The following is a 142,111-nucleotide window of genomic DNA, read 5'->3' as shown; positions in this document are numbered from 1 at the left end:
ATGCTGCAGGCCTCATAGATAATTTGAACCAGAAGGACCATGGCACCAGCGTCAGCGACCAAGAGAATGAGAAGCAGCCAAAGAAGCCAGTTGGAGAGGGCCCGCGGGTTGCAGAAAGTGTGCAGCCAGTGTCGGTGCTGGTGCGCCAGCGTTGCTTCCACTACAAGTTCAGCCAGTGGCAGTTGCAGGAGCTGGAGCGGTTTTTCCAGCATAGTCACTACATCAGTGCAGACGTGAGGTGAGCAGATAGCCTGGCCTTTACTCCCTGTTTCCTGGGGTGGCTTTTGGCTTTCTCCCTGGTCCTCCTCCTGCCGCCCCTTCAAAACTGCATATTATTTATTCCTTTGTTGTGTTTTGTTTGTGGGTGTGGGAACGTGTTTCTGTTGGCGTAGGTTTCACTTGACACACGCAGTGGACAGAATACAACTTGAGTTAGTCGCTTCTCTCCTTCCACTGGGTGAGTCCCAGGATCAACCTCAGGCCATCAGGCTTGCTGGCCATCACCTTTACCTTCTGAACTATCTCCTCAGCCTCTCTCTTACCCTTTCTAAATAAAAACCACTTCCAAAATCAAGGCCGCCAGACATCCTGCGCTAGTGTGCTAGGGTAAGGGTGAGAGTCATGAAAAATGGGTGTCCTGGCTAGTTTTATGTCAACATGACACAGGCTAGAGTCATCAGAGGAGGGAGCCTCCATAAGATCAGGCTGTAGACAAGCCTGTAGGGTATTTTCGTAATTATTGATTGATATGAGAGGACCCAGACCACTGTGGATGGTACCAGCCCTAGGCTGGTCGGTCATGCTGGGTTCTAGAAGAAAGCAGCTGAAGGAGCCATGAGGAGCAAGCCAGTAAACAGCTCCCCTCCAAGGCCTCTGCATCAGCTCCTGACTCCAGGTTCCTGTCCTATTTGACTTCCTATGCTGACTTCCTCCAATGATGATCTGGAAGTGTAAGCCAAATAAACACCTTCCTCCCCAATTTGCTTTTGGTCATAGTTTTTTCATCACAGCAGTAGTAACCCTAAGACAATGGGAATGAAGGTATTTTCATATAGTATTTCAATGAATCAGAGTGGAAAACTTTGGGCAATGTCTTCTATATGAGTAAAGTCCTGTTAAAAGAAGTGTGAATGGTTTAACGGTTAAAATAATAGAGGGTGACGTTTTCGGTGGAAGGAGAGAACCACCACCCATCAGTTGCCCTTTGACCTGCACAGGTGCACCATAGCACAGGTATGCACACCCCTACACCTATGGAATGCATGCACTAACACATGCTAAAGAAATTAAACAAATAAATGTAACATGTCATTTCCCTGGTGATCTGCAGGCTGGACATCCTCATGAGTTAATTAAACATTAGAACTCTTCAGATGTTCCCCATTAATCCATCTTCTTTTATTTGAGCTTGCCCTTCAATCCTGACAAAAGCCTCACACAGGTTTTTCCTCTTTATGTTTGTTTTGTAGCTTTTGTTTTATTATTTGAGAAAGTCTCCTGATGTCCAGAGCATTTCTTTTGAGGTTTTTGCTGTCCATATTAGTATTTTTCAAATTGCTTATTAGGGATGTGGTGTGTTTTTATGTCTGTTAATGGATGATGATAATAAACAAAATTACCAGTAGAATTTTTTAAGCCTCAAAATCTTCAAGATGAGTGTCACAGAAGGTAAAGGATGGGACAAACATTTAAAAACACATATAAAGTATCTTTCCCATACTTTATTTCACCCAAGATGCCCAGTACTGAACTTCTGCCGTTTTTGCCCTCAGAAAACAGCTGGCAAGATGGATAGGTGTGACTGAAGCTAGAGTTCAGGTAAGGAGAAGACAATTTGGCAAAACAGCTGTTCTAGAACTTGCTTCGTATCTTGGATACTTTCATCCTGTGGGTAAAGTTGTTGTGTTGTGATTTTTTTTTACCTCATTATGTTTCAAAATGACACGTTTTTTAATGATTTTTTTTAAACAATTCATGTGTATAGATATGTCTGCGTCTGTATGCAACATGAATTCAGGTACCCTCAGAGGCCAGAAGAGGGTGTCAAGTCCCCTGGAGCTTGAATTACAGGTAGTCATGAGCTACCTTATATAGGTGATGGGAACCAAACTTGGGTCCTCTACAGGAGCAGCAAGTGCTTTTAACTCTTAGAGATCTCTACAGCCCCCTTAAAATGACTTTTAAGCTTTATGCTCTTTGTGGGTATAAAATGGAATAACAAAACCCAACCCACTTAAAATGGCTCATTTCAAGATGAAGTATAACTTCCAAAAGAAACACACTCCTTAGACACATATGTATCACACATACATGTATCCTGTAGGTAATTATGAATATTTGTGTTTTAACATATAAGATATGTACACATTCTATGAATTAATAATTGTATTAATAACATATTGATATAGAAATGTGTGTGTAACTCCTTGTAACACTAATATTCTTAAGATAGAATGTCTCTGTGGAGACATCCCACTAGAGTTATGAAATATAAATTTTTCAAATTAATTCAAATAAGTTAATTTGAATTAATTTGAAAAGAATCAGAGAGTTCCATGATCCTAAATTGTATTTTTTGTTTTTTGTTTTTTGAGACAGGGTTTCTCTGTGTAGTTTTGGTGCCTGTTATGGAGTTCACTCTGTAGACCAGGCTGGGCGGGAACTCACAGAGATCCGCCTACCTCTGCCTCCTGAGTGCTGGGATCCTTAATTATTTGAAATACTGAAAACTAAGGATAGATTTATCCTTACAGGGCAATTTGGGTGTGTGGATAGTGGACAGGCAGAACCCAGCACTGATAATGCTGATGGAAACTTGGTTAAACAGAGACTGATGGGAATGGGAAAGCAGAGTGCAAATGCCTGGTCCCTCTGTTGTTTTAAAGCACCTGGTGAAGCCACACAGATAAGGACATCTAACCTTATAATTAGTCCGGGGACTATTTTGCAGTCCTGGGGTGGATACCAGGCCCTCCCACATTCTAGACAGCAGGTTCTTCTGTGAAAGAATCTAAATTATAGAGGGCAGCTAATGTTACACGGTGTGTTTTCTGATTATTATCGTAATTGCTCTACTGAACGGATTTTTTTTTTTCTGGCTTGTAGAATTGGTTTAAGGGGAGACGAGAACAATACAGGAGAGATCAGAAGCTATAAATGCTCAGAGGTGCTTCTTTCCCCGAAGACTGTGGAGGAATTCTAGAGAACCACCTTTGCTCAGGAGCCAGATGTTCATAAGCTTTTGCTGACACTAACTCTCTTATACCCTCATTTGTATTTTCAATAAAGATGTGGCTTCTCTGTACATTTGCTCCATTTGTTTTCAAGAATTAGCAAGATGGCTGTGTAAACTATCAAGGAACTGTCATTTAAACCCAATGACAAGGTCTCTTTCCATAAAATGACACCACTGAGTCAGCATCAGTATACCCTGAATACTGCCGGCGTTTCCCAAGTACCATAGGAGGTTTGCACTGACTCATTCATTCTTTTCCATCCCACTATCACCTGTTCCCCCACTCTTAACTTGACAGACCACAAATGTTGAAGAAGGGGAGGACAAGTCCCTAGGAAGAAACAGTCTTTCCCAAAAACAGAGCTAATTCTGCCCATCCTGGGAATCTGGTTCTAACCTTGGACTCTGACAGAAACCTTCTAAGAGAATATTCAAAGACTTCTTGGGAAGCAGGTAGCAAAAGTCTATCTTTCTGCTCCAATTCTCTCCACTGCCCTCCCACCGTATGAAGCACTCAGGGAACTCTGCCAGAGAAAAACAACACTAGAATCCATCCCATCCAGTCTGCAGCGGAGTTTCTGTCTCTTTTGTGTCCTACCCCCAGTCCAGGAGGTATATTATCCATTGTCCCCAGAACAGAAGTTGACTAACACTCCTTAAGGTGCATTTTTCAAACTGTATAATTCTCATGATTTCAGAAACAGAGTAATCACTTAAAAATCTCTTTTATACTCCTGATAAACTGACCATGACTTTAAAAGATCAAAAAAGAAAACAAAATACCCAGTGTACTACGTTATTGTGTCCTTCATGCTGACTCTATGTGGCAGCTGTACACTGAATAGTGTCAAAAAGAAAAACAAAAAGGTGGCCCTACTGCAGCCAGGATCTGTGTTGATGGCCATGGCTCCTGTTACCATCAAAGGCTGGGTTGATGCCTAGGGTCTGGGCTGCCACCTGGTGACATGTTGGCTTTTGGGGTCCACGATGATGATCTTGGTGATCTGCAATGTCAACTAGGGTCAGGGTGACATCGGGCCCAGGCTGTTACCAAGAACCTACTCTGTGCCTGTGGTCCTACCACAGCCTGAGTCTGTGCTGATGTCCATGGCCCATGTTGCCACCAAAGACCACACTGATGCCCAGGGTCTGGGCCTCCACCTGTGGCCTTCTTAGTGCCTAAGGGCTGTGCCACTGCTGGGCCTATACAGACCTGAATGACAAGCAACTACCACCCAGGGCCAAGTCATCATATGGGTCCAAGCTGTGGCTGGGGCCAAGTCTGGGTCTGTGACTCTGCCACTTCCAGATTTTGCACTGATGTCCAAGGCTCCTATTGCCATCAAAAGCTGTGCAGATGCCCAAGATCAGAAACCCCACCTGAGGCCATGTGGGTGTTCAAGGGCCACGCTGCCAATGCGTCTATGCTGATTAAAGGGACCTGCATTGCCAACTAGGGCCAATATGACATCAGGCTTAAGCTGCTGCAAAGGACCGTGTCTGGTCCAACCACAGCTGGGGTCTGTATTGATATCCATGGTCCATATTGCCACTAAAGGCCACTCAGATGTCAGGGGTCTGGGCCAACACTTAGGGCCATATTAGTGTCCAAGGGTTGAGCCTCTGTCGGGGCCATGCAGATCTGAGTAGCCTGTGCTGCCACCAAGGGCTAGGGTTTGATCGGGGCCTGGGCTACTGCCAGAGGCCATGTCTGGTCTGTGACCCTGCTGCAGCTGTAGTCTGTGATGATGTCCCTGGTTCCTGTTACCCCTGAAAGCAGTGTGGATAGGCCTGCACAGAGTTGGTCCTGCCCCTCACTGGCTGCAGCTTTAGGGAGAACTGGCCCTCCCTCCCACCAACTGCAGCACTCAGAAGAGAGGGCCCTGCACTTTGCCTGGGCAGCACAGTAGAGCTGTCCCTGCTCATGGAGGTGGGATGAGCCGGCCCTGAAGATGTGAGAGTGGGAGAGCTAGCCCCATGGTCTGTCACATGGTAGCGTGAGCAAGGAAGAGATGCCCCCTTTCCCCTCACCCCTCGTCCCTTGCCCCCAGCCCTACCTTACCTACTGCAAGCGAGAAAAGCTGGTCCCAGCATCACAAGAGTAGAAGACCTGATCCTGCCCCTCACAGACTGCAGCACTCAGGAGAGTGGGCCCTCCCAGGCAGCACAGTAGAGCTGACCCCCTTGATGGGGGTGCAAGTGATCCGGCCATGTGAATGCAGGAGGGAGATTAGGCACCACCCCTCACCTGCCATGTGGTGGAGTGGGCCAGAGAGAGATGACCTCCTCCTTCTCTCACCCCTTGTCACCCCTGGTGGGTGAGTGAGCTAGCCCTGAGACCAAGGCAGTAGGAGAACAGGCACTGCCCAGCACCAGCAGTAGCACTCTGGAGAACAGGCCTGTAGTTTGGTTGTGTTTTACTCTTACTTTCTTGCTCTTTTGGGGGCCCGCCACCCAGCTCCCAAATAATCACATGGGGTCTTATTCTTACTTATGAATGCTGACCTTAGCTTGGCTTATTTCTAGCCAGCTTTTCTTAAATTACCCTATCTATCTTTTGTCTCTGGCCTTTTACATTTTTCTATTCTGTATATCTTTCTTTACTTCCTACTCTATAGGTGATTTTGTGGCTGGGTGGCTGGCCCTTTGCATCCTCCTACATCTTTGGCTCCTAGATCTTTCTCTTCCTAGATTTCTCCTCCTATTTATTCTCTCTGCCTGCCAGCCCTACCTATCCTTTCTCTTGCCTGGCTATGGGCCATTCAGCTCTTTATTAGATCATCAGGTGCTTAAGACAGGCAAAGTCACAGAGCTTCACAGAGTTAAATAAATGCAACATAAAAGAATGTAACACATCTTTGCATCATTAAACAAATGTTCCACAGCATAAACAAATGTAACACATCTTCAATTAATATTCCACAACACAGGCCCTGTACCTTACCCGAGCAGCACAATAGAGCTGTTGTCAGGGATGCAGGTGAGCTAGCACAGAAGGAGTGCATGGATGAGGAAAAGATGCCCTCCTTTGTATGCCATGGGGTGGCAAGGGTGAAGGAAATATGCCCTCTCCCCTCAACACTTGCAGCAGGCAGGAAAGCCAACCTCGGGTGCATGAGAATGGAAGAGCTGGTCTTGCCCCTCACCAGCTGCAGCAATTGGGAGAGCAGGACCTGCACTTCTCCTGGGCAAAACAGTAGAGCTGACCCTGGTGGTGTGAGTGTGGGTGAGCTGGACTCAAGATCATGAGAGCAGGAGAACTAACCCTACTCCTTGCTGTCTGCTACATTGGGTGAGCTAGCCAGGGCAGTACTGGAGAGCTTGTCTGGGTGGTGAGGATGAGGAAAGCCGGCAGACTGACCAACCCAGCAACCACCCAGGTCCAGAACCAGGGCTATGAGTTGGTCCACCCCAACATCCACCTCATCTATGAACTGTCAGAGCATGTAAAGGGGAAAAACCTACAGATCCAAATCAGCATGATCTCCATGACAAAGGACAACAACAGGATATCCAGGGGAGTCCCAGTGAGGGCTCAGTATTGATAGTGTAGGAGAAGCCAGCAGCCTCGAACCAGACCAATGACTCCTTGCAATGAACACTTACAAGTAAAGATATATGGATTAAATGGTACATTGTGTAACTCACTGTGTCACAGTACAGCTTCCACACCAAGATTTGTTTTGTTTTGTTGTTGATGTTTTGTTTGGTTTTTTTTGTTTGTTTTTTTCCTTTGGTTTTATTTTTAAATTTTGTTTTGAGGGAGAAGTTGCAAGGGCAGAGGGCCAAAGTGAGGGGATGGGAAGGTGAATGGGATTGGGATGCATGATGCGAAATCCACAAAGACTCAATTTTTAAAAGTTAAAAAAAAACACAACAAAACAAACATGAAGACAAATGTTGGTGTGGATGAAGAGAAAGATGAACATTTATTCACCGCTGGTGGGAGTGCAAACTGGTACAGCCAGTGTTGAAATCAGCTATACCATTCTTTGGCATATACCCAAAGGACATATATCTGACAACAGAGATACTTGCTCATTCATGTTCATTGCTGCTCTATTTACAATAGCCAGAGGTTGGAGATAGCTTAACACTGCCCATCAACTGATAAATGGATAGTGATTGTAGATACAGTTGAATGTTATCCAGCTGTAAAAGTGAAATTATGAAATTCACAGGTAAATGAATAGAGCTGGAAACAATTATTCTAAGTGAAGTAGTCCAGACCATGAAAGACAGATGTTGCACGTTTTCTTTCATTTGGGGATATTAGCTTTGAATCTTGAAATATGTGTGTTCCATTTGAATACCCATAGATATCAGAAAATTATCAAGAATCCATAGTTGGAGAAGGGGGGCTATCATGAAATGAGAAATAGAATGCACAAGTATAAATGGTTAGAGGGGAATAATGGAACAAGAAGTGTTAAATGAGGTGGGGGAATGGGAGAGCAGAATATAGGAAGGAATATGAGGAGGGATAACTGACACCCCAAAAAAACTCATATGGAAACCTGTTATATGGAAGCTTCCTAAAATATATACACACACATACATGAAAAGATGTTAAATGGGAGCCGGGTGGTGGTGGCACATGCCTTTAATCTCAGCACTCAGGAGGCAGAGGCAGGCAGATCTCTGTGAGTTCGAGGCCAGCCTGGTCTACAGAGTGAGTTCCAGGACAGGCTCCAAAGCTACACAGAGAAACCTTATCTCAGGGGGAAAAAAAGATGTTAAATGGAGTATAACCCATGGTTATACCCTTTGATATGCTGATAGATGCCATGGGTCTCTTCTGCCAGAGGTAAGGGAAACGGTTCCTTTTGGCAGATGGGAACCAGTTTCTTAAATTCCTAAGGAATACGGGCTTTTTATCTAATCACCAGAAACCCTCCCTTAGTCTAGGTTGAGCTCATTTCTGGATATTTGGAATGTCTTTTGAAGTGTGGGGAACTGGAATTTCCTTTGGCCCTGATAACAAATACCTTCCTTTGAAACATAATTATGGACCTCACTGAACTGCCTCAGGTCTAAGGCTACAACCTGCTAACCTTTGAGCAGTCTTCCTCAGACCGGGTGGAGGCTTTCCGTACCTGCAGACAAAAAAGGATGTTTGGAGGCCCAACTGCTCTTTTTTTCCTTTTTATTTATTCTTCCTCATATATTACATCCTGACCTCAGTTTCCCCGTCCTCCTCTCCTCCCAGTTCCTCCCTCCCACCTGCCCTCTCCCCCAGATCCACTCCTCCTCCTTTCCCTTCAGAAAAGGACATACCTCTCAGGGATATCAACCAAACACGGCATATCAAGTTATAATAAGATTAAGCATATCCCTTCATGTTAAGGCTGGGCAAGGCAATCCAGTAGGAGGAAATGGGTCCCCAAAACAGGCCAAAGAACCAGAGACAGCCCCTGTTCCCACAAGAACACCAAGCTACACCACTATAACATATATTCAGAGGACCTATGTCAGACAGGCTCCCTGATTGTCAGTTCAGTCTCTGTGAGCCCCTGTGAGCCTTGGTTGGTGGGGGTAGGAGGTTAGGGGTAGAGAGAACTGGGAGAGATGACTGGAATTGGGGGGAGGGGGCATTTCAATGGTGAGGTAGAAACCTAGTACAAAAGAAACTCCTAGGAATCTATGAAGGTGATCCTAGCTAAGACTTCTAGTAATGGGTGACACAGACCCTGAACCAGCCATCTCCTGTAAGCAGGCAAGACTTCCAATGTAGGGATTTGGACACCAACCCACAAAACTTTTGACCTACAATTTGTCCTGCCTGCAATATGTCCTGGGGTCTGTCCTCATTATGCATCTGTCATGTGGCAACATGAGCAGGGGAGAGCTATCCCTGAGGTCATAAGGGCATAAGAACTGCCCCTGCTCCCCCCTCCATAGCTGCAACACTCGAGAGAGCAGGCCATGCACCCTGCATGGGCAACACAATAGAGCCAACCCCATTGGTGGAGGTGTAGATGAGCCAGCCCCAAAGTTGTGAGCATGGGAGAGCTGCCCCTATTACTCATCTGTCATGTGGCAGCATGGGTGGGGGAGAGATGCCCCCCCCCAACCAGGCAGGTGGAAGAGCTGGCCTTGAGTCATAAGAGTGAGAGAGCTGGTCCTGTCCCTCATCAGCTGCAGCACTTGGGAAAGTGGCCCCTGTGCCATGCCTGCACAACACAGTAGAGCTGGCCCTGAAGGTGTTGGTGTGGGAGAGCTAACCCTGAAGACACGAAAGCAGGAGAACTGGCCCCGCCCCTTGCTCATCGCTGCAAGGGATGAACTAACCAGGGCAATGCATGAGAGCTCACCCTGGTGGTGAGGACAGGAGAGAGCTGGCAGGCTGACCAACCCTGCAGCTGCCCAGGCCCAGAACCAGGGTTATGTGTTAGCCCACTCCAACATCCACCCCATCTGTGATCTGCTGGAGCACGTGAAGGAACTGGTCCTGCAGACCCAAAGCTGCAGGGTCTCCATGACACAGGGCAACAGCAGGATAACCAAGAGGAGTCCCGGTGAGGGCCCAGCATTGAGAGTGCAGCAGAAGCCAGAGGCCTCGAACCAGATCAATGACTCTTTGCAATGAACACTTGCAAGTAAAGATAAATGAATAAAAGGGTTTACTGTGTGACTCACTGTGTCACACTACAGCTTCCATAATGAGTTTTTCTTCTTTTTTTTCTTTTTTTCTCTTAAATTTTGTTTTATTTTATTTTGGGGAGGAGGTTGCAAGGGCAGAGGGTGGATATGAAGGGACAGGGAAATGAATGGGATGGAGATGTATGATGTGAAAGACACAAAGAATAAATAAAAAGAAAGAAAAAAGATATGCTGGGGTAAAGGTGGCACAAAAATTGTGGGAGTGGCCAATCAATGACTGGTCCAGCTTAAGATCCATGTCATGAGAGGAACCCCACCCCTGACACTGCTTGGAGGGCCAGGAACCAGAGGCTGGATAGCCTAGAGACCTAGGATAGAACCAAACATGCCCAGCAGGAAAAAAAAGTCAATGAAATGATTCCTAATGATACTCAGTTATACTTGTAGACAGGAGCCCAGCATAGTCATCATCAGAGAGGCTCCATCCAGCAACTAATGGAAACAGATGCAGAGCCCCACAGCCAAACATTAGGTGGAACTAGGGGAATCCTGTGGAAAAGGGCAAGGAAAGATTACAGAAGCCAGAGGGATCAAGGACACCACAACTAAATGCCCAACTTCTCTTAAAAGAGCTCTTCCCTCAATTAGGAATTACTGTTACCAAAAGATTAGACAGTGGACCAGCAATTATGGCTGAAGTAGTACAGGTAGTGGCTAAGGGGCTAGAGAAGTTTTACACGTAGCAAACCACCCTGCTCCGAGAGGATGGAGTATATGAATCAGACGCTGAAACCACAACTAAGAAAACTATTTCAAAGACTCACTTCCACTGGAAGGAACTGTTACCAATCACTTCACTAAGAATTGGATCTCTCCCTGCCACAGACAGGGTCTTCCCCTTATGAAATTCTTTATGCTTGCCCTTCTGAAATTGTTAAGTGCATATAGAAAACCTTAAAATACCACTTTAAAAGAACAAACGCTCGCCTTAGTTACTATACACCACAGTGTCTGGGAACAGTTGCCTGTGAGCTTGACCCCAGATGCCCTCTCCTTTAAACCAGGAGTTGCAATATGGGTACAAGAATGGAATACCTAGCCCCTGAAACCTCTCTGTAAATGTCCACCCAATGTCGTTTTATTCACCCCCCACTGCAGCAAAGGTAGCAGAGGAGATTTCTTGGATCCATCCTAGTAGAGTCAAATCCATTTCCTGGTGGCTAGGCACATGTTCCTAACCCATCAATACCATGCAAGCTGACCATTTGGAGAAGCCAAACGTTGGCACCAGAGAACGCAATGAAACCAGAGGACCTGAATAGACCAGAGGCCTCTGAGAGGTCTCTACAGCCCTGTACTGATCACACCAGAAGCTGGCCAGCCCATGTGCGGAGGAACCTTAAGGAGTCAACCATCCAATTCATTAAGTGAACTGTTTTTGTGCCATTGTAATGCTCTGCAACCTTTTGCCTAGATCCATTGCTCTGATCCTCACTTTGGCTCTTGCTGTAGATTTGGTTGAAGCAAGCCCCAGCTGACTGGATTTGTGGTGAAAAGGGTTTAGTGTGGTTTCACCTCTTTGGGATAGGATATATAATCTTTGTCTGCTGCTCCTAATCTGCTTTCCTATTGTGATTCAGAGCCCTCCTCCAGTGAACACTATATTCATCTAACTCGATCAGGTCAAGGGCTTACCTGGATCCTACTTTACTGTAGCCATTTATTTATCAAAAGCTACCTACCCCTCGATGGGCTGGTGAGATGGCTCACCAGTTAAGAATGCTGCCTACTCTTCCAAAGGACCCAAACTTGATTCCTAGCATCCACATAATGGCTCACAACCATCTGTAACTCCAGTTCCAGGGGATCTGGTGACCTCTTCTGGCCTCCACCAACAGCAGGCATGCATGTGTTGCACAGACATACATGCATGAAAAATGCCTGTCTTAGTTACTGTCCTATTGCTGTGAAGAGGCACCATGACAAACAAAGGTAACTCTAATAAAAGAAAGCATCTAATTGGGGGCTTGCTTACAGTTTCAGGGGGTCAATGCATATCATCATGGTGGGAAGCAAACAAGCATGGCACTGGAGCAGTAGCTGAGAACTTTACATCTTGATCCATATGCAACAGGCAGATAGCAAGACACTGAGCCTAGCAGGGGCTTTTGAAACCTCAAAGCCACTCAAAGTTCACCCCCAGTGACACACCTCTTCCAACAATGTCACATCTCCTAATCTTTCCCACGCAGTTAACTAAGCTGGCAAATATATGAAGCTATAGGGTTCATTCTCATTCAAACCACCACGACACCCATATACATTTTTTAAAAGATTTGGGGTTTTTAATTTTTTATATGTATGGGTGTTTGCCTGCATGTATGTCTGTACACCACATGTATGCAGTGCCCATGGAGGGCAGAAAAGGGCACAGGATCCCCTTGGAACTGGAGTTACAGGTGGTTGTAAGCCTCCAAGTAGTTGCTGGGAATCAAACCCAGATCCTCTGGAAGAGCAGCCCGTGCTCTTAACCACAGAGCCATCTCTCCAACCTCAACACACGTAATTCTTGTAGTTGATCATCCAGCCAGAGGTTGAATGAGACAAAAGAAGATAACGCTCACTAATTTAAAACAGCCAGTGTCAATACTTTTTGACGTAAGTGAAATCATAATCGAGACCTAAAAGCCCTTAGTTGAATTATGCAGTGGGCTATCCTGGGAATAAGAAAATGGGCTAAATGATAAATACTGTGCGAACAGACCTCACCTTGGAGTTTTGTGTGTTATCCCCTCTCCCCAAACCTATCATCCTACCTGAACAGGAATTATTTGGGCCACTTGGCAGAAGACAGACTAAATGGTACTCCTTCAAAAGGAAATTACAATGCAAGACTGTTAACTGGGAACCTGTAACCCTTTTAATTTCACTATTCCCAGCACAGAATCAGGGACCATGTTACACTTCAAAAAGGTTTCTGTCACCCACAAAGCCATGTTTTACCAGGTCTTCCAGTTCTTCTATGAGGAAATAAATAGCATCCTACCCACCAAATCCCTGCTGTAACCAGAAGTGTGTTTCTGAACCTGGCACAAAACAGTTCAGACTCTTAAGGTCTCTTCTTGCTATGTATGTAGAGGAACTATTAGAGGAGCTCAATGGCCTTGGGAAGCTAGAGAGTTTGATCATCTCAAACTCTATGATAAAAAATGGGATGCTCCCAGTCCGACTACCAGAATTTGGCTTCTTAAAACCTCAGTGATAGGGGAAAACTACTTTTCCCCAGGGGAAAAGTATTTCTGTGGGAAGCCTCGCATGTCTGAACCAAAGGCTCTATAATAAAACTGCCCAGAAAACTCCGTAGTGGGGATCCCCAAACCATTCAGAACCAGTCTCCCACCTTCTGTGTGACTTATCTTACCTCTGGCAGGCACAGGGCACTGTGGTGCTAACATCAAAAGGTAAGGCCCAGGTACACTCTATTGGCTATGTGGGAGAACAGCTTATGCTATACTTCCTCCAAACTGGTCCAGATCTTAAGATCTACCCAGCCCTCCTCCTTCCTACTCCCACTTGCCAGAGGAGAGTGCTTGGACATACAGATATATGAGGACTGGGAGAGCCAAAGACTGAGCAATCTTATAGATTGTTGACTGTAAAGCTAACAAATGGCCCCATGAGCATATAATCCATTATTATGATTCAGCTACCTGGGCAGAGAATGGATCCTGGGGTTATCATATCTCCATCTATCTATATGTTAAGCCACATCATCAGATTATAAGCTGCTGCTGCTGCTGCTGCTGCTGCTGCTGCTGCTGCTGCTGCTGCTGAAATTATAACTACTGAAACTGCAAAGGCCCCTAATATCTTAGCCAAACCACAAACCAAAATGCACAATGCTATTTACTAAAACCATTTAGCTTTAGACTACTTACTTGTTTCTAAAGGGGGAGCTTGTGAATAGTCCAACCTGAGCAACTGTTGTATACAAATAGATGATGAAGGAAAAGTCATAGAAGAAGCCAGCAATCAGATGAAGATTGCTCGTGTTTGGATCCAGACATGAAGTGGCTAGAACCGAGATAAATGATCTGGGGATGATTTTCCTCTTTGGAGGGGATTTAAGAGTATCATTTTGATTCCAGGAGCGTGTTTTATTTTAGTTTTCACAGTTACCCCAGTCATAAGATTTATCTCCAGCCTCATAGAAGCCATGGAAATATAGACCCCTAAACCAAGGTAATATTCTTTTACCCTGAGGAGGGCTTGAGCACCAATGTAGAAGAAGGGGCCCTAAAGAGCAAGAAGAATGAAAAATAGGAAATAACCATGAGGTCTGGTCGATGCCCATATGTACATGCAGCTGACCAGTACTCTCATGTGTACATGTGAACTGGCTGTACAACCGAGGACATGGCCTCTCCATGTGTGGCTAAAGGAAAGTTGGGTTTTGTTTTTTTGGTTTTGGGTATTTTTTCTGTAGTTATGAGGAATAGTAGAACCAGAGGCATCTGGAAGAGTACAGAGCAGAGAGAGAAAGTAGTCGATTAAACATGGCCAGTAGACTGGACCAGGCCAGAGTGGGGGTTGGGGGCAGTAAGGAAGAGAAAGAGTGTGGGTAAAGGAGACCAAGAAATAGAGACAAGAGAAGGGGGACCAAGAAAGGAAGACAAAAGAGAGGACCAAGAAAGTGCATGGCTGAAATAGCTGGGTTATACAGGAATGAGAAGCTGGGGGAGGGAAGCCCAGGAGCTGGGGAAGCTTAGGGCAGGGGCCAGGTGAGAGAAGCTGAGAAGAGCCACAGGTAGTTTCAAAACTGAGGAAGCCTGGAGGCTATCGTGAGCTCTGGTATGCAAACAGGTGCCACAATTGCTATCTTTCACACAGTGATAAGGAAATGGCTCCTTTGAGAGAGGGTAACAGACACCAGAATTTGGAGGAGTGGAATTTCCTTTAGACCTCACACTGACCATGTAGCCCCCGAAGCTTCTTTCCTTACCCCTCCCTTCTCATTCTATTAGTCATTGCCTACAGTAGCTTAAAAGCATTCAACCAGAGTGCATGTAACCATCTATAAAAGACAGACACCAATGATGTATTAATGCCTCAACCTTGTGCCATTTGGGGCTCTCTAGCTTTCAGATATCAATCCTCTAAATATATTGTTTCCTGGTAAAACGAAGCCATTGAATCCTGTTTCTTGAGCTGGAAAGCCTGCTACAAAGTTAATGAATGTACTGTACAACACTACTAAGTTCAGAAGCCAGCTTGGGGTGGACTCTCTCCCCTTGAATCACATTACAGCAGCTTTTGTTTGCTTTCAAAAAGCAGAAAACTACTTAGGGTCTCTTTCACAAGTTGGAAGCTTAGTTTTAGGAGGTCTTACCCTGAGGGTCCTTCCTATTGGAGGAGAGGAGAGTAGGAGGCCTCACCTTGACTCTGCTAATCTTCACAACTACAGCCTCAACAAGCCTTGCTTGTAACATCAAGCTCCCTAGAGTTCTTCTTTTCTCCAAACTGAACACTTTGTTTTTCTTCCTGCCCCACTTGTTTTTCATTGCAGAGCTACAAACGCATTGTTACTACTAACCGTGCCACAGATTCACTATAATGCTATCTGGAACTTTCCTTTCATTAGTCCATTACTTTTCAATTTGGCCTCAGGCAAATTATTAGGATGAGCAGATGGCAGCCAGATTCTTTGCCAAAATATCACAAGAATGTCCTCTACCCCAGTTGCTCCCATTTTCCCCCTCTGAAGCCTCTTGATCCAACCCTCCGTGGTTTGCAATGCTCCCAGCACTACTGTCTTCCAGGCTCCCACTAGGATAGTCCCCTAGGCTCTGTTTACAGTTTTCAACTATGTTTCAAGTCTAAAATTCCAAAGTCTTGCACATTCCTCAAAACAAAAACAAAAACAAAACATTGTCAAGTTCTTCACAGCAGTAGCCCACACTCCAGTACCAATTCCTGTATTACTTACCTGTCTGTTACTATGATAAAATGCATGACCAAAAGCATCTTATAGAAGAAAGAATTTAGGGGCTGGAGAGATGACTCAGAGGTTAAGAGCACTGCTTGTTTTTCCAAAGGTCATGAGTTCAATTCCTGGCCACCACACGGTGGCTCACAACCATCTGTAATGAGATCTGGTGCCCTCTTCTGGCTTGCAGGGATACATGCAGGCAGAACACTATTTTTTTAAAGAAATAAATCTTTTTTAAAAAATCACTCCCTTAGACCCTTAGACCTTTATAACTTACAGTTGCACTCCTTAAATCACTTTCTGGCACCCTAACAACTTACTGAAGCTTTTACATCCTCAGACCTCTACAACTTGCATTTATATACCTTAAATTACTTTCTTAGACCCCCCCACAGCTTACATAAACTTCAAATCTTTTCTTTTTCCTTACAATCATTTACCATGAGACACAGGTGGTTGATGACTGAGAGCAGTCATGGCAAAGCAAGCTCATTCAAATAAAGAATAGTAAAAGGTTACACTGGAATCTGTGTTATGAGTTTATCTCTTTATAGGTGAAGTCTACCAGCAAGCTAAACTGTCTGTGAGTCTGATTTTTACATATGAAATGGACTGACCAGGCGGCTGCAGCCTTTGGGAGGAAGGAGGGGCTGTGATTGATACTGTGAAATTGATACAACTACAGTTGGCCATCAATCACCATTGGAGAACTGAGAAGGATAAATTAGAGCAGTAATTATTATCCAAAGGGCCTTTGTGTCAATTAAAATGACAGACTTACCTGCTATCTGGACATTTACCCTAGGCTCCCCCCCCTCATGGTGATCACAAAGGGCAGAGGGCATTGGTTTTCAGCTGTCACATAGTACAGCATTAAGCCCTCAGCTGCCACAGAGGGCAGCCTTGGTCTTTGGCTGCCAGAAGAAGACGATCCCAGAGACTTTCCTGTAGATAAGGAACTTGAGAAAACTGACCTACCTCAGTGAAGCAGAATAGGGCAGTCAACCAGTCTCCATAGTTTGAGCAGGCCCCCAGCATCAGGCAAGGCATGGGGCATTTTTTCCCCAGTTGTTAACATTACCACAATCCAGGTGACATCGTCTGTGCCCCCATCATCTTCTCTGGAGACCTTGCGGTAGCCTCTAGGAATTGATATTTCTGTCTGCCATGGGGAGATTTTTCATTAAACATTTTAAATGTCATATTCAGCAGATCTCTGAGAGGTTTTGAGAACTGTGATCTATTAAACATACTCATTTTAAGAAAACTACTTGGTTTTAGTTACTTGTTTCAGGATTAACCTTGAAAACATATACAGAAGGCTAAATAAAGCTTGTCCCTGTAAATGAACTACATTTCTACTTAGCATGACTACAAACATATATACATACATTAAAGAACTTGATCATTTATAAGGTGATTGCCCGTTAACTTGAATGTATTATCTTTAGCATTTTACAACAAATTAGTATATTTTATAAGATTAGGATTTTACATATTTACTCCTGTTAAATTTTAGCCTTAAATTTTTGAATTGTAGATTTAATTGAAGATACTTTAGCATCAAAGTAAAACTTTAAACCATAAATACAGTTGCAATGACGAAGAGGCTAGACGTGTATCTTCAAGTCAGTGTCTGCTACCTGAATAGACTAGGAATTTATAAGCCTTATTTACCAAATATACCTTAGTCATCAAAAATGTTGCTTATTTAAAATGTTTTACAAGTCTGATGTTGAACAGTTAGCAAATACATAAGTTGTTAGACATTCATCTCTAAGCCAATTTCTGTTAACCTGAGTATACCTTTATAACCTGAGGAATTTATAAATTTTGGCATCCATATAAAGGCATTGAAAGATCCTAGCTTTCTTTATCAGGACTTGGGACCTAGGCCCCACCCCACCCCCCATAGCAGGTCCTTGCAGAAGACACCATGATTTTATCAATGCCAGGTCTAGCTGCTTGGTAAGTTTTGTCTGTTGGGATTGAGATGGTCTGGGATTCCTAAGCTTGTAGAGTACACTAGCCTGTTGCCTGTGAGGTTGGGGAGCAGGATTGAACACGCAGCTTATGATCACACAGCTACATACCTTGAGCTAGGCCTCTCTTTGTGCTGGATTCCAAGATCTCCTCTTCTACGTTGGACTGGGCTCTCAGCCCTTGAATCACATGGCCACTAATCACACTAATAAGTAGTATGGACACATGAAACCCTCCTATAGGCTTCAAGGACTAAGATTTATGGACTCTATTCATCCTTATTCTAAACCTTCAAAGAGAGAAAAACAGGGGCTGGAGAAATGGCTCAAAGGTTAAGAGCACTGGCTGCTCTTGCAGAGGTCCTGAGTTCAATTCCCAGCAACCACATGGTGGCTCACAATCATCTGTAATGAGATCTGGTGCCTTCTTCTGGCCTGCAGGGATACATGCAGACAGAGCACTGTATACATAATAAATAAAATCTTTTTTTTAAAGAGAGAGAAAGAGAAACATTGGTCTATTGTATTGAACACTCAGTGACATAGTAACAAACCCCGGTGGGCACATCTATTCAACATTGAAATTTAAAGCTACAACAGAACACACTAGTTTAGGCTCTAGAAGATTTACAGCACATGTCAACCTTCAGCTTCTTCTTAGTGACCACCTGCCATGAGCAGAGCTCTGGAAATGCCCTGGGGTTTCGTCTCCTTCCACAGTTGATGAAATGTAATGGCTCTCCAGTGTGAACACTCTGCCTGGAGAGAGGACTATGACAACTTTGTACCCTGACAGCTAGCTGACAGCAAGCTTTGTAATAGCCATTACTCCCTATATTTAGGAATAATGTCACTCTTGTTTGAGGGAAATATGATCATGACAAAACCCTGTTGCCCCCACCCTCCATTTTAAGTCACATCACAGAGAACTGTCTTTCATTTAAAAATTCGTTTTGGACTGGAGAGATAGCTCAACAGTTAAGAGCACTGACTGCTCTTCCAGAGGTCCTGAGTTCAAGTCCCAGCACCCACATGGCAGCTCATAACTGTCTAACTACAAGATCTAACACACTCACACAGACATATGTGCAGGCAAAATACCAATGTACATAAAATAAAAAGAAATAATTTTTTTAAAAAAATATTTTCAGCAGAAAGTAAGTATTCTACAGGGGGCAGGAACTGTTCTTAAAGCAAATCATTTCCTTGAAGGAAATCTCAAGGATATTTATGCTTTAAACTAAGCCTCTTGGGACTGGAGCTATTACCCAGTGATGAAGAGCAGGATTTGATTCCTAGCACCCCCATAATGGTTCACAGCCATCTGTAACTCCAGTTCCAGGGGATCTAGTACCCTCTTCTGGCTTCTACCAGCACCAAGGACATGAACGTTGCACAGACACACATAGGCAAAACACTCACACACATAAAGATAATTAAATTAAATTAAATTAAAAATAAACTAGCCTCTAAAGAGTACAAGTGTGCTTGGAGCAAGGGATATACATTGCAAGTACCCAGATAGTTTCTGGATTGTCATGTGTCTTCACCAGAGAGATGTATGTGGTCTGAATACATCTATGATAGTTTAACCTATGTTTGAGGAACATTGAATCACAACTGGCTCACTTTCACAAAAATGCTCAGAAACTATTCAAGTAGGATGTAGCCGCTCACACCTGCAAACCCAGCATGTGGTAAGGAAAGGCAAGAATACCCCAAGCTTGAGGCTAGCCTGCACTATGTAAGAAGCACATAAAAGACTCTTGCCTTAGAGCAGACTGTTTGAAACCTTCCTAGTGCTGTGACCCTTTAACACAGTTCCTCATGTTGTGCTGACCCCAACCATAAAATTATTTCCGTTACTACTTCATAGCTGTAATTTTGCCACTGTTATTAATTGTAATGTAAATATCTGTTTTCTGATGGTCTTAGGCAATGAAATGAAAGGGTCATTTGACCCCCAGAGGGGTCATGGTCCACTGGTTGAGAACCACTGTTTTAGACCCACAGGGGGGAAAATTCCCTTGATGTCCCAGAAGGCCCTGTGTCCACTCTGTAGTGCAGGTTGCCAGTGTTCCACAAGTGCCAACACAACTGACCACAGTTTGGCTCTGAAACACAGAGTAGAATCCAGATGGGAAAGTAAAGGGTGAGCCTGGATCAGTCCTTGAACCATGTGCCATGGCAAAGAGAATCTGTATAGTACACAAACATGCAGCCTGAGGAAAGTGTTCTCAAGATGCCGAAGTTGTGAAATGGGAGCATGGGATGAGTCAAAGGTTACATTCAGGCTGTCTCTATGATGCAGATTTTTGTAGGAGAAAATGCAAGTATGACCTGGCGACCAGCCTACCTGGCACACCGCAATTCTAAATAAGCACTGCACACCATGCTCCTGGGTATTCCCAGAAGTCAGAACACTGAATTATTCTGAAGTAGCGTGACTAGACAGTAGCTGGCCTGCAGACAAGTCTGCACTCTCTGCATAGTCTCCTTTAATATGCTTTTTCTGCAGAGACCGTGGTGGTGTGAGCTAACCAATCACAGTCGGTAGGCTTCCTCTATATACGTGATTGTTCATGTGCAATAAAGCAGACACTGTTCCCTGAAACTGTCTCCTGAGCGGTTTATCTCTGCACCCTTTACTGACCCATGGGCATTGCTGTCTTGTCAGGGGACACTCGGTAACAACAGCAGAACTTTTGAAGCCACAGGTAGCAAGGGACCATAGATATGTCAGAGGTCATGGCAATGTAGGCAGGTCTTTTCTTGGTGCTGACAGTTCAGAGGACCTCCACTTGCCTTACAAACATTTCCCCCTCCTCATTCTCCATCTGCTGCAGCTGCGGCTTCTCTACACTCAGGTTGGATAAGCGTGGGCTTCTCTTCAGCTCCTGCTACAACCTCCATATGATGGGAGGCTTCACATTTGGAAAGAAGGAAGGGAGAACACATGGCTGAGGACATTTAAGCACAAGGTATACAGGACACTCAGATAAGGAAAGTACACCATCTCAGAGCCATGGGGGCAGTTATAAAACATCTCTTCCATTCATCCTGGTGGCGTTGGGAGCCGAGGTGTGTCATGCAGTATACCTTTTTGTCCAATCAGCTTTACTTGAAAATGTTCATTGCAATGAGTCATTGGTCTGGTTCAAGGCCTCTGATTTCTGGTACACCATCATCACTGGACCCTTACTAAAACTCCTCTGGAATATCCTGTGGCTACCCCAAGTCATGGAGATCCTGCAGAACCAGTCCCTTCACATGCTCCAGTAGGGTCACAGATGGGGTAGATGTTAGGGTGGGCCAACCCAAGGCCCTGAATGTGGGCCTAGGTGGTAGCTGAGCTGGTCACCTTCAGTAGAGGGGTGGAGCCAGCTCTCCTATGGCCATGCCATCAGGGCCAGTACACCCATACCCATGGTGAGGGGTGGGGCCATCTCTCCGGAGTGTGAGGGGAGGGGCAGCTCTACTGTCAGAATTGAAACCAGCCGTCTTGCTGCAATGTCCAGCAAGGGGCAGGGCCAGCTTTCCCAGGGCTAGTAAAGGGCAGAGCCATCTCAGCATGGCCCTCTGATTTCATCACTCATGGTTCCTATGGCTCCCTGAAGTGACACAGGCCACAGACATCAACACAGACCCCAGCTTCAGCAGGACCACAGACCCAGACACGGCCCTCAACAGCAGCTCAGGCCCAGATGTCCCCATGGCCCCGGGTGGCAGCATAGGCCACCCAGATCAGTATGGCCCTGGCAGCAGCATGGCCCTTGGACACCAACATGGTCTCAGGTGGCTGACAAGACTCCAAGAATCCATGCAGCCCTCAGTGGTAACAGGAGCCATGGACATCAACTCAGACCCTGGCTACTGTAGGGCAATGGACCCAGACACGGCTCTTGGCAGCAGCTCGGGCCCAGATGACACCATGGCTCTGGGCGTCAATGCAGGCCACTCAGATCAGTATGGCCCTTGTGGTGGCATAGCCCTCAGACACCTACATGGCCACAGGTAGCAGCCCAGACACTGGGCATCCTTGTGGCCTTCGGTGGCAACATGGGCCAAGGATGTGAACATATACCCTGGATGCGGCAGGACCACAGACCCAGACATGGCCCTTGGCAGCAACCTGGGCCTGGACATCTCCATGACCAGGGTGACAAGCAGGCCACCCACCATCAGCCTGCTCGCTTCTTCCATTCCACCTCTTTCCACAGCACATGAGCCATTCTGCCTCTCTTTTTCTCCCATTTCTCCACCACACATTTGCTCATCATAATGGCACCCACCTGCATGGTGAGCCCATGGATGTCTTTAGCCAGTCCAGGCCTTGAGAACCCAGGCTGGCCTGTGGGTGGCTAGCGCCCACCTGAGCAGAATGGTATTAGGCAGGCCTATGGATGTCTTTCCACCAGCCCAGGCCTTGAGGACCCAGGCTGGCTGAAACAAAATATTTTTTTAAATGAAAAGGAAAGAAAGTCATCAGACAGTGATACAAACAATGGAGCCCATTCATAGGGAAAGGAGTAGCAGAAACAATAAGAGCTGAACAGGGCGGCGAAGGTCTGTAATCACAGATAAGAGCCATGGCTTGTTATCACAGAACTTGATGTATGATGTATGTGATGTAGCTGAATGTATGTGAATCAGAATTTCATGCTCATCCTTGGCTACACAGCAAGGAGGATATCCTGCACTACATGAGGCCTCCATCTCAGTTTTTAAAAGTGGGGCTGTGAGTGGGCTCAGTAGTGAAAATGGTTGCTAAGCAAGCATGAAGATCTAATTTTAACCCCCAACATAGATGTAAAAGCCGCCAAGCACAGCGGCAAACATTTAAACCTGGGTTCTGAGACAGAGAAAGGCCAGCCAGTCTAGCTATAACTATGGGATCCAGGTTTAGAGACAGATTCTGTTTCAAAAATAAGGTTGAGTGTGCTGTTGTGAGGACCAGCCTTCAGCAGCTCAGGAATAGAGTGGGAAGCCACAGAGTTGGTGAACTGAATCACTCAATTTGACTTTTCTATCTGAGGAAGCAAAACTTAATTCTCTGGGGCTGGAGAGGGAGCTAAACTTAACTATCTGTAGCCAGTGAAAAAAAAGGAAAACACACACATACATACACACACACACACACACACACCTCCAGAATCTTTCTATCATCTCTCTGTCATCTCTTTCTTTTCTTACCTCTATCCAGATGTATCTCTTGATGTCTTCCTTACAACTAACTTTATTTTTTCCCTTATAGCTTACATACACCAGCAAAATCTTTTAAGCAGTATAAAATTACAATGTGGTTACATTTTATTTTTCAAGTGAATGATTACAATGAATACAAGTAAAAAAAAATTGTGATTCTCATTTCCCTTACATAATTAAACATTTTATGTATTACAGGTGAAAAACAAATATCTCCAAGGATCCACATACATTCATGTCCAAGCAATTTGTTATAGATTAACAAAGTGTAAGCAAGCAAGGTATTTTTCTCAGCCAGTTCCTTTGCTGGCAGGCTGCATTTTGTGGTTACAAAGAAAGGACAGATGCCCATATCTCAGCACAAAAATACAAACATGAACATCTGAGACAATATGCCTCCTCCGGAAAACAGTACCATATTGCAGTGGGTCCTGAGAAAAGCAATTCGGCTGAAGCATGAGACAAGGACTTCAAAATAGCAATTATAAATATGTTCAAGGACATTAAAGAGAATATGAATAACTACCTTAATGAAAACACAAACAGTTGAAAGAAATAATGAAAATATTTAAAGACACAAAAGTTGAATTTAATAAAGAAATAGAATCACTACAGAAAATTCAATCTGAAATAAAACTGAAATGAAAAACTTAGAATGTCAAACAAAAACCTCAGAATTAAACCTCACCACCAGATTACAAGACATGGAAGAGAGAATTTCAGGTCTTGATGACAAGGTGGAAGAAATGGATCGAATAGGCAATGGAAATATTAAATCTAAAAAAAAATCCAGGCACAAACATCAAGGAAATCTGAGACACTATGAAGAGATCAAACCTATCAATAATAGTTATAAAGGAAGGAGAAGAAATCTGTGTCAAAGGCACAGAAAATGTTTTAAACAAAATCATAGAATAAAATTTCCCCAATCTAAAAAACAAGATAGGTCTATCAAGGTACAAGTATGCAGAACACTAAATAGACTGAACCAAAAAGGAATTCCCTACGACACATAATCAAAATACTAGATGTACCAAACAAAGAAAGAATACTAAAAGCTTCAAGTAAAAAGAAAAAAAAAAAAAAACAAGAGGGGTTGGGGATTTAGCTCAGTGGTAGAGTGCTTGCCTAGCAAGCGCAAGGCCCTGGGTTCAGTCCTCAGCTCTGAAAAAAAAAAAAAAAAAAGACCAAGATGCATATAAAAGCAGGCCCATTAGAACAACATCTGACATTTCAATGGAAACTCTGAAAACAGGTCTGGAAAGACATGCTACAAGCTCTGAGAACTATAAATGCCAGCCCAGACTACTCAGCAAAACTATTGATCACAATCAATGGACAAAGAAAGATACTCCACACACAAAAAAAATCTAAACAACTTATACCTACCAATCCATCTCTACAGAAGACACTAGAATGAAAACTTCAATCTGAAGACATTAATCATACCCAGGACAACACAAGAAACAAACGATACAAGGAAAGTAAATCAAACGAGGGGGGACCCACACCACCACAACAAAATAACAGGAATCAATAAACACTGCTCATTTATAACTCCCAGTGTTAATGGTCTCAATTCCCCCAACAAAGAGACACAGACTAACACACTGGATTAGAAAACAGTATCCATTTTTCTGCTGCATACAAGAAACACCTCACATGTCCTGGGGTAGCTGGCTGTTTCACTTCGCTGTCCAGGCTCTGTGGAACCATCTGGCACTGATTGAACCTGGCAAGATGTTGTTCAGATGGATCCTAGTCGACTCCCTGGAGCTCACAAGACATTGTAATGAGGTCACCAGCCAAGATGGAGGAGAGCCACATGGTTGCTGTTAATAGTTACATGCACATACACACAGAATTAAACAGGAGTTGAGTAAATAGAAAGGGAGAACCATGAGTGCTGAGCAAGATGAAGCTGGCTTCTCCATCTCCGATTCCCACGTTGCAACAAACAGAACATTTCGAGAGAAAGATCAAACTGACACAAGCAGGTCTTAGAGCAGAAAGGAAGAAAGGAAGGAAGGAAGGAAGGAAGGAAGGAAGGAAGGAAGGAAGGAAGGAAGGAAGGAAGGAAGAAAGAAAGGACAATTCTTTCGCAGTTCCCTGACTGCCTGGTCCAAGGAGTACTGAGTCCAGTCTCACATTCAGGGGAATGGTCAGAGGTGGGTAGCCCTACCAGAGACCCAATTGTTGGTATTGAATGGCAAAGCTGTGTGTGAATCAGAAACCAGATTTGTTACAGGTAGTAGAGAGAAATCTCCTGTGAGTGGAGCAGGCGTGTAAGGTCCCAGCGTGAAGTGGGTATCCTTGACAGGCCCTGTCAAGGTATGCCATTAAATGAACATGCCACAGGCAACAAAGTTAGTACAAGAGGTTTGAAGAAGGGGGAGAGCAAAAGAGTAAAAGGCTGTGTCGGAGTAGGAACTTGATAAGAGAAAGCTTGAAAGTAGGGTACCTCCTTCCATCTGTCGGATTGTTGGCAGAAGTTGCAAAGGCCCTATGAAATACCGGGTTATGGGGTGCCTGTAAGTGGCCACTTGAATTGATATCTAAGGGGTATTGGGGCAAAGGCGGATAAATTAAGCCCTTAAGTCAGGTGTAGATATGGAAGCAGGTGCATTTTCCATGAGTGACATAGAAGATCCAAGGGCTGGAATCTCTAGTGTCCCGGAAATCCAGCGAGGACCAACAAAGAGGCACAGGCTGCTCAGTGGACATCCAAAACAGCAGGGGTCGATGAGCTAAGAACCCCAGTGAGACACAGTTGCCTGATACCAGGACTTCTAGAAAAGCCAGAAGGCGAGGACTGTGCTTGAGAAATGGAGCCTCATTCGTGGGAAATGGCCAGAAGTGAAAAGAGGGAAGGGTGGACTTACCAATCATCAGTGTTGGATGGAGAGTCCTAGCAATCTGTTAGGTAAGAAAGTAGGGCTGTTGCCCGCAGACCAGCCTCCAGGGTCCTGGCACATCTCAGACTTCCAGGACAACCTACCAGAGTCACAGCACCAAATGTTGTATTTTAAAAGCAGTGGGAGAAAGGAGTCACATCATACAACAGGGCCCATGTGGGAGGTTTATTGAGGGGAGGGTAGTGAAGGGGTAGAGAAGGGGGCAGAGAACAGTCCATGGGGATGAGAGCAAAGGAAGAAAAAGAGAAAGAGCCTTCTTTTTATAAGGGAACGTAGCAAATGCACACAGGGGTTGCGCTTATTGACTGCAGCTAAAGATGTATCATGTCAGGACCCCAAGGGCAGGCCAGTACAGATGCCTGAATGCTAACAGGTATCCCATGACCCTGGTATGTCTGCTTACTACAGTTGGAACACAGCCCCTCATTCAATCACATCTTTCCCAGCTTTCTGTCTTTCACTGTCTAAGATTGGCTGTCCTGAAACTTGCTCTGTAAACCAGGCTGGCCTCAAACTCACCAGCCTCTGCCTTTCCAGTGCTGGGATTAAAGATGTAAAGGTGTGCACCACCATACCCAACTCTAAGCTTTTCTTTAGTTTCTTTCAAGAAGTTGGAAACTTAGCTGGGTGGGATCTAGCCCTGAGGTCACCATTCCCTTTACTCCATTTCTTAGTCCGCTTATCTCCTTGAACACAGGCTTTAGCTCCATTCTACTTCCTGTTGCTCTCCTTCTCCTCAAAATTTATTTTTTGTGATTTACTTTTTATAAATTACCCTGGCAATTTACTACTTTTTTATTACAAACTACAAGAGGAAAAAAATTAATTATCTACATTACCCAGCTGCAAACTATACACTACAACAACTACCTGCCTATAAGATATGCTGGTGTCAGTAAGAGAGCTGGCCCTGAGGTCATACGAATGGGAAAGCTGCCCTTGCCCCTCACCAGCTGCAGCACTCAGGAGAGCAGGCCCTGCACCTCGACTGGGCAGCACAATAGAGCCAACGCTGTTTTCATAGGTGCAGGTGAGGCTGCCCCGAAGTTGTGAGTGTAGGAAAGCTATCCCCACTACTTGTCTGCCATGCAGTGGCATGGGCGGGGTGAGATATGCCATCCTTACCCCTTGCCCCTCACTGCCTGCCTCAGACAAGGGAGCTGACCTTCCCCCTTACCAGCTACAGCACTCAGGAAAGCGGGCCCTGCTCCTCGCCTGGGCAGCACAGTAGAGCTGACCCTGCTGACAGGGGTGGGGGTGGGGCAAACTGGCCCCGAGAATGTGAGCATAGGAGATTTGGCTCAACTCCTCATCTGCCATATGGTAGCACAGGCAGGCAGAGATGCCCCCCAGCCTCACACTACCTGTGACAGGCAGGAAAGCTGGTCCTGAGGTCATACAAATGGGAGAGCTGTCCGTGCCCCTCACTAGCTGCTGCACTCAGGAAGAGTGGCTCCAATACCTTGCCTGGGCAAAACAGTAGAGCTGGCCCTAGTCGTGTAGGTGTGGGAGAGCCAACCCTGAGAGTGTGAAAGCAGGAGAACTGGCTCTGCCTCTTGCTCATCAGGGATGAACTAGCCAGAGCAATGCTGGAAAGCTCACTCTGGTGGTGAAGATAGGGGAGAGCTGGTGGGCTGACCAACCCTGCAACTACCCAGGCCCAGAGCCAGGGTTATGAGTTGGTCCACCCCAACATCCACCCCATCTGTGATTTTTCCAGAGCACGTGAAGGAGCCGGTCCTGCAGACCCAAAGCTGCAGGGTCTCCATGACACAGGGAAACAGCAGGATATCCAAGAGGAGTCCCGGTGAGGGCCCAGCATCGATAGTGTAACCAAAACCGGAGGCCCCAAACCAGATCAATGACTCTTTACAATGAACACTTGCAAGTAAAGATATATGGACAAAAAAGTTCACTGCATGACTCACTGTGTCACACTACAGCTTCTATGGTGAGAATTTTCTTTTTTCTCTTAAATTTCATTTCATTTCATTTGGGAGCGGGAAGGTTGCAAGGGCAGAAGGCAGATACACAGGGAGATGAATGGGATCAAGATGCCTGAAGGGAAAGGCACAAAGAATAAATTAAAAAGTTTAAAAAATATGTACTGGTGCAATGGTAGCACAAATGTTATGGGAATAACCAACCACATTTTTTAATGAATTTAAGGGCCATTGCATGAGATGGAATACCACCTGACACTGCTAAAGTGGCCAAGAATCTTGGTCTAGAAAGGCTATGAACCTATGGGACAGCCTAAGACATTCTACTAAAATAACATAGCAATAAAATGACTCCTAATGACTTTCTGCTATACCCTTCCATCAGTGTATCAGTCAACCTACATCACAGAAGCTTCTTCTTCCAGTAGATATAACTTAACACAGAGACCCACAACTGGTCAAGGTGCAGAGAGTAAGAGGCATTCAAGCACTCCATCCTAAATGGGATGTCTTTATCAAGCCTTCTCTTCAGGGCTCAGAGATCTATGTGGAAGAAGAGACAGACTGTAAGTGTCCGAGGTGACAACAGGTCTGAAGCACATATGAAACTACGGAGACTGTGAGAGCATGCACAAGACTTGCACAAGCCAGATGGGGTCCTAGCACTGAGAAGGGAAAGTAGACATGGAGTCTCACCCCTACCCAAGAAGCTATTTGTAATTGATATTCACTGGCAAAGGGAAAATCAGTTTTCTCTAATGAAATGTCACTGATTTTATCAACCACACTCCAGGGCAGGCACCATGCCCAGGAGTAGTTGACCAACACAAAAGGAACTCCATGGTTTGTTTTTATTTGCTTAGTTGGTTCGGTTTGGGGGAGTGTGTCTCTTTGTGCGTGCGTGCGTGTGTGTGTGTGTGTGTGTGTGTGTGTGTGTCTGTCTGTCTGTCTGTGTGTGTGTCTGTGTGTGTGTCTGTGTGTCTGTGTCTGTGTGTACTTTTTGTTTTGTTTTGTTGTTTTTTGTCTTATTGGTCCTTTGCTTATTTGTTTTGATTTTTATTTTGGGGGATTTTTTTTAACTTTTTATTGATTCCTTGTGGATTTTACATCATGCATCCCAATCCCACCCATCTCGCCGTCTCCTCACCTCTGTCCTCTGCCTTGTGATCTCCCCCCAAAATTTAAAAGTATAGCCTAAAACCAAGGTAAAACAAAACAAAAACAGAGAAAGAAAATTTTGGTGTAGAAACTGTAGTGTTGCCAAGTAAGTCACACAGTTTACCCCTGAGTCCATACATCTTTACTTGTAAGTGTTCTTTTTTTGTTGTTTTTGGTTTTTTTTTGTTTTTTTGTTTTTCGAGACAGGGTTTCTCTGTGTAGCTTTGTGCCTTTCCTGGAACTCACTCTGTAGCCCAGGCTGGCCTCGAACTCAAAGAGATCTGCCTGCTTCTGCCTCCCGAGTGCAGGGATTAAAGGCGTGTGCCACCACCGCCCGGCTATAAGTGGTCTTTACAGTGGATTGTTGGTCTGACTCGAGGCCTCTGGCTCCTGCTACCCTATTGATACTGGGCCCTCACTAGGACTCCCCCTGGATATCCTGTTGTTGTCCTGTGTCATGGAGATCCTGTAGCTTTGGATCTGTAGGTTCATCCCCTTCACATACTCCAGCAGTTCATAAATGAGATGGCTGTTGGAGTGACCTAACTCATAGCCCTGGTTCCAGGCCTGGGTGGTAGCTGGGTTGGTCAGCCTGCCAGCTTTCCCTCATCATCACCACTTGGGCAAGCTCTCCTGCACTGCATCGGTTAGCTCACCCAATGCTACAGGCAGCAAAGAGCAGGGCCAGTTCTCCTGCTCTCACACCATCAGGTCCGGCTCTCACCCACTCACACCACCAGGGCCAGCTCTACCATTTTGCCCAGGCAAGGCATATGGGCCACTCTCCCAGTTGCTGCAGTTGGTGAGGAACAAGGCTAACTCTTCTGTTATCATGTCCCAATGACAGCTCTCTTGCCTGCTGCAGTTGGCAAGCCATGGAGGGTGGAGGGCATATTTTCCCCACCCATGCCACTACATGGCATATACTCGCACATCCACAAGACCAGCTCACCTGCACCCCTGCCAACAGGGTCAGCTTTAGTGTACTCCGCAGGCGAAGTGCAGGGCCTGCTCTCCTGATCTCATTCCCCCTGGAGCCATAGGTGGCAAGGGGCAATGGGGGAAGAGTATCTCTCCCTCACCCATGCCACCACATGGCTGATAGGGGTGGGGGACAGGTCAGCTCTCTCCTGCTTTCATGCTCTCTGGGCTGGCTTACCTGCACCACCACCAAAAGGGTCAGCTCTCCTGTGCTGCCCAGGTGAGGTGCAGTGCTGATAGAGAGAAGGAACACAGAGTTGGATGGGGAGGGAGGTGGGCAGGTTCTGGTAGGAGTTGAGGGAGGGAGAAAACATGATTAAAATATATTGTATGAAAATTTTTTAAGTAAAAAGATAGCCGTCACACCAAGAAAAAATAAATAAAAATTCTACAGGTACAAAATAGCATCTGGGCTAGTGAGATGGCTCAGCAGATAAAAGACCTTCTTACCAGTCCTGACAACCTGCTTTCCATACATCTTAGACCCACTTGGTGGGAAGAGAGAACTAACACAGGATGTCCACATATGCACCATGGCATGCACAGCCACCCATGAGCAAACAGATGAATGAAAATATATATTATAACAAAAGTATTTATGAGACAAATATGAATAACATAATTGAATAAAAATCACTGAAGGGTGGGCCTAGCATGTGTGAGTAGGCAAAGAAGGTAATCTTGAAGAGGGATCAATTGAGATTATTAAGTCTGAGGAATGGACAAGAAAACTATTGAAAAAATATCAGCACAAGACACCATGAATCATGAGGATACCTGAGTAACTGCCGGAGATTTTTGAAGGGATAGAAAAAGGAGAAGAAAGAACATTTAAAAAATAACATCAAAATGACTAAATCTAGCAAAAACCTTCTCCAGTAGCCATGCCTAAACACCTTAAAGCACAGAGCCAAAAACCACCCAAAAAAAACCCAATCCCAAACCTGAGAAAATTCCTTTGGAGCTGTTGGACGGGGTTGTCCAAAAGACTCCCAAAACATACAGCCTATGTTGCCCTTTGTTACACCCCAAATGTGGAAAGTAAGTCTCTATTGCTGAAGACACCATGCACTTCAGAAACAGGCGCAGAGACCCCTGAGCTGGAACTGACCTGAATACTCCCTCCCTAAGAACTAACTTTCATTGTACCAGAAGGTGCCATGCAAGCTTCAGCGGATGGAGGCAACCCACTATCCTACCCAGCTATGATGCCTAGGAACCACATCAATGGCCAGCATGACACAATAACCCTAAGGATGAAGTGGTGGCATGCATACCTTGTCAGTAACAAATTGTACTTAAGACCCACTCAACAAGAGGAAGTACTAGAAACCTAGACTAGGCTTGTGAAGTCATGGTTATTGGAAAAGAATAACTGCAACCACTACTTTATTAAACCAGCATAATCCCTAACAAAAATCTATAAACATTTGTCCTTATACCCACAGATAAGTATAGTCTTCACTCCTCATCAAGAACACTTCTCTTTTTTACAGATGGACACCACTACAGAAAATCACAACCAATCAAATGAAGAGTTGTGGAGCCCAGTCTCAGTGGACACATCTCCAAAACACTCCTGTACCTAAGATTCCAGGAAAATTGCTGAAGAGGGGGCAGAGAGATTCTAAGAGCCAGAGGATCAGAGAGTTTGTTGTGGGATTATGTCCTAGTAACACCAGAAACTGTACCCATGAAGTTTAACCAATATGCCCATCCGAAGGTGAGCTGAACAAGGATGACACAAACGAGCATGGCAAACTTCACAGGGAAAAGCCCAGGAGGTCTTAACCCTACACACAGAACTACAGGCAACCGAGTAAAGCTAGGGGCAGGAGAGGTGGTCCTCCCCCAGGGGAAAAGCACACCAACTGGTTGTCCGGTGCCAAATGGTCAGTCCTAAAAACATACATACAAGTAACTTATGTGAACTCAACAGATTATATTTGGGAACATATATGTATATGCAAATATATATATGCATACAACAACAATTGATGAAAAAAAGGCCATAAATTTGAAGGAGAGCAAAGAGAAATCTATGGGACCACTTAGACGGAGGCATTAGAGGGGAGAAATGAAATGAAATTAATATCTCAAAAATAAAAAAAAGAGCCAGGTGATGAAGGCTCACGCCTTTAATCCCAGCACTTAGGAGGCAGAGGCAGGTGGATCTCTGTGAGTTTGAGGCAAGCCTGGTCTACAGAGTGAGTTCCAGAACAGTCAGAACTACATAGACCTCATATCAAAAAAACCAAAACAGCAATAACAAAAACAGGTAAGCCATACCACTGATGCATGTATTTGCATTTCTATAGAAATATAATATGTAAAGTTTATATATTTGAACCAGCCATTAATTTAAAAAAGAAAAAAATTAAAATTAAATCAGTCCATTGTTCACTGCTTTACAGAAAAAAATAGAGATTGCAGAAAAGAAATAGTCTTTTTCCCCCCAAAGAGTCTCAAGTGCTGCAAATTGATCTCAAGCACATCTGTAGCCTAGGTTACTCTGAAGTTCTGATCTTAATGCCTCTCCTCCCCAAGTTCACAGATAACAGGCATTACAGGACTGGAAAACACCAGATCAGCCTCATGTAGTTTGGGAGCTCTAACCTATGATATTATTCAGGTGACACAAGGACACTGCCAATAAGCTACATCCCCTGCCCAAAAATTGGTATCTCTATGACTGGCCAGACTAGACAGAAAAATTCTCCTGTTCTCAGCACCTTGCCAACCACAGTTTCAGAATTTAGAGCAAAGACGAGCAAAGGGCAGGAAATATGTATGTGCAGCTTTGGTATATAACAGAACTGGGAGGTAAGTCTTTTTCTAGGAGAATTCTTTGGGAGGGGGAGGTTTTAGGGTTTGTTTTTGTTTTTCTTTTGTTTTTTTCGAGACAAGAGTTTCTTTGTGTAACAGCCCTGGCTGTCCTGGTGCTCACTCTGTAGACCACGCCTACCTCTGCCTTCCGAGTGCTGGGATTAAAGGCCTGTGCCACACTGCCTAGCAGGATTCTTACTTCAGCTTCAGTACCAGGACTCTTGAATATTGCCAGCTCAGACATGGAACTGATGGAGATACACTAGTGTTTTAGGGCCCTTTCTAGTCTCAAAGTGACCAGAACATGTTGGAAATAGTTGGCTCCTTGGAACCAGTCTGACCACATGCCAGCGAAGGGGCTGCTTGACTGACAGTTCTAGGATAGAGACCAGGATGTAAAGGCCTGCTCTTGACACTTTGACCATTCAGAGAAGACACTAGAAGTGTGGTGGTGGTGGTGGGGGGGTAACAAGAGAAAGGTGAGGAACCTCAGCACAGGTATGACAATTCTCACAGCTTTTGCCAGCACTCATGAAGGCTGAACAGTACTACTAAACTCCTCCCCAGTAGCCCTGGTGAAGATGAGCCCTCTGATCTGTCTGCTGAGCGGCCAGCAGGCCCTGCAACCCTGCCCAGCTCCTGGAAGGGCAGAGCATGGAAGCATGACAGGCTCTAACTTCATTTTCTGTGAAAGCCCAGAGAAGAACCTCCCAGATAAACACATTAGCTTGATAACCCTTCTTTGCCAAGTACCAAGGACCCAATGTGGAGTACTAGACCAAGAGATATGGTCCTCATATTTCTACAAGGCCTCAAGAACTATTGCTTTTTTTTTTTTTCTTACTCGCTGCAAATCGGTTCCCGTAGTTGACCCCCACCTGTTCCCTAGGAAGAAAATTCACCAAGGCCAGGGGACTCAGACGCAACTTGGAAGGCCCCTTCTACAGCCTGCTTGTCCGGGAGCCATGGCTTCCCACAAACGGCCTGCTCATTGCAGCTCCAAACTGCCACCAGTCCGCACCTCAGGGGCTCAGCCCACAGCACCCGGAGTCAACCGGAAGCAAAGATAGCACGCCCATGACTGGATACGTGTTAACGAGCTGTACCAGGGTGCAGGACCGGAAGACAGCCCCTGCTGGCTGAGGTGATCTGCTTTAAGAACGGTAGGGGGCTCCACCTCAGAATCTTCAGCGGCGCTAAGGACGACGAGCCGCAAGCGGCTTCGACAGTGTTCACATGGAGCGTCACCTGCTTCACGTGGGACCTGACGAGGACGAGGAAAACTGGAGTGGTCAGTGTGTGCTAGGAATGGTGGGTTGGTGATGTCCGTGAGGGGACTGGTGTCCCTCAGAGGTGACCGGACGGCACTGCTCACTGCCGGCTTCGCCTTCCCTGGCGCCATAGCGACTTCGCACCACCCCGGGCCCTGTCTCCCAATCTTTCTGTTTCCCCACTTCTAGGTGCGAAGGCACCCATGGTCTTGCCGGCTGGAGAGGGGAGAAATGAGGAAGCGAGTGAACAGGGCCAGCCTGGGCGGGAAGCCGCAGCAGCGGAAGGGGAAGGAGCCGGAGAATTAAGTGGAGAAGGTCCCTCGGCTGCTGATGCTGCAGGCCTCGAGGATGGCGGGAACCAAGAGGGCGCCAGTGGCGGTGACGAGGAGAATGAGCAGCGACCTCAGGAGCCGGTCCACGAGGGCGTGGGAGACGAGGGTGTGCCGCCGCCGCCCCCGCCGCCGCCTGTGCCAGCGCCAGCGCCAGCGCCAGCGCCAAGGTGCAAACGCGCCTCAAGCAACAGGTTCGCCCACTGGCAGCGGCACGAGCTGGAGAGTGTTTTCCAGCATACTCACTACATCACTGCAGACATGAGGTGAGCAGATAGCCTGGCTTGGTGTCCTGTTTGCCGGGAGCATGTGGTCCAGGGTTGTTGCTGTTTTTTTCCCCTGGTGCCCCTCTTACCCTCTATTTAAAATTATTTTATTTTTATTCATTTATTTTATTGTGTGTTTGCCATGTCATATGTACTGAGGTGCTAGGACAACGAGGGGAATCAGTCCTCTCTTCACCATGTGGCTCCCAGAGTCAAACTCAGGCCACTAGGTTAACCAGCAAGTACCTTTTCCTGCTAAACTATCTCCTCAGCCTCTCTCTTGCCCCCTTGAACAAAAGCCACCTACAACATCCAGGCTGCCAGACCCCATTCTCTGGCACTAGGGTTCCGGGATGAGGGATGAGAGCTAGTCAAACTGGGAATGAAGGTATTTTCATATATTTAATTGTATAAAATTGGGTAGTGTCTGTTGATGGAAGGCCTTTGTTAAAATTTTCATACCTTTGGGGCTGGCAAGATGTCTCAGTGGTTAAGAGCACTTTCTGCTCTTAAAGAGGACCAAGTTTGTTTCCCAGTACCCACATGGCAGCTCACAACCATCTGTAACTCCACTTCCATCTTCTGACCATCTCCTTGGGCACCAGGCAAGAATGTGATACACATACATACATGCAGGCAAAATGTTCACACACATGAAATAAATGATTTTAAATTTTTTTGATACATCTGTGCCTCATATATTTCTTAAGTTGCATAAATATAGCTATTGGCACAGTTCTCCCAATTACTGCCTTTTGGCCTCCCATTAAAATTTCTACTCCCTCCAAAAAATATATTCTCCATAAAAACAAGATTCAATATTGAACACGGTGGCTTCTGTCTATAATTGTAGCACTGGATGGGCCAATCAGACAACAGGAGTGAGTTCCAGGTAGCCTGGACTACAGAGTGGTAGTGTCTCAAAACAGAAAAAAAAATCTTCTGTAATCTCAGTAATTGGGAGGCAGAGACAGATAAAAAGTGCAAAGAAGTCCAAAATTGTCCTCAGTTACATAATGAGTTCCAAGCCAGCCCAGTCTCTGTGAGTCCGTTTATGCAAGAATCTTGGAATATTCTACCTTGCCAGTGTTGTTTTTCTCCTGAATTTCCTGGTACAGGAACTCACTTTGTAACTCAAGCTGAACTGGATCATACAAGGAGCTTCATTCCCCAACTTCCTTCACTGGGAAAATTCAGAACTGGGCAGCCAGTATCATGAAAAAAAAAAAGCATTCACTTTGTGTCTGTTATGCTTTTAATATTTCATTTTCTGGGGTGGATGAGATAGCTCCGTGGGCAAAGGTACTTGCCACCAAGTCTGAGAACCTGAATTCATCAGTACACACACAATAAGAGAGAACTAACTTCTATTAGTTGTCCTCTGACCAACCTGCACAGGTGCACCCTGGCACAGACACATCAAATAAATAAAATAAATGTACCGTATCACTTCTTTGAAGGTTTGACACCCTCCTATATTAAACGGACATTAGAAATCCTTGGGTGCTTGTGGTGATATTGTGTTCCCCAAAATATTGTGCACCCTAATAAACTTATCTGGGGTCATAGAACAGAACAGCCACTAGATATAGAGGCCAGAAAATGGTGGCACACATGCCTTTAATCTTAGCATTCCAGAGGCAGAGATCCGCCTGGATCTCTGTGAGTTCAAGGCCACACTGGAAACAGCCAGGAGTGGTTACAAGAGCCTTTAATCCCAGGAAGTGATGGCAGGAAGCAGAAAGGTATTTAAGGCGTGAGGACCAGGAACTAGAGCTGGTTAAGCTTTTAGGCTTTTAGCATCAGTTCTGCTGAGATCCATTCAGATGAGGACTCAGAGGCTTCCAGTCTGAGGAAACAGGATCAGCTGAGGAATTGGCAAGGTGAGGTGGCTGTCTGTGGCTTGTTCTGTTTCTCTGATCTTCTAGCATTCACCCCAATACCTAGCTCCAGGTTTGTTTTTATTAATAAGACTCTAAGATTCATGCTACAGGGGCTTCCCATTAATCTATCTTCTTTTGTTTGAGTTTATCCTTCTGTCCTGACAAAGAGCTCCACATGAGGTTTCCTGTGTGAATTTGTTTTAGTAGCTCCTGCTTTTTTTTAATAGACAGTTTCCTTCACTACCACACCCAGTTTTAGGAGTACCCCTCCTTTTTTTAGGTTTTTTGCTGTCTATATTAGTGTTTTTCAAGTTGCTTATCAGGGACATGCTTGGCTTTTCATGCCTGTCCATGATGGGTTGGTAAAATAAAATTACTGGTAGAATTTGTTAAACTCAAAATCTCCAAGGTGAATGTCACAAAAAGGGGGAGGATGGGACAAACATTTAAAAAGAAAGATAAAATGTCCTATCCATATTTTATTCTAGCCATGATGTCAAATACTGAACATCTGTCATTTTTCCCCTCAGGAAACAACTGGCAGCATCCATGGGTGTGAGTGAAGCCAAAGTGCAGGTGAGTGAACGGAAGTCTGACGGAATGCCGTGCTAGGACTTCCTTCAGGTCTAGGACAGCTTTGTTCTGTCCATGAAGTTGCTGCCTTGTTGTTGACTTCACACTCTTACAAAAAAAATTACCTTTTAAAAAATATTGTTGTTGTTGTGATATTTTATATTTCATGGTTGTTTTGCATGCATTTATGTCTGTGAATCATGTGTGTTGTCTGGTGCCTGAAGAAGCCAGAAGAGGGTGTCAGATCTCCTGGAACTGCAGTTAAAGATGGTTGTGAACCACCATATGGGTGCCAGGAATCAAACCCAGGTCCTCTAGAAGATCAACCAGCACTTTTAACTGCTAAACCATCTCTCCAACCATCAAAACTACCTTTATATTTATTTTTTAACTTATTTATTTATTTATTTATTTATTTATTTATTTATTTATTTATTTATTTTGGTTTTTCCGAGACAGGGTTTCTCTGTGTAGCCCTGGCTGTCCTGGAACTTGCTCTGTAGACCTCAACCACAGAGATTCACCTGCCTCTGCCTTGGGAGTGCTGGGATTAAAGGCATGTGCCAAAACTGCCCAGCCCAAAACTACCGTTTTAAAGACAGATTTTCTTTTTATTTTATTTACATGTATGTATGTGTCTGTGTGTACAACATATTGTGGACATTAGATCATCCGGAGCTGGAATTACAGGCAGTCGTGAGCCTCACAATCTGGATGCTCGGAACCAAGCACAGGACCCTTGCAAGAGCAGCAAGTGTTCTTACCTACTGAAACCTCTCCCTAGCCCTGTCAGTTTGACTTTAGAATTTTGTGATCTTTGTAGAAAAGGTAGAAAGGGGAATAAGATAGCCTTACCATACAGAAATGGCTCATTTCAAGATGGAACACAACTTCCTGAAGGAACAAAAAAGGAGTGAGTACTAAGCTACCTTCACTCCCTAAATACATATATATTATACACCCTTATCCTATGGATAAATTATAAATATGTGCTTGAGTTATAAAAATGCATGCACAGTATATGCACACATAGTTGTACTATATATAGATAAATAAGATATATAAACATGTATATATCTTGTACAACTCCTTTTAAGTATCCTTTAAGTAGAATATCTCTGTGGAAACATATCACTGTGGTTATGACACACAAAGGATTCAAATTAGTGTAACCAGGGGTTCCATGATCCTAAAGTGTTTGAAATACTGCAAAGTTAGCATAGATTCTATCCTTATAGGGGTAATATGGGTGTATGGATAGTGGACAGGCAGAACTCGGTACTGATAATGTTGATGTAAACTTGGTTAAACAGAGACTGATGGGAATGGGAAAGCATAGAGTCCAATTGCCCGGTCCCTCTGCTGTTTTGAAGTGTCTGGTGAGGCCCCACAGATAAGGACACCCAGCTTTGGAATTATCTGAAGCACGCTGGTACATCTGCCTGAAAATCCTGCTGATTTCCTCAATAGTGAATTACTGTGGGGAGGGGGAAGGGCATGCAACGTTTGGACATTTGTCCAGGGACTATTTTGCAGTACTGGGGATACTGTACCATGTTCCACACCCTCAGCCCCTCATAAATTAGAGCAGTACAGAAGAAAGGTCTTCTGGCAGATAAAGTACATTATGTGTTTTAGGTTATTATCTTAATTATTTATATGGTAAATCAATTTCTTTTTCTCCCATTATAGAATTGGTTTAAGAAGAAGAGAGAACAATACAGGAAATATCAAAAGCCATAAATAAAGGCCCAGAGATGCTCCTCCTGCTAGGCAGACCACATTTCCCTGATGACTGTGGAGGGGCCCTAGAGTTTCATCCTTTCCCAGAAGCCAGATGCAGATGCTTTTCTTTCTGTTACCAACAACTTATTATTATACCCGTATTCTCCTCAGCATTTGTATTTTCAATAAAGAAGTGAATTCTCAATATATTTTGTTCATGCGTCTTCTAGAATAGTAAGATACTGATGTAAGTTATCAGGGAAAGGCCTTTAAACAGGATGACAGGGACTCCTTCCATGAGGAAGTCATCATCAGTAGGCCCTGTATATTGCAGGAGCTTTCCTAGTGTGAGAATAGAGTTGTACTGACTCACATATTCTTATTGTCCCCCTTCCATGCTGTCCTCACCCCACCCTTGATAATGTGCAAGAGAGTCAGGGCAAGTCCCTAGGGAAAGACAGTGACCCAGTACCAGACCCTACTACTGGACCACCCTTTGAGAAACCAACTGCCATCAATCCTGCTTGATGACAACCTGCAGCTGTTCATCCATGACTGTCTTGAGGTAACAATGGTGGTTCAGAGGATCCACCGAGGAATAACAGACATTCCCCTGAAAGATCCCAATGTAGTACTCTCTGTGGATGGGAGCAGCTTCATTAAAGATGGAACCAGGTATGTGGGGTTTTCAGTAGTTATTGTAACTGAGACAATTTAGGACCGGGTACCTCAGCCCAGAGAGTCGAACTGATCACTCAAAGCCAGGCTCTTAGGTGGGGAAAGTCCATCACCATATACAAAGAGAGTCACTATGCTAACTACTACACATGTCCACAGTATGAATGAGGGCTTCTCACCACTGAGGAAAAGGACACTGAAAAAAACAGAGAAAATCTTGACCCTCCTGGAGGCTATTTGGCTTTCCCTACAAATTGCTATCGTTCACTATTGAGGACCTTGAAAAAAATTATTCCCCTGAGACAAGAGGTAACCAGGCCTCTGACCTGCCTGCCTGGAAAACAGCCTTAAGACCAGTGGGGCCTGTTGATATCCCACTGTTTTTCCTACTCCCTTAGCTGACACTCTGTAGCCTAAGATCTGTCACTCTGGCAGCAGTCCCTCAGTGGCTCTTTTACAATCTCTGGTTTTCCAGCTCAGGCTGCATTCTCTAACTGGTACTGTGAAGACAAGGGTGTTTTTGATTAACACCCGCTCTTTCCTCCCTTCCATCTTTACAGTTTTTTTAAGGAAACAACAACAAAATCCACCCCAAAATCTCTCCCTCCTCCCTTCCCCCCCCCCCCCCGCCCCGTGAGGAACACTGTTTTCATCCCTGTGCTTGCATCTCCCTCACGTTCCACTTAAACTATTTTAATCCTTGGACCCAAGGAGGAGGCTGATGAAGGGGTGGATTAAAAAAAAGTTCTTCCCTCCAGAGATCCAGAGATCTGTGATTGATATGTAAAATGAATTTTAAAAATTCTTAATAAAAAAAGAAAATATTTTCTTTTTTTTTTCTTTTGGTTTTTCGAGACAGGGTTTCTCTGTGTAGCTTTGCGCCTTTCCTGGAACTCGCTTTGTAGACCAGGCTGGCCTTGAACTCACAGAGATCCGCCTGCCTCTGCCTCCCGAGTGCTGGGATTAAAGGCGTGCACCACCGCCCGGCAAAAGAAAATATTTTCAACTTAAAAAAAAAAGTTCTTCCAAAACAGTGTGCCCTGGGAACAGGGTGGGGGTTTCGCAGCCCCCGCTGCTGCCATGAATGGTAGTAGTATCCACATCAACAGCAGCCTGAGCAGCAACCTCGGCAGGCTCCGAGCGTGCCAAGGCGCAGTAGGCAGGTAGTGACTCCAAGCACCCAGACTGAGCCAAACCTACCAGCCAAGGCCAACAGCACCACGGTGCAGGCAGGCGTTGTTTCCTCATATGGAGTCATGACCTGTGCTGCGCATGCCCCGTGGGGAACTCTAAGCTCTGGCCATGCCATACACTCCCTCCTCCAGTATCCCCATCCAAGTTTCCCAAGCCTGCCTTGCTCATGGACCATGATTCTATCTCCTGGGGCACCTTCCTTCAGAGCTGCGCGTGCCCCTACTGCAGCCCCAGAGCCGCTGGACCACCGACAGCACTCCAACATTCAAGCTCAGGATCTTCTTTCTCCCAGGGACGCCGGGTGCATGGAGATTGTGCTCTGCGAACCTCTCCTGCCACACAAAGTTCACAGGAAGCAAGATGCTGCCACAGCAAGTTGACTTCATGTGCTCCATGCTGGTCCTGGTGTGCTGTGCGTGAGGCCTCTTCAGAAGCTTGAGCCACAAAACAGCTTCTTCGAGCAAACATGTTCTGCCAGACATGTAGCAAAATAGAAAGTTGTTGGCACTGATAAATGGAACTCCGCCAGCTAAGAACGGCATAGATCCTGCAGTTCACGAGTTCCCCACAGACCCGTTCTCCAACAAAGAGCGACAGCATGGCACTGTCCTACTAAACATCCTCAGTGCTCTCTACATGTTTTATGCCCTGGACATCATGTGCGATGACTTCTTTGTCCCATCCCTAGAGAAGATCTGTGCGAAACTTCACCTGAGTGAAGATGTGGCTGGTACCGCCTTCACGACTGCAGGAAGCCTGATACCAGAGCTGTTTGCTTCTGTTGTTGTTGTGTTCATCACCCACAGAGATGCTGGTGTGGGGACTATTGTGGGCTCTGCTGTGTTCAACATTCTATGTATCATTGGAGTGTGTGGACTCTGTGGTGGACAGGTGGTGCGGTTGACATGGTGGGCTGTGTGTATTACACGCTATCCGTCGTCATGCTCATTGCATTCATATATGATGAGGAAATGGTGTGTGGAAAAGGTGATTGATGCTAGCTGTGTTCTCAGTGTTGGCAAGAGTTTGTTGACAAGCAGCAAGAAGACAGTGCTGTATCAGATTAGACACTTGGGCCATTTAGTAGAAACCAACCGAGGAAGCAACAGGAACCAAAACACTTAGTTGGAGCGTCTGATCCACAGAGGGTTTCAAGTAAAATTCATTTGGGGAGTGTGACTTTTGAAGAGAAACTGTGTTTAACTGATTTACTGTTTTAGTGGGGGTTTGTTGGTTTGTTTGTTTGTTTGTTTGTTTTGGAGTGGATTTTGGAGAACAGGGTTTAATTTGGGGCATGTGAACCCAGTTAATAACTTTCTGGAATTTGACAGATTGCTTCTTTTAATTGACTAAAAGCGGTTGTCTGAAGGACAGAATGGGTCAGTATTAGTTTGTGTTAAGGCACCATATGCATTGTTAGTAGGGAATGTAAATATTTCTAATGTGGTCACATCAGGAGATTACTGATTTTAAAAAGGCAAAGTTGGATTTTGATGCAGCTAAAACTGCTAAAGACATCCTAGTCCAATCTAAAAAGGCTATTCCATTTTGGTCATTCTTTATTCTGCTATTAGGAGGTATTGCAGCCATAGGAGCATGTGTATTGCTGGGCATTGTTTGCTTGCCTATAATTATCAAATTACTTGTGAACTCTCAGTAGAAAGTTGGTTCAGAGCTGCATGAAGTTAAGCTCCGCACCCTCCCTTGAGATTTCCAGAGGCTGGTAGTCAAAGATGGGTAAGTCCTTTCAAACTAAGACAGGGTATGAATGACAGAATTCATGTGCCAAAGATGGGTACGGCTGGATGGTTGAAAAAGGCAACCTAAGACAAGCATAGTCATCTGAGGGGCCCAGGGGACCTTTAAAAAAAGGGGAGGGCATTGTGGCAGCCCACAGTGACTCCATCTTGTGGCTTGATTCCATCTTGACTTAAGATCAGAGAGTTCAAGCTTGTTTTTGCTCCTCAGGGCTGAATAACAGGATGTTTTGCCAAAGGCCGTGGTTACCAGATGACCTGAGAATTATGTTTATGCTTGTCTGTTCCTTGAACCATGGTGTCCTTAAGATAAGGAAGTCTTTTTGCCTCCTTGCTTTCTGTATATAAAGGCCATGAGAAATAAATTTAGGGCTGCAGTATTCACTGACAGTCCTCCCAAATCTATCCCATGTCTCTGTCTTTTCTTTTATGTCTCTGTTTTTTCTATCTGTCTTTTCTTAATTCTCACTCCCCTAGTCAGGTGGTGTTCCACAAGGAGTCAAGGAATACTGAGTGTTACAGCTCCAGTGGAAAAGTATTCTGGTAACCAGGATCCAAGGAATACCACAGCATCACAGTAAGCATATCAGCTTACAGCCCTGCTCCGGAGAAAGGTCTCTCCAGTGTAACAGCTCTGCTCTGGCAGGAGAGGGTTTCCTCAACAAAGCTGTTACAGTTCTGTTCTGGTTTCCCAGAGTGTAATAACTCAGCTCCACTGGGGAAGGGTTCCCCAGAGAAAGTGTTATAGCTTGCTCTGCTCTGTCTCTGCTCCATCTGTGCTCTGGTGAAAGAGGGTTGTCGCGCAAACCTCATTTAAGAGATTTATTGGAAGGGAAGAATCTAGGAGAGTGGCTGCCTCAGCCAGGGTGGAAGAAGACACCAGAAAACCGAAGAGATGCAAAGCTTATATAGGGCTTCTTAGAGGTGGAGTTTTTTTCCACAGAGATTTTCAGGGTGGGAATTGATCAGATTTTAGTCCTTGAGCTCAGGTTGACTAGATCTTATGCTCAGGGATTGGTTGGTTTTCTACTCAGGGGGTGCATTTTCCTACTCAGGGATTGGTTGGTTTTCTACTCAGGGGGTGCATTTTCCTACTCAGGGATTGGTTGGTTTTCTACTCAGGGGGTGCATTTTCCTACTCAAGGATTGGTTGGTTTTCTGCTTAGTTGGTCAAGGGCAGATTTGGCTCTAGTTTCAGGGCCAAAGTGTGTTTCTCTCACAGGCTCTTTTTTACTTTTTGGCTCTAAATTCAGCGCCAGGGCATATTTCTTTCACTGGCTCTGATTTTAGGGCCAAAGTGTGTTTCAGAGTTAGGGCATATTTCTTTGGTGCTGGGTTCGGGATTGAAATGTTTCTTTCACTGGTTCAGTTCTTACAGCCAGGTGGGTTTCTTTTACTGGCTCTGGTTTCAGGGACAGAGTGGTTTTCTTTGGCTGGCCCTTTTACCCTACAGGTACTACATGCTCTGCAGTCCTATCTAGGAGACAAAGGAAGATCCATTATGGTGTAAGCATTCTTGGATAGTGAACACTGGGAAGTGTTCAACACAACCAGCATAGAGCACTGGGGCATTTTGCAAAGAGTGTCTGGACAGAGAAGACGGCTCAACAGCTAAGGTGCTTGCCGCCAAACCTGAAGACCTAAATACAATCCCTAAGACCCACATAGTGGAAGGAGTGACCAGACTTGTAAAAGTTGTTGTTAGAATTCCTAGCCACTCCCCCAGCTACAAGACTGCACACGCTCTGTCCAGGAGCCAGGCAAGATGCTTAGTCATACTAAGGTCTTACATTCTACATAATCCGTACACTGCGTGGTCACATACATAATCTATGCACATGCATGGTGTAGCTATGTAAGTCCATATACACGTGTTTGCGGGGGGGGGGGACCTATAAAAGCAGGTTCCACCTATTTCTTCTCTCTCTTCCTGCATGGTCATTCCATAGGCCTATGCACACCCTTTCTATTCCCTTCCCTTAATAAACTCTTACAGTGGGTTTTGTTGTGCCTCGTGGCTTCACTCACATGGTAAACAGTGCTGCTTAATAAGTAACAGTTGTCCTCTGGCCTCTACACACTACCATACAAACACACACATAAACAAACATAATATAAGATAAAAATATTTAAAAATAAAGCAGGGAGTGCTTGCTTCAACAGCACATATACTAAAATTGGAATGATACAGAGAAGATTAGCATGGCCCCTGTGCAAAGATGACATGCTAATTCATGAAGTGTTCCATATTTTTTGGTTTCAGAATAAACTATTTCTTACTTCCTTTGGAAAAAAATAATAAAGCAGGAAGCTTTCATGTGTGATACGTTTTAGGCCTGCTGAAGGCCTTTCCACTGTTGCAACAAACCAAATGAGGAAAAGCCCAGGTTTAATGGGTAAAGTGCTCCCAGGCAATTCCTCGGCCCCCAGAGAGGAGATGAGACAGGAAGAACCACAAGTCTGTTTTCTGGGAGCCGCTAATATATGCTCTGTGGGAGTCATCCTGAGCCTCTCTGGGGGTGGAGCTGTGTTTGGTAGGCTTTGAAGGGGCGGGTTTAGGGAAAGAGATGGGGACGGGAGCCTAGTTGGATCTTCCATCAGATTCCTTCCAAACATTCCAGACTCTTTGGGTATAGGGACACCGGTTCAAGTCTGACTACTTCCTGTGGGCATTGGGCAATGTGGGAAAGAGGAGTCAGGAATTGGTGAGCTCACATTCAACAGGAGGTGTGAGTGGAGGAGCATCCGGCTAATTGTCATCCTGGAGACCTCAGGCATCTGTTTCTTGAGGAAGCAAAGAGGGCAAGTTTCTAGGAAAAAATAGATTATTAACATCTGCCCTAATTGTACTGTAAAGATGAATGTACAGAGCAGAAGAGCAGATAGGCCCTTTAGTGGGACATCTTGGAAAACTGGAGGGTGGAGGGTCCCAGCTGCTGGACAGACCATATATCCTGAATAGGTGCCTGCTTGAGCCTGGTGAGATGGTACCAGCAAGAATGTCCCAGGAGCTTGGCAGCCGAGGGGGTGGTGAGGATCACAGTATAACGCCCTGTCCATTGGGGCTCGGGAGACTTAGGAGTTAGCTGTTTGAGGAGTAGTCTGTCCCCTGGGGAGAGTGGGGCAGGCTCAGAGACAGTTGGGTCTTTTGGTATTGGGGCAGGGAGATAGCTGTCAGCATGTGAATGGAGATGGGACCTCAGAAGAGAGAGGTGGGGAAGAACCTGGCCAGTGGGGAAGTCTGGGCTGGGAGGTGATGATTGAGGAGGAAGGGCCTTCAGTAAAGGAGCTCAAAAGGGCTCAAACCTGTAGGAGAGCATGGGTTGGCCTGGAGGCGGGTAAGGGCAGTGGGGAGAAGAGAGGGTCAAGATAACCTGAGTTCAATGGAGAGCTTGGTGAGCTGTTGTTTGATGAGTCCATTGGCCTTCTCAACCTTTCCTGGTTGGTGTCCTCAAAGCTGGTGCAGAGGCTGACATATCTGGAGGGCCCCTGTGAATGGACCTGTAAAATACTCAAGAGAGTGTGGGGGCCAAGGTGAGTATGACCCCAAAAAGGCTGAGAACATTGCAACCAAGCAGAGGTGCAGGGCAAGCACGAATGACCAGAAAAAGTGTGAGAAGAATCACCCTGCAAGAATGCAGGGAAGTGTTCAGGGTCTTAAGTGGGAAGGAAGGGATCCCGTCCACCCCTGTGATAGAAATTCGTGAGGGAACCGTAGGACCTGAGTGAGATGTCAAAACAGAATAGGTAGCTCCCGTGTCCAAAAGAAAGTCAATGGACTTACCTGTTACCTGCAGCATCACCCTAGGCTCAGAGAGGGCAATGGGAGTCAGCAGGTCTAGGCCATGTCAGTTCTCCGCCAGGCTTAGGAGTTCTCAGTTGCCAGAGTTGGTGAGACCTCCATGGCATGGCATAGAGGATGAGCCTGCATAGGGACATTCCGATTTCCAGTGCCCAGGCTGTCGGCAGACAGAGCATGGCCTCCTGGGCGGCTGGGGGTCAGGGCAATACCGTGACCAGTGGCCCTGCTTGCCACATTTGAAGCAAGTTTTTGGCAGAGTTGGCTTGGGCTGAGCTCCGGTGGGATGGAGCCTCGTGGCCGACTTCCCTTGTACCCCTTGTGGGGGCTGTGGGGGCCTCAGAGCATCTGCTAAGGCTTGACTTGGAGCGTATTCTGTTGCAGCCTTGTCTGTCAGGTTGACTCGGCTGTCATTCTCGAGCATTAAAAACTTTAAAAGCCATTTTCACCAATTCCTGTAGGGGAGTTTGGGGATCCTCCTCAGCCTTTTTTAATTTTTTTTCTAATATCTGGTGCTAACTGAGAAGTGAAATGGGTGGGAAGGCAGGAGTCTGGTGAGACTGAGTATGAGAAGAAACTGGGGAAGATTTGGGGGTGTTAGGCCAGTGTGTAGGCTGAGGCACTGGGAGATAGCGGGGAGCAATGGGGAGAGGGGAGGACAGGAAGCAGGAAGGAGAGTAAGGGGGAGGAATTTGGTCTTAGATTTTTGGTCGTGGAGGAGGGGGTTGGGTAGGTAGAGTTTGGGGAAAGTGGAGGAGGGATCAGTATCTCCAGTAGTGAATGGATCCCCTGTAGGGAGAGTGGGAATGTAGAACCCAAAAAGCATGGACGTAAGGCAGTTCTGTCCAATTATCTCAGATAGCCCCAATTTGAATAGATTTTGTAAAAGACCACACAGGGGTATTTGGGGATCAGGCTTTGAATGGCAAGTGCCGTTTCTCAAGTCTATGCCGAGACCTGAAGCCTAGCACAATGTGTCCACTGTGGTAAGTTTTGGGTCAAAAACGGGGGTGGGTGGGGGTGGGAAATTCCCTTCAACAGAACGTCTTCTGGAGAAGGGGTCCCACAGAACAAAGGCAGAATGGTCAGGTGGAGCAAAGGCAGCCCTTTCCACTAGAACAGGTCGTGTGGAGCAAAGGCAGCCCTTCCCACTAGAACAGGTCGTGTGGAGCAAAGGCAGCCCTGTGCTCCAGAATGGTCAAGGACCTGGCTCTGCTGCGACTGCGGCAAGACACTCAGAAAAAACAAAGAGGCCCTGGGCCTCCTAGGCAAGAACTTGGAAAGGGCAACTTACCCAGCCGAGAGCCAATCTTAGTCTAGCAGATGTGGGGAAGAAGGGTGTTTTCCCACCAAGCAGCCCTGGGAGAGTGGGGAAAACTCAATCCCGTGGAACCTCCAGATGGTTAAGGTTTAGGCCTCCTAAAGGCCTCTCCACCAAGGCAGCAAACCAAATCAGACAGAATTGAAAAGGCCAGCTTTAATGGGTAAAGCGATCCCAGGCAATTCCCTGGCCCCCAGAGAGGAGACAGGGACATCAGATCAGAAGAATTATGGGTCTGTTTTCTGGGAGCCACATATACATCCCCTGTGGGAGTTGTCCTGATCCTCCCTTTCAGGGAGGAGCTGTGTTTGGCAGGCTTTGAAGGGGTGGGTTTAGGGAAAGAGATAGGGAAGGGAGTTGAGGTGGATCTTCCACCAGACTCCTTCCAAACATTCCAGACTCTTTAGGTATAGGGATGCCAGGGTGCCAGGGGCTGAGGTGGAGCTCCCACTCAAACAATGTGAGCATCCAGAATCCCAAACTCCAGCAACACGGACACCTTGCCACACATGGCTCACTGAGCTTTTTGTATGTATGTGGTTGGGCAAACGCATATTGTGTAAACTACTGCTTGATTGATTTTATTTACAACTTAAGGACTTTAGGAAGGAATGGGTCAGAACCCTAGGGCAAGAAGTGTTGCCTTTCTTCTGAGATAGCTGAGCTTCGAGAGACTACTCCAGTCGCCATCACTCTAGCACTTGATGCACGAAGACATCACACAACAAATGTGCATGAGCACCTTGGGGGCGGGGCTTTCACCACAGTCTCATAAGTTCACGCGAGATTTCATGCTCTCGCTCCTCTGCCCCTCCCCCCACAAGCTTGCCCTCCCAACAGCCACCCAATCCCCACATTCTCACGTACTTTGCAGTCTGCCCAATCCCCAGCATAGTGTGTATGCACATTCCAGTCCACCAATCCCTAGCATTGTATGCAAATGTGTCCCAGCCCATCCAATGCCCAGGGACGGATGCCTCTAGACTGTCCAATCTGCAGCGTCAAATGTATCACAGTCCGTCCAATCACAAACCTTTAGCGCGTCCTAGCCTGTCCAATCACCAGTGTAGTAGTACCTGCAATTTGTCCAATCCCCGACATCGAACATTTCACAGCCGTCCAATCCCAAGCTCTGCGAACGTCACAGTCAGTACAATTCCCTTAAGTTCGTTGGCTTCTCAAAGCTTGGAGCAGAACGGTTGGCGGTGGCGCGGCGAGCAGTCGTCCAGCTGCCATCTTGCGGAGCAGGCCTACTGAGAGAGCTCGAAGACACCTTCGAAATGGATCGTCCCCTCAACTTTGAGCACGAGGACTCCAGCTACCAGAGCCTAGGAGTTGGTGCTTACTTGGAAGAAGCCAAAGGTCGGTGCTTGGGCTACAATTGGGAAATTGACGGACCTCTCCCCACAGAGAAACCTCTGGGGGAATTCGGTGGCTAAAGCCCCCAAAAAACAAGCTCTGTGGGGGACATAGGTGGATAGGGTGGTACTGGACGCCACAAACGCTATTCCTTGGTGGTGGCACTTAGATGTGGGGTGTGGGGCCGAACGCCTTTGTGTGTTTCTGTCAGTAGTCTGTCTCTCGATCTCTTGGCATCTCGATCTCTCTCTTTATCCTCCTTTTCAGAAGCCAAGCCTCCTGAGATCAATGTAGGGGCAGGAGGCGATGGTGGTGATCAAATCTGGCCTAAACCCGATTTGGGAGTGGCTGCGGGAGAGGGCAGCGCTTTTGGTTTCGTAGATGTCGGTGCGGGAGCACCTGGTACCAAGACCGATGAGGAAAACAAGGGCTATGGTGTGCAGGACCAGGACCAGCCAGCCCTTGAGGCTGCGGCCGGGATGCCGCAACTCGAGGATGATGCTAATCTCCACATGATCTGCAGCGCCTTCAGCAGGCTGCAGCTTAGCGAGCTGGAACGCATTTTCCAGCGCACTCAGTTTCCCGACGTGTTTGTGCGGTAAATCTCTTGCTCTAGGGGACAGGAAGTTTCTTCCAGGGATGCCTTGGGTTTCTCCCAGTTTCCTTCTCTCCCCTCCGTAGTCAGAAGCTGTAGGGCCCACTGGGTGGGAGCAATCATCTTTGCCAAGCTTAGTGTCCCCAACTCTTGGGATCCTAGCACTTGAGAAGCAGAGGCAGGAGGGTCACCACCAGTTTAATGCATTTCATTTTACCTATAACAAAATCTTGAACGTTTGCTGTTTTCTTCCCCTTAGGAAGGAGCTCGGAATACTGGTGAATGTTGAAGCCAGCGCTGAGCCCTGTGAACCTGAAGATGAAGTGTCCAAGTAGTCTCTCTAAAACCCGCAAAAAGATTTTCACATTTTTCTCCTAGTTATCCTTATATTAATTGACTACCTGCCCCATGTTTGTGAAATTAGTAAAATTTAGGAGGAGTAGGAAATGGAATAAGCAAATTTCATCATATTTCGTTACCTAGACAATATTTGTCAATTAAAATTTAAAATTGGCATTTGGGGTAATAAAAATGGAATAAACATCAAATGGGAATCTCACAAAAAGAATAGTAACTTGCTAATGGAAAAAAGACCTGCTGCTCCTGTTTACTGTCTAAGACTAAATAAAATTTAACTTTTAACACTGCTGCTGCTGTTGTTTAGGGAATAGTGGGTGGAGCTGCGTTCTGTACCGTTCTAACCTGGGAAATTTACAAAGTAGTTCACTGGGACTTAACTTTGTAATTCTCATAATCATTTTTAAAACAGGTTTGGAAAGACCACTCAGCAGTTAAGAGCACTAGCTGCTCTTCCAGAGGAACCAAGTTTAATTCCCAGCACCCACATAGTGGTTCACAACTGTCCGTGACTCTAGTGCCAAAAAATCTGACACTGTTCTGGCTTCCCTGTGCACATGGCACACACATGGTGTACAGACACATACAGCCAAAACATCCATACAAATAATTTTTAATTAAAATACATAGACTTAGTTCATTGAATGAGTTTATGTTTTAGCACTGGAGTTAAAAAAAAAAACAGTTTACCCAGAACACACCATATAAACAAATATATATTTAGATCTGATGAGGGAGGTAGCTCAAAAGACAAAGCGTCTAATTGCCCTGATTTTAGCCTATAGTAATGTCGTATGGAAAGTCCTAACTCAGGGTTTTCATCTTTCTAGAATAGTTGTGTCATCTGAAGTCACTGCCAAAATATATCAGGCTGGAGGGTGGGTAAAACATTTACAAATTGGGTATTTCTCTAAAATTAGAACAAAGAACAGTCCAGGGGCTGGGGCAGGTGGCTCAGAGGATAAAAGTGTTTGCCCAAAAGCTTGAAAACCCAGGTTCAATTCCAGGATAGAAGGAGAGAGTAGACTCCAAAAATTGTCCTCCACAGCATGCCCTCAGAACGCACACAATCATTTAAAAAAAAAAAAAAAAGAACTAGAGAAAATGGCTCAGTAGTTATGAGCAAGCTGTATTGCTCTTGCAGAGAGCTCTTTGGTTCCCAGTACTAAGGTCAGGTGGCTCATAAGCCCTTATAACTCTCCAGGAAATTTTATTCTTTTGACTTCTAAGGGCTTCTGCACTCCTGTGCACATACCCACACACATTCACACATCTAGAATAAAGGATAACAATGAATTAGATGACAACTAAATATCTTGAGGATAGGGCACAAATTGAACTTTGAATATTCTCCAGAAATTTCCAGTGTTTAAGACTTTTTCAGGTTATCTTTTTAGGTTTTTTCCCTTTGTTTTATTTAAGACAGGCTTGTTACAGCCCTGGCTTCCCTGTTAGTAACTGTATCCCAGACTGGACTAGGAATGCACAGCAACCAATACTCCTGTCTGAGGTACCCAGGTGCTCGGATTTATCACAATGCCTATGTTGTAGTACTCTGTGTGTGTGTGTGTGTGTGTGTGTGTGTGTGTGTGTGTGTGTGTGCGTGCGCGCGCGCGCGCGCGCGCGCGCATGTGTGCGTGTGCATGCGCATGCACGTGTGCAAGTGTGCACATGGAAATGGAGACCCGGAGTACACACTGGGTCTTCCTCAGGTCACGCTCCACTTTATTTATTGAGGTAGAATCTCTCATTGAATCTGGAACTTGCCAACTCCTGCTAGTCAAATGAGCCAGCCTGCTCCTGAGTGATGGAATTACAGACTACCATGCTTCCCTGGCTTTTTATGGGAGTTCTAGTGTTCCAAACTCCTATCTTCACACTTCACACAGCAAGGATTTCATTCTAGGGAGAGCTTATCAGGTTTTCTCTATAGTGTGTGTAGTGTGTAGTTATGGGAAGAAGCTACAGATATGGTGGTGATTTTTAGTGAATTTGGGTCCAGTTTGTTTAGATTCTTAAAACAAGGCTAGGGTGAAGGCTCAGAGGTTACAAGTGCTTGCTGCTTTTGCAGAGGATCAGAGTTCAGTTCCCAGCATCGGGCAGCTAGCAACCACCTGTAATTCTAGCTCCAGTGGATCCTATGCCCTCTTCTGGCCTCCTCAGGCACCAGCAAGCACATGCATGTGCCCCCCCCCACAACACACACAAATAATTTTTTAATCTAACACACACATATACGCACATATAAATATATATTCTTAAACTCTATAGGTTGAAATATCAAATCAATGTTAAGGAACTCAGTAATTGTCCTATTGCAGCTAGGCAGGGCAGAAGCTCTGGGCCCCATATGTCCATGTTTTGTCAGTTTTTTTTTAATTCAACAAGTTTTGGAGGACATCTTCAAGAAAAACTTGTTTAATACCCAGCCTGGGATCAGCAAAATGGCTCACTGGGGAAAGAGCTTGCCACTAATCCTGACTACTTGAATTAATCCCTGAATCACAGCTGGTGGAGAGAACCTACTCATGCAAGTTGTCCTCTTGCCTCCACACATTTGCTATAGTATGTGTACATGCACACAAACATACACAAATAAGTGTAAAAAAATTAAACCCAGGCACAGTGGCATACACCTGTAATCCCAGCACTAAGGAGACAGGGACAGGCAGATGCCTGTGAGTTTGAGTCCAGCCTAATCTATGTAGTGCATTGCAGGACAGCCAGGGCTACACAGTGATACCTTGTCTCAAAATATTAATATCTGTCTCACTTCTATAGTCTAATTACCTCAGACTGAAGATGGGATTTTCAAATAGGAAGCTGTTCCACTTAGTATCATTTAAAGCAGGGACCACATTATACTGTATTCAACAACCTACAAATGAGAGAGAGAGAGAGAGAGAGAGAGAGAGAGAGAGAGAGAGAGAGATCCTCTCTCAAAAAGGATGGGATCAGTCATGCAGCTCAGTCACTAGAGTGAATAGTGTGCATAAAACCCTAGGTTCAATCCTCAGCATAAACTGAGTATGGTTGTACACACAAGCAATACCCAGAACTCAGGAGGTGGAAACAGAGGGGCCAGAAGTTCAATGTAATCTTATGGTACAAAAGCCAGTTCTACGAGGGTTGAGGGAAAGAGAGCTTGGGGGAGCGGGAGATCCCAGCTGGATCAACAACAGAGAGGGAGAACAAGGAATAGGAGACCATGGTAAATGAAGACCACATGAGAATAGGAAGAAGCAAAGTGCTAGAGAGGCCCACAGAAATCCACAAAGATACCCCCACAACAGACTGCTGGCAATGGTCGAGAGACAGCCCGAACTGACCTACTCTGGTGATGGGATGGCCAAACACCCTAATTGTCGTGCTAGAAACCCCATCCAATGACTGAGGGATCTGGATGCAGAGATTCATGGCTAGGCCCCAGGTGGATCTCTGGGAGTCCAATTAGCGAGAATGAGGAGGGTTTATATGAGCGAGAATTGTTGAGACCAAGGTTGGATAAAGCACAGAGACAAATAGCCAAACGAACGGAAACACATGAACTGTTAACCAATGGCTGAGGGGTCACCAACTGGATCAGGCCCTCTGAATGGGTGAGACAGTTGATTGGCTTGATCTGTTTGGGAGGCATCGAGGCAGTGGGACCGGGTCCTGTGCTCATTGCATGAGTTGGCTGTTTGAAACCTGGGGCCTATGCAGGATCGCTTGGCTCCGCCTGGGAGGAGGGGACTGGACCTGCCTGGACTGAGTCTACCAGGTTGATCTCAGTCCTGGGGGAGGCTTTGCCCTCGAGGAGGTGGGAATGGGGGGTGGGCTGGGGGGAAGGTGAGGGGGGCCGGAGGGGGGAGAACAAGGGAATCCGTGGCTGATATGTAGAACTGAATTGTATTGCAAAATAAAAATTAAAAAAAGCCAGTTCTAGGCAAGCCTGGGATACATGAGACCCTATCCTTAAAAAAATTGTCTGACATGGTGACATACGTATATAATCCCATCACTTTGGAAGTGGAAATGGAAGCAGTAGGAATGGGGAGTTCAAGGTCCTTTTCAACCTAAGTTAGAGGGAAATGTCTCAAAGGGGTGGGCAAAAGCAAACATGGTAGGAGAGAGACCAGGCTGTGAAATGCTCCACAACTTAACTGAATGGAGGGAACCCATAACTTCACGAAAATAGTTACCAATTGTTGCTGGATCCTAACGGCTCCCTCAGGGGAGGGGGTGAGAAGGCTCGGTGTCAATGACACAGACACCGGGAGTCAGGTGAAGGCAAACAGCAGACTCATTTATTCAGTAATGGGGAAGGCCTTATATGCCCTCCTCCCAGCACCCAAGCTTGTCCCAATCTGGTGATGTTGCATGGTCATGCCTCATTGGCTGGGCGTGATCAGGAACTCTGACAGCACCTGTTGCTATGCCCTCAGGCAGACTCCAAGTTGGCTCATAAGGAAGTATGTTATGTGCATGCCTTAGAAACTGGTTTGAGGGCTGGAGAGATGGCTCAGAGGTTAAGAGCACTGATTGCTCTTCCAGAGGTCCTGAGTTCAATTCCCAGCAACCACATGGTGGCTCACAACCATCTGAAATGAGATCTGGTGCCCTCTTCTGGCCTGCAGTCATGTATGCTGTATACATAATAAATAAATAAATAAATCTTTTAAAAAAAGTATTCCATTATAAGGCCGGGGGGGGGGGGGGGGGGGGAGTGGCACACACCTTTAATCCCAGCACTCAGGAGGCAGAGGCAGGCAGATCTCTGTGAGTTCGAGGCCAGCCTGGGCTACAGAGTGAGTTCCAGGAAAGGCTCCAAAGCTACACAGAGAAACCCTGTCTCAAAAAAAAAAAGAAAGAAAGAAAGAAACTGGTTTGAGCCAATTTCCTCAACCCTATGAGCCTGTCCTACTACAACCAATAAGAAGCAGCTTCTCAAAGGTATAATGAATTATATAGTGTACAGCTTCCTTTACTGGCATTGATTGTCCTTATTATCATCAGATTTCAGGTTTGGTTTAAGAACCAGAGGGTCACAGTAGAGTCTGTGTCAGAGGACATTAATTAACGCCCAGAAATATGCTCCCATTTCCCAGGGCTCTGTAATACCATCCTTGCTCTGGAGTCTGATTGGAGATGGGGTGCTGCTGAAGTCATTGTCAGCTGGACCACCTATGCCATTTATGTCTTCTCTTCCCCAGCCCCCTTCGCTCTTCTTTTCCTTTTCCTGGCCTCAATTTGCCTGGAATAGGCAGCTGGCATCAGCAGTCATTTTGTAATACTCTTCATTTTTGTTCTGTTTTGTTTTATTTTTTGTGATACAGGATCTCAGCCTATGGGGTCCTGGAAATCAGTATGTAACCCAGACTGGCCTTAAACTTGTGATCTTCCTGTCTTACCCTCCAGAGAGCTACAATTAGAAGGGAGTGCAACCATATCCATCTCCCAGGGATTTTGTTTGTTAGTGGGTTGTATAATTATTATTATTATTATTATTATCATCATCATTATCATTATTATTTTTATTATTACATTTCAATTCATGTACAATTTTTAATACACATACCAAAAATCTAAAGAGCCATGTATTATATTTCTTTTGAAAGAATTATTCCAGCTTCAATCTTGGTAGCAAATTTTTCTGTAGAGGAGCTCACATATGGATATGTTCTAAAACCAATAGCACTTTACTTAACTCCAACTGATTCACAATGTTATATCATACACACCACTGTTGTGGACTCCAAGATGACCAGGGAAAGACCACCAAACAAAATTAAATTTAAAAGATAAAATAACAAGGTTATTTTATTTATAGCAATGTTGCAACAACCACCTTCTTTGCAAGTCTGAGAGCTGCTGCAAAGGGGAAAACCAGGAGCAGGAGTTTTTAAAGGAACAAACCACAATTGTCTCAACTCTGGAGATTTTCTGTTACTTGAGAAATTGTCATGTTTGTTAGTCTTTTTGTTTTCTGAGCAAGCAAGTGGTTAAGGAAGGTTACAGAATCAGAATGAGCATCTGGTTAATATTTTAGGATAACAATTACACAATAAGAAGTGAGCCAGGTGGCTCTAAGATCAGTCTCCTCTTCATATTGCTGTCAAGACTCAATTGTTGACATGACTGACCTTAGGGTCATGGTCTAGACATCTCATGGTTAACAACCCTTAAGCTAAGAATAAGGTCCTGCTGACTCCTAGGTTTTTTCTTTTTGACATGGTAACTTAATTTGAAACTCTGTTTGAAATGGAGCTACTTTTTAACCATTATAGTACACACTCAAAATTTCCATCTTTTGTAGAACATTATTAAAATCATTAGAAAACTGGACTACCAGGACCTGAGATGTTACAGAGGGCAACAGTTCAGACAGGTAATGACCAAGGAGTTGTTTTCTTTAGAAAATAGTTCTACTAAAAGCACAGGACTAGAAGTAATTTAAAATACTCAAGACACATTAGCTGCGTGACAGACTCAAAATTGCCATTTAGTATGCTTTGGAGACCTATATGGCTTTGAGATTGGCCTGGGCTGGGGCAACAGAAAATGAAGAAAGGACAAGACAGAAAAGGTTGCGATGGTATGGGCTGTGTGCTCTGATAAAGATGCACCAGCAGTAGCCAGGAAACTAAAGCTTGTTTATTATGTACAACACCAAGAGGAGGCAGGTTAGCTAATCTCGGTAGGGGATGTCTATAGGAGAGCAGTCTCAGGCTGTAGTCAACCAGGACCCAGTGGTTTTAGACAAAGGTCAATGTTTGTAAACACTGTAGTTAGACTAGGGTAAGGCCTTGCCATTCCCATGGGTCTGAAGCACTGGGATCCTTGACATGGTGGTGCTTATGCCAATGATACACATTCATACAGAGGTACACTTGCTCGGCACACTTTGCATTCTTCAATATAAAACTAACTGCTCTTTATGGAATTTTAAGCCAAGATAGTCATAGCATTCTGTGATTCAATATCCTAGTATTTTCTGGTTGCACTAAGAAAATAGCCAACCAAGGAAGGCATGGTGGCACATGCCTTTAATCCTAGTACTAGGGAGGCAGAAGTAGACGGATCTCTGTCAGTTTAAGGCCACCCTGGTCTACAGAGTGAGTTCCAGGACATCCAGGGCTACATGGTGAGACCCTGTCTCAAAAGAAAAAAAAACAAGTGATGATATTGCATCTTTAAAAAATCATTTATGAGCTAATTGTGGTGGCACATACCTTTAATCCTAATACTCAGGGGGCAGAGACAGACATATCTCTCTATGAATTTGAGGCCAGCCTGGTAGATGCAGCAAATTCCAGCCCAGCCAAGGCTGCATATTGATATTTAATTTATACACACAACTCTGTGTGTGTGTGTGTGTGTGTGTGTGTGTGTGTGTGTGTGTGTGTTGGAACAATGGCTCAGTGATTAAGAATACACCGTGCTTGCAGAGGACCTGAGTTTGGTTCTCAAAACCCAAGTCAGGCTGCTCACAACCATCTGTAACTCCAGCTCCAGAGGATGCCATGCCCTCTTCTGGCCCCCAAGGGCAACCAGACGTGTGTGGTATTCATTCACATGGACACATGAATATACACATAAATTTTTTAATTAAAAGAATTAAAAAGCATTTACACTTTAAAAATGAGATGAACTAGGGTTCCCCCCTTTTAAAAAACTGTTTCTAGAACCATTAAAATATTCACATTTACTATTGCAGAGAGCCCACCAGAGATGACCACTCAGACACAGTTTATAGCTGATTAAAACTCTTTATTCTATCTGTCTGGTGTTGGGGAATATTATTTTAAGATGTATTACTTTTGTTTATGTTGCATTTGTTTAACTCTATGAAGCTGTTACAGTGCCTGTCTAAACACCTGATGGTCTAATAAAAAACTGAACGGCCAATAACAAGGCAGGAGAAAGGATAGGCGGGGCTGGCAGGCAGAGAGGATATATAGAAGGAGAAATCTGGGGACCAGTGGGTGGCAGTGGCTTCTGGATAGGAAACCTATCCCCCAGGGTCTCTTCCTGTGACATAGAGTCTGATTCCCCAGGTTCTCCCTGTTTCCCATAGGCCAGAATCTTTCTTAAGATTTTATGGTCATTGGGTTACATTTTCCTATTATGCATTCTTTGGGAGGGGGCTTTCTTTATGTGTGTGTGTGTGTGTGTGTATGCAAGTTTTTCGATGGAAACTCTCTTGTTCTTTGCAACTAGGGGGTATCATGGGGTTTTTATTGCTGTGAAGACACACCATGACCACAGCAACTCTTATAAAGAAAACATAGCCGGGCGGTGGTGGCACATGCCTTTAATCCCAGCACTCAGGAGGCAGAGGCAGGCGGATCTCTGTGAGTTTGAGGCCAGCCTGGTCTCCAAAGTGAGTTCTAGAAAAGGCACAAAACTACACAGAAAAACCCTGTCTCGAAAAACCAAAAAGAAAGAAAGAAAGAAAGAAAGAAAGAAAGAAAGAAAGAAAGAAAGAAAGAAAGAAAACATATAATTGCAGTGGCTCATTTACAGTTTCAGAGGTTCAGTCCATTATCATCATGACATGAAGTATGGCAGCATGCAGGCAGACTCGGTGTAGAGTGGTAGCTTAGAGTCCTACATCTTGCAGGCAACAGGAAGTTGACTGAGACACTGGGCAGTATCCTGAGCATAGCAAACCTCAAAGCCTGCTCCCACAGTAACACACTTCCTCCAACAAGACCATACCCACTCAAACAAAGCCACACCTCCTAATAGTGCCATTCCCTATGAGATTATGGGGACCAATTACATTCAAATTACTACAGAGGGTAAACCTGCAGAACATGCATAGAATTGTAAACTCTACATTTTTTTATGCATTGGTGTTTTGCTTGCATGTGTGTGTGTGTGTGTGTGAGGGTTGTGGATTCCCTGAAACTGGAGTTAGAAACAGTTGTGAGCTATGTGGGTCCTAGGAATTGAACTTGGGTTCCCTGGAAGAGCAGTCAGTACTCTTAACTCCTGAGTTGTCTCTCCAGCCCCAGTAAACTCTGTATTCTTATCTCAAAATATAAACTCCCACATCTTTCCTTTCTCCAATACAACCAAACACTTAAAGTGGGCATCAGTGAGCAAAGGTCAAGATGAATATAGGTTGCTGGTCTGTAGGCACACTGGCTATCACCTCCCCTGTATTTATCTTCTTTAATTCCCTGATCCAGGCCTGAGGGCAGTGGGATTTGAAGCATGCCCTTGTATTCATAGCCATAGGACAAAACACAAGACTCAGGAGGAGGTAGAGGGGGTAGGAAGTAGAAGGATCCAGGGCCAATGAAACCTTCATTTTAATGGCTCCATAGTCTGGATAACTGTTGTGGAATATTCATTTACACTATGTGAAGATGTGTCACTGTGATTGGTTTAATAAAAAGCTAAATAGCCAATAGCTAGGCAGGAGGTACAGGTGGGACTTCTGGACAGAGAGGACTCGGAGGGGAAAAAAAAAAGTGGAGTCGCCAGCCAGATGCGAAGGGAGCAGGCTGGGCAAAATAGAGATGAGGTAACAAGTATGTGGAAAAATGTAAATGTAAAAAAATATGGGTTAATTTACGTTATAGGAACTAGTTAGGTACAAGCCTAAGCTAAGCCAAGCTTTTATAATTAATAAGTCTCCGTGTCATTTTTTGTGAGCTGGCAGCCCAAAGAAAAATCAGTCTACAGGAGACAGTCAATTTGACAGCAGTGTTTCTGCTTTCTGTACCTGTGGCGTGAACCCAGCATCCATGTGACAGTTCACAATCATCTGTACAACTCCAGTTCCGGGAGGTCTGACGCCCTATTGTGGCCTCTGCAGGTACTCTACATGCAGGTGGTTCACATGCATACATACACACCAAACACCTAAGCACAGAAAGTAAAAATAATAATGATTCTTTAGACTTAAATCTTTTTACTTATTTTGTATGTGTACATACGTGTATGTCCAGGTAAAGGAATTCCAGGAGATTAGAGGACGTTTCACCCACATTGGCTCAGTCCTTGCACTACATGGGTCCCAGAATCAAATGCGGAACTTCAGACTTGGTAGCAAGCACCTACCTATATACATCTCACTGGCCCTTAAAAAATTTACTGGGCTGGCAAGATGGCTCAATGGGTAAAGGTCCTTACCACCAAAACTGGTGACCTAAGTCTGACCCCTGGGACCATGAATGGACTCCCATGAGATATACTCTAACCTCCGTATGAATGATGTGGCCTCCACGCACACCCACTAAATGAATAAATTTAATAATTTAAAAACATTTCTTTGTTTTGTACGTGTACACATGTGTATTTGCCAGGGCAAGGAAGTCAAAAGGCAAGGCTAGAGAATGAACACTTTACTTCTGCATGTGATTGGAGGATGGAACTCAGGTCCTCAGAATTTATCTGCTGAGCCATGTCAACATCCCTTAAAAAGTTTTTGTTTTTGGTGTGTGTGTGTGTGTCAGGTTTGATGACATTCCACTAGAGTCAGCTGTCACCTTCCATCAAGTAGGTTCCAGTAATTGAACTGAGATCTCCAGGCTGGACAGAAAGCCCTTTATACACTAAAACATCTCAGCTATTTATAGGGCTATTTTAAAAACTTAAAAAACAGTATTCGGGGCTGGTGAGATTGCACTGTGGTTAAAAGCACTGGTTGCTCTTCCAGAGGATCCAGGTTCAATTCCCAGCCCCCACATGGTAACTAACAACCATCAGTAACTTCAATCCAAGGGAATTTGATGGCCTCTCTGGCCTGGCAGGTACTCCATGCACGTGGTGCACATACAGACATACATACAGGCAAAATACCTTTACACATAATAAATAGATAAAATTTTAAAGCATTATTTATTTACATATTGTGTGCGTGTGTGTGTGCGCGCGCGCGCGTGCACGCATGCATGTGTGTGAGTGTGTAGAGGTTTCATCAGAGTTTGATTTCAGATGGTTTCCTCTACTGCTTTCCTCCATTAAAAAAATTAAACTACATTTATTTATTGTTTGTGTGCTGAGGGTAGGGGTAGCTTGTCATGGTGCTCATGTGAAGGTCAGAGGACAACCTGGGGGAGCTAGTTCTCTCCCTTCACCACGAAGACTGAGGCATCCAACTCAGGTCACTGGACTTTATTGCAAGCCTCTTTACCTTCTGAACCATCTTGCTGGCCCTCTTCACTCTTTCAAAAATTACATTATTTATTGTGTATAAAACATGTATGATGGAAGCATTAGTCTCCATCTTTTTTTTTTTTTATTTATTTATTTTTTTTTTTTTTTTTTTGGTTTTTCGAGACAGGGTTTCTCTGTGTAGCTTTTTGAGTCTTTCCTGGAACTCACTTGGTAGCCCAGGCTGGCCTCGAACTCACAGAGATCCGCCTGGCTCTGCCTCCCGAGTGCTGGGATTAAAGGCGTGCGCCACCACCGCCCGGCTCCATCTTTTAAAAACATTTATTTGTTCGCCCCTCGGAGCTGGAAATGCAACTCTCGGGCTACCGAGCTGGAGGCGGAGGCCGCTGGGGAGGTTCGAGCGATGTGACCAGGCCGCCATCCATCGCTCGTCCCCCATCTCTCTTTCTCTCTCTCTCTCCCGCCGCCTCCTCCTGATTTGAAAATAACTTTTTTTTTACTCTAAAAGAAAGAAAGGGGAAAAAAAATCCCCTCGAACCATAGCCGTCAGCGCCTCGCGCCCTCGCTTCCTTCTCGGCCGTCGGGTCTAGGCGGGAGCCCGGGGTGGCCGCTCCGCCGAGCCCCGGGCCGCCCCGGGCCACCCCCAACCACCCCATCCCCTCGTCCGCCGCCCCCATGCATCCCTTCTACACCCGGGCCGCCACCATGATAGGCGAGATCGCTGCCGTGGTGTCCTTCATCTCCAAGTTCCTCCGCACCAAGGGGCTCTCGAGCGAGCCGCAGCTGCAGACCTTCAGCCAGAGCCTGCAGGAACTGCTGGCAGAACATTACAAACATCACTGGTTCCCAGAAAAGCCGTGCAAGGGATCAGGTTACCGCTGCATCCGCATCAACCATAAGATGGACCCTCTGATTGGACAGGCAGCCCAGCGGATTGGACTTAGCAGTCAAGAGTTGTTCAGGCTTCTCCCAAGCGGACTCACACTCTGGGTGGACCCCTACGAAGTGTCCTACCGGATTGGAGAGGACGGCTCCATCTGTGTGCTGTACGAGGCCTCGCCAACAGGAGGCAGCACTCCGAACACCAGCGGGAACGTGCAAATGGTAGACAGCAGGATCAGCTGTAAGAAGGAACTTCTCTTGGGCAGAACAAGTCCTTCCAAAAACTACAATATGATGACTGTATCAGGTTAAGACACAGTCTATGGATGGATCATCTTATAATGGATGGATAAATTTGATTTTTTGCTTTGGGTGGGCTTCTCTTGGGGATGGATTATGGAATTTAAACCATGTCACAGCTGTGAAGATCTGGCACAAGATAGAGTGGTAATAATTCTTTTTTTTTTAAGTGACAGTGCCATAGTTTGGACAGTACCTTTCAGTGATTTAAATAGCCTGTGAGTCCAAGTAAAAGGATCACTTTATTTGCTAGGGAGCAAAGTCACAGGGTGGTTTCAGTTTCTCCCAGACCTTATACCCAGTTTGTCACATTAGTCCCTCTAAGGAAAAATCTGTATTTCGAAGAACCCTCCTCCTCTGCAGTCAGTCTTGCAGAGGAATTTGCAGTATTACACTTGAAAGTTATCCGTAACTTTTTTTGGCAGCTCACTAGGGAAGTTCAATGTTGTAAGCATGGTACTGGAAATCTTACATGGAGACTTTTTCCTAGCACTTAAATGTATAAATGAACATAAAGACAAACTAGTACGCATGACCTGGGGAAAATGGTCAGACCTTGTATTGTGTTTTTGGCTTTGAAAAGTAGCATATGACCAGTATCTGCCGTGGCAACAGGCTTTTAAAAGACCCTTTAAAAAAAAAGATACTGTCTCAACTGTGGTTGTTAGCACCAGCCAGCTCTGTGTACATTTGCTAGCTTGTAGTTTTCTAAGACGGACTAAATTTCTTTTTTTTTAATTCTTTTTTTTTTTTTTTTTTGGTTTTTCAAGACAGGGTTTCTCTGTGTAGCTTTGCGCCTTTCCTGGGACTCACTTGGTAGTCCAGGCTGGCCTCGAACTCACAGAGATCCGCCTGGCTCTGCCTCCCGAGTGCTGGGATTAAAGGCGTGCGCCACCACCGCCTGGCTAAACTTCTTATTTTTAGAAAGTGGAAGTCAGGTTTGTAACTTTCCTTGTACTTACTTGGGTAAAAAATTTTTTCCACAAACCACCCCCTATTTTGTGAACCTTGTTAGACATCTTTTCTTCAGTAAAACATGAACTGGTGTAAATTTGTACAGTTCATGTATATTGATTGTGGCAAAGTTGTACAGATTTCTATATTTTGGATGAGAAATTTTTCTTCTCTCTATAATAAATTGTTTCTTATCTTGGCATTTTAAAAAAACATTTATTTGTGTGTGTGTACATGTTTCTGTGTGGTGACACATAGGTGAAACACTGCTTCTGTGGAGGTCTGCTCACAGGCATGCCAGAAGAAGTCGATGATCCCAGGCAGATGTGAACTGCCCAATGTGGGTCCTCTGGAATAGTAAGAACTCTTAACTGCTAAACACTCTTTTCAGCCCTTCCCTCTTGTTTTTGAGGCAGGGTATCACTGTTTGTTGCTCTGTGTACTCGAGTTTAGCTGGCCCTTGAGCTTCTGGGACATGCTCCTGCCTCCACCTCCCATCTCACTATAAAACTGTTGGGATTCAAACACCGATGTAAAGTTTTTACATGGGTTCCAGTGATCCGAATTCAGGTCATCAGGCTTAAGTTGAGGACACTCTTACCCATCGAGCTTTATTCTTCACCTTATTTTTTTCAGACGGGGTCTCTCACTGTACTGGAAGCTCACCATTTTAACTAGGCTAACTGGCCAATGAGCTCCCAGGCTTCCTGTTTTTGTTCCCACAAAGCCCAGCTTTTATACCTGGGTGCTTGGGAATTGAACTCACATCCTCAAGCTTTCACAGCAAGCACTCTTCCCCCATTGAATCATCTCTTCGACCCCTGTTGTATTTATTTCTATGACATTTCTTCCTTTTTCTCTACAATATCCTCTTTTCTCTATTTAACTGTTTGTTCTGCTCATCTCTTAAATATTTTCTATGTGTTCTCAAGCCCCCTTTCTAGTAAACTGCTCATATACCTCAGTTATGTTACATGTACTCCTTACTACAGAATCTATCCTATTCTATCAAGTGAGTTCCTGGGGCTTCTGAGATGATTCAACAGTTAAGAGTCCTTGCTATTCATGCAGAGAACCCACATATGAACTCATTACTGCCCCTAATTCCAGTTCCAGTGGACCCAGTGCTCTTTTCTGGTTTTCAAAGGCACTACAAACACATGATGCCCATATATACTCAGGCACAAACACACACACACACACACAAACACACACACACACACACACACCAAATAAATACTAAGAAAAAGTGATTTCATGTCTGTGAACTCCTAGGCTGTGTTCCAATTCTATTTTTTTTCCTTTGGGCATTCCAGGCACTTGCTCTTCCACTGAACCATATTCCCCCAGCCCCAGGATTGGGTTAACTCTTATTTTCCCTTTTACATTTTATTTATTTTATTCTCTTCGTGTACTTGAAGATGGAAGTCAACTCTGTCCCTCCACTATGTGGGTCCAATTCAGTGGGTCAGGTTTGGGAGCAGGTGTCTCCACCCACTGAGACATGTCACCAGCCCAAAGATTAATTCTGAGATCAATCCAGTATACTCTTTTTCCCACACTTACGACGTTTGTTACTACCGTTCAGTATACAGCTTTATGAAGTTGGGGCCTATGTCTGTTTTATTTATTGCTGTTAGCTCCCTATCCTAAACACAGTGCTTAAGAAAGTCTGTTCAGCCAGATGGTGGTGAACATTTAATCTCAGCATTCGGGAGGCAGAGGCAGGAGGAGCTCTGTGAGTTCCAGGCCAGCCTGGTCTACAAAGCGAGTTCCAGGAAAGCTCCAAAAGCTACACAGAGAAACCCTGTCTCAAAAAACTAAAGAGAGGCCGGGTGGTGGTGGCGCACGCCTTTAATCCCAGCACTCGGGAGGCAGAGCCAGGCGGATCTCTGTGAGTTCGAGGCCAGCCTGGACTACCAAGTGAGTTCCAGGAAAGGCGCAAAGCTACACAGAGAAACCCTGTCTCGAAAAACCAAAAAAAAAAAAAAAAAAAAAAACAAACTAAAGAGAGAGAGACAAAAAAAAAGTGTGTTCAAAGAATATCTTTTTTTTTTCCCAGAGCTGAGGACCAGACCCAGGGCCTTGCACTTACTAGGCAAGCGCTCTACCACTGAGCTAAATCCCCAGCCCCAAAAGAATATCTTTAAATGGATTAATAAATATGATTAAAGTCCACTTTAACTCAATTTATACATTCATCTGTTTCCTTATAGCAACCCAATTCTAGTTATATCACTAAAATATTGACTAATCATTTGACCTGTCCTCTCTGCATCTCAGTCATGTTAAACAAATGTATTTGCCATTCTCATCTTCCTACAGAATACAACTTAAAATTCCTCAGTGTGGACTCAAAGCTCTGATCTAAATCCCCTCTCTTAAAACTCTCTTCTCGCCAGGCGGTGGTGGTGACGCACACCTTTAATCCCCGCACTCGGGAGGCAGAGCCAGGTGGATCTCTGTGAGTTCGAGGCCAGCCTAGTCTACAGAGTGAGATCCAGGACAGGCACCAAAACTACACAGAGAAATCTTGTCTTGGAAAAAAAAAAAAAAAAAACTCTCTCCTCTTATCAATTTCTTACTGTATACCAAGCACAAAGCTAGTTCCCAAACAATTTTGAATACAGGCACACTAATTTTAACAAGGAGTGATTAGTTCTGTTGGAGTCTATGAGAACACCAATAGTTTCAGATCATGGATTATAGAACATTAGGCTTTTTACCATCTCCAAGTTCACAAATTCAGTTAAGTGCAGCATCCAATTCAGTGGCCATCTGCACATTTCAGGCACTTGACAGCTACATGAGGCTAGTATCTATCATATTGGACAGTATCTATCATATACCATCATCTGTGAAAATGGGAGTTACCTATAGGTGCTTCAAAGAAAGCATGGACCATTTTCCAAAGATTGCAAGGAATACTCTCAAACAGATAAGGACCAACTCAAACCCTCCAAATGTGCATTTTAAAACAGCACTTGCTCCTAAACGTAATTCATCAATTTCTAAACTATTAAGTAATACAGAAATGTGATATGATAAATAGGGCCAGTTCTTGACTTCCTCAAAACTTTGGTTCCCTCAAGTAAATCTTACCTTTTTTCATGAACTTCTCCCATCCACACAACTTGTGACACGGGCCTCTGAAAATACTCACTCGTGAAATATTTATTTGAAGGCTAGAAAAATCCAGATAATACCCATCTTGAAGCTTTTCATCCGGGCCCCTACTCCATCACCTGCCTTCTCTGCCACTTCCCTTAGAAGAAAAAAGAAAGAAAGAAAGAAAGAAAGAAAGAAAGAAAGAAAGAAAGAAAGAAAGAAAGAAAGAAAGAAAGAAAGAAAGAAAGAAAGAAAGAAAGAAAGATTCCAAAAGATTTTAAGAAACAACAAAATATTTATTTTGAGACTGGGAATTATGGAAAATCTAAATAATGGGAACTGGACTCTCCTCCTCAGGGTCTTCTAAGAAATCAGAAGCACCTCCCTCTGCTTCAGCTCGATGCTTTCCCAGTTTAGCAATCAATTCTTTCGCTGGATTGAAGACGCCATTGGTCTGCTGGTCACAGACATAGCAACGAGAGGTGGTGCGGAAATGCTGCAGTGCACATCTCTCACAGAAGTAATGTCTACACTTGGTGACAACGGGGTTTTGGAAGGTCTGGCGACAGATGAAACACTTGAATGGTATTTCCTCATCATCGCTTCCCACTTCGTAGTTTTCGTCCTCATAGACACCATAGCGACCCTCATCAAGTTCACGTTCGATCTGCCACCCGTGCTTGTAATCTGAACGGTCATGGAGGAATTTGCAGCTGTCCCCGAAGCCGCAGAATCCAGTCTCCTTGTAGTCCTTGCAGATGTCGGGCTGGTAATCCCAGCGCACAGTGGCACGTAGATGCTCGGGAGCTCTGATGGGGCCTTTCCTCACCATCCCGGAGGAGGCATTGCCCATGGATGTATCTTTGGGCTTCACGTATTTCTGATAATTATTGATTCCCCGATAGATCTTGTCATCTTCCTTGCCCCTCAGCTCCTCCTGGATCTTCTGGCTCCGTTCAAAGATGGATTGTGCATCGCGCTCCTTCTCAGTGTCCAGTTCGTAGACAGCTGTCGCCCCCATATCCTCGGGCCCCACGGGTTTTGCCGAACGGGTCGACTTATAGACCACGCCGAGACCCTCCTGTTCATTCTCGTCCTCGCTACTCAAGCCGCCGTAGTTCGCCTTCTGTTTACCGCTGCCACGCGTCTTCTGGATCATCGGATTGTGGGTTGCCTGCTTCTTCTCAGGTCGGACCACAGCGCTGCCTTCGTCGCTGCTGCTGCTGCTGTCCCCGGACTCGGCATCACAGAGCCGGCGCTTTCGGCGGCCCGCCGCCCCTTTCCGCCCAGGCTTTTTGAAAAGGAAGGTGCATACCTGGCCAGCCGAATTCCCTGGAGAAAGTTGCTCCGCCATTTGAGATCACCAAAGCTCTGAAACTGCCGCGGCGTACCGGACCTCTTCACGTCGTCACACTTCGTATTCTCTGCGGCGGTGATTCGGACCGGAGAAAAAGAGACGGCCAGGATACTGCCTGGTTACGATTGCCAGACGGAGAACGCCAGTCTCTTTTGAGCCCCTGCGGCCGCCGTCGCTTCCTCCTGAGTCATCCAGGGCACCGCCCCTCCTGCCTGCTGCCGGAAGGGAGGTGAAACCCGGTCACCTCTGAGGAGTCGGTTGCGGTGTGGAGCGTGAGTAGCGGTGAGGAGATGTGGTTCGAGATTCTCCCTGGCCTCGCCATCATGGGCGTGTGCTTGGCCATTCCTGGGGTGTCCACTGCGTACATCCACAAGTTCACCAACGGGGGCAAGGTAAGGCGGCCTATTCGGCCGCGGTTGGGCTCTGCGGACCAGTGTTCTAGGGATGGTGGGGGTACGGTGGCCGTTTGGATGCGCAGCCGTTCTGTGAGGGTAAGGACTTGTAAGTGGGTCCTCCTCTAGCTAGTTTTTGGTTGAGGAAAAGTGGCCCCAACGGCAAAATATCCATTCGGCAGTTAGCAAGGTAGATTACAAGAGCCGGGCCCTAATTCCTAGGCTGAGGAGAGAGGTGTTTAGTCGTGTCCCTTCTTCCCATCATCATTCATCTCCTCGTGGAAATCGTTTAATTGATTTGGTGGGTGTGTTTGTGCACTTGAGTGTAGGCGTCTGCGGAGATCAGAAGAGGGCACCGGATCCCCTAGATCTGGAGTTACAGGAGGTTAGGAGGAACCAGAAGTGGGTGCCAGGAATCGGACTTAAGTCCTCTGCAGGAGCAACAGGCACTTAAGCAGTCTCTCCACCCCTGGTCATTTTTATTTTTACGTGTTTGTGTGTATGTATGTGGGTGCAGGCGTGTCAAGGCGCACCTGTGGAGATCAGAACTTCAACGTGCCAGAATTGCATTTCTCCTTCCACCATGTGGGTCCAGGGAATACAACTCAGGTCCTCAGGTTTAGGGCAAGGGCCTTTACCCGATAACCCATGTGAAGCCTTCCCCCTGTTGGTTTAATTTCTCACACCCACATTTCTGTAGCTATGTGTTCTGTGTCCTTAATTAATCCTGCCTCCCTTTTAAACCTCCCACTGAATTTGCAAGCCTTAAGGAACTCACATCATGACTTTCGTTTTCCCTCTCCTGGGCCTCCCCAGCGGCTTTAGAGTACTGTTGGATTATAATTTGATTTTTGTTTTGGTGTTGTAATTTTCTTTCCGGTGTAATCTACCTTTATTGTTTCTTAGGGTCCCAAAGCAACAGCTAGATCTTTTTTTCCCTTTCCTTCATTTTTCTCATTCTGTATGGCATGGCTTGCTTGGCCTTGAATTTGTGGATCCTCCTGCTATTACCTCCAGAGTGTTGGCATTACAGACATGAGCCACCACACCCAGCTGCCATTTTTTTTTTTTACTTATAAAAGTTAAATTCTTATTTAGTGTGTGCAAGCTTTCAGAAATCTAAGGACAACTTGCAGGCATCAGTTGTTTCCTTCTACCTTGTGGTACCAAGGATCTAATTTAAGAAGTGTAAGAAGTCAGTTACCAATTTAATCCTAAATATTAATGGTCTGGTTTTATTTAGGAGATTTGTGTTGTCCACTTAGCTTTTGTTTCAACGATGATTCTGTTTTTCTAGTGAGTCATTTCTTTTTGTAAAAATTTATTGTTATTTACATGTATGTGTGTCTGCTTCTGTCTGTGTGCACCATGGAGAGTGGAAGAGGCTATGCAGTCTCCCCTGGAATGGAGTTAAAGGCAGTTCTGAGTCTCCCCCCCCCCAAAACAAAGTAAAAATTGTTGTGCTGAGAAGCCAATTGAATACCCAGGAATAGCAAGTGCTCTTAACCACTGAGCCATCTCTTCAGCCCCTAGTTTGTCATTTAAGAAAAATTGTACATATATCTTTTTATTGAGTCGCTCATATTTATAAACTGCATTGTCCTTTATTTGAAGGAAAAAAGAGTCGTTCGATTTCGTTACCAGTGGTACTTGTTAGAAAGAGATAGACGCGTCTCTGGAGTCAATCGCTACTATGAGTCCAGGGTAAGATGACTGAAAGATGGTGGTGGGTTCTGGTAATGCCTTGCCCAAGTTCAGACAGTACTTATTTAATTTGCTTGTTTTTTTTTACTAGTGAAGTATGCAGTTTTTATACATATAATGATCTTTGTTGGTGTGTTTTATGTGTGTGTAGTGTGCATTTGTACATGTGTGGGTACATTTCTCATGAATGTGAGTGTACAGGACACTTTCCCATTTATTTACTTGCTTGTTTGCTGTTTTTATTTATTTTTTTAGGCAGGGTCTCAATATTTAGCCTTGCCTTGCCTGGAACCTGTTATGTAGACCAAGCTGGCCTTGAACTCACAGATCGGCCTACCTCTATTTGGTGCTGTTTTGTGAAATAATTTAGTGTTTTGTCCTCTAATTCATGGAGGGGCCTATGTATGAGGATCCAGGAAGTGAATAGTTGCTTCACTGTAATTCCAGTTAGGGTGAAGAAAAGGCGTGTGTGTGTGTGTGTGTGTGTGTGTGTGTGTGTGTGTGTGTGTGTGTTTGCTGCTGTCAGAAAATGAAGTGAACCAGGTATAGTTCGCACCCTACCATCCTAGTATTTGGGACATGGAGGCAGGAGGATCAGGAGTTTACCTTTGGGTACATAGGGAGTTTAAGATGAACTTGGATTACATGAGACCTTGTCCAAAAAAAAAGAAAAAAGCCAGGCTTTGAAGTCATCCAGGACTATGGAGTGAGACATTGTCTCAAAGGTCTTTATTTAGTGATTATGAAAACCAATTCAGTTTATATTGTTGCAGTTAGAGAAATGTGGGATGTGAAATCACTTGCTTTAATAACAGAATGCCATTCTGTGACACTGGAAATAAGTAGTATGGTACAATTTTTTATGGGAACAGAATTCTCACATTCTCCTTTTCAAACTGTTTTACAGGGCTTGGAGAATATTGACTAAGGAAGCATTTTCCTGGCTGATGAAAAAAAATTACTCAGCTATGGTCACCTATTCCTGCTAGAAGGCAAATGCAGCATATTATATACTATGCGCATGATATGTAATGCCTAATAAAAATTTAAAAAAAAAACTAAAGTAATTTTTCCTTTTTATGAAGTAAAGTTGGGGTTTAATAAAGATATTTTGATATATGGTTGAGAGAGAAATAGAAGCACTCTGAAGAAACTTAAGATACATCTAAACACATAGTTTAGAGTGTGGGTGTGGGCTTCTTGCAGGGCATGTACAACGGTCCTTGAGATCCAATGGGACATAGACTTAGCTTGGCCTGCCCTGCCAGAAACAATGGCAGCTTCCCTTAGAATAGGGAAGAAGAATCCCATGGAATTTCGAGGCACCATGCCTTGTGTACAGACAGATTTCACCTTCTCACAGGTAAATGCCAGAGCATGGAGCAGTGGGGGTCCTACTCTATGCATGGTCAAAATTTAAGGTTATTTTTCTTAGAACATATTGTACATATGTTTGTACTCTTGTTTAAGGTATTGTACCTATGCAGCTAATTTAAAAATGTAATGTAAATTTCTAGTCCTTGGAAGTTATTATTACTAACTATTTAGGATAATAAAGAAATGCAGGTTAGTAATTAGTTCCCCATAACAATCAAACTTGTAGTCATGTTTTCAAGGTCAAATAGAAATATATTTAAATAGATAGGTGGTCTTCAAACATTTCAGATACCTACAGAATATAACATTTAAGATGTTTTAATAACATAAGGCTTTTCATAACAATGAGACATGTCTGCTCCTGGCAGCATCAATCTACTTCAGAGAAGATGATGGGCATTGAAGAACCTCCATATGGAGTTTTCTTTTTTGTGGCAAAAGTTAGCCACTGGACAAGAAACTGCTGTTGCCTCTACTGCTGACAGTATGCTGTCCAAACTGGACAAATAGGACACAAAAGAAAGCAACTGCTGAATTTTGCCAAGATAAGGCATGACAGTCCTTCAAAATTCCTACTTCACAGATAAGTCTATCAGATATGCTAGGCCTGTAGGCCGAAGATGGATGCCCCAACATTGCAGAGGAACCTTGGGTGACTGTCCAGGCAGCCAGCTGTTTGTGTCATTTCTCACATTTTTTTGGAAGTCGCTTGTTTGCACTCCTGTTTAACTAGGTAATATTATTTCCTTCTCGGGTCTCTGATGGAGTTGAAGAGTAAATAGTTATAGTTCTCCTTGTTACCAAATTCAGAAAAGAAACTCACAAAAGAAGTGTAAAGTGTATAAGGTTGAGAGACATAAAAGTGTAAATTGTTTATCTAAGAAAATGTTTTGAGGTCTAAAAAAAATAGTTTTGGGTTGGTAATACAAGTTAGGATACAAAGTAAATTAAGCAGAAAACTTGGACTCACCAAGCTAGAATAGATAACAGTATTTTCTCTGAATTTGCCAAATGCAAATGGACTGGACGTTGTGAGTGTAATTCTTACCTGATAATTGTTCTTATTGTATATAGTTTTACTGTGTTAGAGCTAAAACCTTCTCTTTTTATTTAGACAAAAAGGGGAAATAACAATATTACGATGCAGGGAGTTAGGTCTCTGTATGGTTCCATAATGGATGGTTTGAAAATGGAAAAATTAAGTAAAGGGATAATCACCTTAGCTGGGATTGATATGTCAATTATAATCATTATCAGTTTGGTAATTCATGTTTTTTCCTTAAAAAAGCTGTTTGATATCCGTAACAAATACAAAAAAATGACTAGTAAGATACAATCCTTAGAAAGACCTACTAATGAAACTAAGAAAAATATTCACACACAGACAGAGCACTTTATGGAGTAGAATTTACCGCACCATTGCATTATGAAACTAAAGAGGAGCTGCCCAATTCTCAGTCACTTCTCTAATCATTCAGGTTCTTGCCCTGATATCAGACTCCTGAGTTTTTATTGATAAAGAATAATTAAATAAATGCTTCACATGGTGATGTCCAGGTCCAGGCTGCTGCTAAGAGCCATGCCTGGTTCCACAGTCCTACCACAGCCAGGGGCTGTGTGGCCATCCATGGTGCCACCAAAGGCCACAAGAATTCCCAGTATCTGGGGCACTGCCACTGGTGTCCATGAAGGTGTCCAAGAACTGTGCTGCTACCAGAGCCATGCAGATCTTGGTGGCCTATGCTGCCACCCAGGGCCATGGTGTCATCCAGGCTCGAGCTAATGGCCTTACTGCAGCCAGGGTCTGTGTTGATGTTCACGGCTCCTGTTGCCATGAGGGCCATGCAGATTCCCAGGGTCTGGACCACCACCTGGAACCATGGTGGTGTCCAAAGATGGAGCTACCCCTGGGGCCATGCTGATCTGGGTGGCCTGCACTGCCACCTGGGGCCATGATGACATCCAGACCTGAGCTGCTGCAGAAGACCATATCTGGGTCCATGGTCCAATGGCAGCCAGAGTCTGTGTTGAAGTCCGTGTCCTATGTGGCAACCAGGGGCCATGAGGAAGCCCTGGATCTGGAACACAACCTGTGGCCTTGTTGTAGTCTAGGGGCCATGCTGCAGCCAGAGACATATAGATCAGAGTGGCCTGTGCTACTTACCGGGGGCCATGGTGACCTCCAGGCCAGGGCTTCAGCTGGGGGCCATGTCTGGGTCTGTGGCCCTACTGAAGCCAGGGTCTATGTTGATGTCCGTGGCTCCTGTTGCTATTGAGGACCCTGCAGATTTCTGGGGTCTGGTCTGTCACCTGGAACTGTGTTGGTTTCTGAGGGCCAAGCTGCCACAGGGACCATGCCGGTCTGTGGCCCACGCCATCACCTGGGGCCATGATGACGTCCAGACCCAGGCTGCTGCTGAGGACCATGTCTGGGTCCACAGTCCTACTGCACCCAGCATCTATGTTGAAGTTCATGGCCCATGTTGCCACCCAGGGCCATGTGGATGCCCGGGGTCAGGTCAGCGACCTGAGTTCATGTTGGTGGCTGAGAGACATGCTGTAGCTGGAGCCATGCAGATGTGAGTGGCCTGCACTGCTACCCAAAGCCATGGTGACATTCAGGCCAGAGCTGCTGCTGAGGGCCATGTCTGGGTCTGTGGCCCTACTGCAGCCAGGGTCTATGTTGATATCCGAGGTTCTTGGTACCATTGAAGGCCATGAAGATGTCTGAGATCATAGGCCACAATGCCACTGGGACTGTGCCAATCTGAGTGGCCTACACTGCCACCTGGGGCAATGGTGACATCCAGACCCAGCTGATGCTGAGGACCATGTCTAGGTCTGTGGTCCCACTGCAGCCAGAGTCCGTGTTGCCGCCGAGGGTTATACGAAAGTGCTTCAGCCAGGAGCCAAGATGTCATCTAGCCCCAAGCTGCTGCCAAGGGCCATGTCTGTTCCGTGGTCCTACTGCAGCTGGGGTCTGTGTTGGTGTCTGTGGCCCATGTTGCCTCAAGGGGCCATGGAAACCATGTGTGATGGAATCAGAGGACCGTGCTGAGTAGACTCTGCCCTTCGCAGGCCCTGGGAAAGCTGACCCTGCCCCTCATTAGACACTTCAGCAAGTGCTGACCCCAACCCTCATGATGACCCTGATGGCGTGAGTGTAGGGGAGCTGGCTCCGCCCCTCACCTGCTGGCCTGGAATAACCAGCTCAGCTACCACCCAAGCCCACAGCCAGGCCTGGGGTTGGCCCACCCTAACATCTACCCCATCTAGGACCTGCTGGAGCTTGTGAAGGCACTGGTCCTGTGGAACGATAACCACAGGATCTCTGTGACTCGGAGCAGCCGCAGGATATCCAAGAAGAGTTTCGCTGAGGATCCAGTGATGAGAGTGTACCAGAAACCAGAGGCTTTGAACCTGACCAATGACTTATTGCAATAAACATTTGCAAGTAAAGCTGATTGGACAGCACCTTGGCTCCCAATGCCACCAGGACGAATGAAGAGGTGTTGGAGAGGCAGGAAAGATGGAGTTTTGTTTGTTTGGTTGGTTGGTTGGTTGGTTTTTGTTGTTGTTGTTGTTTGTTTATTTTTTGTTGTGTTTTTGTTTTTGTTTGCTTGTTTTGATTTGATATTTTGGTTTGACTTTTTTAATTTTTGTTTGGGGGGTCCACTTCAGGGGTGAGGAGAGGATATGGAGGGACTGGGAGGTGACTGGAATTGGGGTGCATTAATAAAAATATTTTTAAAAATATCACTATAATAGGGTTGGTGAGATGGCTCAGCAGTTGAGAGTGTTTATTGCTTTTGCAGAAGACCCAGTTTCCGTTCCTAGCACCCACACAGCAACTCACAACAGTCTGTAACTCCAAATCCAGGGGCTCCAGCACATTCTCCTGGAATCCATGGACAGGAAGCACACATGTGGTACACATACATACATTCAGGCAAAACACCTATACACATAAAATAATAAACATACCACTATTATTAATAATGATACTAGGAATATTATCAACCATTATAAATAAAGTATATGATGTATCTGGCACTGCTCTTAATCTTTGTATGAATAATTGGGCTTAACTGTCATTTTTAAAAAAGCAACTTTTGGGAGGCAGAGGCAGGCAGATATCTGTGAGTTCGAGGCCAACCTGGTCCATATAGCAAGTTCCAGGCCAGGCAGGGCTAACATAGTGAAAAACCGTCTCAAAAACAAACAAAACAAAATAAAAGCAAAAAAAAAAAATCAACAAATTCAACAACTTATTCAGGGCTAAGGATGCAACTCAGTTGGCAGCATTCTTGCCTACTATGCTTGAAGCCCCGGTGTGACAATGCACGTTGGTAATTCCATAACTCAGAAGGTGACAGAAGGAGGCCATCCTCTGCTACATAGCAAGTTCACATCCAGCCTGGAATATATGAGACTCTGCTTGGGGGGGGGGGACAGAAGGAGAGGGAGAGAGATTGAGAGAGAGGATAGAAGGAGGGACAAAAGAAAACCTATTCAAGTTGAGCACAATGATGCACTCAGGAGGCTGAGGCATGAGGACCTCGAGTTTGAGGCCAGCATGGGCTCTATAGAAAGGCATTGTCTAAAAAAGAACAAAACTTTCTATTCTAAGCCATGATCATCTTTATTTTTGTAGACAAGAAATGGAGAAAAGCTGGATGGTAGTGGCGCAAACCTTTAATCCCAGCACTTGGGAGACAGAGGCAGGCGGATCTCTGAGTTCAAGGCCAGCCTGGTCTACAGAGTGAGTTCCAGGACAGCCAGAGCTGTTACACAGAGAAAGCCTGTCTTGAAAAAGAAAAAAGAAAAAAAGAAAGAAAGAAATGGAGAGAGAAAAGCGCAAAGCAAACTGTCTCTGAGTCTGTGCAGATAATCATTGTTCTACTCTCTTGTCCTCAATGCACACAAGACATCTTTCAGAATAGTCAAGCATATAAAGAGGTCCTAACCTCAGAATGTGCACATGAGAAGGGGAGATTGTAGTCAATGATGTCAGACAGTTCTGTGTGGTCATATATTGTGTGCCCTCATAAAATTTGCCTGAAGATTGGAGAGACAAAGGAACAAGCCACTGCCATGTCTTACCTCTAGGACTTCTCAGCCCGAAAAAGCCTCTAGTTCCTGTCTCCTCATACCTTATATACCTTTCTCTGCCCAGCCATCACCTCCTGGGATTAAAGGTATGTGTGCTTCCCAAGCAAAAGCATGAGATCTCAAGTACTAGGATTAAAGGTGTGTGCCACCACTGCCTGGCTCTGTTTCTCTCCTAGACTGAGTCAATCTCATGTAGTCCAGGGTAGCTTTGAACTCACAGAGAACCAGACAGATCTCTACCTCCTGAATGCTAGGATTAAAGGTGTGTGTCACCACTACCTGGTATCTATGTTTAATCTAGTGGCTTGTTCTGTTCTCTGATCTTCATGCAAATTTTATTAGCGTACACAATCTATCACCACAGTTCTGAGTTTGAGTTCCGGGCAATTTGCATGACATCCTCTGTGCTTCACTTCATTCAAATATAATATGAAACACTGATACCTTCCTGATACCACTGCAAAAAGTAGACAGCTTGATGTGATGCAGTGACCTGCACAGCATGCAAATGCCCAGTGCTTCTTGGCTGAGGAATGTCACATCACCAGTCCTCCAAGCACAGCCCTGCAAGCTCGTCTCCCAGGAAGAAGCTAGGCTTACCTCACACAGCTTACTTCTGTTACTGAGGTCAAATGGCAGGTGTAACAGGCGTTCTCTTTCCCTCCTCTTGCTTTCTTCTCTTTTATTGACAGGGGCACATGGGCTTAGTTTCCCATTGTTGTGCCATCGTTGCTATGGCAGCATTTGTAAACATTCTCTTTAGGAACCTTGGGGCAAAGTGCTGAGAGACTGCTAAGGCTTCCCTAGCTACCTCTGCTACTGCTTCAAACAAGAATCTGCTTGTTTAGGTACTGGGCTTTCTTTGCAATGGGGGAGGCCTCAAATGGGACCCGCCATGGTTCTATTAATCACCCAGACCTCAAAGAAGCCACTGGGAGGGACACCGAAGAATAATGTGTGTCCATAGATGGGTGAAGTCAAAAAACTTCCTTCCTTTTATCCTTCCTCGATCCCTCCCTTTCTGGTTTGTTGATGTTGTTTTGGAGAGAGGGGTCTATGGAACCCAGGCTGCTTTCAAACTTGCTATGCAGCCAAAAATGGCTTTGGGAAGACTGTTTCTTCCAGCAGATGGTCCTGTTTTCCCCCAGCTGTAGTAAGAGGAAAACTGAGGTGGAAGTGAACTGAGTGGAAAATGAAAATATCAAGGTCTAAATGAGCATTAGTCTGTAATTATTACAGGAATGCTTAAAGGGTATGCAGATTTTTTTTGATTGATGGTCATGGGAACTTGTATAGTGTCCACCATACCCTTGGACCAATAATGTTGAAAAAGAAAACAAAGGGTTGTCTTTAATGAATGGGGCTTGCACTGAGAGTGAGATGACTCAGTGCATAAAGGTGTTCCCCAGGACTCACGTGGTGGAAGGAGAGAACTGTTGATGATTATTTTTACTCTTGGGGGGGGGGCTGTTACTCAGCTCCCAAATAAATCACACACAAAGACTTATACTTAATTATAAATGCCTGGCCTTAGCTTGGCTTGTTTCTTGTCAGCTTTCCTTAAGTTATCCCATCTACCTTTTGCCTCTGGGCTTTTCTTTTTCTGTTTCTGTATACCTTTCTTTGTTTCTTACTCCGTGGTTTGCTGTATAGCTGGATGTCCCTAAAGTCCTCCTCCTTCTCTGGCTACTTCTTCCTTTCAGATTTCTCCTTCTATATATTCTCTCTGCCTGCCAGTCCCACCTATCCTTTCTCCTGCCTTGCTATTGGCCATTCAGCTCTTTATTAGACCATCAGGTGTTTTAGACAGGCACAGTATCACAGCTTCACAGAGTTAAACAAGTGCAATATAAACAAAAGTAACACACCTTAAAATAATATTCTACAACAGAGAACCAACTTCTGCAAGTTGTCCTCTGACCTCTACATGTGTGCTGGGGTACCCATACCTCTCCCAATTAAGGAAATAAATGCAAAAGTATAAACTAAAAAGGAGACTTGCAGAAAGAAGGAACATGTTCTGGACTAGATGAATATGAGAGCAGATCCCTGGAAACCTCTTTTTCAATTTATATTTTTTTGTATTTCTTTTTCCTATCCCCTATATCATCTGGTTCACAACTACCTGTAACTCTAGTTCCAGGGGATTCAACCCTCTTCTAGTTTACACAGGCTCCTGAACAGACACAGTACACTTACATACACTCAGTCAAGGCATACACACATAAACTAAAATAAATAAACATTTTTTAAAGTTAGCATACTATTAGCTGGGCAGTGGTGGTGCACACCTTTAATTCCAACACTCGGGAGGCAGAGGCAGGCGGATCTCTGTGAGTTCAAGGCCAGCCTGGACTACATAGGGAGATCCAGGACAGCCAAGGATACCAAAGAAACCCTGTCTCAAAAAAAAAAATGTTAGCATACTAAAATTAGGATAGTTGGTCAAGGAAATACAAAGATGTGGCCTGTGGCCACAGTAGAGAGAGACAGAATTCAGCTTGCTGAGGCTTGTAGGAGTTGGAGAGAACCAGACTGAGAAGTTGTGTAAGACAGCAGCCCTAAGAAGCTAGATGCTTCTCCAGGCAGCCAGTCACAGGTGCCCCACACAGGGGGTGGGCCATCAGGGAATGTAGTTTCTCCTTCACACATCTGTCAGCAAGCTCTTCCTAGTGTGTGCCCTCCCTAGGATACTAGAGGGCACTAGAGGGCCATTTCATGTGGTCTATTCCAGTCGGCCTTCCAATGAAGCAGGAGATAGAGGAGAGTGGGTGTGGAAAGTAGCAGTGTCCATCTCATTCATAGGGTTGTGGTAGTTAAATGAAACATGGCACATTAAATATCCCAAAATTGGGAGCTTTATTTGTAGAAAGGTAAAGAGCTCAGTTTGGAAAGACATCTACTACCATCCCATCCTTCCATGTAAAGGTTTGCTGGCAAGGAGGCTGAGTGTTGTATACCTAATCAAGCAGATGGATGGATCTTTGTGAGTCCAAGGCCATTCTGGTCTACTTCGGGAACTCCAGGCCAGCCAATGCTACAGAATAAGACCCCTGCCTCAAAAAAAAAAAAAAAGGTTTGCCTGAAAGAAATGATTTCTCACCGGGCGGTGGTGGTGCACGCCTTTAATCCCAGCACTTGGGAGGCAGAGGCAGGCAGATTTCTGTGAGTTCGAGGCCAGGCTGGTCTACAAAGTGAGTTCCAGGAAGGGTGCAAAACTACAGAGAAACCCTGTCTCGAAAAACCAAAAAAAAAAAAAAAAAAAAAAAAAGAAAAAGAAAAAAGAAATGATTTCTCAGAACTGGAGTTTCGTCTTGTTTTTGTTTTTTTTTTAAGATTTATTTATTTATTATGTATACAGTGTTCTGCCTGCATGTATCCCTGCAGGCCAGAAGAGGGCGCCAGATCTCATTACAGATGGTTGTGAGCCACCACGTGGTTGCTGGGAATTGAACTCAGGACTTCTGGAATAGCAGCCAGTGCTCTTAACCACTGAGCCATCTCTCCAGCCCCCAAGAGTTTTAATCAGTAGCAAGGAAAGTGAGCCCAAGACTCAAGGGGAATGATGTAAAAAGGAAAAAAAAGAACTCCCGATGGACACATCCTATTATGTGATAGACACCTGTTCACAATCCTGAGAAAGCCAAGGTTCAATTATTGCTGAAGGTATCAATAGATGCTGAAGGCTGGCAAGACAATTGTGTAGCTTGATCTGCTTGGGGGACCCCCTGGCGGTAGAATCAGATTCCATCCCTGGTGCATGAGCAGGCTTTTTGGAGCCCACTACCTATGATGGGACACCTCATGCAGCCTTGAGGCAGGGGGAGGGACTTGGCCTTGCCTCTATTGAATGTGCCTCCCCATGGGAGGCCTTGCCTTCTTGTGTTGAGGGGAATGGGGGTGGGTTGGGAGGAGGAGGCTGAGGGGGTGGGAGGAGGGAAGAGGGGGATCTTTGGTGTGTAAAATGAATGAAATTTTTTTCTTAAAAAATATAAAAATAAAATATAGATGCTGAAGGTGTTTGAAAAACTTGAGCTGCCTTTATGATTTTTTTAAAGTCTTCTTCAAACAGGAACAAAAATTTTCCAGTTTTTAATTTTATGTGTATGGGTGTTTTGCCTGCATGTGTCTGTGTACCACATGTGTGCCTGGTGCCTGCAGAGACCAGAAGAGGGCATCAGATCCCTTGGAACTAGAGTTACAGGCAGTTATGAGCTGCCATGTGGGTGCTGGGAATCAGACCCTGGTCCTCTGGAAGAGCAGCCAGTGCTCTTAACCATTCAGCCATCTCTCCAGCTCAGCTCACTTTTTTTTAAAGGCAGAGTGTCAGTATGTAACACAAGATGGCCTCCAACTCACAATTCTCGTGCCTCAGCCTTTCAAATACTAGGACAGGCATATGCCATATCACCATGCCCAGCTCAAATATTCTCTCTCTCTCTCTCTCTCTCTCTCTCTCTCTCTCTCTCTCTCTCTCAGTCTCATGTAGCTCAGGATGGTGTAGCTGGAGAATTTCTCTCCAGCTCCCACCACCAAGTCCCGCCAGTCTCAGAGCCCACTTATAAAATAAACACACAGACTCTTACATTATTTAAACTGCTTGGCCATTAGCTCAGGCCTGTTATTGTCTAGCTCTTACTCTTATATTTAGCCCATTTCTATTAATCTTTACTTTGCCACATGGCTCATGGCTTACTGGTACCTTACATCTTCCTTGTCCTGATGGCGGCTAGCAGTGTCCCTCTCTCAGCCTTCCACTTCCCAGAATTCTTTTCCTTGTCCCGCCTATACTTCCTGCCTAGCCAATGGCCAATCAGTGATTTATTTACTGACCAATCAGCAACACACTTGACATACAGACCATCCCACAGCACTTCCCCTTTTCTTTTCTTAAAAAGGAAGGTTTTAACTTTAACATAGTAAAATTACATATAACAAAACAATTATCAAGCAAGAATTACAGTTACAATATTAAAGAAGAGATCCTATCTATCTTATATTTGTAAGTTTAAGGTTTTATATCTAACTTATCTTTTATTATAACTAAGGAAAATTGTAAGTATCTAGTCTTTAACCACATCAAAGACCTCAGAAGGATATATTACTACCTGAGAAATGGAGAAGGATATAAGCAACTCTTAGGAGTCTTGTAGGGTAGACAGAGACAGCTGGCAGCCTGGACAGTCATTCAAAGTTCTCTTGTAAGGTTGGGGCATCTGTCTTCAGCCCACAGGCCTAGAGTCTCTTATTCATTTTTCTCTGTGTCCTGTAGAATGTCTGGCAGTTTTCTCTGCAAAGCAGGAACCTGAAGGACCATTTTGTCAAGCAAAGTTCAGTGGTCACCTTTGTATGGGTCCTGCATGTCCAGTTGATCAGGCAGTCCAGGCAAGAACAGTTTCTTGCCCAAATGGCTATTTTTGTCAAGGTGAAGATAAACTCCGTATGGAGTGTCTTCGATGCCCATCCTCCTCTCTGAAGTAAATCGGTGCTGTCAGGAGCAGACATGTCTCACTGTCCAAAAAGTCTAAACTTTTAAAACATTTTAAATGCCATATTCTGTAGGTCTTTGAAGTGTTTGAAGACTACCTATCTATCTGAAATATATCTATGTATACCTAGAAGACTTAACTAACATGGCTACAAATATTATCATCGATGACTAACTATTAATCTATTTTTTAATTATCCATTACAATTTTAAATGAGTTACATAAACATAATACCTCAAACAAGAATAGAAATATATATACAGTATAACAAAATTAAGTTTAAATTTGTATCAATAAACTAAAATCTATAGCAATGTAAAACATTTTAAACAAGTTGTTACTCTTTAAAAGTAGGTTCAATAATCTACCCTTTCATCCTATCATATCTAAACTATCCCCCTTTTTGTTTTAGAAAGAGATTGTATTTATAATCAACCTGATTTAAATAAAAATATTGGTTTTTCTCTGTCCCACACCAGAGGGCTCTTCTGATTTGGGACACAAGAATCTCTTAACCATTTTTTTTTTTTTTGAGCAATATGTCTGGGTTTAGAGGGGGAGTGAGCCAATTCCATCTCTAAAGCCAGCTTGATATATTTGGGAATTTGGGCGTAGCTTCTCTTACTACTTCCTGCTGGAGGGGGGCGCTGTATCATATGGAGACAGAAAGAAAATTTTAGGATCATGGAGTAGTCCGTGAGGCTGTATATCTGAGCCAGTTGACTTGAAACCATTCTGGATGTTGAATCATCTGGGCCATGGTGTCATTGGTGACCTTTCAGGGGGTCTTGGCTGGTCAAACCTGATGTATCTTAATCTGGAACAAATCCATAGTCTCTGGCTTTCTGTGGAAACAAAAGCAGAGACTCTTTTCCAAAGCAACATATCCTTACATCCAAACTTTGAAGTCAAGGTACCTTTAAAATACACATTTTGGCATAATTCAACAGCTTTTGTAATCAAATGTTTTTCTTCAGTTACGAATATCAAAGAGAACATAATCCAGATTCTCTGTGTGGTAGTCATCTTTACGTGGCTTATTTTTTTTATATTAGCTTGAGCCTATTGCTTTTAAACTGCAGCCTTCTAAGCCTGAAATGGCGCAGTGGCTGCTGGCTCCGCCCACTTCAGCTTCCCAACATGGCGGCGGTCCGCTTTCCGCCAGCTCTGGGAGCCATGACTCTCAGAAATAGTGGGTCTACACTTTTACCAAAGTAGCGTGTAGCCCAGAAACCTCTTTTTTTTGTTTTGTACTAGCAAAGGCTAAATTCATCACACAGTTTAATGTGCTACTTGCAGAGGCCTCATTCCCACCATACTGCAGGTCGAGAGCACACGCTAGGAACCCGCCAGTAGCTCAAACCGGCAGCTGCCGCTTATTTGAGAGAGACAATTAGGAACTGTTTTTAGCTCCGTTTTAGAATCTTTTTTCTCAGTTTTTAGGTGGAAACTCTTGCCACCACGTTGGACGCCATTTGTAGCTGGAGAATTTCTCTCCAGCTCCCACCACCAAGTCCCGCCAGTCTCAGAGCCCACTTATAAAATAAACACACAGACTCTTACATTATTTAAACTGCTTGGCCATTAGCTCAGGCCTGTTATTGTCTAGCTCTTACTCTTATATTTAGCCCATTTCTATTAATCTTTACTTTGCCACATGGCTCATGGCTTACTGGTACCTTACATCTTCCTTGTCCTGATGGCGGCTAGCAGTGTCCCTCTCTCAGCCTTCCACTTCCCAGAATTCTTTTCCTTGTCCCGCCTATACTTCCTGCCTAGCCAATGGCCAATCAGTGATTTATTTACTGACCAATCAGCAACACACTTGACATACAGACCATCCCACAGCAGGATGGCCTTAAATCTCCAATGTAGCTTCTGATCCCCTTGCCTCTCATTCCCAGGTGAGATTACAGGTGTGCATGTAGTTCCACACTTGGCTTATCCATATTTTTTGTTTGGCCAGTGTGGGGGCCATCCTACCCCCACTTTCCCCCAGGGTCCTCTTGAGCAGGGGCAGCAGGAAATATTAGATAGAAATTTAGAGGGGAGAGAAACAGATAGAAAACACAGGATAGCCTCGAGAGGACCTGGATTCTAATCCATGGGGCCCAGACTGTCTCTGCCAAAGGGCTTTTAAAAGAATGCCAAGGGGTGGAGCAAAAGACCTCCCCCAGCACAGCCAAGTGAGACCATGGCACTCAGGCCCGTGGTCCAATCATCCTTTTATGCAGACCTGCTGGGTAAAGCCACTAGGAAACCTAAATGGGCTCCAACAGGTGGGGGGGCGGTCTTGCTATGCAGTCCTTGGCTAACCTAACATACACTATGTAGCCCAGGCTAGCCTTGACCTTGCAGCAATCCTCCTGTCTCCCAAATGCTAAGATTACAGACGTTTGCCACTATTCCCAGTTTCAAATCTCAGACCATAAGCCAGCAGAAAGCAGTGCCCACTGAATCCAGATACAAAGGAGGATACTCATCACCTTGACTTCCATTTACCATTTTTTGAAAGGGTTAACAAAAGCTAATAAACACAAACAACACATATGTTCAGGTAAAGAGATGGTAAAAATAATAGTTTCTTTGAGATAATAGAATTATATACCTGGAAAACTCAAGATAGAAACACCGATCTGCTGCTATGGCTCTTGATTCAATGTGTGTGTGTGTGTGTGTGTGTGTGTGTGTGTGTGTGTGTGTGTGTGTGTGTTGCTAGAGATGGACTCCAAGCCTTCCCAAGGCTAGATGAGTTGTCTACTATTACTGGAATACATTTCTATTATCTCAATTCACAACTTAAAAAAAAAGTTCATGCTGGGGCTGGAAAGATGGCTCAGTGGTTAAGAGCACATACTGCTCTTCCAGAGGACCCAAGTTTGGTTCCCAGCACCCACATCAAGTGACTTACAACTACTCATAACCACAGGTCTAGGGCAATCTAAAGCCTTCCTTTGGCATTTCTAGGCACCTGTGTCCACATGCACAAACCTGCTGGGGGATGGTCTGTATGTCAAGTGTGTTGCTGATTGGTCAATAAATAAATCACTGATTGGCCAGTGGCCAGGCAGGAAGTATAGGTGGGACAAGGAGGAGAATAAAGCTGGGAAGTGGAAGGCTGAGTCAGAGAGACACTGCCAGCCACCATGATGACAAACAGCATGTGAAGATGCCGGTAAGCCACGAGCCATGTGGCAAGGTATAGATTAATGGAAATGGATTAATTTAAACTGTAAGAACAGTTAGCAAGAAGCCTGCCACAGCCATACAGTTTGTAACCAATATAAGTCTCTGTGTTTACTTGATTGGGTCTGAGCGGCTGTGGGACTGGCGGGTGACAGAGATTTGTCCTGACCTAGGGCCAGGCAGGAAAACTCTAGCTACACAAACCCACACACATATATTTAAAAATAAAAAATGGAATCTTAAAAATAATCACGTACCCTTTGTTGCTCAAAGCATGGACTGGGTCATTTAGAGCCAGTATTTGAAGTTAGTATTTAAGGAAGCTAGGAATTTCTCTACTACATTTTGATTTAAATCTTCTCAGTTTGAACAATGGAAAATCCTTGGTTTTGAGGAAAGGTCCATCTCAGCAAGCAGATAAAAACGGTCAGCAGTAAGTAAGGTCCGACTCCCTTTACCCCTAGTCTCTTCTCAAGAGGCAACCAGTGTTGCCTGAGTGTTTTGATCCTCCAGCAAACAGGATGTAGGGGTTGGAGAAATGACTCAGTGTTTTATGGCACTTGTTGCTCTTATGGAAGACCCGGGTTGGATACTCAGCATCCACATGGTGGCATGCAACTGTCAGTAACTCCAGTTACAGGGGATCGGATGCCCTCTTCTAATCTCTACAGGCACCAGGCATACACACTTGGTGCACAGACATGTACACAAGCAAAACATTCACGCACATAAATAAATAACTCTAAAAACATTTTTCTAAAAAGAGAGAGTGTGTGTACGTATGTGAGTGTGTTTGTGCCCTGTAACCCTGCACACATAGAATCAATTCTTGAGGTTGTTTGTTTTTTTTTTAATCCAGGCAAAAATGAATAACAAAAAAAAGCCCCCAGCCCTGAAGGGGAAGATTGTGGAGAAAGCTAGCACAGCCAAGACAAACAAACCGGACGTTCCAGATCCCAAGAATGTTGCTACAGGGTCAAAAGACAGTAAGACCATGGCGGACCCAAAGAAGCCTGGGACAGAGCAGAAAGAGAAAAAGACTGTGACTATCATTACAGATCTTCAGGAAAAAAAGAGTGTGGCCGAGCCCAAAGAAAAGAAGACTGTGACGATCTCAGATCCCAAAGACAAGACGAAAGACAAGAGGATGGTGACATTTGTGACGGACCTAAAAGACAAGAGGATTGTGACAGACACAAAAGAAAACAAGATTATGTCCATAGAGACGAAAGAAAAGGTGGTTGTGCCCGTCGTGCCAGAAGTAAAAGAAAAGAAAATTGCGCCGCCGGTAGAACCAAAAGAGAGCCCAAAGGTGGTTGCGCCAGTCGTGCCCGTTGTGCCAGTCGTGCCAGTTGTTGCCCCCGTTGTGCCCGTTGCTGTGCCCGTTGTGCCAGTTGTGCCAGTTGTGCCAGTTGTGCCAGTCGTGCCAGTTGTGCCCGTCGTGCCCACTGTGCCAGAAGTAAAAGAGAAGATCTCGGTGCCAAGGGTGAAAGAGAAGAAGGAAGTGCCACCTGTGCGGGAGCTAAAGCGACTCAAAGCTGTGCACGTCGTACCAGAGACAAAAAAGAAGAAGGCTGTGCCCGAGATCAAAGAGAAGGCGCCCGCGGTGGAAGTGAAAGAGAAGAAAGTTGTGCCCGAGGTCAAAGAGAAAAGGCTTGTGATAGCAGAAAAAGTAGACGACGAGACAAGTGAGCTAGCTCGGACTATAGCTGAGAGCGTTGTGGCTGCAGCAGTTGAATTCGTGGAAGGTAAGCTTGTGGTTTATTTGCCTAAAGGATTGTCTCATTACTGTAACAGCACACCACCAGGCAACTAACACACCCATGCCTTGTTTTCAGAAGCCAGAAACCCCATCAAGAACATCAAGTGGATCTCTCATGGGGAATTCACAGTAGAAAAGGGTCGAAAGCAAATTGAGGAGTTTATTTCAGTAAGTGACTTTGATCCCTCCAGTTTGGTACTCCAGGGTCTGAGCAACAACATCAACAATAAAAACAAACAAACAAACAAGTCCTCCATTGATCAAAAGTTTGACGTCATGAAAACCAAAGGGGTGGTGTCAGAGACACCTAGAATAAGTAAACATAATTTTCTAGTGAGTTCCAAAATCAAGATTGAAAAGTTTTGCTTACTTGTTTTATGTTTTTAATGGAGGCGTTGTACACCCTTCAGGTAATATTCTTTTCTTTTAAAAGTGATCTTTTTCTTTGATATGTACTAGTGTTTGTTCCTGCATGTATGTATGTGCACCCTGTGTGTGCTTGGTGCCTGTGGAGGCTGGAAGAGGGGGTCAGATGGCCCGGAACTGGAGTGAGAGGTGACTATGAGTTGCCATGTAGATGCTGAGAATTAGACGCAGGTTCTCTGAAAGAGTACTTAGTAAGTACTTAGTACAGCGTTCTTAGTAAGCCATCTCTCCAGCCCTACTTTAATCTTTTGAGACAGGCTCTCACTAGGTAGCCCAAGCTAGCTTGGAATTTGCTATGTAGATTAGGCTGGCCTCAAACACGCAGAGATCCATCTGCCCCTGCCTCTCGAATGCTGGGATTAAAAGGGTGCACCGCTTCCCCAGCCAGTAAGCATTTTTAACCACTGAACTATCTCTCCAGCCCCAAGGTAGGACAATCTTTGAAAGAGAAAAGTGCAGCCATATTGCTACGCACCTGTATCATCCTAACTGTACATTTCCCAATTTAAATTCCACTTAAATACTTTGTCCATGCTGCCCTATTCAATGGGGCAAGCTGGCCTAAGGAGATAGAAGCATCTCTAAAATAGCTTCCTCCAACAATATTAGTATGTTCATGTTAACAGAGGGGATGTGGATGGGTCAACTATCTTTATGTTCATATATAGTACTGGAGACTGAACTGACAGCATTACCTGCACTACAAATGCTCCTATTGCTGAGATACTTTCTCCACGCAGGATCAACAGTCTTTTTGCTGTAACTTTGGAATATAGTTCCTAGATGGCAATGCTAACGATGTGCATGCCCATCAATCCTCTTCCCACCTGCAACTTGTGTCTGGCTCTGACTCTTTCAGGTGGCTTCTGGGCAATAGAAGCACAGCTGCTTTGCATTATGAGTAGGGTAGATAAAAGAGAATGGCTTGAAATCCCTTCTCATATACTTTTTTTGAAGGGAGATTCGTTGAAATTGGAGGTGAGCTCCCCTAGCCCAGTCCAAGCCTATAGTTCCAAGGGCAATTTCCAAGGCCCTGGCCACTATAGCCAGGTGGTCCTGGGAGAATGTAGGAAAGGCTGACTTCTCACCCACTACGTACCATGCACAGTTTCCAGTAGGAAGGACATCTAGAGTACTCTGGAAATGAGTGCTGAAGCTGACTATTGAACATCCTGGAAAAAAAAAAGTCATATTTGGTTTTTAATCCAGATTGTGGGAATTTGTTTTGTTTTTGTTTTTTGAGACAGGGTTTTCCTGTGTAGCCCTGGCTGTCCTGGAACTTACTCTATGGACCCGGCTGTCCTTGAACTCATGGAGATCTGCCAGCCTCTGCCTCTGCCTCCCAAGCGCTGGGATTAAAGGCATGCGCCACCACGGCCCGGCTTAGACCATGGGAAATCTTACCTGCCCCAATGAGACATTCTCACTTTCTTTGGCCTTCAGAGCTAAGCTTGTAGGTTTGAAGCCAGGCTTGAGGAAAGTACGCCCCGGCTTCGCAGCACAGGGTGGTCAGGAGAAGTGAGGTTGAGGAAAACACAGGAAAGATAGGAGGCTGCTGCCCAGGGTCTGGTGAGCACTAACAAAAGCTAAAGTGGAATAGTGGTACCAGGATCCGAGAGGAGTGGAGAGATGGAGAGCCACAGCAGGAGAGGGCACACAGGAATGAAAGTTAATGCAATACTACGAAGGACCAAAAGGACTGAATGAACAATATGCTCGTTGATATGCCTATGTGGAGTTGCTAACCTTTTTGTTATTTCTTTTTTTTTTTTTTTTTTTTTTTTTGGTTTTTCAAGACAGGGTTTCTCTGTGTAGCTTTGCGCCTTTCCTGGAACTCACTTGGTAGTCCAGGCTGGCCTCGAACTCACAGAGATCCGCCTGGCTCTGCCTCCCGAGTGCTGGATTAAAGGCGTGCGCCACCACCGCCCGGCCTTTTTGTTATTTCTTAGGATCTGTCCAAATTGTACCTTTTTTTCTGAGAAAGGGCTTCTCACTGGTTGGTCTGGAGCTCACCAACTATGCCAGACTTTCTGAGCAAGGATTTGCCTGTCTCTGCCTCCCCAGCACTGGGATTACAAGTACGCAGCACCACGAATGGCATTTTTTGTTTGTCTGTTTTTGTCAAGACAGGGTTTCTCTCTGTAGTCCTGGCTGTCCTAGAACTCACTTTGTAGACCAGGCTGGCCTTGAACTCACAGAGATCCCCATACATGGCTTTTTAAGTGGGTGCTGGGAATTGAACCCAGGTCTTCATGCTTACGCAGCAGGCACATTCCTGACTGAAATATCTCCCCAGCCTTCCTCCACTTTTTGAGACAGAGACTTTTGTAGCTCAGACTGGCCTGGAATGGTAGTTGAGGATGACTGAACTCCCAATCTACTTGCCTTCACCCCCTAGGGGCTGGAGTTATAGTCCTATACCACTATACCTGGCTCTGAATGGATACTGATGCTGTCAGTAGTATAGTTCATTTTAGTTGGCCATTCCCATCATGATTGCAAAAGTAAGTTCAGACAGAGGAGATACCCCAAGGTCTTCAGTTAATATCTGCACACTGGCTCTTTAAGCCAGGTGTGGCGACACATACCAGTAATCCCAGCACTTGGGAGGAGGAGTAGAAGAAATCTTGAGTTTGAGGCCAGCCTGGACTATATAGTGAGACCCTGTCTCAAAGAGTCAAAAAGACCTGTGCTGGGAATCAAACCCAAGGCCTTACACACATGAGACACACTCTGCTACTGAGCTGCACCTCCCCACCCCCAGCCTGCCTTTTGAGGGCATGTGAAGAATAATCCAATTGCCTGACTTATTCCTCTTCTGGGCTTATTTTACGTTTATACTTTATTATTGTGTGAGTAGGAGGTGGGGTCATGCACATGCCACAGTGCACATGTAGAGAGGTCAGAGGACAACCTTGTGGAGTTAGTTCATAGCTCCTATCTCTACACGGATCCTGGGGGTTGAACTCAAGTCTTCAGGCTTGCAGAGCAAGTGCCTTTACTGAGAAATCTCCCCCAGAGCTTCGCCCTTCTTTTCTAAACCACATATCACAACAAATGAAGTCAGTCCAAATTTACAGATACTTGAAATTGGGTTCATTACCTTCTAGTCATCCATGTAGGTCTCCTGGGGTAAGCTAAGCAGAACAGCTATTCCAATCACTAATTATTCTCCAATTTAGCCCCACACTTGGCTCCCAAGTGAGGACGTGAAGTATGGTGTGTCCATACACACCTTAACCCTTGCCTCATTCTGCTTCCACCACAGTCCAAAGCTCATCTCAAATGTTTTGCATTCTCAGATTATTCCATCTCTCCTCTACTGTGAGAATAATTGAGAGCTGCTTCTAGTTTGAATCAAAATTAAAAAAATGTTAAGAATTCAGAATCTGTAACCCCGACTGTTATGTACCACCTTTGCTGAACTGAACTGATTCTGCTTTTCTTTCACTGTGAGGTTTCTCTAAATCCATCGAAAAAGACTGTGGGGTTTCAAAATCGCTGGGTGTACTATGCAGATTTTATTGAGAAGAAAGACTTAGTTCACTCCTTCCACTATATCTACCGTGTGTGCTGGAGTGCCCCCACTGCTGTAAGACCCTTGGCAAGAGTCAGTGCTTTCGCCTACTTTACCATCAAGTTCAACAAGAGCAAACCTCCGGTAAGCTCTTTTTTTTTTTTTTTTTTTTTTTTTTTTTTTTTTGCATTCTGGTCCCTTCAGTGAGGATTCAGCAATGATGACATCTTTAGTCATGGGCATCATCAACTCCCCACCCCAACATTGCAAAACATTGGGTTTTCATGGGGACAGGTTCTGATCTTTAACTACTTAGATAGCCAAGGATGGCCCTGAAATCATGATCCTCCTGCCTCAGCCTCCCCAGTGCTGAGATCACAGGCTGTGTACCACCATGCTCGCTGTAGCAAATTCAAGCCATTTGTTTACTACTTATTTATTTACGTGGTGCTGAGGATTGAACTCAGGGCCTTGTATATGCTAGGCAGTTACTCTGCATTGAGCTATATCTCCAGCACATCTTACTTGGTCCAGCTGCAGCACTTAATGATGATCACTCTGTCCTCCACAACACTTTGCATCTCCTGGGGTGCCTTGTGCCTCACTCACCATTCCTTTGCAGCAGGTACTGGTGTGCCTGCCTCACACTAACAACTTCATGGTGAAATGGCCCAATACCCAGTCCCATTCTCTGTACTTATTTTATCCAGTCATATGGCTTTAACTATGGCCCAGAGCTGAGTACGTAGATGCATGCCTATAGCCCACCTGTTCAGGAGGCTGAAATGGGAGGATCATTTGAATTCACATACCATCCTGAGCAACAAGATCTACATTTCAAACACAAGCAAAACCTCAAGTTGGGCACAGTGGCGCACAGTTTTCTCTTATCACTCCACTCGGGAGGTTGAGAATCACTTGAACCCAAGAGTTTACGGCAGGGTTGGAGAGGTAGTTCAGCAGATAAGAGCGCTTGCTGCTCTTGCTGAATTTGGTTCCCAGGACCCAAGTCACAGGGCTCATAACTACTCCAGCTCCACAGGATCCAAGACCTCTAGTGATATAGAAATGTATTATATAGAAATGATAGGATAAAAAGGTAGATTATTGAATCTACTCTGAAAAGAAAAAAGGAAGGATATGGATATGATAAGATAAAAAGTTAGATTACTGAATCTACTTTTAAAAAGCAACTACTAGTTTTAAATATTTTACATTGGATTGGATTTTTCTATACTGTATACAAATTTTTTATATTGATACAAATTTGAGATTAATTTTGTTAGAACATACTGTACATATACTTCTAATCTTATTTAAGGTATTGTACCTACACAGTTCATTTAACAAGTAATACAAATTGCTAGTCCTTGAAAGTTATAATTACCAACTAATTAGGACCTGAAGAGATGCAGGTTAGTAGTTAGTCACCTATTAAAATAAAATTTGTAGTCATATTAGGTATGTTTTCAAGGTCAAACAGATATATTTTAGATAGGTCATCTTCAAACACTTCAGAGATCTACAGAATATGACATTTAAGATGTTTTAATAACATAGATTCTTTTTTTTTTTATGACAATGAGACATGTCTGCTCCTGACAGCACCAATCTACTTCAGAGAAGATGATGAGTATCAAAGAAACTCCACATGGAGTTTCTTTATGGCAAAAGTTAGCCACTGGGCAAGAAAATGTCCTTCCCTCAACTGCTGACAATATGCTGTCTAAATGGACAAGCAGGACACAAAAGAAAGGACTGCCTGCCAAATCTTGCCAAGACAAAGTAGGGCAGCCCTTCAAAAAATCCTGCTTCACAGATGAATCTGTCAAATATGCTAGGCCTGTAGGCCAAAGATGGATGTCCCAATGTTGCAGAGGAACCTTGGGTGACTGTCCAAGAAGCCAGCTGTTTCTGTCATTTCTCACGTTTTTTGGAAGTCGCTTGTTTGCACTTCCTGCTTACTCAGTAAATATTATTTCCTTCTTGGGTCTCTGAGGGAGTTTGAAGATTAGATAGTTATAGTTTTCCTTGTTAACAAATTCGAAAAGAAACTCACCAAAGAGGTGTAAAGTGTATAAGTTTGAAAAACATCTAAAGATAGTTTTCGGTTGGTAATACAAGTTAGGATAGAAAATGAATCAGGTACACTTTGGACTCACCAAAATAGGATAAATAATGGAGTATTTTCTCTGAATTTGTCAAATTTTATGGAATGTACATTGTTAATGTAATTCTTAACTGTATATATTGTATATACTTATTGTACTTATTGTATATAGTTTTTCTTATATTAGTTATAGCCTTCTTCTATTATTTTAGACAAAAAAGGGGAAATGTGGTGATATATTGGGTATAAATTCTAATAAAATTTGCCTGAAGATCAGAAAACAGAACAAACCACTAGATTAAACATAGATGCCAGGCAGTGGTGGCACACACCTTTAACCCCAGCACTTGAGATCTCACACATTTGGGAAGCACACATACCATTAATCCCAGCACTAGGAAGGAAGTGATGGCTGGGCAGAGAAAGGTATATAAGGCGTGAGGAGACAGGAACTGAAGCTTTTTCAGGCTGAGGAGTCCTAGAGGTAAGAGGTGGCTGTGGCTTGTTCCTTTGTCTTTCTGATCTTTCAGCATTTACCCCAATATCTGGCCCAGGGATTTTTATTAAAAGACCAATTTAGGATTCACACTACACTCTAGCTTCTGGATATTCATAAGCATATACCCCCCCCCACACACACACACACAATTTAAAAATAAAATCCAGGGCTGGCTCTGTGGTTAAGAGCACTAGCCGCTCTTGCATAGGACCTGGGTTAGATTCCTAGCATCCAGATGGCAGCTCACAACCATCTGTAACTCCAGTCCAGGCACATACGTGGGTGCACAAACATACATGCAGGCAAAACACTCATACATGTAGCACAAATCTTTAGAAGGTCTTATTAATAAAAACAAACCCAGGAGCCAGATACTGGGGTGAACGCTGAAAGATCAGAGAATCCGAACAAGCCACAGTTCACCTCACCTTGCCAACTTCTCAGCCAATCCTGTTTCCTCAAACTGAAAGCCTCGGAGTCCACATCCGAATGGATCTCAGCTGAACGGCTGCTCAAAGCTTAAAAGCCTAAAAGCCTCTAGTTCCTGGTCCTCACGCCTTATTTACCTTTTTGCTTCCTGCCATCACTTCCTGGGATTAAAGGTGTGTGTCTTTCCCAAGCAAGATATGAGATCTCAAGTGCTGGAGTTAAAGGTGTGTGTCACCATGCTGTTCCAAGTGATAGGATTAAAGGTGTGTGTGCCATCATTTTCTGTCCTCTATGTCTATCTAGTAGCTGTTCTATTTTCTGACCCTCAGATAAGTTTATTAGGATACACAATATATCAACCACATTTCCCCTTTTTTGTCTAAAATAAAGTTATAATATAAGAAAAAGCATATACAGTATATACAGTCAAGAATTACATTAACAATGTGTAGTCCATTAACATTTGACAGATTCAGACAAAAACTCCATTATATACATTAACAATGTCCAGTCCATTATCATTTCACAAATTCAGATAAAAATTTTCATTATTTATCCTATTTAAAACAAGCAGTTCCTTTCTAAAAATAGATTCAATAATCTTTTTATCTTATCATAACCACATACACATAAACAATAAAATAGAAAGGAAAGAAACTTAAAAAATGTTTATACCTAGAAAAGAACTTTTTTAAAAAGTGTTTATACCCAGCTTTGGTGACATAGTATGATTCCTTCAGCTCAAAAATAAGAAAAATGAATGTCACTTAGACCTTATGATTTCCAAATCTCTAGCATATTTGTAGAGTTAATGAACATCTCACTTACTGTTTTTAAAACTGATTTTGTTGCTGTGGTTCTGAAGGTTGAACCTAGGACCTTGGAATGCTAAGCAAGTGCTTGACCACTGAGCTGCATCCCCAGCCCTAGAACTGAATGTTTGATTTCCCATCCCACATCTAACCCACTTCAAGTCTTTGCATCTGAGTTGATGCCTCTTCCTTGACTCTTCTCTTTCCCTTAAACCATTAAGAAAATACGTACAGGATCCCACATCCTTCCCCACTGCCTCTGCCTGCCTCCCTCTCTCTCTCTCTCTCTCTCTCTCTCTCTCTCTCTCTCTCTCTCTCTCTCTCTCTCTCTCCTCTCTCCCCTCTGTCCCCTCTCCCCCCCTCTCCCCCTCTCTCTCCTCTCTCTCTCTCTCCTTCTCCTCTCTCTCTCTCCTCTCTCCCCTCTCCCCTCTCTCTCTCTCTCTCTCTCTCTCTCTCTCTCTCTCTCTCTCTCTATCTCTCTCTCTCTCTCCTCTCTCCCCTCTCCCCTCTCCCCTCTCCTCTCTCCCCTCTCCTCTCTCTCCCTCCCTCCCTCCCTCCCTCCCTCCCTCCCTCTCTCTCTCTCTCTCTCTCTCTCTCTCTCTCTCTCTCTCTCTCTCTCTCTCTCTCTCTCTCCCCCGCCCCCTCAGGATTATTTCAATAGCTTAACTGGTCTCTCTCCTTCCGTCCTTGCCCACATGTAGTAGCCAGCTAGACTGAGCCCTTTAAAGTAAATTTCTGTCAGTCCTGTGTTTAAAGATTTATTTCTATTATGTGTGTGTGTGTACATGTGCATATGAGTGCAGCTAACATACAGAGGCCAAAAAAGGGCTTCAGATACCCTGGATCTGGAGTTTCAGGCAGTTTGTAAGCTGCCTACCATGGGTCCTCTGTTGAACCACCTCTCCAGCCACCAGTCCTTTGTATAAAATGTCCCCCAAGTAGTTCTGGAACTTCAAAGTGCATGGAAATTACTCGAAAATCTTGTTAAATGAAGATTCTGATTTAGCAGGTCTGGGTAGGTCTAGAGATGATACATTTTTTGAGTTTTTTGGTTTTGGTTTTGGTTTTTGGAGACAGGGTTTCTCTGTGTGGCTCTGGCCCAGTTCAGCCTCCAGAGATCCACAGGCCTCGTGAGTGCTGGGATTAAGGATGTGGGCTACCACCACCCAGCTGAGATAATGCATTCTTAACAAACTCCTAGTTAATTCTGACAGCGTACACCTAGAGGCTTATGTTTGAGTAACAATGGCCTATGAGCTATATCTAATATCTATTAGCATATATGTATGTCTTTATGTGTATACATATATATGTATATATGTATATGTGTATATATATATATATGTGTGTGCTGTTTCTGCTTTATTACCCTTTCCTCTTTATTCTGCTTCTGCCACTCTGATCTTGCTATTCCTCCAGTAAACCAGAAACATGCATTGCCTGTTCCCTCTTCTCTCTACTGCTTTCCCCTTCCCCTTCTTTTCTTCCTTCCTATCTTTTTTTCCTTTTTTATGTGTCAGGGTTTCATATAGTCCAACTCGAAATGCAGTTGAGGATGGTCTTGAAATTCTGATCCTCACTCACTCTGTAGCCCAGGCTGGCCTCGAGCTCACAGAGATCCGCCTGGCTCTGCCTCCCGAGTGCTGGGATTAAAGGCATGCGCCACCACCGCCCGGCTGATGGAAATTTTCTTATGAATCATTTATGCATTCTTCCAGGAGTATTGCTTCTAAGACCCCAAGGAAAGTTCTGAACACACTACCCCTCCCACTTTTAGGGAGATATCCTTATCTACTTGAAGGTCTTCCTCACGCCCTAGAGGTTGTGACACACATAAAGAAAACAGAGGCCTCTTTATGAGGCTATGAGACATTCTTGAAATATCTGTCCCCTACTTACTCAGGAACAAGATAATCAAAAAGGTACACTCAAAAAGGTCAACAAGATTCGGTGGGCTAGAGGAGTTGGCCACAGTTCAGACTGCAAGCCTCTTCCCACTGTACACTCCGACAATTATGTGGCATATACAGCAACAAAGTTAGATTAGCTTAAATTACCATGTCAGAATTTGAATAATAAGTGCAGCAGCTTTGGCCTGAGGATTTTTCCTGGGCACTCTGACCGCCGGGCGGTGGTGGCGCACGCCTTTAATCCCAGCACTCGGGAGGCAGAGCCAGGCGGATCTCTGAGTTCGAGGCCGGCCTGGGCTACCAAGTGAGTTCCAGGAAAGGCGCAAAGCTACACAGAGAAACCCTGTCTTGAAAAACAAACAAAAAAAAAAAAAAAAAAAAGAGTTAATAATCCACTGCTTCGGACATGGCAATATGTGTGGGCTGGCTTGAAGATTTTGTTTTGGTCTAGCATCCTTGATGCAACGGAAGCTACCGGCCTCTAGACTCATAAAAATTGGGTGATGGGTTAATGAGTAAAAATGATAACTCTGTTCATCAATGATGTCAAAACTTGAGGGAAAATGATTAGAAATGATAACTCTGTTTTGTCATAATTTACCAATGATGACTGAAAAAGGAACAAGAAAAAGTGAAACACATGTCCAAACACAAAAATGGTATGATCTATGTTTTGGAACAACATGAATGCATCCCTACTCACTAAATTTTGTATAAATAAACAAGCACCCTGGCTGCTAGTCCATTAGGCTGCAAGATTCTCCCCCTGCCCCTCCCCAAAAAAATTCTGATCCTCCTGCCTCTACATCCCAAGTGCTGGGATGACAGGCATGTGTCACTATGCTCAATTTATGTGACACTGGTTTAATACATTCTAGAGAAGTATTCTACCAACCGAGCTACATCCCCAAACCCTCCCCACTCTTTGAGACAGGGTCTTGCTATGTAGCCCTGGCTGACACTGAACTCACTTGGTAGACCAGGAGGCTGGCCTCAAACTTGTGACAACCCTTCTACCTCTACCTCCAGAGTACTGAGATTACAGACAGGTGCCATCATGCCTGGCTTCCTTTCCTTTTTAGTCAGGGACTTACTATTGTAGCTATTGATCCTCCTGCCTCAGCAGGTATGTACCACCAGTACAGGTAGCATAGCAAAACCCCTGCTTCAATGAAAATTGCCCAACCTTGTTCATCTATGTTATTTCCTTCTGGTTCCATTCCTAAGAGGTGAGAGGCACGGCTGACTAAACTGGAGTATGGAAAGAAGACAACAAAACTAAACCTCGATATAAAAACACTCAACAAGCACAACCCCTCCCCTGCCAACAAAAGTAATAAAGAGGGCAAAAGACTGAATCATGCTTACTGAGAAAACACACGCCTCTAGCAATTGTCTCCAATCCTGTGGTGTAGCTTAAGGTATCTGGGACCAAACACATCTTTGACAGAATCAGATTGAAGTGACACAGAACCAATTAACGGACTCCCAGTTAATAAAGAAGATGGGTCCTGAAAATGCAAATATATACTTATGGATAAGGGAAGAGTGGGAGAATTAAGCATTGGTGTGCTGCTCCAGGCTTAACATCTGTCCTTCTCTCTTAGGATATGCCTGTTGAAGTCTCTTATGTCTTTGAGAATTCAGGACTACTTCAAAGGTAAATAAAATTTGGAGGCAAAGGTTGTCACATTCTAGGAATCCAGCAGGCCCACGGCCACAGACAATTCATGTAGGGCTCACCTCACCTTTGACCACTTACCCTACAGTATGGGCTGAAAGTAGGAGTCTAGCATTAGTCTAGAAAATTGTTTTCCTGTAATTAGAAACTTAAGGATTAGTTGATAGAACAAAGTAGGGCAAAGTGAGTCATGTCTGTTATTTCTCCACAAACTTTAAAGCTTGAATGTGTGTGTGTGTGTTGCTGGGTATCAAGCCCAGGGCCTTGCACACACTAGGCAGGTATACTCCACCACTGAGCTACAGCCCTAGCCCTCTTCAGAAAAACTTCAGAATTATACTGAATTTACTATGATTAATAATCCCTTTTAGGCATTGTAATTCATGTCTATAACCCCAGCACTTGGGAGGCTGAGGCAGGAGAATTGCTGTAAGTTTCGGACTTGTCTGGACTATAGAATGAAATCGTGTTTCAGGACCCCCTTCCAATAAAGATCCACAGGAAACTCACACTGAATTCGCTCACATGTAACAACCCATGTTACTGCATTACAGCTCTCTAAAAGTCTTTTATATAGGTTTAAAGGACGGTAAGGAATGGAGCTAGAACCCTGCCAGAATCTTGCTCACTGGGAATGTAAGGAGGGAATTCCTGCCTCAACGTTTTGCTTGATTATAAAAACTTTGTGTGGGCATGTGTGTGTGTTTTTCCCTTCCTCTACAGACCAGGAAGTATTCGATTTCGAGAACAATGGCTGAGGGACATCACTGAAACCAAACAAATTTTGTTGGAGTCGATCCCTTTTAAAGTTGTCTGATTCTTGTGTCACATTTGAGGACTCCTTTAACAATCAATACATTAAAAATATGAAACAGCACATCAAACCACGTAATATTTATTGAATAATAAACTTGTAGTACACAACCCAACTGCGTTTTTGCTTTTATTCATTATCCATTCTGTAATAAGTTTTGTTGTTGTTGTTGTTGTTGTTTTTGAAAAGATTTTTCTCAACACTACATCATGATTTTGGAGTCTGGCAAGTACAGAGTTGAATTTCAAACATTGCTAAAGTTCACCCATTGGCCCTTAGCTGTTTGGTCCTTCTCTGTGCCTACCTCCAGGCTTGATACACATTTTTATGGGTATGCTGGGTAACAAAATGGCAACAGTTCTGTAGCTCATCCTAACCAGTCAGAAAGGTTCTCCTACTCACAGACCTCTTCTACTATAAGGTAAGCCTCAGTGCCAAACTCTGAAAGCGAATGTTTTGGCTTCTAGAACACTTCATCATGTTTATTATTACAATGAAACAGAGACAGGTTACCACCCATATTTATTTCTGGTCTTGTTTCTACCTTCACACTGGATCATCATGTATTCCTACTTTCCCAATGAGACTCCTAAGCCTGGTCACACAATTTTAAAATACTCAAGACAAAATTACTCTACACTTTGAGTGACAAAGACATACAAGGAACACAGAATACTTGTAACAATACATGTGGTAGGACTGAGCAACTTTTCTATTTTTTACTATTATCTTTGTACAACAAATTCAAAAAAGGAGAGAAAATCCCATGAACAACTGGTGAAGAGGTGAGAAACTAGCTTGTCTCTTTAGAGAACAAAATAAGTATTTCAATTACAATAGTTCTACACAGATTTTACATGGGCCTAAAGAACTAGGAAGAATACAGACAGAACTAGGAAGAATATAGACAGAACTAGGAAGAATACAGACAGAACTAGGAAGAATATAAACAGAACTCTAGTCACTATCTTGTTCACTGGGAATGTAACAAAGAAGAAATTTCCTAGCTCAATGTTTTGTTTGATTAGAAATGTGTGTGTGTGTGTGTGTGTGTGTGTGTGTGTGTGTGTGTGTGTGTGTATGTGTGTGTGTTGTAAACCAGGAAGATTTGCTTTGGGAAACAATGGCTGACTTAGAGCTCAGGTGACAAAACACAGTTTGAAGCAATAACACAAATCAGCTGAAAATAAAATACTTTTAGCCTTCTACTTTTTTTAAGGATCTGTCATTGACACTATTCTTTGCAGATCTTATCCAAATGAATTCCGATGCAAGGAATGGTAGGTTTTGAAATAAACTCCTACCTTTTCTTTCATTGACTATATCTACTCTATGGAGAAGAAGAATCAAAATAAAACCCATAATACTTATACACCACAAACTTGTCACATTTAAACTACATTGCCTATGAAAAATAAAAACATATTCATCCAGTTGCTAGGAGCCAGTTAACAAAAAATAATGCCCCTACAGAATAAATTTTAAAGTAGGGATTATAAACTTTACACTGTATTACAGGAGAAAGTGTATGGATTAATAAGACTTCAAACTTTGGAATCTAGCTTCCATTAAACTTTAGGAAACTACAGACTTACTAGACTGAGAAGTATAGATACAGTGAAACAGTTTCAAGTCCAAAGATCACAGATGTTACTACATGCTAACTGCTGATCAGTCAGCAGTTGTGGGTTAAAAAACACGTTTCCCCAGAACATATATTAAACTTTTCAAACAGTGATAAAGTGAGGAGGGTTTCTACAAAGTTAAGGATTAAAGACATTGATAGATATAAAAAAGCTGAAGAGCTTAACAATGTTTAAAATCAAATCTGATAGCCAGGTGCAGTGGCACACACCTCTAATCCTAGCACCGGGAAGGCAGAGGCAGTCAGAACTCTAGGAGTTCCAGGCCATCCAGGGCTACACAGTGAGACTCTGTCTCAAAAAAGAAATCGACTACATAAAGGACACAATTGAAAACGTTTACTATTTTACTTTCATCATCATGAAACAGCTAATTAAAATACTGACTTATATTTTCCCTCATTAGCACTCCTGACACTCATTCTTTTACATATTATCCTATCATTAAATATCAGTTTAGATAGAAATAGTACTCTTACATTGGCACGACAATAGACTTCCCAAGACTGTATTTGAAAAAATTTTTTGCACTGTTGGGGATGCAGCTCAGGGCCGCATGCATGCTAAGCACATGTTCTAATGCTGAGCTATACCCTGGCCACAGAAAGAACTGTTTTAAGTAATTTATTAAGAACTTACAACATCTAATGTTCACATTTTCTATTTCACACATATGTGAGTTAGCCTTTTGGTTTGCTTGTTTTTAGAGCGGAGGTAGACTTAGCCCAAAATACATTTCGAGGGCTGACTGTAGAAACAAGTCAGTTTTCCAATTCCAGTATTGCCTTTTACAGCAACACCGTCATTTTGTTAACAGAAATAGCCTCCTACATAGTTTCTGTCTAGCCCATTTGTAACACATTCAAGACAGAGCTATGAAATTCCCAAGTTCTGCTGGGGTAGGGGCAGACACTGAATCACAGAGTGAGATTGAAATTTCTTATTCTGTTGACACTTTCTCTCTATGCCGCCTTCCTAACATTGCAGGATTTCCTTCAGAATTTGGACTTTCAAACCAGAAAGTTAGGGTCAATCTTAAAAAGCCCCAAATAACTTACTAATTATATCAACAAGCATCTGTTACTGAAGGACTGAAGGATTCCGAAGGCACAGAAGCACTGAAAAGCCACTTCAGAGCACAACAGCCTTTTTGGCTGGGCATGGTGGCACCCATCTGGAGTCTCAACACTTGGAAGATGGAGGCAGGACACAAAGAGTTCAGAGTATCCTTGGCTACAAAGCCTGAGGCCAACCTGGACTACTTGAAACCATACATCAAAAAATAACGCCAAACACAAACAAAACAATAACCTTCTTTTATGTCTAGAACCCACAATTTCCTTGTTAAAACTGCCCACTTGTAAAGTCAGGAAGTCGTCACTTGTCGTCCTTCCCTTTGGTCTTTCTGTACACCATCTCTCGAAAGCTGGCCAGAATCTTGTTCTCCCTCTTCCGTCTTTCTTCCTGGTTAAAGGATGCAAGGGCTCTCTTCTCATCCGCACTGTAGATCTGGTTCTCTTTGCGCAGCCGCACAGCCTCCATTCGGCGATGCCTGAAGACAATTTTATCTTCGACTTAATTTCTTACTAATAATTCCTACAGCATATCCTCATGAATCCTTCTTAATATAGAATCTACTTAAAAGGTGACAACAGAACCTGGAGATGGGTCATCAAATGACTCTACATTTTATCTAGTGATGCCCCTTTTCCTTTAACCTATTGCTAGTATTCATGATCTCCAATGTTTGTCAACATAGTAGATATTATCATTCATTTCACATACTAAAGACATAATTCTGTTTTCCTTATTTCTAATAAACTGAAATGGGAAACTTATTAAATGTTTTAGGCGATGTGTATTTTGGGGGTGGGGGTTGTTTGTTTTTGAAAGAGTTTCATGAAATAACTCTGGCTAACATGGCTGACCTCAAACTCCCACAGATCCACCTGCCTCTGCCTCCCAAGCGGTGCAATTTAAGGCATGTGCCACCATGCCCAGCCAGTAATAGTGGTTTTTGTCTTTGTGGAGTCCATAGCAGGGCAAATGAAAGATTTATCTTAATTAATCAAGTGGTACATCAATGTTCAACTTTACTAATACAAAGAAGAGAATCAAGTCTAAATCTATAACTGAAGAGGAATTCTGTGGATAGTTTAATTTCCTTAGAATCCAGAAGTGTCACAAAGAAAAGGGGAACTCAGTCTAAAAGTTAGATGAGTAATATATAGAGACAGAGGAAAACTATGATGTTGGATTCAAAAGGTCTGTTATTCAGAGAGAAAAATGAATGACCTCTTTTGTGCATGTGTACCCAAACCCTACATAATTACTTGAAGAGACTTATCTCTAGAAAAACCAGGAAAGACTGGGTAAGAAGAGGAGAGAATCATTTCAGGTTAGTGTGACGGTATCTAGGGATAAGATGGGAGAGTCGAGGAAATGGCAATATACTTAGGTTGTTTAGAGTATAGTGAGTGCCCTGTGCAGTTACATGGGGCAGAAAGCAATACAGAATGATGCTATAATGAACGCCCACATGCCTGTCTCTAGTCTGTCAGATTTTCTCTTGGGCACCCCAGTATAGTGCTGCTTGGTTATACTGCACATGAGAGTCCAACTTTCCACAATGTCACACTGTTAATGGATATACTACCAGCATTGTTTAGGAGCTCTTGTGGCATCATATCCTTTCAATATCTGGCACTGTCAGAACTTTGAACCTTTTCCTATTAAATGGATACAAAACAGTATTTCACTGAGGTCTTGATTTCCATTTCCAATAAAAATAAACATCATTTAGTTTATGTATAGGACATATGTATTCTTTTGATAAATGGCCCTTTCTGTCATTTCTTTTTTTCTTTTCTTTTTTTTTTTTTTTTTTGGTTTTTCGAGACAGGGTTTCTCTGTGTAGCTTTGCGCCTTTCCTGGAACTCACTTGGTAGCCCAGGCTGGCCTTGAACTCACAGAGATCCGCCTGGCTCTGCTTCCCGAGTGCTGGGATTAAAGGCGTGTGCCACCACCGCCCGGCTGTCATTTCTTTTATAGTTGTTCATTTCAATATTCTCATTACCAATACTTTATCAATTGTGTGTATCCCAAGAATCTTATCTGAGCCTGGAATTTGCACATTTAATGGACACAAGTTCAAACTTTCAGCCTAGGCAAACTTCTGGGCAGCACATTTTGTTTTGTTTAGAAAATACAGTTTTATCTAAAAGGCACCCTCTCTGAAAGTAATCTAGTGGCACTTCTTTTTATATCTGGCGATTCACTGTTCTGCATTCTTCTTTTAACGTACGGATGACATTTTTCCTATCCCATTTCCTGAATACTTCTTTCTACACAGATCTGACATGCTATCTCTTTCATACACAAAATTCCACACATGTATAACTGTCCTTGGACTCTGCATTTTATCCACTGAATAATTAGGTTATTCACTATGCTTCCTAAATCCTAAGTGCCTTAACTCTCCTCTCTCATAAGTCACATCTTATTTGCCTACTCTTCTTCAGAACTAACACGGCTACTCTTAGCCTTTTAGTCTAACAAACACACTTTAAAACAGTTTTACTAAGTTTGAAATTTTATTGAATCTATAGATAAATTTGAGAGAACTGACTTTACAGTATTGCTAGCCTATCTTTAAACATTGTCTGTCTCCTTTGATATGTCTTCTTTAATGTTTCATTTATTGATTGATTGATTGATTTTTTTTCAAGACAGGGTTTCTCTGTGTAGCTCTGGCTGTCCTAGAACTCTCTGTAGATTAGACTGGCCTCAAACTCAGAGATCTGACTGCCTTTGCTTCCGAGGTGTTAGGATTAAAGATGTGTACCACCACGCCCAGCTAAATTTTTAAAATTTTTATTTTATGTGTATGAGTGTTTTGCCTGAATGTATACCTGTACATCACATATGTGTAGTGCCTGCAGAGGCCAGAAGAGAACTTCAGATCCCTGGGACTGGAGTTACAGCTGGTTGTGAGCTGCCACGTGAGTGCTGGGAATTGAACCTGGGTCCTCTGAAAGAGCAGCCAGTGCTATTAACCACTGAGCAATGTGTCCATCCCCCTAATGGTTCTTAACATTTTATAGTTTTTCCCTGTAGGGGTCTGGGGATTCTTTTGTTAAGATTTATTTCTAAATCATTCATATTCTGATACTATATATTAAACTATAAATATTTAATTATAATTCCTTATATATTATACATTGTTAATTATATTAATATGTATTAATGATATGTTAAATTCTATTTTCTAGTTGTCTGTAGAACAATGGTTCTGTAATAACTTTATATACAACCATTTGTTAACCCTCTGAAGAGTCTTTGGGACCTTGTATGTAAACAATCATCTCAATCACAAAAATGGCTATGTTGAACCCTCCTCCTTACTGATTGCTACATCTCTAATGATTCGTCCTTATACTGTCATCCTCCAAAGCAATGCTGCTTTTCAGAAATCTAAGATTCTGAGGGATGCTTCAGAGGTCTCTGGTATCAATTCAAACTAACTATTTTAATAAGTAGTTTGTAATCTTAAAGAATCCACAGGCAGTGTGAGTTCAGTACCCCTGCCCTTCTCCTCCCCGATTAGTCAAGTATTTTCTGATCTTCCAGAGTCCTATTTCCTCATGCTGAATCTGACAACTTTCATGACCCATAACCAATATTCTTTTCCAGAAATTCTGGTCCTCTGAGAACTGGAGGAAGATTACCTTGGGACAGTGCTTTCCTCACTAATGGAAGCCTACATTCCTTTATGATAGATGGCTGAATTTAACTCATTTTTTATTTTACAGGGGGAAAATTATACTAAAATATGAATAAGAAATGAAACTGGAAACAATTGCTTCTTTAAATTTGGAGATATTGTAGAGTTTGAGGCTAAGTTTTATACACAGTTAAACCTTTTTTAAGTATGTTTCTTCTAATGAAACCAGTACCATGTGTGTCCGTCCGCATGTGTGTATATGTATACTCTATTTCCACTAGAAAATAGTCACTTAATGAAAACAGATCACCAAATACAATCCTAGTAGGAAGAAAGAAGGAAGAGAGCTAATCATGGAAATGGACTCAATGTCAAGGAAGTACCTGCTACCACTCATTACGTAACCCGAACATTCAAATGATGCGATCTCTTCACTTGTCAAGCCAATTTCACCTCTTCGTGGGATTCGCTTTCCAGCTTTTACATATTCAGCCATAGCTGCACCTTCACCAGGTAACAGAGCATGGCCATAGCTACAAAGTAATTCAGAATTCACAATAGTTATCGCCACAGAAAAGGAGAGCACAAATCATTTTCCCTCAGATAGCAGTAAGAACAACAGTGCTGAGCAATATTGTTCCTGGTGTGAATTACTTATGTTTTATTAGAGAACATTGTACTATGAGCTATATTACTAACCTAGAAATGTATAAATAATTTGGAAGAACCAAAGAACTAACGTTCACAAGTATAGACTCACACTTTATAATTGTGGGTTAATTCATCAGGTATTACTATTACTGCTTCTGTCCTCAGCTCATTCTCTATAAAAACCCCGAATATATAATAGATCTCAAAATAACTTGTAACAAACAATAATACCATACAGTAAAAATTACCTTTTGTCTTTTATTATAAGTCTTTAAAAGCAGTTCAGTGATGGTTTCTTGCATTCCTATTAAACTTGAAGCTTAAAAAATTTATACAATTATAAAGATAACTACACTACACTATTAAGGTAAACATAAATAATAGATTGCATGGGCTGCCAAGGAGGCTCAGAGGGTAAAGACATTTACTGTCAAGTCTGTTGACCTGAGTTTAATCCCTGGTACCCATATGGTAGAAGGAGAGAACCAAGTTCTAAAAGTTGTCCTCTAATGCCTTCCCCTCCTTTTTCCCTCCTCGATACAAAATTGATAAACTAATGCAAACTTTAAAAATTACACTGCATAAAAGAAACAAAGTGCTATGACGATTAAAGAGGGTTAGAAATCACAGCTCCTTGCAGAGAAGCATTGGGACTCACCATATGTTCCTTCTTTTGGAAAGGGGCTTTGAAGGATAGTTGAAGATCTTGTTTTTATTTTGTAGAAACAGAGTCTGATGTAGCCCAGACTGGCCTTGAAATCACAATGTAGCCTAGAATGTCCTTGAATTCCCCATCTCCCGGCCTCATCCTCCCAAATGCTGGGATCACAGGCATAAGCACCATACCAAGCTAAGAAAGTACTTTAAATACTGCAAATATACTACTACTGGCTGAAGGCACAGCAGTGGCAGCCTGCTAACCTAGCATGAGCATACTCAGCACTGCAGAAAACAAAGCAAATGACCTACAACAAAGAAAACCACCCAAACCCCACAACTGTACACTGCTACTTACTTCAAAGGCTTATCATCTTGGGAGGCAAGTGTTTTGGGAGCCTCTGGGCCAATGAGATCTGATGGTTCTTCTGCCTCTGCATGAAAGATATTAAGAAACACATTCATATCTTGACTAATCACAGTTAATGTTTCATGTTTTGAGTTAGTCAGCTGCAAGAACCTACTTGATCGATCCTTCCAAGGATTCTCTAGAAATTCTTCTTGGGACTCTTTAGAGCTTGAATCACTAGACTCTTTTCTGTTCTTCTTGGACTTCTTTTTCTTGTATTTCTTCCTACATGGATTATAATTTAATACAAATTAAGTATTCTCGTGTTAAAAGGCATTCTGTTTTCTTTTCTTTTTAAAGAAAATTTTATAAAGATGTATTTATCATGTATACAGTGTTCTGCCTGCATGTATGCCTGCACACCAGAAGAGGGCACCAGATCTCATTACAGATGGTTGAGCGCCACCATGTAGTTGCTGGGAAATTGAACTCAGGACCTCTGGAAGAGCAGTCAATGCTCTTAACCTCTGAGCCGTCTCTCTAGTCCTTTAAAGAATTTTTTTAAGATTTATTTTATGCCGGGTGGTGGTGGCGCACACCTTTAGTCCCAGCACTCGGGAGGCAGAGCCAGGCGGATCTCTGTGAGTTCGAGGCCAGCCTGGGCTACCAAGTGAGTTCCAGGAAAAGGCACAAAGCTACACAGAGAAACCCTGTCTCGAAAAACCAAAAAAAAAAAAAAAAAAAAAAAGATTTATTTTATATGCATTGGTGTTTTGCCTACATGTATGTCTGTGTATGGGTGTCAGATCTCCTGGCACTGGAGTCACAGATAGTTATGAGCTGCCATATGGGTGCTGGAAATTGAACCCAGGTCATCTGTAAGAACAGCCAGTGTTCTTAACCACTGAACAATCTCTCCAGCCCCAGGCATCCTCAGTTTTCAAAAGTTAATGAAAATTATCTGAATTCCCAGCTTATTCAAACTTTTCAATTCAATCTTCTCAGTTAACCAAGTAGTATTTTACTATCAACAAGAAATGACTAAAAGATCAATGAAATACAGTTATCGTGTAGAAAGATTAATAGAAATGAAATAGCTTAAAACCTAACTCTCAGGCAGGAGGTGATAGCTTATGTTTGTAATTGTTATGGAACAATCTTTTAGTATACTGTAAGGAAGTGTCACTCAGACTGGTTCAATAAAAAGCTAAATGGCCAATAGCAAGTTGGGATTTTGGGGGCAGAGAGAATGCTATGAAGAAGGCAGAGTCATCAGCCAGATACAGAGGAAGCAAAACATGCAGGATGCAAGGTAAAAGCCATGAGCCACATGGCACCACACAGATGAATAGAAATGGGTTAATTTAAGTTATAAGAGCTAGTCAGAAACAAGCCTAAACTCCGTGTTGTGATTTGGGAGCTGGCTGGTGGGACAGAGCAAGACTAGCTACAAATGGCATCCAATATCCAGGCACATATTTCCACATAAGACCTGAGAAAGCTTAAAAAATAAAAAGGTTCCAAACACACAAAAAACATGGCTTCCTAGTCCTGCAGACTCTCATCATGCAGGCTACAGTACAGAGACACATCTCCTGGCTGCAGTCTACAGGCTTGAGCTGCCAGCTCGCCATGAGCTAAGCTGTGTAGCAGTTTAAGATTTTACTGATGCAGACACAAAAAGTTACAGATATGCAGTAAAACAGGTTCAGATGGAAAAATAAACCTCTAAACAGGTTACACTGTGTTTAACAATGTGTGTAGGGTTAATAAAAAGGGTATAGACAGTCATAAAAATAAATAGTTTAAGAATAATAAAGTCTTTAAAGAAAAAGTAATAAAATAAAAGAAGCCACGTAGAGATGGGAAGTATACAGGAAGTCTGGATCCTGTATGTTATTGTGCTGTTTTAATTTTCTGATTGCTGATGAACAAATGATAGCTGCTGAGAAACACTGGATTATGGAAACTGTTAAACTAAACTATCATATATATTTTTTAAATGTCTTAACTTCAAAATGGAAGCCAAAAAATATGTTGTGTTGGAGAAGAGGTTATGCTTATGTTTCCACAGAAAACAAAAAGCTATGGATTCATTCAAGGTTAAAGAGGATCAGCTTTGATCTGGGGAGACCCTCTGAAAATCCTGGCTATAGATATAAAGAAATAAACCTAGAAAAACTGCAAGACAGGTAATGTATATTTTACCTATACAACACACAGTCCATACTTGTGTTAATGTAGATATGTCTATTACCTTTGAATATTTATGTGTTTTCAGAGCAAGAACAGACACCAACGAAAATGAGTGGCCCAGGTGATCTAGCCTTTCAGAGTACCTCTGTTGTAATTTCCTCAGAGTTCTGCATCCAGAACAGCTTCAAGGTTGCTGGATGAGATGGTCCAGCCTCACAGATAATTCTAGCCAGGACTTGATCATTATTCTAATTTTCTCAGGGCCCTCCAAAGATGTTAGCAAAAAGCAGTCTAGAGAACACAACGCTCACAATCCCAAGAGATGAGGGTGGGTGGTTCTGGGACATGAGGTGGATTATGGATGTTTGTCATTGTTTAGGGGGGTTGGTTACAAGTTGTTATTGATCATGGTCAGAGAGAAAGCCAAACAAAGAAGATTAGATTCAGAGATCTCTTTTTGAAAGGAAAAAGGGGGGATATAGAAATGATATGATAAAAGGATAGATTACTATATCTACTTTCAAACTAAAAAAAAAAAAAAAACAACCACTAGTCTCAAATATTTTACATTGGTATGGATTTTTGTATATTGATACAAATTGAAGGTTATTTTTATTAGAACATACTATACATACATTTCTACTCTTGTTTAAGGTATTGTACCTATGCAGCTCATTTAACAATGTAATGTAAATTTCTAGTCCTTGAAAGTTATTATTACAAAATATTTAGGATAATAAATATAGGTTAGTAGTCACCTATAGCAAGCAGTCATGTTAGGTATATTTTCAAGGTCAAACAGATATATTTTAGACAGACAGATGGTCTTCAAACACTTCAAAGACTAAAGAATACAGCATTTCTGCATGGGACCAACCTAGACCCTCTGCATGTAGGTGACAGTTGTGTGGCTTGGTCTGTTTGTGGGGCTCCTGGCAGTGAGACTAGGACCTATCTCTGGCACATAAGCTAGCTTTTTGGAACCTATTTCCTATGGTGGGATACCTCACTCAGCCTTCAGCCTTGATGCAGCAGGAGTTGGGTGGGTGGGGGATATGACTTGGTCCTGCCTCAACTTGATGTGCCATGCTTTGTTGATTCCCATGCTTTGTTGACTCCCATGGGAGACCTTACCCTTTCTGAATGGAGACAGAGGAAGAGTGACTAGGGAGAGGGTAGAAGGGAGGTGGGGGGAGAAAACGGGAGGAGGGAGGGGAAATAAAAAAATATGGCATTTAAAATGTTTTGTTAACATAGGGCTTTTCATGACAATGAGATATATCTGTTACTGCAGCAAAAATTTACTTCAATTGCTTTCAATGTGGCAAAATTAACCATTTAGATGAGAAACTGCTCTTGTCTTGACTGTATGCTATACAAACTGGACAAGCAGGACACAAAGGAAAAAGACTGTCAAACTTTGTCAAAATAATTTCCTGCTTCATAGAAAAGTCTGCCAGACAATCTATAGGACACACAGGAAAGTGACTGCTGAACTTTGCCAAGCCTAGTGCGACAGTCTTTCAAAATCCCTGCTTCATAAAAATGTCTGTCGGATATTCTAGGCCATAGGCCAAAGATGGATGCCCCAACATTGCAGAGGAACCTTGGGTGACTGTCTAGGCAGCCAGCTGTCTCTGTCATTTCTATATGTTTGGAAGTGGCTTACACTGCACTTCCTGTTTACTTAGGTAATATTATATCTTTCTGGGGTCTTTGATGGAGTTGGTAACCAGGTAGTTACAGTTGTAGTTTTCCTTAGTTATGCTAGAAAGTACATTAGGTACAGAGCTTTGAACTCGATCAAGATAGAATAAATAATGGAGTATTTAGGGTTGAGGATTTAGCTCAGTGGTAGAGCGCTTGCCTAGCAAACGCAAGGCCCTGGGTTCGGTCCTCAGCTCCAGAAAAAAAAAAAGAAAAAAAATAATGGAGTATTTTCCCCAAATATGCCAAATACAAATGGACTGGACTAATTCTTGCCTGATAATTGTTCTTATTGTGCACAGTTTTATTATGTTAGAGTTAAAACCTTTCCTTTTTATTTAGACAAAAAGGAGGAAATGTGGAATAATCTTTTTGTACACTGTAAAGAAGTGTCACTTGGATTGGTTTAATAAAAAGCTAAAGGGCCAATAGCTAGGCAGGATTTTCAGGGCAGAGAAAACACTGAGAAGGTGAGTCGCCAGCTGGATGCAAAGGGAGCAAAACACACAGGACAAGAGGTAAAAGCCACGAGTCATGTGGCAACATGTAGATGAATAGAATTGGGTTAATTTAAGTTATAAGATCTAGTTAGAAATAAGCCTAAGCTATCAGTTGAACTTTCATAATTAATAAGAAGTCTCTGTGTTGTGATTTGGGAGCTGGCTGGCAGGACAGAAAAAGACTAGCTACATGTAATCCTAGCACTTGGGAGCTGGAGGCAGGAGAATCGGGAGTTCAAAGCCATCCTATACTATCTAGTGAGCCTGACACCAGCCTTGGATATATAAGACCCTGTCTCAAAAAACAAACATACAGGGGTTAAAGAAATGGTTCAGCAGTTACAAGTGCTTGCTGCTCTTCCAGAGAACTATAGTTCATATCCCAGCACCCATATCAGGTAGCTCATAACCACCTGTAAGTCCAGCTCCAGAGGATCTGATACCCTTTTCTGGCCTCTCCAGGTACCTGTAGATGTACATGGCACAGACACAGATGCATCTTTTAAAAAAAAACATAGAACAAGCCCAAATACAAAAAAAAAAAAATCCCACAAAACAAAAACAAGTTCTCACCAGTGTAAGCATTAATAAAAATTTTCAGTTAATGGGTTAAAATATAGCAAAAATGTTTAAATAGCAGCATTCAAAGTAAACTACCACTGTTCAATCTCAATGACATACTGAATCTTGACAAAGACCAGCAGTGTTTGCTAATATGGCAAAAAGAGATAAGACATTAGTTGCCTACTGACAGTGTACACAGCACCACCTACAAAGTATTCCTGGCCAAAGTTCCAATTTGAACCTTGCCAAACTCGAGAGACACACCCAACTCTCCAGGAAATAGAGAAGACAGAAAAACATGCTAAATCACTCCAAATAACCACTATAATTTAGGGACAGTATTAGCATTCTGATATGAATAAACTGTAGGAAAAAAACTACAGAGAATTGATAGTTAACTTCTTTTTTGGTTTCTCAAGACAGGGTTTCTCTGTGTAGCCCTGGCTGTCCTGGAACTCGCTCTGTAGACCAGGTTGGCCTCGAACTCACAGAGATCAGCCTACCTCTGCCTCCTGAGTGCTGGGATTAAAGGCATGCACCACCACTGCCCAGCAACTGTTAAATTTGTAAGCACAATAAAAGTTACTATATTTTTTTTAAGGAATACCTTTTAGAAAAAGGTACTAAATTATTGAATTATTTATGGAGGGAATGATAACTTTCATTAGTACCAAAATAATTGGAGGGTGATAGAGACTACCCATAATTGGTCAGACTGGGTATATATATGGGGGACCATTATACATTTTAAGCTTTTTCATTAAAAAAAAGTAAAGAAAAACTGACGTTCTCCGTTTCCTCTTCTTTTCCTTTTTCTTAGCTTTCTTTGCTCTTCTTTTTGTATCTTCATCTGAAAATTAAAGCACATTATTATTGAAAAAAAAATTTGAAGTTCAAAATCCCAATATTTTAACAAATAAATAAATACTGCAAATATTCATTTGTTGTTACAGAGAAATTTATTCATTCTAACATTTACTGAAACTTGCCAGGAATTATACTAGAAGCAAGAATCAAAGAAATTAAAGTCATGGACCAGCAAGATGGTTCAGTGAGTGAAATGCTTACTGTCAAACCCGATGACGTGAACTGGAGCCCCAGAACCACATGGTAGAAGGAGAGAACTGATTTCTATAAATTGTCCTCTGATCTCTACACACTGGCTGTGGCATGTATGAGTGCACACACACTCATACACACACACATACAATAAACAAATGAATGTAAAAAAACTAAAGTCACACTAAGTATTAGTAATATCGGGAATCACTATTAATTTATTCATTGAGTTAATGGCATTGGTTAAGTAGGAAAACATCCTATTTCAAAGAGGTACATATAGAAATATTTAGTCAAGGAATGATAACTTACTCTGAATAGCTCAGCAACTTCTCCCACCCCCATATTTTAAATGTTAAAATGCTTACAAAAGCTAATAATAATAATAATTACATTGTTCCCTTTATTTTCCTGGGAATTGTTAAAGTTTCATAGTGAGAAAAACAAAACCAAAAAGAAACAACTCTTTGTGCGTGTGGCAGAGGAGAAGAATGCTTTCCAGAATCTCAGTGGAATGGAGGGAAGATGGTAATGGAATGATCATAATCTGGGCTAAGAGAGAAAAGCATGGGGTGCGTGAGGATACAGAGGAGTCTTGAAACCTGCCAGACACGCATTGGCAAGACGACTCAGTTGGTAAGGGTGCTTATTGCTGGGCTTGAAGACCTGAGTTCAATTCCCCAGGACCCACATGGTGGAAGAAGAGAAATTTCAACTCCTCAAAGTTACTCTCTGACTTCCACACATATACTGTGGTGTGCACGTCCACATACATATACACATATGCACAAAATAAATGAATAAAAGTGTAATAAAAACATAACTTATTTGGGAAGATAATTAAGGAATGGTTGACCTGGAAGTGGTAACTAGTTGTTTTTGAAATCAGTTTATTATAAAAGTAGCGCATGTCCATTGGTGCACTGCGTAAGCCCAGGTGGATGCAGGGAGTGACAGGCTCTGAAGGCAGAGGGCCTGCTGTACCAAGTGACACGTCTGTAACTGCAGAAAAGAAAAGCTGAGTGGCTGGAGAGACGGCTCAGCAGTTAAGAGCACTGGCTGCTCTTTCAGAGGACTGAATTTGATTCCCAGCACCCACATGGTGGTCACAACTGTCTGTAACTCCAGTGCCGGGGGATCTGACACCCTCTTCTGGCCTCCACAGGCAGAGGGAATACACATGGTGCACAGACATGCTTGCAGACAAAACACGCACACACATAACATTTTTAACAGTTAAAATGCATTCTAGGGTTTGCAGAATGACATGGCTTTCTCACCACTGGAGTCTGTGTCAGATTCAGAGTCACTGTCACTATCTTCAGAATACTTCTTATGTTTTCTTTTAGATGACTTTTTCTTTCTCTTTTTCTTGGATCTTTCTTTTGAATGACTAGATTTCCTTTTCTTCTTCTTTTCATCTGTTGTTAAGTACAAATAAAAATTAACTTCTACAGAAGTATTCCCGAACATCTTACTATATTTGAAATACTGAAAAGAACTTGGGTATCCTGAGTAAAAGCAGGTCTAATGTCCAATTATTTATAAACATACTTTTCAAATTTATGACTTAATAAATTCTTTATTTTACAAAATTACCTTCTGAACTAGATGCTGAAGTAGTGCTTTTCTTTGGCTCTTCATCCTCTACTGGTGTATGTTCATCAGAGCTGAATTACAGAAAACAATTGTAAGAAATATCTACATAGAGCATTAAAATATGCACTTAAAATTTTTCAGTTTGGGCTGGAGATATGGCTCAGAGGTTAAGAGCACTCGCTGCTCTTCCAAAGGTCCTGAGTTCAATTCCCAGCAACTACACGGTGGCTGACAACCATCTGCAATGAGATCTGGTGCCCTCTTCTGGTGTGCAGGCAGAACACTGTATACATCATAAATAATAAATCTTAAAAAAAAAAATTTTTTTTTAATTTCAATTAACAGCACTCATTGCCTAAGGAGCCTTCAAAGACAGCATTTAAAATTATTATTAATGTTGTTATTATTACTATCTTATGTATATAGGCATTTTGCCTACACAAAATGTGCCTGGTGCCCACAGAGAGAGGCCAGAGAAGGTATCGGATCCTCTGGAGTTGCTATGTGGGTGCTGTGGATCAAACTCAGGTTCCCCAGATGAATAGCCAGTGCCTTTAACCACTGAACCCTCTCTCTAGCCCCCAAAGACAAGAGTATATTCAGGAGTCTACTGTCGTCATAATAAAAAAATAACTTATATTTATATAATGCTTTAGAGTTTACACAGTACTGTTAAAAAAGCAATGTGCAAGATTTATATTTTCAGAAGAAACTCACAAGACAAAAGTTGAGAAATAGAAAACATAAGGAAAGATCAAGAAAAGGCAAACATAAAGATTGATAGAAGAGTTCATGATTTCATTATTTTTTGGCTATGGGGATCAAACCTAGGCCTCAAAAATGTTAGGCAATTTTGCTTTATCACTGAGAGATATCCTAGCTCCAGAATTTTATTCTAAGTAGGTGAAGGATACACACTAGAACAACTCCCATCTCCCCAGAACCTAACAGACTACAGAATCTGCAAAATAAATTCTGAAAGTAAATTTTTGTTTGGGGGTTTAAATACATTATTTTACATTTAGTTTATTTAGAACACGTGTGTGTGTGTGTGTGTGTGTGTGTGTGCGCGCGCGTGCACATGCGTGCGTGCGTGCGTGCGCGTGCACACTACTGTGGAGGTCAAAGAACAACTTTCAGGATTTGGTTATCTCCTTCCACCCACTGTGGGTCCCATGGATCAGCCTGAAGTTGTCAGAGTTGGCACCAAGCACCTTTACCTGCTGAAAAATCTCACTAGCCTGGATAATTTTCTTTTGAGACAGGGTCTCTAGCCCATGCTGTGGTTGAACTCTCTATGTTGCTAAGGACAGCCTTTCACTTTTGACGCCCCTGCCTTTACCTCTTCAATCCTAAGATTATAAACCATGTACCACCACGCCTGGTTTATTTGGTTAGAGATCAAACCCAGGGTCTTATGAATTCTAGATAAGCACTCTACCAGCTGTTATCTGCTCAGCAAATAGAGTGTGCAGTGCTCTTGCATAGGACCTGAGTTTGATTCCCAGCACCCATGCTAGGTGGCTCACAATCACTTATAACTCTAGCTCCAAGGAAATCTGATGTCCCTGGCCTCTGGGGACACTAACACCTAGCTGTGCATACCCATGGAAACCCACACAATATACATAATTAAAAATAATAAAAATAGACATGGTGATACACACCTTTAATCCCAAAACTTAGGAGGCAGATGCAGGTGGATTTCTGTGAGTTTAAATCCAGCCTGGTCTACACAGTGAGTAGACCAGCCAGGGCCACATAGTGAGACCTTGTCAAAACTAGTAAATAAGTCTAAACAAATTTTTTTTAATACTTTAGGAAAGGTTCTAAAAAATTAAAATACTTTGATGGTACCCAAGGAAAGTTCTCATATTCTATCATCCTTTCCTCTAAAGTTTTAAAGATCATACTGTGGGGGAACCCACTCCCACTTTTTCCCCAGGGTACTCTTGAAAAGAGAGGGATAAGAGATATTAGGTAGAAAGATAGAGGGGAGAGAAACAAAAATACGAGATAGCCTTGGGAGGGCCTGGACCAATATCCACCAGCCCCCTTCTGTCTCTTCTAAGGGGACTTTTATAGGAATGCCAAGGGGTGGAGCAAAACAACCTCCCCCTAGCACAGCCAAGTGCAGACCCTTCCAATCACCTGATAACTACACACATAGTCAAGCAATCCTCTAACTGCTGGGTAAAGCAAGCCCAGATCTCACTAGGGAACATTTGTGGGCCTCCACATCACACATGAAATAACTTACGTATTATTTATCAAAAATATCTTTAGGGATTCTTTTAATTCTCATTCAATGAGTGGTGGGGAATATTATTTTAAGGTATGTTACTTTTGTTGATGTTGCATTTGTTTAACTCTGTAAAGCTTTGTTACTATGCCTGTCTAAAACACCTGATGGTTTAATACAGATCTGAATGGCCAATGGCAAGGCAGGACAAAGGATAGGTGGGGCTGGCAGGCAGAGAGAATATATAGAAGGAGAAATCTGGGAAGAGGGATTGAAAAAGAAGCAGCCAGAGAAGGAGGAGGACTCCAGGGACCAGCCACCCAGCTACACTCACAGCAAGCCACAGTAAGAGTAAGATACAGAAGTAAGAGAATGGAAAAAGCCCAGAGGCAAAAGGTAAATGGGAAATTTTAAGTTAAGGAAAGCTGGCTAGAAACTAAGCTAAGCTAATGCCGAGCATTCATAATTAAGAATATGCCTCCATGTGTGATTTATTTGGGAGCTGGGTGGTGGGCCCCCCAAAAGAGCAAAAACAAACAACAAATGAGTTCAAGTATCTATAGGAACAAGTTTTAGATAATACTGCTTTATCACCCTGACACAAATTCTAAGTTTCTTGTTAAGCACACTGTCTCAAACAAACAAACAAAAATCCAAGAGTGGAGCTGGGCAGGATAGCTCATGCCCTTAATCCCCATAGGTGCATCTGAATTCAAGGACAGCCTGGTCTACAAAGAGAGTTCCAAGACAGCCAGGGCTACACAAAACCAAAAACATAAAAACAAACAAACAAACAACAGAAAAATATGGAGCCAGCAAGTTAAAGGTGCTTGCTGTCAAGCCTGATGACCTGAGTTTGATCCTTTGAATCCATTATGTGGAAGGAGGGAGCAATTCCCACCTGTGTGCTGTGGCACACAAAGGACATCCCCATAAAATAGTAACATTCAAAATGAAAATAAATGTGAAATAAAAAAGTAGTCGACCTTCAGAGTATTAGATATAGGAAACACTTTTTTTTTAATATTTATTTATTATGTATATAGTATTCTGCCTGCATGTGTCCTTGCAGACCAGAAGAGGGCACTAGATCTCATTACGGTGGTTGTAAGACACCATGTGATTGCTGGGAACTGAACTCAGGACCTCTGGAAGAGCAGTCAGTGCTCTTAACCGCTGAGCCATCTCTCCAGCCCCAGAAACACTTTTTAAATGGCAGTACATTAATTTAAAAAATTCTTGGTGACCTTACTGTAGACTTGAAACTCTGAAACTTTAAGAGGGAAAAACCTTCAAGATATAAACATACAGGATGAAGAGGTGGCTCAGTGGTTTAGTACATTGGCTACTCTTCGCAGAGAACCCAGGCTCAATTTCCAGCACCTACATGGCAGTTTACAACCATCTGTAACTCCAGTTTCAGGGGATCTAATGCCCTCTTCTGACCCCTGCAAGCCCAGGGCATGAATACAGTATACTTACACACAATGTAGGCAAAACACTTATAAAATAAAATAAATATTTTTTCAAAAAGGATAGGCATAAGCAAGAACTTTCTAAATAGGATGCCAGTTGTTTACTAAATAAATCCCCAGATCAACAAATGGGACCTTGTGAGATTAAAAACCCTTGTACAGCAAAGAAAAACAACTGAGTGAAGAGAGCACCTAAAGAATGGGAGAAAAAAATTACATCTGGCAGATGAGGATACCAAGAATATACACGGAAACAAAAAACTAAAGAAACCACTACAATAAATGGGCTAAGCTAGGTGGTGGTGGATCCCACCACTGGAAGGCAGAGGCAGGCGGATCTCTCTGAGTTCGAGGCCAAACTGGTCTACAGAGTGAGTTCCAGGACAGCTAGGGTTACCCAGAGAAACCCTGTCTCAAACAAACAAATACATGGGCTAATGAAATGAACAGACATTCCTCAAAAGACAAAATACAAATAGTCAATAAACACACACAAAAAAAATGTTCAACTTCACTATCCATCAGGGAAATGCAAATGAAAAATACACTGAGAGTCCATCCTACCCCAGACAGTATGACAGCCATTAAGAAAGCAACTAATGCCCGTGGTGGTGGTGCACGCCTGTAATCCCAGCACTCGGGAGGCAGAGGCAGGCGGATCTCTGTGAGTTCGAGGCCAGCCTGGTCTACAGAGCTAGTCCAGGACAGGCTCCAAAGCTACAGAGAAACTCTGTCTCGACAAACCAAAAAAAAAAAAAAAAAAGAAAGCAACTAAGTACAAATGCTGTTGAGGATGTAGAGAGCAGGAAGCCCTTATATACAGCCAGTTGGAATGTAAACTAATTCAGCTTCTGTGGAAATCATATGGAGGTTTCTCAAAACACAAAACTAGATCCTCCACAGAATCTAGCCATATCACTCCTGGGCATCTGCCTGAAGGATTGCAAGTCATCACATCACAGAGACACTCACACAGCAATATAAACCACAGACTAACCGGGTGGTGGTGGCGCACGCCTTTAATCCCAGCACTCGGGAGGCAGAGCCAGGCGGATCTCTGTGAGTTTGAGGCCAGCCTGGTCTCCAAAGTGAGTTCCAGGAAAGGCGCAAAGCTACACTGAGAAACCCTGTCTTGAAAAAAAACAAAAACAAAAACAAAAACAAAAAAAACCCACAGACTAGCCGGGCGGTGGTGGCGCACGCCTTTAATCCCAGCACTCGGGAGGCAGAGCCAGGCGGATCTCTGTGAGTTCGAGGCCAGCCTGGGCTACCAAGTGAGTTCCAGGAAAGGCGCAAAACTACACAGAGAAACCCTGCCTCGAAAAACCAAAAAAAAAAAAAAAAAAAAACCACAGACTATTCACAGTAGCTCAGTTATGGGGTCAAACTAGGTATCAACAACAGAGGAATAGACTTAAAGATGTAGTGTATGTGCACAGTAGAAACATTTTCAGCCAAAAAGAAGACTGGGGTTACATCATGTATAGGAAAATGGATGCAATAGGAAATAATCCTATTGAGCAAATTAAGCCAGTCTCAGGAATACAAATTTCATGTTTTATCCAATTTGTGGTTCTCGGATTTCATATAGTCACATAAAATCATGTGTGTATGTATAAAATGAAAGAAGAAATGAAACTGTTTAGGGGAACAAAGGGACACATGGGGCAGGCACTGTGGGCAATAAACAATGTTATGTCTTATGAACTTTTTTTTAAATTTAGGGGCCAGAGAGGTGGCTCAGTTGATCAAATGATTGTCACACAAGCACAAGGCCCTGAGTTCAGATCCCCAGCAGCCACAGAAAAATGATGGGTGGGCTGGCACTCACCTGTAATTCCAGCATTTGGAGACACAGAGACAAGAGGATCCCTAGGGCTTACTGGTCAACCAATCAAGCCCACTGGATCAGCACCAGGTTCACTGAAAAACTGTCTCAAAAAATAAGGTGCTGGACTAGCAAGATGCCTTAGCATGAGGGAGCACTAAATAAATGCCAATCCTAACAACTTGAATTATATCTCCTGGAACGCACACGATGGAAGAAGAAAACCAACCCGTCCAAGTTGTTCTCGGACCTCCACATGTGATAAGTGAGGACATGTACAACACCCGTGTGCGCACGCCTTTAGTCCCAGCACACACACACACACACACACACACACACACACACACACATACACACAGAGTGAGTGAGTGAGTGAGTGAGTGAGTGAGTGTGAGAGAGAAATGTAAATTTTAAAAGTAAGGTAGACAAGAGATCACAGAAAATTTGACTTCAAATTCTGGCACACAATCACTCACACACACTAATTTTTTAGGATTTTGAGTGTCTTCTTTTCCCAGCTCACTAGCCCATTTCCACCCTCAGAAGAGCCTTCTTTCTTAGTAAATTACCTCTATTTTATCACTTATACTAATACCTAGCAGTCTGATAGTGGGTTAGTTGAAAAAAATGAAAAATAATATAAACACAATATAAAATATAATGAATCTTTCTGAGTAGGAAATTAGTGCTTCAAGAGTTATAATTTAAAGACAGCAATTAAGCTGGGCATGGTGATCTATGCAAGTAATTCCAGCATTCAGGGGGCTAAGGGAGGAGGATTGCTATGAGTTTGAGTCCTGCCTTGGTTGTTACACAGTGGGTTCCAAATAGCCTGTATTACAGAATGAGACCATGTCTCAAATACAATACAGAACAAAACGAACCCCTACACACAATGAATGTGCTAAAATCTACTAGCAGTATCTGTAATCATAACCCATGTTCCATGTTTTTAATATAAAGGGTAAAATAGCATAAATCATAAGAAATCAAAAAAATCTGATAAGTACTTGAAGCTCTTCACTTAAAAATTTTGACAGTAGGGCTGGCGAGATGGATCAGCAGGTAAAGGTGCTTGCTGCTAAGCCTGATGACCTGAGTTCAATCCCTGGGACCCACATGGTGGAAGGAGAGAACCGACTCCTGCAAGTTGTCCTCTGACCTCCACCTGTGCACATACATACATGTACAAATAAATAAAATGTGAGAAAATATAATTAAAAATGTTTTGACTGCAGACCAGGATTTAAACAAATGCTATTAACATTGTAAAATGATATGTTTAACCCACTTACTCTGGTTCAGGATTCTTTGGAGAAAGTCCCCAAACTTCAGGAGCTCCCAATTCTCCAATTCTCTCTCTTTCACTTAATCTCCTGAAAGAGATAAATATTTAAATTATAACTCAATGGATGAACTGTTTCCTAAACATATCATAAAACTCAACAGGAATCAAGTCTTCTAGTATTATTTTCCCCATATATCTTTGAGACAGGATCTTACCATGTTGCCTAGGCTGGCCTTGAACTCCTGGGCTCAAGTGATCCAGCCTTCCACGAAGCTGGGGCTACAAGAACACCTGGATTTATCTATATGTTTGAAAAATCAATAAAAACTTGGTTTAAATATAAACTCATTAGGTAGGATTTGATGTTCTGATAGTATCATAAACTTACATAAACTATAGAGTGCCTCAGTACCAGTGGCAGAAATGGCAGACAGACTGTCAAGGGCATCCTTTTTTCTGAATGTGTGGCATAACTACCCATTTAACTGTAAAGTGTAACAGAAAGGTTTTGTGGGGGGAGTGGTTTGGATTTTAGTTTTTGGTTTTTTGAGACAGGGTTTCTCTGTGTAGCTTTGGAGCCTGTTCTGGATCTCACTCTGTAGACCAGGCTGGCCTTGAACACCTGCCTCTGCCTCCCAAGTACTGGGACTAAAGGCGTGCGCCACCACTGCCGGGCTAAGGAAGTATTATGTTTAAAAATAAATTCATTTGTTTATGTGTATTTATAAAGGCAGGGAAATCTTTTGATTTAGTCAAACTTCCAGTTTTCAGGAACCTAGGAATTAGTGAAGACGATAAACATGAAATGAAAATAAAGGGGATTCTGAAAAGGAAGAAAATTTTTCTTTGACAAAAACTGTCCTTATTAAGGTTTATTACTAGTTTTTCTTTTAGATCTTTTTTGGAGAAGGAGTACATTCTCTACTTTGGGGAGAATACTTTTTTTCATTTTACATATGTGACTAATTCTGCTTTAATATTTACTACTACTCATAAACTTATAATACAAATTCTGGGCTGGAGAAACGGCCCAGTGGTTAAGAGCACATACTGTTCCTGCAGAGGCCTAGAGTTTGATTCCCAGCATCCAAGACGGTTGGCTCTCAGCTGCCTTAATTCCAGCTCCAGGAGATCTGATGCTTCTGGCCTCCCAAGGCATCTATGCTCACATGTACATATCCATACACAGAAATACATGCATACACATAATTAAAAATATAATAAAAATAACACCAGGTATGGTTGATCGCTTCAGTCCCAGCACTTGGGAGGCAAAGACAGGCAGATCTCTCTCTCTATTTGAGGCCACCTTGGTCTACATAGTAAGTTCTAGCACAGCTATAGGGAGACCTTGTCTCAACTGCCCCTCCAAAAAAATAAATAAAATAAAAATAATTATTTGAAGGGGGGAAGCCTGAATTCCTTATTCCTTAAAGAGTAGTGGCTTAAAACTCACAGGGTTTTTTTTAAGCATAACAATTACAAAAGAAATATAATGGGCTTGATTTTCTTTTATTTTAACTACTTTAATCATGGGGAAAGGTATTTGTAACTACACAGAGCCAGACTTAGAGGGTGTTTTATTTGATTAAAAAGATAATTTAAGCCGGGCGGTGGTGGCGCACGCCTTTAATCCCCGCACTCGGGAGGCAGAGCCAGGCGGATCTCTGTGAGTTCCAGGCCAGCCTGGGCTACCAAGTGAGTTCCAGGAAAGGCGCAAAGCTACACAGAGAAACCCTGTCTCGAAACAAAATATAAAATAAAATAAAATAAAATAAAAAATAAAAAAGATAATTTAAAAAGAGATACATCTGTTTATAACTGCTAGGGGAAAAATGCCTGCCCAATCACAAAGAACACAAACAGTCTCATACCTGTTGCTCCTGTAAGGCTTTAAAATTTCTCATTTTTAAACATTCAGTACAAAGCCTAGCACTGTGCCCAAGACATAATGTTTAATAAACACAATAAACTTCATATCGTCTAAAAGTACAAATGCAAATTTCATCATAGCAATTATAACATTCCAGTAAATCCTCTCCACCTCTTTTTGAGACTGGATCGCATGTAGCAGGGTCTAACTAGCCTTCAACTCCTGATGATTCTGACCCTTTCTCAAATGTTGGGATTAGAGACATGACCTCACAAAACTCATGGCTCACTATTTGCTTTTCGACTGTCATACTCTGTGGGTACTATACCATGCTGAACAATTTAAATTGGATAGGTAAGTCTCTAACAATTCAGAACTGTCTTACTGTTTCTGTTTCCACGCACTTATGGAAGTTATTACAACCTTAAAAGCCTTGTTACTAATTTCCCTCAAGCCTTTCTGGAGTACTGATCCAACCAGGGCCTCAGGTTTGCTAGGCAAGCACTCTTCCACTGAGTTACAACTCTGGCTTCTTCTTTTTTATGGTGAAGAAGTGAAGCTCAGAGAGGTCAACTAACTTGCCCCAAACTACCCTGCTTCACGACAAACAAAGCCTTCAAACTCAAGCAGAGTGCTTGTGAAGCCTGCCCTTTTTATAATTATACTTTATTTCCTCCCCTGCTGGAAGAAAAAAAATCATGAAAACAATTCAACAGTTGGAAAGTTAACTTGCCCCTCAATGCCTGTAATGCTTAAAGTTTTATCCTTTTTTAAACACATGGTACAAAGCCTAGTACAATGCCTAAGACATAACGTTTAACAAACATAATAAATTTCATAAATATTAGATGACTAATGCAGTAATATAAGCCTCTCTCTCAAAGTCTCACTTTCCCTCAGGCTGACCTTAAATTTATTCGGTAGTTCAGGCTGGCCTCCAACTAATTGTGACAATTCTGCCTCGGCTTTCTGAATGCTAGAATCAAAGGAGTGAGCCATCATGCCCAGCTTTTTTTAATTTAACTATTTTTTGAGACATGTATACCAGGATGGCCTTAAACTTGCTATGTAAATGAAGACGACACTGATCTGACTTCCCTCCAGGGCCTCACAGCTGTTGCAACTACAGGTCTGTGGGTCTTTTAAACTAAGAACTCCATTAGAGGAGATCTGATCTCATTCCTGCGTTTGTTTTTCATGGTCAAGATGGCTGGGACCACTTTACAAAACTCTTCCTTAATGTAGCCCCATCTACAGCTTGGCGGAGCATTTTTCTTACATTCATCTAATCATCTTGCATAGAGGAAGGTTTCCTCCTATCCAATACAGATCCTTAATTACAATCCTTCCCAATTCCCCGCAAAACTTTTCCACTGACATATCCTGTTATCTCAAACTTGTCTGTTCCTTCATGCAACAAGCAACCGTTGCATGCCTCCCAAAAGGCAGGCACTACTAATTCTGTAATCGATGAAATAGGACCTCCACTTCCACAAGTTCGGTTTAGTGTACAACAGACAAGCTCACGCATAATGACGCAACCAAGGAAATACAATAGAGCTGAGGCTCTTAGCGATATCTGCCTGCAAAGACAGGAGGGGGGAAGTGGGTGGTGGGAAAACAGGATACTTTATGAAGGAGTCTGGGGATGAATGAAAATATAAGTTAGAAAAGGATAAATAAAAAGGTCGTGGGGTGGATTGAAGAAAAGGATGAAAAAGGTGCGAGGCGGGTGGGAAGCGAAATACAAACAGAAACAATGAACGACAAGCCGGACTCAAAGACAGGCGGACTCGTCCAAGAGGGTGCGGCGATCTCACTCACTTCTGCCGCAGACTCTCCTCTCTCTCCTTGTCCAGCAGGCTTGGCCATGGCTTGTCGCCCCCGTAGGGGCGCGAGTAGCCGCCATAATAGGCAGACGAGGATGCAGAAGCAAAGGGGGCACTCCGCTGCGCAGAGGGCCGCTCTCGAGAACGCGATCGAGAGCGGGAGCGGTAAGATTGATTTCGAGAGCTTTGGCTGAAGCCACTGAGCGAATGGCTGAGCCCATTCCGGTCACCAAGACGAGAACAAGAGCGCGAGCGAGAGCGGCGACCCCGCGGGGAGCGGGAAGATTTGCTGGGCTTAGGGCTCCTCGACGAACTGCGACGTTTTCCCCCAGAGGCCTCCCGTTCAGGGCTACGCGAGCCTGACACAGGAGCCATGGTGGTGGAAGCTGAACCCGCCAAGGGGCGGAAGAAGGGGGCGTTCTCGCGGCCCCCAAGGATCTAGAATGCCTAGGGTTCGGGAACCTGCAGCGTTTATCAAACCAGAAAAAAAAAATCTTGGAAGCAGTTCCGGGTACGACGGTAAACCCCTTCCCCTGGACCCAAGCTCCTTGCAGCCAACAGGAAGGGATGTGTGTATTAGTATATAGAAGCCGGTCAGGAAACTGGAGCACGGACACATACAGTTCCTAGTGAGGGTTCTGAAATCTAAACTACATGGAACACTACCCTTTGCTGAGTCTGAAACTCTAAAACCTGAAGGAAAGTTACGATGAACGCAGTACATATATCATTGAGTAGCTGTATGAACAACACTGCCAATTCTCAATGTGTTTCCTGTGCGATTATATTTGCCTGTATGGTGTGAACTTATGAATCTATGTGTGTATTATAACACAAACACACCCACAGCCACAGCCACACACCCCTACCTCCCACCCACCCCAACAAACACACTGCCCTTTTTTTTTTTTTCTTTGAAATCCTTAGCTAAAGAGGGTTTATCACCGGGCGGTGGTGGTGCACGCCTTTAATCCCAGCACTCGGGAGGCAGGGCCAGGCAGATCTCTGTGAGTTCGAGGCCAGCCTGGTTTACAGAGAGAGATCCAGGACAGGCACCAAAACTACACAGAGAAACTCGGTCTCGGGGGGGAAAAAAAAAAAGAGGGTTTATCGCGATTAGGGTTTTACACACACACACACACACACACACACACACACACACACACACACACCTCGTTCCTTTTTTTTTTATTTTCTTTGAAATCCCAAACAAACTAAAGAGGGTTTATCGATATCAGGGTTAAGCTTTGATCTAAGATCCTTGTTGTCCAGTTTGCTTAGAAGGCATGCATTCTGATAACTTCAGTCTGTTAACACTCTGATTAAATTAGCAGCCCAGAGGAAAATCTTAGTTCTTAGCTTCCAGCAACCCATCTCTACCAGGGTCCCACAAAACGAATTTGTCAGCCCCTTAAACTAGTCCATCATACACTAGCCCAGCAATATATGGTAAATGATCCATAATTGTATTTATTAAGTACATTTTTAAGTGAAAGAGCATCCAAATGCTAATTTTGATTAGGTTTTTTAAATCTCTTTTGAAATTGAAATATAATTACATCATTTCCTCCTTTCCCCCTCTAACTCTTCCCATATGCCTCCTCCTTGCTCTCTTAAATTCATAGCCTCTTTTAATTGTTGTTACATATATATATATATATATATTCCTAAACATGTAAATATAACTGTTTTACTGTTGTTGAGTATTCAACAGAGAAGACGGCTTGTACATGCATTTCAGCCAATAGAAAGTCTTTATTAGACGACCAGCAAATACACTGGGTGTTTGGGATCTCAGTTTAGCACCAAGACTTTCTCAGGGTGAGCTTTTAAGAACAAACAAATTCAGTTAACAAGAACAGTTAGCCAGAAATGGAACTACAGAAGCCAAAAGACAAGGTTAGTTCATTTAGAGACTTTCTCAGAACTATGTACTTTGATGAATTAGGTCTTTTGTTTTGACAAGTGGTACTGTCTTCATGCTGAGTTTTACAGCCTAAATGGTACTTCCATCATGGAGTCACTTGTGCTAAGGTCTGGAGCCCTGTTTCAATAACCTACTCAGTGCATATATTATTATCTGTATGTATATTTCTGGGCAGGCCACTTGGTATTAGATAATTAACTTGGGGAAGACTATTTCTCGAAGCTCTCAGCATTACTCAGTTGTGGGAGCCCATCTTCAGGTTCCTAGTGGCTTTACCCAGCAGCTTTGCATAGAGAGGATGATTGGACCACGGGCCTGAGTGCAGGCGTCTGAGATGGTCTGCACTTGGCTGTGCTGGGGGGAGGTCTTTTGCTCCACCCTTGGTGTTTCTATAAATACCTTAGGGCAGAGACAGTCAGGGCTTGTTGGAATTGGTTCCAGGCCCTCTTGAGGTTATCCTGTATTTTCTATCTAATATTTCCTGCTGCTCTCACTCAAGAGCACTCTGGGGAACTGTGGGGTTGGTGAGTAAATACCCTGCAGAGTGGCTCCATGAACAGGGACTAAAGACAAATGAACGGAGACTAAAGACAAAAGAAAATAATAGTTTTATACAGAGTTTTTGGTGAAAGTGTTGCATTAGGTTCTGCCAGTGGAAAAAGGGACATGTCCAGTGTTGCAATGGAATATACATACATATATGCATATATATGTATATATATGCATGCCGGGGGTTTTATTTTATCCTCGAGAGAAAAGGGAAAAAATGAACTGGAAGTACATCTGGCGCCCAACGTTAGTGGTACGAATTCGAGAAAAAGCTACTTGCCTGGAGCCTTGTGGGCCCCAGCTCAGACCTGAACTACACGTTGCCGCCTGTGGTGGCACAATGGTTGGATTTACTAAAGGAGGCAGAGGCAGGAGGATCCCGAGTTTGAGGCCAGCCTAGGAGGCTTGCTAAGGAGAAGCTTTGTCCTGTGCTAAGCCACAAACAGTGGCAGCGAGACCATGGAGGCAGCGGCTGCTACTCCGAGTTCCTGGCTCCTTCTCATCGTGTTGGTGACTGCGGTGATGCTGCTACCTGGGACAAAGTGTTTACTGCTGCTTGTTTAGAGTAAAATTGCCAGGACCATCGTGTTACAAGAAAGCATTGGCAAAGGTCAGTTTGGAAAAGTTTGGCAGGACAAATGGTGGGGAGAAATTGCTGTGAAGATATTCTCTCCTAGGGAAGAACGTTCGTGTTTCCGAGAGACAGACATTTATCATACTGTGATTGCTCCAAACCACAGAGGCACACACACAAAAAAATTCTACAGGGAACCATGACCACACCTAACAGCAACTTTGAAATTTTCAAAAGGGTGACAGGATTCCACATGGACTATGGTAAAGCCATTAAGCTGATTAACACCACGGAAAGATCGGCTTTGGACTACAAACTGCTCAGGACAATTTCAAGATGGCTAGCTGAGATGATTCGGATTCACAGACAACTTGAGAAAGGACTTGAGACAAGCCCTACATTTTCCCATTATGCAGAGACTGAACAACAAATGATACAGCTACCTCTCCCAGCACTTGACAATTAACCCAAAAATGTTCTTTTTAGGATCCCCTAAAGATGTCTTCACCCCCAGAAAGGAGTAAGTAATTTTAAGAAAACGATGTACACATTCCCAAGAGGTGAGGTGGGTGTTTTTTGGTCACTCAATGGCTCATGGATAATTGTTATTGTTTACCAATGGTTGGTTACAAGTTGTTAATTGTTAATGATTAAAAAAACTAAACAAAGGGGGCTGGAGAGATGGCTCAGAGGTTAAGAGCACTGCTTGCTCTTCCAAAGGTCCTGAGTTCAATTCCCAGCAACCACATGGTGGCTCACAACCATCTGTAATGAGATCTGGTGCCCTCTTCTGGCCTGCAGGGATACATGCAGACAGAACACTGTATACATAATAAATAAATCTTTAAAAAAAAAAAAAAAAAAAAAAAAAACTAAACAAAGGAGATTAGATACAGGGTTCGTTTAAAAGAAAAAGAAAGATATAGAAAAGGGTAGATCATTGAATCTACTCTGAAAAGGGGGAAAATACAGAAATAAGATAAAAGGCAGATTTTTGGATCTACTCAAAAAAAGAAAGAATATGGATATAAGATAAAAAGGGAGATTATTGAATCTACTTTTTAAAAGGAACTACTTGTTTTAAATAGGATAAGTAATGAAATTTTTTGTCTGAATTTGTCAAATATTAATGGACTGGACATTGTTAATGTAATTCTTGACTGTATATATTGTATGTACTCATTGGATATAGTTTTTCTTGTATTAGTTATAAGCTTTTTTAAATTTTAGACAAAAAAGGGGGGATGTGGTTGATATATTGTGTACCCCAATAAACTTATTTGGGGGTCAGAGAACAGAATAGCGACTATATTAAAGAGAGGTTAGGCAGTGGTAATACACACCTTTAATCCTAGCCTTCTGGAGGCAGAGATCCATCCAGATCTCTGTGAGTTCAAGGCCACACTGGAAACTGGCAGGCATGGTGACACACACCTTTAATTCCAGGAAGTGATGGCAGGAAGCAGAAAGGTATATAAGACGTGAGGACGAGGAACTAGAACCTGGTTAAGTTTTTAGGCTTTTGAGCAGCAGTTCAGCTGAGATCCATTCTGGATGAGGACACAGAGGCTTCCAGTTTGAGGAAACAGGATCAGCTGAGGAATTGGTGAGGTGAGGTTAGCTGTGGCTGGTTCTGTTTCTCAGATCTTCCAGCATTCACCTCAATAACTGGACTGGGTTTGTTTTTGTTAATAAGACCTTCTAACAATTTGTGTTACACCTATGGAAGCTTTTGGCCTGGGGACATCTAAAATACTAAGTCCAAGCAGCAGGAGAAAGTGATTTCTCCCTCATGCAAAAATGCGGGTGTAAGAAGCCAAAAAATTTAAAGTTCAGAAATTTTGGGAAAAGTTGGTCTTTCTCTCTTGGGAAAAAAACCTTTCTCTTAAACTAAAAGTTCTTGGAAAAATCTCTCTAAAAAGCCTTAATCTTTCTCGAACAAAAAGCTCTCTTAAAAAAAAAAAACTTAAAAACTAAAGCTTTTAACTTTCCCTTAGAAGGACAAAATTTAGAATCACCTGTGATTAGCTCAAAGGGAAAACAACAAACCTCTTAAGACAGCAAAACCTCTCCAAGTTCTGTCTTTCAAGCTTTAAAAATCCTCCCTGCAATGCAGCAGGCAGGGATTGAGTTCCTAAAAACCTCTCCTATTTATCATGGTATCTCCCTCCCCATTCTCCCACTCTGCTCCTAATCCAGCTGGGACCCTTGTGTCCTCCATTACACCCCTCACCCCCACCCCACCCCCGTCTGCTCATGTAGAGCTCATCCATTTCTCTGTCGTTGGGCGATCCCTGTGTCTTTCTTAGGGTCCTCTTTACTAGGTAGCCTCTCTGGAATTGTGAGTTGCAGTCTGGTTATCCTTTGCTTTATATCTAGTATCCACTTAAGAGTGAGTACATACCATGTTTGTCTTTCTGAGTCTGGGTTACCTCACTCAGGATGATATTTTCTAGTTCTATCCATTTGTCTGCAAACCTCATGATGTCATTGTTTTTCTCTGAGTAGTACTCCATTGTGTATATGTACCACATTTTATTTATCCATTCTTCAGTTGAAGGGCATCTAGGTTTTTTCCAGGTTCTTGCTATTACAAATAATGCTGCTATGAACATAGTTGAGCATTCCTTGGGGAAGAAGCAGAGTGCTAGAGAGGTCCCCAGAAATCCACAAAGATACCTCCACTGTAGACTACTGGCAATGGTCGAGAGAGTGCCCGAGCCAACCTGCTCTGGTAATCAGATGACCGAACACCCTGGCTGTCATGATAGAACTCTCATCCAGTGTCTGATGGAAGTGGATGCAGAGATCCAAGGCTGAGTCCCAGGTGGCGCTCCGGGAGTCCAATCAGCAAGAGAGAGGAGAGATTGTATGAGCGAGAGATATTGAGACCATGATTGGAAAAAGCACAAGGACAAATAGCCAAACTAGTGGAAACGCATGAACTGTGAACCAATGGCTGAGGAACCCCCAAGGAACTGGACAGGCCCTCTGGATAAGTGAGACAGTTGATTAGCTTGAACTGTTTGGGAGGCCCCCAGGCAGTGGGACTGGGACCTGTCCTTAGTGCATGAGCTGGCTTTTTGGAGCCTGGGGCCTATGCTGGGACACTTTGCTCAGCCTTGGTGTAGGGAAGAGGAGACTGGACCTGCCTCAGCTGAGTCTACCAGGCTGGGCTGACTCCCCAGGGGAGACCTTACCTTGGAGGAGGTGGGAAATGGGGGGTGGATTGGGGGGGAGTGCTGGGGGTGGGAGGACGGAGGACGGGGGAATCCGTGGCTGATCTGTGAAATTAATTATAAAATAAAAATATTAAATTTAAAAAAAACTCTCCTAAGCTGTGTCTCTTCAAGCTAGTAAAAGACAGTGGGTCAAAATCCCCTAAGGGAAATGCTTGGGAGAGTGCAGGTAAAGAGCTACAGAGAGCCCAATAGGGCAGGAAACTGTTTACATGGGAAAAGCAAAAAGCCAAACCTTTCAGTTACAGCTGAGCTGAGGCATCAAGGTTTGTTTCAGTAAGCACTTGTCAGAATGAAAGGGTGCTCCTAATCTAACGCAGCAAAGATCCCCTGGAGCAATGCAAACTGTTAGCATTGTATCCTCAATTCTAACCAAGAACTGAGAAGCCAGTACCTCCGAGTTTGAGTGCATTCCGGGATACTAGAGTTCCTGCAGTTGTGAACAACTTCCTGGAGGGTAGAGCTGAGGCAGGAAGGTGCAGGACCCAGGGGAAAACTGCTAATGAACAAAGAAAGCTAAAGCTAGCGGGAACCACACAGTTGCCCACTTTACTGCAAGTCCTGGGTTGATCAGTCCACAGCTGCAAAAAGAAATCTCCAAGAAAAGCTTTCCTATCAGAGAAAGAACCTTTCTAGGAAAGCTGAACTGCATCTGCAGTTGGGCTGCCAAGTCAGGAAAGCTGTCTGGGGAAAGACCCCAGCCAAGGCAGAATGGAGAACTAACCAGGAGTAAAGCTTTCTTTTCTATCAGAGAAAGCATCTTTCTGAGAAAAGCTTGCTTTCCACTGACTCCCGGTGAGGTGAGGGAGTGTAGCCCTGAGGGGTTAATTGCCTCAGGTGATAAGCTCTGTTTAAGAACACGCTGGAGGACAGGGTCAGGTGAAAGGCCTGATGAGGCAAAACACCTGTCCTAATGCGAGTTTAGGGAACGAAAACCTCCCTTACTAAGCTTGATTTATGAACACAAACCTCACAGACCCCCGAAACAGAAACAGACAAAAAGCCCCTACCTTCAGTAGCAAGGAAAGCTGCCACTGTAGTATTGGAAATGTTTCTGGGGCAGAGGGAATAAACTGAGACCAAACTGGGAACTGTCAGGGAGAAAGACTCTGAAGAAACGGAGAAGGGACAAATTCCTCCCCAAAAAATGCATGACCTGAGGAAAAGCTGCTACAGTTTGAGGCAGATTCAGGGATGGGGGAATCCCCTACCTCCAGAGGCAGCTAGCGGAGGAACAGAGTCGCAGCCTGAAATATCTGAAGCTCTCTATCTGGGGGGAAGGAATAAGCAAAATGAGAATAAGACCTATCAGTGGGAGAAAATCTTTCTGAATGAGCTATGGAAAAGCTCTGTTGTAAATGCTTCTGTTTTTCACTGACTGACTAAGCAAGCCCAAGCCCCGAGGGAAGTTGGTAAAAGGAATGCCTGCCTCAATGCATGCTAACAAGGCAGGTGCAGTTCTGATTCCAGTCCGTGTCTGATGAAGGAGAGGCACCTGTTTAAAGCCCGCTGAGGTGAGAACAGAAATCTCCCAATGTCCCGTAATTGAAAACATAAAATGCTTAGTTCAAATCTCCCGTTGAAAAAGCGAAACTTTGAAAGCAAGCCCGGTAACAGAGAATTAGAAGTTGACTTTCAGACCCGGAAAGAACTGTGGGAAATGGAGTCCATAAACTAGCTCATAACAGTGAGCTGATGAGAAATGCATTCTGGGAAGGGTAGTTTTTCCACTAAAGGTGGCGACATTGGAAAAACTTCAGCTCAAAAAGATATTCACAGTAAACTTAAAATACAGCTTTTAAAAGAATACTAAGGATGAAAATCATATAGAGTTTCTTGAATATTAGTTCCAAGGAAAGACTGTAAGAATACAAAACTCGGAGCTATACCACTTTTTGGCTTTAGGAGCTGCTTGAGAAAATGCCTTATTTACCCTAATAGCTGTGAAAAGCATTTACGGTAGTTGGATGACAAATAGCTACCTATAAGAACAAACAAGCCACTTTAAAATCCTTAAAACAAGGGAAAGCAGTCCATAAACTGGACATTGTTTTAGATATGAAGAAACTTATGGGCAAAAAAAAAGTTCTTTGCCTTTTGAACAAACAACCTGCAATGAATGATTCCTATAAGAACAAACAAGCCACTTTAAAATCCTTAAAACAAGGGAAAGCAGTCCATAAACTGGACATTGTTTTAGATATGAAGAAACTTATGGGCAAAAAAATGTTCTTTGCCTTTTGAACAAACAACCTGCAATGAATGATTCCTTTGCAAATCTAATAAGGAGATAAGGAAACAGACATTCAAAAAGAAATGACTGCTTTATAGATGGGAACAAACTTCAGAAAATCTAGCTGTCTTACAAAATAGAGTTGCTTCACCTGAAAGTTCCGTATAAGAAGTCAATGCTAAATATCATAGCTGCTAACAATAACATCAAGGGTTAAGAAGATAATGAAGGGGTTGGGGATTTAGCTCAGTGGTAGAGTGCTTGCCTAGCAAGCACAAGACCCTGGGTTCGGTCCTCAGCTCCGAATTAATCAAAAAAAAAGATAAAAAAAGATAATGAAGTGAAACATGAAGGAACATCTATGTTCTTGACTTCTTTGAATAGTAGCAGTTTTGGTGAAAATATTGGGCTAATAATAATGTATCAGAAACACCAGCATTATTAAAGAGCTCATGCCAAATACAGCTTTAAAATAATTAAGAGGGAAAATTGTATCAGAGTTTGGTGATGAGTGTAAAAAGCAGCTAAAACAAAGCTCTTGATATTAAGGTTCCATCTTGCAGTCTGGGGATAGTAGGAATATAAATAAATAGGCCTCCAGACTGCTGAGGAGTTTGAGACAATTGTAACTTAGTTTCAGCAATGTTTTCAGACCTGCTGAAAGCTGCAGGTCTGGAACCCCACTCCAATTTAGACAACTATCTTCTCCTGTTGGGAAATTGTCTGTTGAGTTGCTAGCTAAGCAATTCAGAAACAGAATATTCCTTACAAGGTTTTTCTTCTCTTTTCTTTCTTTTGGGTTTGCTGTAAACTGAGATAGCTCTTAATAGAGTTGTTATAAAACATCTGAAATGTATAGCAACAGAAGTCACTAAGTCCCAGAGTTAAGAGAGCCATTAAAGAATTAAACTCGCCGGGCGGTGGTGGCGCACGCCTTTAATCCCCGCACTCGGGAGGCAGAGCCAGGCGGATCTCTGTGAGTTCGAGGCCAGCCTGGGCTACCAAGTGAGTTCCAGGAAAGGCGCAAAGCTACACAGAGAAACCTTGTCTCGAAAAACCCAAAAAAAAAAAAAAAAAAAAGAATTAAACTCTAGTTTCTCAAGAACTTTCAGAATAAGCTCTGAACTTTAGAAATGATGTGTGTACTTCCTGTCTAGTTAAGAGAATCTTTCTAATAGAGATAGCGATGATAATTAAGAGTAAGAAGTAGAAAATTATTCTGTCTTGTTAGAAAATGTTAAATCTCTAAGTGTTAAGAAATCTTTAGGTGTTTGCTAAGTTAGATATATGCTAAAGAATATAAGCTTGTAAGAAGTATATGCTAATAGATCAATAGAATCTCTTTAAGACATGTAGTAATAAGCTTGTAAGAAGTAAAAATATGTAGTCAATGGCCATGATGTAAGTCCAAAGTACATTTGCTAAGGTAGTCTTATAGAGTTTCCTTAAGGATATAAGTAAATAAGTATATAAATAAGCACATGTTATATGTGAGTTTGTAAAAAAGTGTAAATGTTAAGTATGAGTCTATTCGTAATGTATATGGTGAAGAACCTGAGACACAGAAGGAAGTGTCCCAGTAGACTGCAAAGTAGGCAGTCTGAGTGGTTTCAAAAGCTCCAGAAGCCGCTAAGAAGCTAAGAATGGCGGACGCCAGAATCAGCACAAGGCATCCACAGCTGAGAGCCATAGAAAATCAACACAACACAGAAAAACCCGAGCTAACATAAAAAACGGTGCAGTTTAAAATGCTACTGTAACTAAAAAGATCTCTGTCTGTGAGAACGAAAGTTGCAGAGACGCTTGTTTGAACTAAAATTGTTAACTGCAAAAAGTTTTGGTTGTAAAACGCTTCTTCGTATTTGTAAGTGAAAGTCTGATGCCAGAATTTACTTTTTTGAACTTTTTGAACTTAAAAAATGAGATAAAACTACAAAAAAGGGTTTTGTTATGGATTTCTTCATATTTGGAAGGCTAGTACCAGAATTTATTATTTGAATTTGGGACTTAAGAAATGAACAATAGTGATTTCATTTCAATGGGACAATTTTGAATTTACTCAGTTGCATGCAGATCTTTGTCTATGGTTGGAGCTTCTTGTGATTTCCCCCTTTCATGTTACTGTTGCTCTATGTTGCCATACGAGTGTGTGGGTTCATGAGGATCCGTGGAATAAAGACTCAGAGGCACCTTAAGAATGTCTTCAGCCTCTTGACGGCTGCAGGGGGGTCCAGCTTCGAAGGACTGAAGCCCTTTTCCCTTCACCTAGGGCATATTTATTTACTCTTTTTTACAGTTTGGAGAGTTAATTTCCGTACCTTCAAAGCAACCTAAAAGGAGCTCCCAGAGACCAAATGCCAGGTGCAAATTACTTGATCGCTTGGCTCGGCCTGGGAGGAGGGGACTGGACCTACCTGGACTGAGTCTACCAGGTTGATCTCAGTCTGCGGGGAAGGCTTTGCCCTGGAGGAGATGGGAATGGGGGGTGGGCTGGGGGGAAGGTGAGGGGGGCGGGAGGGGGGAGAACAAGGGAATCCGTGGCTGATATGTAGCACTGAATTGTATTGCAAAATTAAAAAAAAAAAATTGCCTGCAATCCTGAAACCACAAAAAAAAAAAAAAAAAAAAAGAGTTGGGTTGCAGATGGATCAGTTGGCACCACAGGATTGTTCTTGGTGATGAATACAGAACATATTTCATTGAGCAGCTGTAGGAACAACACTGCCAATTTGATTTTTTGTGATGGTCTCTGTCCTTGCAAAGATAGGTTTCTTTGAGAGGTGACAGTTACACTTGTATTTATGGGTATAAGGATAAATATTTAGAATGCAGTTAAAAATTATGCTGGTTTAGTAAAGTGGTGGTTGTAGGTTATCTGCAAAGATCAGTGACCTAACTGTCCTGGGTAGTTAGTTGGCTGGGTTTCTAATACCAAGCATTATTTACCTCTTGTTGAGTAGGCCTTACTTTATGAAGGAGTCTGGGGATGAATGGAAACATAAGTAAGAAAAGGATAAACAAAATGGTTGTGGGGTGGAATGAGGAAGGGGATAAAGTTGCAAGGCAGGCAGAAATCAAACTAAAAACAAACCAACAAAAAAAAACAATGACAAGCCAGCCTCAAAGGCAGGCAGACAGGGTGCAGACAATTAGAGAGCTGTTGGTTACTTCCAGGATATTCATGCCCCTACTGCACCCTTAGGGCTATCATTCTATGCTGGTTGATGTTGAAGTTCATAGGTGTTATAGCAGGATATGACTACTGGTTGGTCCAGAAGCTTGCATGGCACCTCCTGGTATCACAAATACTAATCTTCAGGGAGGAGGCTTTCAGGTCAGATCCAGCTTGGATCCTCCAGGTCCTTGTCTGGTGTATGGTGTCTTCGAAATAAGGACTTACCTTCAACTTCTGAGAGGCAACAAAGAGCAACCGCAATAGCCTATAATGTTTGAAGAGTCTCTGGGACTCCCTTAACCGATAACTCAAAAGGGGGCTTCTTACCTGGTGTAATGGCTATTCTTGGTTGTTACCTTGACTACATTGGGAACGGACTAAAATCCAAAAATGGAGGGAACATCAGTGAGGGAATTTTGCTTAATCTGAAGTAGGAAGATCCATGTCTACTCTGAATCTTGAGGTAGGAAGAAACACACCTTCAATCTGGGTCTTGAGGGATGGTTGTGGCGCGTTCTTTTAATCCCAACACTCAGGAGCAGAGACACTAAGATCTCTGTGAGTTCAAGACCAGCCTGATCTACAGAGTGAGTTCCAGGACAGCCAAGGCTAAACAGAGAAATCCTGTCTCCAAAAAAACAAACAAACAATAATAATAATGATAACCTGGGTCTTAAGGTGGAAAGACATACTTTTAATTTGGGCCACACCTTCTGCTGGAAGCCTACATGAGGACGTGGAATAAGGAAACTTTTTGCCCTTTGCCTGCTTGCCCTCACCTTGCTGGCAAGTTCATTCCTTCACTGGCATTAGAGCCTCCTTCTTTAGGATTCCAGTGTCTACTGAAGACCAGCTGAGACATCTAGCATCATGGACTGAGCAACTATGGGATTCTTGGGCTTTCTATTCACAGCCAGCCATTGTTCAATTAGATAAACTGTAGCCTGTAAGTCATTCTAATAAATCCCTTTGTTGTTTTACTCTTTTACTCTTGTTGGGGAGCCCACCACTCAACTCCCAAATAAATCACACACGGAGGCTTATTCTTAATTACAAATGTCCGGTGTAAGTGGCTTAGTTTCTAGCCATCTTTCCTTAACTTAAAATTTCCCATCTACCTTTTGCCTCTGGGCTTTTCCCATTCTCTTACTTCTGTATCTTACTCTTACTGTGGCTTGCTGTGAGTGTAGCTGAGTGGCTGGTCCCTGGAGCCCTCCTCCTTCTCTGGCTGCTTCTTTTTCCATCCCTCTTCCCAGATTTCTCCTTCTATATATTCTCTCTGCCTGCCAGCCCCACCTATCCTTTCTCCTGCCTTGCTATTGGCTGTTCAGATCTGTATTAAACCATCAGGTGTTTTAGACAGGCACAGTAACACAGCTTCACAGAGTTAAACAAATGCAATATAAACAAAAGTAACACACTTTAAAATAATATTCTACAACAAATCCCTTTTCTATATATAGTGATTTATTCTATAAGTTCTGTTACTCTAGAGAGCCAGGATTAATACACCTGATATTGAAGTTTTGTTATATATAGTATATGGCTCTTGTAGGAGCATTGTCAGCCCAGCTCTAATTTGGATTTTTAAAGGCACATAGACTTGCAATGGAAATTACATATCAGGTCTAGCAGTAACTCATCACACTTTGAAATACAAGAGAAAGTTGTATGAAATGTTAAATGGGAAGAGTGAACCTTATGTTGTGTTCTATAAAAAAAAAAAAAAAATTAGTCAGAGGTCAAAGGCCCAAACCAGGATGATGTGGAACTACGTTTTGTGTAGCAGACTCCTCTAAGATTAAAACCTTCCATTCTGGGTGGAAGCTCATTAAGTACAGGATGTTCTAAAACAGCAGTTCTCAACATGTGGGCCTTGAGCCCTTTGGGGGCCACAAGACCCTTTCACAGAGGTTGCATATCAGATATACAATTCATAACAGTAGCAAAATTACAGTTATGAAGTAGCATTGAAAATAATTTTATGGTTGGGGATCACCACAACATGAGGAACCTTTAGAGTTGCAGCATTAGGAAGGTTGAGAACCACTGTTCTAAAGGGAGTTGAAACATTCCATCCTGCAAAGAAACTCAGTTAATTCAGGAAGTAAGCAATGCAAAAGCTATAGAAAGTCCCTGAAACTGACCAGATACACTAAGCCCGTCCCTTACCACACAGACTGGAGACATAGCTGTCTGAGTCATTTCTGATGCCGTGAGTAACCCCAATAAAACTCTTTGGCTCACCAAGTTGGACTTTGATGGTATCCTTACTTTGGGCTGTTGCCAGTTCTTACCTGCAGTGAGTACATGTTTGTTCATGTCTCCCAACCTGGAATGAGACTTTTTTGGAAAATTTTTCCTCCTTCTTTTCTTGTTTGTTTGTTTGTTTGTTTGTTTGTTTTTGAGATAGGGTAACATTACATAGCCCTAACTGGCCTGGAACTGACTATGTAGATCAGGCTGGCTTCAAACTCAAAGATACCCACCTGCCTCTGCCTACCTGGTGCTAGGATTAAAGGCAGAAACAACTATATATGACCAGGAATTTTCCCCCTTTTAATGAAAATAGATTCTTTTCTCATACAATATATTCTAATCACAGATTTCACCCCCTTCCACTAGTTCCAGTACCTTCCCTCCCTTCCAGATCCACTCCCTTTGTGTATCTCACTAGAGAAGAACAGGCTTCTAAAAGATACCAACAAAACATAACAAAATAAAATATAAAATAAAACAAAAACTGTCACATCAAGGCTGGACAAGGCAAACCAACAGAAGGAAGGGAGCCCAAGAGAAGGCACAAGAATCAGAGACTCACTGGTTCATACACCCAGGGGTCCCATAAAAATGACTACACTGAAAGCTATAATATATACACAGAGGACCCAGTACAGACCCATGCAGGCCCTGTGCATGCTGCCTCAGGCTGTGTGTCTTCATATGAGATTTGCTCAGTTGATTCAAAGGGCCTTGATCTCTTGGCGTCTTCCATACCCTCTGACTCTTACACTCTTTCTGCCTCCTCTGTGGGGTTCCCTGAGCTCTGAGGGGAGGAATTTGATGGAGACATCCCATTTAAAGCTGTGTGTTCCAAAGTGTATCTGTTTCAGTTTCTCTCTCTCTCTCTCTCTCTCTCTCTCTCTCTCTCTCTCTCTCTCTCTCTCTCTGCAACGTCTGGCTGTGGGCCTTTGCACCTCTTCCTGTCTGCTGCAGGAGCAGGAGGCAGTCTCTCAGATGATGGATGAACAAGGCACTGATCTATGAGTATGGCAGAACATCATTAGGCATCATGTTATCACTACTTTTTTTTTAAAGGCCAGTAGTGTTTGGTTTTATCTGAGGTCTCTGGGCTATCTAGTCTCTTGTTCTTGGTCACCCAAGATACTATTTGTGTCAGGTGTGATTTCTATCTTGTGGACTGGACTTTAAGTCAAATCATACATTGGTTGGTTACTCCCACAAGCTTTGTGATACCATTGCCTGAGCATATTTTTCGGGCAGAACAGTATTGTAAGTCAAAGGTTTTGTGGCTGGGTTGGTGTTTACATTTCTCTTTTGGTAGCCTGCAGAGTACTTTCCTGTATCAAAGACACTAGAACATGGTGTCTGTTCTATGAACAGGGTGGATGTTCTATGTCAGCACCAACTCGACCTCTCCATGTTCAATGAGTTGTGTATTTGTGTTGTCTTTAGCAATGGGGCCTTGCTGTCAGTTTGTGGAGAGCAACCTATTGTCTTGGCAACAGCCTGGGTTGTTAGGGGATTTGCATGTGACCCCTTTGGCCAGCAGCTTATTTGGGGGTAACCTACCTAGTCTTGATGACCAGGAAATTTTAAAAGAGCATTTTCAATGGGAAAACTGAACTTACTTGGGAGATCACACCTATAATCACAGCAACTGGAAATCCGAGGCAGGAGGACTGCCATGAGTTTGAGGCCAGGCTGGGCTATAGAGTGAGCCCTTGTCCAAAAAGTAACAACAAAAGAAAATGGAGTGTTGGGGATTTAGCTCAGTGGTAGAGCGCTTGCCTAGCATGCACAAGGCCCTGAGTTCGGTCTCAGCTAAAAAAAAAAAAAAAAAAAAAAAAAAAAAATGGAAACAGAAAAGAGAAAGAAAGGAAAACAAAGGAGCCAGCAAGATGTTTCATCAGGTAAAGGTGCTTGCTAACAAGCCTGAAAACCAGAGTTCAATCCCCAGGATCCCTCTGATGGAAGGAGAGAGCCAGCTCTGCTGAGTGTCATCATACTTTCCCCTCCCTGGGCCCCTCAGGAATACACACACACACACACACACACACACACACACACACACACACACACACACACACACTGTGCACACATGCTACATAAAAATTAACTTCACTTTTTTTGAGACAGGATCTATCTACATAGCCCTGGCTATACGGGAACTTACTATGTAGACCAGGCTGGCCTTGAACTCACAGAGATCCCCCTGCCTCTGCCTCTGATTAAAGGTGTATACCATCATGCCTAGACTTTAAAAACTAAGTTTGAAAACAGATTAGGAATGGAGAGATGGCTCTGGGGCTTAGAGTACTTGCTTCTGTTCCAGAGGACCTGGGTTCTATTCCAAGAGCCCACATGGTGGTTCACAACTATCATTACCTCTCCAGGCACCAGGCATGTACATGGTGCACAGACTTACATGCATGCAAACCTTCATACACATAAAATTAAATATATCTAAAAATATTTTAAGTTTGCCCTCTGCCATGCCTGACAATCTGAATCATCTCTCTGGGAACCAGGTGATGGAAGGGGGATAGAAACTCTGGAAGGATGTCTTCTAATCTCAAGGGCATATACGTAAACCCCAAATAATGTTTTACAAAATGATGTTAGACACAATAGGTCAGGAGAGATGGATCAGGATAGCAAAAGCACCTGATGCTAAGTCTGATAATCTGAGTTCCATTCCCAGGGCCTACAGTGTGGAAGGAGCCTGTCCTCTAACCTTACTCCTGGGCACCAGGACACACAGTCACACACACACACACACACACACACACACACACACTGCCAACAAAAATATGGTTTTTAAAGTACTTTAAACAGGTCTGGGGGCTAATGAGATGACTCAGACTCAGCAGGTAAAGGCCCTGCCACTCAGCCTAGTGAACTGAATTCCATCCTATCTGAACAGCATCAGAAGAATGACGCAGGGTGGACAGTGCCTCGGGGAACTGTGAGAGAGGCTCCAGGGAAAACGGCAGAGGACCTTTCACCTCAGGTGCATTTTCTTCCCTGGACTGTTCTTGGACGTGACTTCACGTCTCCTGTGACAAACATTTACGTTCAATTTATAACACATTTACTTTTATTGGATGTCA

At 43.4% G+C, this 142,111-nt stretch overlaps 8 protein-coding genes and 1 non-coding gene across 9 annotated transcripts in view; 7 read left to right on the top strand and 2 right to left on the bottom strand.

Annotated features, from left to right (window-relative positions):
- Nucleotides 1-3,258, top strand: part of LOC131899887 (homeobox protein Rhox5-like) — a 3,674-nt gene extending 416 nt beyond the window's left edge. Inside the window, exons 2-4 of the mRNA XM_059251351.1 lie at nucleotides 1-238; nucleotides 1,773-1,818; nucleotides 3,106-3,258. The exon at nucleotides 1-238 is cut by the window's left edge and continues 141 nt beyond it. Coding sequence (XP_059107334.1) covers nucleotides 1-238; nucleotides 1,773-1,818; nucleotides 3,106-3,156 — 335 coding nt within the window. The 3' untranslated portion in view covers nucleotides 3,157-3,258. The remainder of the gene's footprint in view (nucleotides 239-1,772; nucleotides 1,819-3,105) is intronic.
- A 30,780-nt stretch (nucleotides 3,259-34,038) lies between these two features.
- Nucleotides 34,039-39,089, top strand: LOC131900169 (rhox homeobox family member 1-like). The gene is made up of 4 exons (XM_059251531.1): nucleotides 34,039-34,128; nucleotides 34,298-34,703; nucleotides 37,117-37,162; nucleotides 38,852-39,089. The coding sequence occupies exons 1-4, from the start codon at nucleotides 34,074-34,076 to the stop codon at nucleotides 38,900-38,902; spliced, it is 558 nt and encodes a 185-aa protein (XP_059107514.1). The 5' UTR covers nucleotides 34,039-34,073; the 3' UTR covers nucleotides 38,903-39,089.
- Nucleotides 39,090-44,660: 5,571 nt separating this feature from the next.
- On the top strand, nucleotides 44,661-44,767 carry LOC131900353 (U6 spliceosomal RNA). The gene has a single exon (XR_009376237.1). It is a non-coding gene; the product is annotated as a U6 spliceosomal RNA (small nuclear RNA).
- Nucleotides 44,768-48,706: 3,939 nt separating this feature from the next.
- LOC131899321 (rhox homeobox family member 2-like) lies at nucleotides 48,707-50,229 on the top strand. Its single transcript, XM_059250746.1, has 3 exons — nucleotides 48,707-48,995; nucleotides 49,260-49,590; nucleotides 49,847-50,229. The coding sequence occupies exons 1-3, from the start codon at nucleotides 48,914-48,916 to the stop codon at nucleotides 49,920-49,922; spliced, it is 489 nt and encodes a 162-aa protein (XP_059106729.1). The 5' UTR covers nucleotides 48,707-48,913; the 3' UTR covers nucleotides 49,923-50,229.
- An 11,384-nt stretch (nucleotides 50,230-61,613) lies between these two features.
- LOC131899697 (protein BTG1-like) lies at nucleotides 61,614-62,382 on the top strand. Its single transcript, XM_059251178.1, has one exon. The coding sequence runs from the start codon at nucleotides 61,732-61,734 to the stop codon at nucleotides 62,248-62,250; it is 519 nt and encodes a 172-aa protein (XP_059107161.1). The 5' UTR covers nucleotides 61,614-61,731; the 3' UTR covers nucleotides 62,251-62,382.
- A 4,193-nt stretch (nucleotides 62,383-66,575) lies between these two features.
- Nucleotides 66,576-68,058, bottom strand: Rnf113a (ring finger protein 113A). The gene has a single exon (XM_059250450.1). It carries the CDS (start codon nucleotides 67,652-67,654, stop codon nucleotides 66,626-66,628), a length of 1,029 nt encoding a protein of 342 aa, XP_059106433.1. The 5' UTR covers nucleotides 67,655-68,058; the 3' UTR covers nucleotides 66,576-66,625.
- Nucleotides 67,845-70,794, top strand: Ndufa1 (NADH:ubiquinone oxidoreductase subunit A1). The gene is made up of 3 exons (XM_059250451.1): nucleotides 67,845-68,049; nucleotides 69,664-69,753; nucleotides 70,661-70,794. The coding sequence occupies exons 1-3, from the start codon at nucleotides 67,948-67,950 to the stop codon at nucleotides 70,679-70,681; spliced, it is 213 nt and encodes a 70-aa protein (XP_059106434.1). The 5' UTR covers nucleotides 67,845-67,947; the 3' UTR covers nucleotides 70,682-70,794.
- Nucleotides 70,795-76,997: 6,203 nt separating this feature from the next.
- On the top strand, nucleotides 76,998-98,987 carry Akap14 (A-kinase anchoring protein 14). Its single transcript, XM_059250659.1, has 6 exons — nucleotides 76,998-77,090; nucleotides 85,777-86,665; nucleotides 86,756-86,847; nucleotides 90,563-90,766; nucleotides 97,990-98,042; nucleotides 98,787-98,987. The coding sequence occupies exons 2-6, from the start codon at nucleotides 85,783-85,785 to the stop codon at nucleotides 98,878-98,880; spliced, it is 1,326 nt and encodes a 441-aa protein (XP_059106642.1). The 5' UTR covers nucleotides 76,998-77,090; nucleotides 85,777-85,782; the 3' UTR covers nucleotides 98,881-98,987.
- A 2,834-nt stretch (nucleotides 98,988-101,821) lies between these two features.
- On the bottom strand, nucleotides 101,822-125,579 carry Nkap (NFKB activating protein). The gene is made up of 9 exons (XM_059250658.1): nucleotides 125,056-125,579; nucleotides 121,366-121,446; nucleotides 114,526-114,596; nucleotides 114,207-114,347; nucleotides 112,654-112,717; nucleotides 107,076-107,185; nucleotides 106,910-106,985; nucleotides 105,627-105,776; nucleotides 101,822-102,072 (listed from the first exon to the last, which is right to left on the bottom strand). Exons 1-9 carry the CDS (start codon nucleotides 125,433-125,435, stop codon nucleotides 101,898-101,900), a joined length of 1,248 nt encoding a protein of 415 aa, XP_059106641.1. The 5' UTR covers nucleotides 125,436-125,579; the 3' UTR covers nucleotides 101,822-101,897.
- Between the last annotated feature and the right edge of the window lie 16,532 nt (nucleotides 125,580-142,111).

This window comes from Peromyscus eremicus, chromosome X (assembly GCF_949786415.1).
Source record: "Peromyscus eremicus chromosome X, PerEre_H2_v1, whole genome shotgun sequence".
Classification (NCBI taxonomy): Eukaryota; Metazoa; Chordata; class Mammalia; order Rodentia; family Cricetidae; genus Peromyscus; species Peromyscus eremicus.
Note: the sequence above shows the minus strand (reverse complement) of the source record. Positions and strands in the feature narration are given on the sequence as shown.

Excerpts from the sequence above, each read along its gene's own strand:
- LOC131900169 (XM_059251531.1), top strand. The coding sequence starts at position 34,074 with ATGGAGCGTCACCTGCTTCACGTGGGACCTGACGAGGACGAGGAAAAC. Across the intron at positions 34,129-34,297 it reads GGACGAGGAAAACTGGAGTG|GTGCGAAGGCACCCATGGTC; the intron begins GTCAGTGTGTGC and ends CCCCACTTCTAG. Across the intron at positions 37,163-38,851 it reads TGAGTGAAGCCAAAGTGCAG|AATTGGTTTAAGAAGAAGAG; the intron begins GTGAGTGAACGG and ends CTCCCATTATAG.
- LOC131899321 (XM_059250746.1), top strand. The coding sequence starts at position 48,914 with ATGGATCGTCCCCTCAACTTTGAGCACGAGGACTCCAGCTACCAGAGC. Across the intron at positions 48,996-49,259 it reads TTACTTGGAAGAAGCCAAAG|AAGCCAAGCCTCCTGAGATC; the intron begins GTCGGTGCTTGG and ends CCTCCTTTTCAG. Across the intron at positions 49,591-49,846 it reads TTTCCCGACGTGTTTGTGCG|GAAGGAGCTCGGAATACTGG; the intron begins GTAAATCTCTTG and ends TCTTCCCCTTAG.
- LOC131899697 (XM_059251178.1), top strand. The coding sequence starts at position 61,732 with ATGCATCCCTTCTACACCCGGGCCGCCACCATGATAGGCGAGATCGCT.
- Rnf113a (XM_059250450.1), bottom strand. The coding sequence starts at position 67,654 with ATGGCGGAGCAACTTTCTCCAGGGAATTCGGCTGGCCAGGTATGCACC.
- Ndufa1 (XM_059250451.1), top strand. The coding sequence starts at position 67,948 with ATGTGGTTCGAGATTCTCCCTGGCCTCGCCATCATGGGCGTGTGCTTG. Across the intron at positions 68,050-69,663 it reads AGTTCACCAACGGGGGCAAG|GAAAAAAGAGTCGTTCGATT; the intron begins GTAAGGCGGCCT and ends CTTTATTTGAAG. Across the intron at positions 69,754-70,660 it reads ATCGCTACTATGAGTCCAGG|GGCTTGGAGAATATTGACTA; the intron begins GTAAGATGACTG and ends ACTGTTTTACAG.
- Akap14 (XM_059250659.1), top strand. The coding sequence starts at position 85,783 with ATGAATAACAAAAAAAAGCCCCCAGCCCTGAAGGGGAAGATTGTGGAG. Across the intron at positions 86,666-86,755 it reads AGCAGTTGAATTCGTGGAAG|AAGCCAGAAACCCCATCAAG; the intron begins GTAAGCTTGTGG and ends CCTTGTTTTCAG. Across the intron at positions 86,848-90,562 it reads AAATTGAGGAGTTTATTTCA|GTTTCTCTAAATCCATCGAA; the intron begins GTAAGTGACTTT and ends TTTCACTGTGAG.
- Nkap (XM_059250658.1), bottom strand. The coding sequence starts at position 125,435 with ATGGCTCCTGTGTCAGGCTCGCGTAGCCCTGAACGGGAGGCCTCTGGG. Across the intron at positions 121,447-125,055 it reads GAGGAGAGTCTGCGGCAGAA|GAGATTAAGTGAAAGAGAGA; the intron begins GTGAGTGAGATC and ends TATCTCTTTCAG. Across the intron at positions 114,348-114,525 it reads TTCAGCATCTAGTTCAGAAG|ATGAAAAGAAGAAGAAAAGG; the intron begins GTAATTTTGTAA and ends ACTTAACAACAG.